Source organism: Oncorhynchus kisutch, linkage group LG16, assembly GCF_002021735.2.
Source record: "Oncorhynchus kisutch isolate 150728-3 linkage group LG16, Okis_V2, whole genome shotgun sequence".
NCBI lineage: Eukaryota > Metazoa > Chordata > Actinopteri > Salmoniformes > Salmonidae > Oncorhynchus > Oncorhynchus kisutch.
In genome coordinates, this window is record NC_034189.2 from 44798013 (window position 1) to 44921512 (window position 123500).

A 123500-nucleotide genomic window follows, 5' to 3' on the forward strand; every position below is an offset into this window, starting at 1 on the left:
AAATGTTTCGCCTGTATTTTTCATTTTGTCAGGAGTGGCTCTTGAGAACAAATTATCTGTTTTGAATTATAAGCACAGATTTTCACTTTCTTTTAAAGGGTAAAATAATGTATCCAAATTAGCAGTTCTTGTTCGTCCTGTTCTATTGTTCATAGACATGAATAAAATAACAATCGGCACACTGAGTTGGAACCTGTCTCTCCCTAACTAACTCAATCTTTTATAGGTCAATGCCAGAAAAGTGATTGTCGTCTTGAAGTCTGAACGTTTCAGTCACAGGCGGCCGGTTGCACCTTAATTGGGGAGGACGGGCTCATAGTAATGACTGGAACTGAATGAATGAAACAGTATCAAACCCATCAAACACGTTGTTTCCATGTATTCGGTACCATTCCATTCACTCCATTCCAGCCATTATTATGAGCCGTCCTCCCCTCACCAGCCTCCTGTGGTTTCAGTGTTCCCCATTCTCATTTGCCCATGGCTTATTTCACCTCAACTAGCTTACATCCAACATACCATACCAGATAATGAGAGTTCAAACTTCCAGAATATACAGTATAGCTAAGCTGAGAGAGAAGGTTTTGAAGGTCTCTGTCACCGACATGTTTAGCTGGAGGCTTTTACTCTATTGATAAAATAAAACATCCTGTACTTCCTTCTCGGTGTATCGACAGGTTTTAAAGATACCCTTCCATTTTCTGGGCCTGCTTTTCGCTCTATTTCATTAGTCTACCAAAGACAGACGAAAATCCTCTGTGTCCTTTTTGGACCCAGCATTTACGTCCCGTCGCGTCTCTGGAACGCTACAGCAAGTCTCGGATATTAGATGACAAGAATGTCACCCGGTCGGACGGTAAAATATATCACCGGCATGAATCAAGTTGTCATTTCCAATTTATGCCAGAGCACAGGTCCTGGTGCTGTGGACAGACTACTGATGCTGTCCGCTCTCTCGCTCTCTCTCTCTCTCTCTCTTTCTCTCTCTCTCTCTCTCTCTCTCTCTCTCTCTCTCTCTCTCTCTCTCTCTCTCTCTCTCTCTCTCTCCCTCCATCCTCAAACAGTAACAGTGTCTCTCTGATTCCAACTTACAAAACCCTCTTCAGAATTTCCAATTTATTTGTAATTTAGGGTATGCTTATCCAAAGCGACTCACAGTTAAAACATATAGTGTACTCGCAAGGTGGTACTGAATGATGAGTCTGTGCCAATAATGCCAGCATCTGTTTGTCTTTAACAGATTTGATAAGGAGACCAGAGATATTTGAGGTGGCCCCTACAGAAACAGTGCCTGCGCAGAAAATACAGACCAGGAAGTGGAGTGTGCGGCCTTAAGTTAATTATTTCTTACCAACAATCATTCAATTATATCTGTTATCAGGAGAATACACAAAGGCTAGAACCATACTGGGAATCTTTATCAATGCCATTTTAATTTAACACTAATCAAAGCTTATTAATTCAGCCTCCATCAGGACCTTCACGCACCATTTAACAGCAGGAAAGCAGAATGACATCTTCACAATATTCACAGCAACATCCAATTGGTGGAGGAGAGAAGCTTGGAAGAATGTCAAAAATAATGGGTTGTTTTCTGATTTACTCTACACCTACACACAGTACCATATGGGGGGAGCGATGAGGGCCCTGATTTGTAGTTCACTATGCAACCATTTGACCTACTCCTTAAATCACAGAGCACATACTTTGGGGCCCTGATTTGTTTGCATGTCCCAAATACTGTCATGCTATGCTTCTGTGGTGATGCACTATGCAGAAATCGCTCCGCCATTTCCTGGTTGCTAAAATTGTCATAATTTCAGTTTATGTGACAAAACAAGCAAGTATACTGTAGAGAATCATTGTACTATCTAAACCTGTGTGAAATATATTTTCCATAACCAAAAATATTGTGTTTTAAGTTGTTTGAAGCTGGTGAACAAAACTGAAAGTAAAAGATGCAAAAACGAATCTTAAGAACGGGAAGCATAGAAATAGTGCACATAGAACTGCTTCTTAGACTTGCTTTCAGTGAGAATGACAGATCTATAACTGAAACCTGCAGCACACTCATTTAATTTCAAGACACTGAGCACCCCAATTACCTTCCCCTTACTCCAGCTGCTCACTATGTGTAGATGCCCATCACAGGAGGTTGGTGGCACCTTAATTGGGGAGGACAATCTCGTGGTAATGGGTGAAGCGGAATCAGTGGAATGGTATTAAACACATGGTTTCTATGTGTCTGATGCCATTCCATTCGCTCCGTTCTAAACATTATTATGATCCGTCCTCCCCTCAGCAGCCTCCACTGCTGCCCATGTAATTACTATAGGGTCGGGTCCAGTCTTAGATATAAGGTGGCTGTTGATAGGCTGCCTTGCATTAATCCATGTCACTGTATCGCTGCCTATGGGGGCCTACAGTGCTGCATTCCCAAGAAGCCGCCATCTGACTGACTCCAAGGTTTGCATTTGAAAGAGAAAGAAAAGTGGGTCTCTTGAGATTTGCCATAGTTGGAGCAGTAGCTTTCCTGAGACATACCTCATTGACAGCAAGACTTCATGTCTGGCTAACAATATATCTGAAACGGCTATATTCTATTTGGAAGTAAGGGGATTTCCATTTAAGTCTTAAATCTGCCTTTCGTACTCCTTGATTTGATTGGTATTTGACTGATATTACAGTTCTATGTTACAGTTCTATGTTACAGTTCTTGACCTGGTTTCCGATACAGATAATCACAGGGAGACAGGAGCTTCTTTCATGAAGAGATATGTTGACAGCTCTGCTCATAAGAGTAGGCATCAGATCTGTAGGGGTAGTTATGTATTTTTCTCCCTTTCCTCCTTTTATCTGGAGATAGATCAGTAAATTGGACAGGGCCGTGTGAGACATCTACCTTTGGTTCGGCATTTGATGGATGTGCCCATAGATGTGATGTATGATTTATTATAAAGCGGCATGTTCCTCTCATTTTATGAGCTGAAGCCCATCTCTGAAATACTCCGTCTTCTCAGTCTACTCGACAATAGCCTCTACCTGAACTCTTGTTTTGAATTGTCCGTCCCTAATCGCACCCTTCTAACGAAGGTCACTATCCGCTTAAATAACAACTTCAGTTAATTAGGTGTGAGGACGAAAAGAGAGGCCCTCAGCAGTGAGTAACCACCAGGCTGGTCTAATGTTGTGGCGCATCAGAGTCAGTATATTACACTCTCTCTGGGAGGAGAAGACCTTTAACTGACTCCAGGCTTTTACATCACAGGGTGGTTGTCTATTATCACACACACACACACACACACACACACACACACACACACACACACACACACACACACACACACACACACACACACACACACACAAATGAACAACACAAAAACGTACACACTGAGGAGAGGAGTGTTAGGCGTCAGGCCAAAGCAGTAGATCAACGAGAGGGTGAGCCATGATATCTAAGGCTGCTAAATTGAGTTCCTCAAGGAAGGGGGATGTGTGTGGTGATTTAGAGCTGAATGGTTTAATCCAGCCAGATGCATTGCATTTTCTCCCCCATCTCTTCAGCCCCCACCCTGTCTAGTGTGAAGACGGGACTTCCTTTCAATTACCCAGAGTGCATTGTTGTCTGCCAGTTGTCAGTCAGGGGCGGTGACAGGGCTGCGGCGTGGTGGGACGACAGTGTCTCTCTTTCTTCTTTCTTTCTTCATTCCCTTCTCTTTCTCTCTCTCACTTTCTCTCTACACAAGCCTTTACTGTCTGCTTCCTGCTGTCATGACAACCAATGCAATATCTCACATCTGTCAAAGACGGCTGTTGCTTGATGTTAATAGGCTTCTATTGTAATTTACACCAAAGACTTAATTTGGGAAATAACAACGCTTCACTGAGTGAAGAGAAGAAGATAAACTAAGTTTTATTGAGTGTAAGGATTTTTTGTTTTTGTTGTTGACATTTTCTGTAAAAAATTTTCTTCTTGCCTCCCGGTGGCGCAGTGGTCTAAGGCACTGCATCGCAGTGCTAGCTGTGCCACCAGAGACTCTGGGTTCGAGCCCAGGCTCTGTCGCAGCCGGCCGCGACCGGGAGGTCCATGGAGCGACGAACAATTGGCCCAGCGTTGTCCGGGTTAGGGATGGTTTGGCCGGTAGGGATATCCTGATATCCTTGTCTCATCCCGCACTAGCGACTCCTCTGGCGGGCAGTGCGCAGTGTGCACTGACCAGGTCGCTAGGTGCGCGGTGTTTCCTCCGACACATTGGTGCTTCCGGGTTGGATGCGCGCTGTGTTAAGAAGCAGTGCGGCTTGGTTGGGTTGTGTTTTGGAGGACGCATAGCTTCCAACCTTCATCTCTCCTGAGCCCGTACGGGAGTTGTAGCGATGAGACAAGATAGTAACAACTAAACAATTGGATATCACGAAAAAGGGGGTGAAAGGGAAAAAAAAAAGTATTATTATTCTTCTTTAATTGAATGTTGGGGAAAAGTTCAACAAAGCTCAATTGAAAGCCTGTCTTTTCCGTTTCCGTAATGGCAATCCAAGAATCAGGGAGAAACATGAATATGATACTGCAATGATATCCTGTTCATATCCTGTTCATTCAAATAGCATCTGCAGGTCAAGGTGTTCTCTCTAAAAAAGAAGCTACTTCAACAGGAGGGGTGGAATGAATACATGTAACAAGTCCGTCTGTCGTGAGAAGAGCAGGTTTCTAGTACTACTTTCCCTGTACCATTTATCAGAATCGGCTGACACTGTGATCTCAAGCACAAAGAATCAATCCAAGAGAGAATAATTAAAGGAATTGTACAGTACAATCCCAAGGAAATGACTGAAGGAAAGCAAGCAAAACATCTCTCTCTCTCTCTCTCTCTCTCTCTCTCTCTCTCTCTCTCTCTCTGTCTCTCTCGCTCTCTCTCTCGCTCTCTCTCTCTCTCTCTCTCTCGCTCTCTCTCTCTCTCTCTCTCTCTCTCTCTCTCGCTCTCTCTCTATTGCTCTCTCGCTCAGAGACAAATAGAGTGAACGGGACGAAGCAGGTCAGGGAGGGCAGATGATTTAGTGGTGGAGTTAGACTAAAAGAGAGAGGGGAATAGAGAGATGGATGAGAGGAAGCAGCCCGAGGTGTCCATAGAGATTGAAGGGTTTATAGTGGGTGGCGAAAACAAAGCTGTGTGTTTGCAGTGGGTGAGGCCCAGAGGAGCATGGGGAGAGGGATCAACAGTGTCACTGGGAAAAAGGAGGGCGAGTGATAGAAAGAGAAGAATGACAGAGAACGAAGGGGGGAGAGGAAGGGACGGAGGAGAAATGATGGCGAACAATGGGGAGAGAGAGAGGGAGAGAGTGCTAAACAGAGATGGTGGAGGAATGATTGAGAAGAGGGGAGAGAGGTAGGGAAACATGATGAGATGGATTAAACTCCCAGTGAAAAGTGATGGGAGGACAGGAAATATGAGGACATAGAATAGATCATTCTGCCACTGAAAGAGATGGGATAAAGAACATGAATATATGTCATCGTCGCCACTCTCAAAATGTGACAGATAAGGCAGGACCCCAACTCAGAACTGCGAAGTCAGGCTAATCTAAAGAAATCATGAGACCATCTCACCATTTTGAGCATCTCACTCAAAATGACATTTGTGGGATATCCACAGGACTTTCCTTTAATCACGCAGCACAGCATTCGACTACGTCAAAAACTATGTTCATTTCCAAAAGACATGGACTTCAGCCCTCTGAACCTCTGAACATTTTATTTGTCAGAAAGATAATCCTTTGGATACAGGAATACAACTGTTCCCCTATGTTGATGCACAGATGCCATATTGCGTTATCCAAAGGATTATCTTTGTGACAAATAAAAGGGGCACATACTGTGGGATTCATCTTTGGTTTTGACATACAGGTAACTGCCAAAATAATGGAAACACTTGTGTAAATGAGGGATACAAAGTATAATGAAAGCAGGTGCTTCCACAGAGGTGTGGTTCCTGAGTTATTAAGGAATTAACATCCCATCATGCTCATGCATAAAAATGCTGGACAGGCCATTATTTTGGCCAATATTTTGGTTACCATGGCTATGCCCCCATCCACAGGGCACGAGTGGTCACTGAATGGTTTGATAAGCATGAAAACTATGTAAACCATGTGCCATGGCCATTTTAGTCTTCAAATCTCAACACAATTGAACACTTATGGAAGTTTCTGGAGTGGTACCTGAGACAGCGTTTTCAACAAAACCCCAAATGATGGAATTTCTTGTGGAAAAATGATATCGAGTTCAGTTCCAGCCAGTTCCAGACATTTGTAGAATCTATTCCAAGATGCATTGAAGCTGTTCTGTCTCGTGGTGGCCCAACGCCCTATAAAGACACTTTATGTTGGCGTTTCCTTTATTTTGGCAGTTACCTCTATTTCTCTGTATGGTGGAAAACTGTTATTTTCGTCTGTTATTTTTTACACTCTCTTTCATTCCTAATACGAGTTTTTCATCAACACACACATAAAGAGACACTTATTTTTTTTTATTCCACACCACAATCAGTAGTCTCACTGTCGGTAGCAACAGGTGCCTGTTCCCTGAGTAAAATCCAGTAGAGTGCCTCTCACTTCTTGTTACTGTAATGATGGAAAAATGCACTCTTCGCTTTGATCCAGAGTCAATGCTGTTGCTGTCTGTGATGGAAACACTCACTGAGCATGGTGGGCTTTTATCAGAGCTGACTTTCTTTAATCATGTCTTTCATCATCGAAGCGAAACAATGGTTATTTTGTGATTCATTTTTCCCCGTCACAAAGCCACTATTATGATAAACCATTCTAAAAAGCAGCGTGTGTGCATACTTATATGCCCATGAAAGTGCCATACAATTCCTAATAATGGCACCAGAGCATTGGTGCATTATTTCTCTGGATGCTACAGTACCTATTCCACCAAGCGAGGAAGAGCTCATTACTGAACAATATTTCCCGTCATGCCAAGATCACTGTGTCATTGAGAGAGAAAGAGGAGAGAGAGAGAGAGAGGCAGGGGAAGAGAGAGATATAAAGAGAGAAGGAAAGAGGGAAGAAGAGCGAGAGAGACAGAGACAGAGACAGAGAGAGCGAAAGAGAGGATGCTGAGCATTTCCCTCGGGAGTGTTTCTTCTTGAGGAGACTTTTCAGAGAGTAAGAGTGATATTGCTGATTTGACACGGCGTATGCAGCGAGGGAAGGACACGCGGAGATAAACAGTGTTTGTAAACACAAAGTAGCCAGAACTAAAGAAGAATAAAAAGCAGGCCATAAACATACCGCCAGAGGACGGCTTGGAGAAGTATACACGCACCTAAAGCTATAGAGATCGTCTCACATGTTGAGTTATCTGTTATCTGTGATTATAGGAAACAAACAAAGAGGATATTTCCGTATGTTTTTCTAAGCTCATACTAACCCTCCTCATAACTCCACGCATGTAAATACTCTAATTTTGCCAATGAGTTCTGAAGCATTCTTGTTAAGGCTTGACTAATTTGTTTTTTATCTGTTTCTGTCCAGAATCAAGTGCTGGCGAGAAGAATGCAAGGAAACGCCCCTAATGGAAAGGAATAGTACAATGGCTGCATTGAGGAAAAATGACAACCCTCCTTTTCAACCAGAATCCCACCACTAGGCTGTATTAAAGCAGTCAAGGGTACTGAATTAATGTCAAGCGTCTCGTGGAGGCAGCATCATGCTGCACCGCTGGAAGTAGCTGGAGGACCACCCATGGAGATTCCACCTTCTTGACATTCTCAATGCTCCTAACACGCGCCAAGTAAACAGAAATGCCTTCAAAGGTCAGCTGCTTATACTTGTTGACGGTCGTTTGCTGGGCTAGCGCTCTCTGGTACCTGAGTCTGTCCCGTCCCTCCACCTCCTACGTGGGCCAGCTGTCCATCCCCATCCGCCAGAAGACCAAGCTCACCAAGAACGTGACCTTCAGCAATATACGGACTCGGCCGCTCAACCCGCACTCCTTCGACTTTGTCATCAACGAGCCCAAGAAGTGTGAGACGGAGGCACCTTTCTTAGTCATCCTGATCAGCACCACCCACAAGGAGTTTGATGCACGTCAAGCGATTCGAGAGACGTGGGGCGACGAGAGCACGTTCGGCGATGGCGTTCGCGTCCTCACACTCTTCCTGCTTGGGAGGAACACGGATCCGGTGCTCAACCAGATGGTGGAACAGGAGAGCCAGATCTTCCACGATGTCGTGGTGGAGGACTTCATAGATTCCTACCACAACCTCACCCTCAAGACCCTGATGGGCATGCGCTGGGTGGCCACCTTCTGCCCCAAGGCACAGTACGTCCTCAAGACGGACTCGGACATCTACGTTAACATGGAGAACCTGGTCTACAACCTCCTCAAGCCCGCCAGCAAGCCGCGGAGACGCTACTTCACGGGCTACGTCATCAACGGAGGTCCGATCAGAGACATGCGCAGTAAGTGGTACATGCCCAGAGACCTTTACCCTGAGACTAAGTACCCGCCTTTCTGCTCGGGCACTGGGTACGTGTTCTCGGCGGATGTGGCCGAGCTCATCTACAAGACGTCCCTGCACACCAGACTGCTCCACCTGGAGGATGTGTACGTGGGGCTGTGCCTTCGTAAACTGGGCATCCACCCCTTCCAGAACAGTGGCTTCAACCACTGGAAGATGGCCTACAGTCTGTGCCGCTACCGACGGGTCGTAACGGTCCACCAGATCTCCCCGGAGGAGATGCACCGCATCTGGAATGACATGACCAGCAAGAAACACCTCAAGTGTTAATCAGCTACCTACATTTAGTGCCAATGTGAAGAGGTCCTGAATTCTTCATCTTCTTCTCCTTCTTCTTCTTCTTCTTTATTGCTTCTTCTCTTCCTCCTCCTCTGCCCCTTCCACCTCTTCCTATCTCTGCTTTTCTTTGTCACTGTACAGCACATGACCCTGAGGGAATAGTACTGTAACAATAACCGTCTGGCCGTTTGCATAGTCCAAGAGACGCTTCGCTAAAAGCCTCTTTATCAGACCAAGGTTTCTCTCTGCTGTTGTAACTCCTGCATTCTCCCCCTATTGATGAGTTTAAAGGCCACAGTTTAGAAAATCAAATAATTCTGTATATTTTCTGAAATATGTTTGATTTAAAAAATCCACTCTATGAAAATCAAATAATGTCCCACAATGCAACAGTATGCCATTTGCACCATATGTTGTTTATGAGATGAAATCACTAAAACACAGAGGTAGACGCTTAGCAGTGGGACAGAATGGCTCAGATGCTATTAGGCTAATCTATGTAGGCAATGCTGCTAATTTCCAGAACAACTGGCCCTATTACTGAAGTAGTAGGGATGATAAGAAATACCAAGATATACAACCTATGTAAACGTTCTGCTGTCAGTTAGGTTGATAATGAATGTCCACTCTTAATTTCCAGTCTTTGTATATTTAATAAAGATGTATTTGTGGGATGTACTGTTTTGGTACCGCAACAGATGTTGTCATAGTGAAAAGACCATGATAAGTTCACAATAGACATAGATTGAGTGTTCATTGGAATGATCTAAGATTGTTAGAACAGGAGACTAACAGTTCAATGGACCTACTGTGTGACACGACGGACATACATGCCTCTGCAATTGGGTTGTAATATGCTGTTTTAAAGATCAAACCTATTTTCTTACTATGGATCTGGAGTCCTTTGTATTGTACTAGGTAGAGAATGGCTTCATTTCTTGGACACCCGTAATTTTATGGGACGGTACAAATGGCGATGTAACGGCATTAACCACATGCATTCCCTGGTGAATGTTATTCCATCTGTATGTGAGGCGCAATTCTTTCCCCCCGCTCTTTAAGCCGCGCGGTGACGAGACAGACGGCAGAGTGTTATATTTTCTATTACTTGAAACCGGACGGACGACACAACCAACGGCTGCATTACATTAAAGACGTGTTTCATTTGAGAGTGTATTCCCTTTTTTCATACGTATTTTTTTAAAGTCTGTCATTTATTATGTCCTAATAAGAGGACAGTTTATAATATTGTTTAATTATTCAATGGGTTTTTATTTCAATACATGCAGTGGACTGACAAATACCTATTTATACCTGAATTAAGGACTTCAGCTTTACCCAAGTCCCTCTCTGTAGCTGCAGTGTGTCAGGTAATGAATTGGAAACATGTTCGGCGCTCATTAAGATTGCCTATCAACACAACTCTCTGTGTAAAGCTGTCAACACGCCATGAACAACTACTCAGAGAAACGCCTTCATGCTATGACTCTGAACTACTCAGCTGAATGCTCAAGATTTACATTTGCTCATCTGTAGAGCTGTGTGTGTGTGTGTTTTGATTTTTCAATTAGGTTCCCCATTAGCCAAAGCCAATGTCGACAGCTAGTTGTACATGGGTCCAACACATACATTACAGACATTTAAAAACATGAACATGTAGTGTGTGTGTGTGTGTGTGTGTGTGTGTGTGTGTGTGTGTGTGTGTGTGTGTGTGTGTGTGTGTGTGTGTGTGTGTGTGTGTGTGTGTGTGTGTGTGTGTGTGTGTGTGTGTGTGTGTGTGTGTGTGTGTGTGTGTGTGTGTGTGCGCGTGTGCGTGTGTGTGATGTATGAATAGAGCTCCAGTAATTGGTTCTTCCTATCAGTGAGAGCAGGTTTGTCAGATGCAGACAGGTGTGTGTGTGTGTGTGTGTGTGTGTGCGTGTGCGTGTGCGTGCGCATATATGTGATGTATGAATAGAGCTCCAGTAATTGGTTCTTCCTATCGGTGAGGGCAGGTTTGTCAGATGCAGACAGGTGTGTGTGTGTGTGTGTGTGTGTGTGTGTGTGTGTGTGTGTGTGTGTGTGTGTGTGTGTGTGTGTGTGTGTGTGTGTGTGTGTGTGTGTGTGTGTGTGTGTGTGTGTGTGTGTGTGTGCGTGTGTGTGCGTGTGCATGCGTGCGCGTGCGTGCGCGTGTGTGTGATGTATGAATAGAGCTCCAGTAATTGGTTCTTTCTATCAGTGAGAGCAGGTTTGTCAGATGCAGACAAGTGTGTGTGTGTGTGTGTGTGCGTGTGCGTGTGCGTGTGCGTGCGCGTGTGTGATGTATGAATAGAGCTCCAGTAATTGGTTCTTCCTATCAGTGAGAGCAGGTTTGTCAGATGCAGACAGGTGTGTGTGAGGTGAGAACACTTTGAAACACAAGTTTACCAACATGGCTCCTGGGAGCTGCTAGGAGCCTCTGGGAAGTTAGATAGATTCTATATAGAACAAAAGGGGATTCTCAACAGTATATATGTTGAACACACAATGACACTCTGTGGTAAAACATTTACAGTGTTCTCACAAACAATATGGACTTGAAATCTTTGGGGACAGACACATCTCTATGTCCTAACCGTTTTCCTCACAATAGGAGTATTTCCAGATGCTGTTCTGGTAGAAAATCTATTCGGTTAACTTGTGATCACTTGAAACCCCTTGAAATGTAATTGTACTTTTAGTACTGTCGATTCTAAATGGTGTTTTGATGGCTTTGCTCCATCCTAAATGCATCCACTTTACTACGTGTTACCTTCAATCCCAGAGCTTGTTCAGTCGTATGACCATTTAGCTGACGGTTTTCTATTAAATGACTCACAGGTGACGCATTCACTATATGACTCGTTTTGTGTTCCTTAGATTGCAGTTATATTTTCAGTGTTGTGCAACAAACGGAACAATTGGGAATAACATACTGTAGTAATGGAAGACATGGGAGACATGGAGGCATCAGCCAGACAGACGGAGAAGGCAAACTGCTGAGTTGACAGATAACGGTAGTTCTGGTGAGTCTATGAAGTGAATTAATTTGTGTGTTTATCGCAATGGGACCTAGGCCAAAAATATATATATTTCGGAAAATAAAGAGATACAAGTTTCTTAGTAAACTTTTATCACATTCAAAGTGCATTTAAGTAAAAAACTGAACCAGATAAAAATGAGCAGCCCAAGTTTAAAAAATCTGGTACCAATCTGAGGGCAGCATGAACCATCTGCCGTGGTAGCAAAGGGCTCTTTCAGATGAGGGCTCATTGAAAGCAGCTGGGCACACAATCGTTTTTATTTTCGGTGATGCTATTGTGTCACTGGATTCTCTCTGAATATACAATGGGATTATGGAGTGTTGCTTTTGGTTGGTGCTGTTCAGTGGGAGGAATATGCATAGGGATGTTCTGCATCTGTTTCACAGAGGGGGTGGATCTAATAGGGAGAAGTTATCTAGGTTACTCATTGTGAACTGTTTTGTGTTGAGACTGTGGTCTGTGTGTATGGGAGCATACACACGGGAGAGGGGGGGGGGGTCATTTTTATTCTAGTACCAATCTCCTAGGAGACAAGCTCCCTCACCCACACTGTGATGAAGCAGAAAAAATGAGCTGATTATGCGGAATTTAAAATCCAAAGTTTTTCCCACATCTGCCAATCAACATCTATCTCCTCTGGAACTGTCTTCCACAGTGCTGTATGTGAGCAGGCCTGTCGGTGCTTGCCGTGCTGTATGTGAGCAGGCCTGTCGGTGCGTGCCGTGCTGTATGTGAGCAGGCCTGTCGGTGCGTGCCGCGCTGTATGTGAGCAGGCCTGTCGGTGTGTGCCTGTAGGCCTACACATGCCAAAGCAATACTCCACCACATGGGTAAATACCACAACTCAATCCTCAGTGCTGAGTAGTTCCAAACATCTATTGACGCGGTCTTGTACTCTGTAGAGGGCACACTGTATTTGGCTGTTGGTGACATTTTCTTATTACTTAGAACTGACTTAACGGTCAGAATTTGATGCAGTGCCGCAATGATCCTCTCACATTATTAATCTTTGTCACAGTTGCTGGATTTTAAAAGTGTGATAAATATGCATGAAACAAAAGGCGATTTGTTTGGATCGGGAGGTTTTGGTATTTTATTTGCATTGCCCCCCTGCAAATCCGTTCAATCGGAATACTTACAAGAGAGGCGAGCAGAGAGACAAGCTGGGTTTGTGTTCTTGTGTCAGCTATCTTTTACTCCATTGAACCACAACGATAATATCATGCCTGTCACTGCAGTTTTTAGGGAAGGGATTTTGTCTGCCTCGTTTTTCAAACAAGGTTTTATATTTGCCCCAAGACAATTTGTGAAGGCAGTACTGGCTTGTGAAGGCAGGCTTTGAATATATGACATCAAATCGCATGCAGACATTTCCTCAGACATATCTTATATTTGTAAGACATCCTGTTGACATGTAATCCCTAAAGCTAATGCAATACGTCATTCATGGAGACCCTGACTGCTTTGAACATTCAGTATTGTCCAATAGTTAGAGGATAAAAACTGAATATTCCTGGCTCACTAAAGACGTGTCGTCAAAGCACACAATCAACTCTGACTCATACTGAGTCAACTCTGACTCATACTGAATCAACTCTGACTCATCCTGAATCAACTCTGACTCATACCGAATCAGCTCTGACTGATACCGAATCAACTCCAACTCATACTGCTCATACTGCTCAGTTGACATTCATTCCCTCTCTTTCTGTTCTCTACGCCACAAGTCTGTCTGCATCGCTATCTCTATCTGTATCTATCTCTGTCTCTATCTCTGTCTCTTTCGCTCTCTGTCCTTCTATCCATTTAGTTGAACAACCCCACATTCACTTTCCTAAAAGTGATTCGATTACAATCTTAAAGACGGCTCTGTATGCATCACATCCTTTTTTGCCACTTCAACAGCTTCAACTATTTGCGTAATAGTATTCACCCCATTTCATTTAGTCCAAGACCGAGACGCCATTTGCAAACCACCAACCAGCAAAATCAAAAAAACATGACATTAATATTGAATTCTTCCTTAAGAGACTTGCCGTGGTGGATAGACAGGATTCAGCCCTATGTGAATTATGCTCTGTCATACATAACAGATGGATGGGATTTAAATGGGCCGCATACATCAGCCAGAGACTAGGAGGAGCGCTGTGACACCCAAGGAAACAGAGGAATGCTCCTGTGATAAATGAACTCTTTAAAGTGCAGAATGAACCCATTCTGTTAGACGTGATGGAGATGGTCTGTGAGCTAGGCCTACTCCACCTTCCTCCTCTGACTCCGTTCGTTGCAATGCATTGGAAAGTAGCTGACTTGTATTTATGGTTAGCGCCTCCCACCGCCTCAGACGAGGCAGCCCTGCTTTATTTGATTTGATTTATTTGATTGTGCGAGGCGAGGCGGTCGTGGCCGTGGAGGTGGCGACCATAAATACCTGATGGGATTCATAAAGAGGGTGATTCAGACCACCGCTGATGCTAAATAGACCAGGTACCACACTGAAGCACACCGTGTCAAGGCAAGTCCATTACAGAAACCATCCTAAAGCCAGCAGCACTCCATTGCTTAACATTACAGTCGCATGCCGTTATACCCCAGAACATCGCCTGTGACAGAAACAGTAATAGGTTACTTATGTCACAAGGAAGGTATTATGTTTCGGATGCCTCCCATGTCTCTTCTGTCTCCTTCCCCCAAAACCACAAAGAAGACATTGAGAAATACCCGACCTGAAGTCCCCTTGTGATAATAGACATTCTATAAGGTAAGCCTGCTGCTTACAACATCCTGTTTTGAGGCCATGTCAAGTATTGTACCATGGTGAATCACAGTGTTTATGTGGTGTTGTCTCAGACGGACTGATAGGGGTCAAGGCTGTGTTCCTCTGTTCTCCCGACCATGACAGACTCAGCAGTGTTCACAGCAGCATACCTAACCCATCCGGACAGCTAGGAGGGTTCCTCTAGTCTACACTAGCCCAGCCAAGAGACTCAGGCCTGGGATAGCTCTGGGCAACCCTAGCTTTATGAATCATACAACATCTGGGTATTAAACTGCAGTCACGTGGCGGATCACAATCGTATCCCACCGGTTGTCTGGGCTAGTTGGGAGGTATTGCATTCCAAAGGATTCATCATTCGTCACAATTATTTGTAACGTCCATTGATGTTGTTATTGTTGTCAAAAGGAGATTGTAATTAATAAGCTTTTAACGAACTTTTGATACATTTCTCCTGACACTTTAATGATCTCAGTAGTAATTCACAATATTTGACCAGGAAGCGAATAAATGGATTAATCACTCAACGTGTTGACAGATTATTTGATTTAGGATGTTGATATACAGTGGCTTGCGAAAGTATTCGGCCCCCTTGAACTTTGCGACCTTTTGCCACATTTCAGGCTTCAAACATAAAGATATAAAACTGTATTTTTTGTGAAGAATCAACAACATGTGGGACACAATCATGAAGTGGAACGACATTTATTGGATATTTCAAACTTTTTAACTAATCAAAAACTGAAAGATTGGGCGTGCAAATGTGTGGGAATGTTTGAAGCCTGAAATGTGGCAAAAGGTCGCAAAGTTCAAGGGGGCCGAATACTTTCGCAAGGCACTGTAAGACTGACCGGATTGGTTCAGAATACAGTAGTGCTTTAGAGTAGGAGTTCAGCAGAACTTGTACGATGTTGACGTCACACTATCGCCTCAGGCTAGTCTCAATATGCAAGACACATGACAAGAAGAGCTTTAAGATACTATCATCGTGATCAATCGCTGCATTGAAATCAATCCTCTCAAACGGCTCTTTCCATAAGCCCCATTGATACAATATCCCCAAGCCTGATCTGTCAGATGTTCTTTAAGATTGGTGTCTTTCAAGTTTTTAACTTTTATCTACAGAGTTCTTAAATACCATTAATAATAATTAAAACCCAGTTAAGTGGTCGGGCGCTGCGGTAAAAGAAAGATAAAAGTGGAAATTGAATTTCTCAGACGATCATTAACAGAGGCCTGTGTTGAGCAGATGAGATGCAGGGAGCTGAGGAGGAGAATTAGGTGGCTCATTTGGGAGGCAATTAATCTCTATTGAAATCTCTTCCATCTCCGTCCTGCTCTTCACTTCGCTCTCTTATTCACCTGACCTACATCCCAGGATGCAATGCTGGCAATCCAGCAGCAAACCAGCCTTAGTACTGAGCAGGGCAATGGAGCTCTGTAGGAAAGAGGGAGAAGACGGAGGAAGGGATGGAGGGAGGATTATATCAAACCCTCCTTTCTATCTCACTTTTGTCATGTAAGGAGTGCATCTCAGAGAGTCAGCGTGTTTTAGCTTTAAGACTGAGGTGACAGGCCAGATGGATCTCTCTCTCTCTCCCTCTCTCTCTCTCCCTCTCCCTTTGTCTCTCTCACTCACGTTTTGGTGATGCTGTGGTTGTCACTTTCTCAGTTTCCCAGTCACAGTCACCCTCCAGTCACCCCCCAGTAATCTGATAACCCAGGGCTTGAGCTCAGTGTGACAATCTGTTTTCTCTCTCTCTCTTCGTTTTCCTCATCCCCATCTCTCTCCAGTTTCCATTTTTTCCCTATAAGGCTCCCTCAATCGTCCGCACACAGAGAGAAATCCCCAGCAGATGCCTGTGAAGCTGTTGACAGATTGCATCACAGAGGACGGGACAATACTTTGTGTGTGTCGGCTTCAGACAGCCAGAACAGCTTGGAAAACACAACAGGGCTATTTCTGGGAAAGCTATGCGCGGGAGATCAGGCATTTCTGTCAGCAGAGATTTCCATTGAGTTTCAATGAAGAATGAAGAATTCATTGTTTTTTATTCAACGGCCCTCCTAAATCAATCTCTGGAGAGTGCTTTAAGGAAGAGCCGGTCTGAAACGTCTTCACACCTTTGGCCCCTTATCAAATCATCACAGCAGTGCTGCTTATAGTTCTAATACTATTATAAGCCTCCGCACAGCATCCTTATAGTCAAAAGCATGTCAATTATGCTTCCTATTCCCTACACAAGAGTTCCTATTTCCTATTCCCTACCTCCTTGTCTTTGTTCCTATACTTCCTCTAAGCCACCATAATTGTTTTCTCATCCTACTGGGAAAGATGCCCTCAGAGACAACAGTTTCATCTCATCTGCAAATAGAAACTAATAAAGCGAATCCAATCAATATCTATTAGATGTGGCACTTACTTCGCCTGCGATACTTTGTAGCTTTGTGGGAATGAAAAGATAACGCCGATTCCAAGGTAATTTAATCAGCCCGAATAGTGCCGTCAATTTCAATTGGATTAAATGTGACCCCTTTGAGACGAATGCATTTGTTTCTTTCCTTCCCTATCAAATGATAATGACGGCACTTGATTAATTGAAAAGGGAACCAAATCTCCATGTGACGCAGTCTAAAAAGAGGATTTATTTACCTCACCTGTTTGATTTCATGTGTTTGGAAGGGCTGGTGATTCAGCTGTGTATTTATCTGTGTAGGAAAGGGAGGTACGCAGCAACAGCGAGTGGACGAGGGACTGACAAAGAAATATTCCCCTCTCACTTTCTAAACTTTATCATCCCTATTTATGTCTCTTTACTATATCTCCCTTATATAGATACGTGTAAGCCCTGATCTGTGAACACTATTTGTCTTTATCTGATCACTGTCATTATCAGTTCCAAGCTCAACTGACTGCAATCTAACATCTGAAGATCAGCTCTCAGATCAGCATGCTCATATTGTCACAGTGTAGTTCCACCTGTATGGGATGTTTCAGCTAGACGCATACAACTGTCCAAAAGATTAATAGCTGGCTGTGTCATTTTTCATTTCAAGGGGATTTGGCTCAAGGTTATGATGTTTCTTCAACTTAAGAGGAAATAAAATATGTGTGTGTGTGTGTGTGTGTGTGTGTGAGAGAGAGAGAGAGAGAGAGAGAGAGAGAGAGAGAGAGAGAGAGGGAGAGAGAGAGAGAGAGAGAGAGGGCAGGTGTTTTATATGCAGACAGGGTTGTGGCTGTGAGGACAGAAAGAAACATGAGAGAATGAAAAATAGCTGCCACCATCTGTTCATCAGTCTCCTGTCCAAAACCCAAAAGCAACAAGGGTATTTCAGAGAGAGAGCGAGAGGAGGGGGGGGGGGTACGATGAATGGAAGGTTTTGGAGTGTCACACTGACAGTGATGGATCTTTGGTCTAGAGCTTCATGTTTGTCGGTGTCCACATCCACAAGGACTTAACATGGTCCTCTCACACCCCTCCGCCTCGGGAGGATGAAAATATTTGGCATGGCCCCTCAGATCCTCATAAAGTTCTACAGCTTCAAATTCGAGAGCATATTGACTAGCTGCATCACCGCTCGGTATGGTAACTGCACCGCAGTCGATCGCAAGGCGCTACAGAGGGTGGTGTTGATGGCCCAGTACATCACTGGAGCTGAGCACCCTGCCATCCCAGACCTTTATACCAGGCAGTGTCAGAGGAAGGCCCAGGAAAATTGTGAAAGACCCCAGCCACCCAAGCCATAGACTGTTCTCTCTGCAACCACACAGCAAGCGGTACCAGAGCACCATGTCTTGGACCAAAAGGCTCCTGAACAGCTTCTACCCCCAAGCCATACATTTTTTTTTACCTTTACTTAAGTAGGCATGTCAGTTAAGAACAAATTGTTATTTACAATGATGGCCTACACCAGCCAAACCCGGATGACGCTGGGACAATTGTGCGCCGCCCTAAGGGACTCCCAATCATGGCCGGTTGTGATACAGCTTGGATTCGAACCAGGGTGTCTGTAGTGATGCCTCTAGCACTGAGATGCAGTGCCTTAGACCGCTGCACCCCTCGGGAGGCCATAAGACGACTGAACAGTTTATCAACTAGCTACCCGGACTATTGAATTTACCCTTTTTTGCACTGACACTCTTACATTGATTCTATGCACGCTCACTGGACTCTACCCACACACTCCCACATGCTTACACAGACACTCACTACATACGCTCACAAAAAAACACACTTTCCACATACACTGCTGCTACTCTGTTTATTATCTATCCTGATTGCCCCTACCTACAAGATACAGAACGGCAGGCAGGCTCAGGGTCAGGGCAGGCAGAGGTCAATAATCCAGGGCAGTGTCACAAGGTATAGAATGGCATGCAGGCTCAGGGCAGGCAGAATGGTCAAAACCGGGAAAAGTAAAAAAAAAAAAAAAAATAAATAAATAAGGACTAGGGGGGGGGCAGGAGACCAGTAAATCCACTGGTAGGCATGACATGACGAACTTGCAACAGACAAACAGAGAACACAGGTATAAATACCCTGCGGATAATGGGGAAGATGGGCGACACCTGGAGGGGGGTGGAGACAAGCACAAAGACAGGTAAAACAGATCAGGGTGTGACAACATGTACGTTTTACTTGGTACCCCTTGTAGATATCCACGTTATTGTTGTTTATTGTGTTAGTATTTCATATTAGCAGGTTTTGTTACTCTTTTTAACTCTGCATTGTTGGGAAAGGTCTCGTAAGTACGCTGTAAAGTCTAAACCTGTAGTATTCAGCTCTGGTGACAAATAAAATTAGATTGGTTTAGATTTGATTTAGGTTAGAAGAGCTAAAGTAAAAGTGCAATATCAAAAATACCAGTTTGGACAAACACAAGGTCAGTGATTACATAACTTTGGGTGTTAGTCATCTAACCTTTCCTTTCCAATCCATTTAATTTACCCGTCCCGGCTTCTCTGCTGGGGAAGATAATGGGAAAATGTAATTAAGGCGATTGGCAGTGGGCTCTTGTCACAGGGGGATTGTGGGGGATATGGCTTCTGTGGACTGATGGGGAGATAATCTGGGATAGGATAATGGCCACGGGAGAATAGCACTGAGGCTCTTTATGGCAGTAATAATCAGTACCTCGACTGGCACTGCAAGGTGAGACACACACACAAGCATGCACACGCACACAAACAAACACACGCAGGGGCGGACACACACACACACACACCTGCATGCTGACACACACACACAGGGCTGAATGATATCAGTGTCAGCTGAAAGGCTCCCTCCTGGAGTTGTATTGACTCAAAACACTTAGAGGGGCTCTACACTTACCCAATCATGACAAATCACTGTTCCCAATGTCTGGCTGTCACACCTGAGGGGACTGTAATGACAGCTCAGAGCAAGGAAGGGAACAGCCCTTCTGCAACTCATAATGGACCAATCATGTGTTCTGCTTTATCGTATTGCTCCTCCTTTGTGTTACTTTGTTGCTGTACTACATTATTTCAGTGCACTGTATGTCTCAAGTGCTGCGATTGGTGGATGCTTGTGTCGTGCGGTTGTTTCAGCCTGCTAATTTGAATGCTTGTATTGTTGCTCTGGCTGATGAGTGTCTGCTTAGTGACTAAGATGTCATGTGCATGTCGATGTAATGTACTTCAGTAGGCTTCGTCTTGTTGCTTCTATTGGAATGTATCAGAAAAAGGTAAGACCCAGACCGCGTCGAAGTAACAATGTGTATTACAGCAACAGGGACAAAGGTACAGGACGGCAGGCAGGTTCAGGCTCAGGTGAGGCAGAGGTCGATCCTCCAGAGATGGGGCAAAGGTACAGGACGGCAGGCAGGCAGAGTGGTCAGGCGGGCAGGCTCAGGGTCAGCACAGGCAAGGGTCTTTCTTTCCTGTGGCGGTCCTCATGAGAGCCAGTTTCATCATAGCCCTTGATGGTTTTTGCGACTGCACTTGAAGAAACTTTCAAAGTTCTTGAAATATTCCGAATTGACTGACCTTCATGTCTTAAAGTAATGATGGACTGTTTTTTATCTTTGCTTATTTGAGCTGTTCTTGCCATAATATTGACTTGGTATTTTGCCATAGGGCTATCTTCTGTATACCATCCCTACCTTGTCACAACACAACTGATTGGCTCAAATGCATTAGAAAGGAAAGAAATTACACAAATTAACTTTTAACAGGGCACACGTTGTTAATTTAAATTAATTCCAGGTAACTACCTCATGAAGCTGGTTGAGAGAATGTCAAGAGTGTGGAAAGCTGTCATCAAGGCAAAGGGTGGCTACTTTGAAGAATCTCAAATATAAAATACATATTGATTTGTTTAACACTTTTTTGGTTACTACATGATTCCATATGTGTTGTTTCATAGTTTTGATGTCTCCACTATTATTCTACAATGTAGAAAATAGTCAAAATAATGAACAACCCTGGAATGAGTTGAATCCTGGCCGTGGAGAGTGGACACCTTGGCCGTGTGGATCCTGGCCGTGGAGAGTGGACACCTTGGCCGTGTGGGTCCTGGCCTTGGAGAGTGGACACCTTGGACGTGTGGATCCTGGCCGTGGAGAGTGGACACCTTGGACGTGTGGATCCTGGCCGTGGAGAGTGGACACCTTGGCCCTATGGATCCTGGCTGTGGAGAGCTCCATAAGTACAATTTCCTTAAATGTGAGCAGCCATTGTTACAATGGTAACTGATGAGGTGGAATCCACCTTTGTACAATCATTTTCTTAGCAGCTGTTGTTCCTGCCAATGACACTCTCCGTAAGCGCTCTGACAAGTGCAAATCAGAGTCAACACAAAGCAACTTCACGATTGGATCTAATGGTAGTATTTTATCTATAAGTACAGAGATGGCATGGTTGACTTTCCCCCAGAATTCAACCCCCCCGGGCATTTCCACAGCACATGCTCAAAAGTACCAAGGTCCCCTGTGGTGCAGAACTCACATAATGGTGATGAACTAATACCCATGTGATGTCTTTTTTTAGGTGTTAGATTGGTTCTATGGCAAAAATATTAATGAATTGGTGATTGGGGTTCTAGATGACCAAATATATTTTTTCATACCGTCTCCCAATTTATTTGTCTGTCAGCAAGTCTAAAATCATTTTCCAATACAGTGGATAGACATAATGGTTTTTGTGCTGCAAGAATTAATTGACTATAGATATCAAGAAACAACTCCTTATGAGGGGCGCCTGTCCGTTGGAAGTTTGACCAATGGGTGTATTGCTAATTCTGCTCCCCAGGGGACCCCATAGGCTCGCGGGGACAGGCGTCGTTGAAGGTAAAGACAAAATTATGAACCTGGGACATTAAAACACTTGTGGATTTCCTGGAAACTGAGGAGTCCATTCACATTGAATATGTATTCGAAAGTATAAACACCTTTCTTAGACCAAGAATCTGATGTAAATGGTTTCTTACATGCTAAGAATTCTTTATTACGCCATATTGGAGAGTATGAATGCCATTTAAGATTAGATCTAATATGCTTCTCTGTAGCTTTCCACACATTTACTGAGTATGCTATAATGCCTTCCACCTGGCTACCCCTACATCTCAGCACCCACTACAGCAACTAAGTAAAACTAAGTGCATGCTCTTCAACCGATTTCTGCCCGCACCCGCCCGCCCGACTGGCATCACCACTCTGGACGGTTCTGACCTAGAATATGTGGACAACTACAAATACCTAGGTGTCTGGTTAAACTGTAAACTCTCCTTCCAGACTCACATTAAGCATCTCCAATCCAAAATTAAATCTAGAATCGGCTTCCTTTTTCACAACAAATCCTCCTTCACTCATGCTGCCATTACATACCCTCGTAAAACTGACTATCCCACCGATCCTTGACTTCGGCGATGTCATTTACATAATAGCCCCCAACACTCTACTCAGCAAACTGGATGTAGTTTATCACAGTGCCATCTGTTTAGTCCCCAAAGCCCCATATACTACCCACCACTGCGACCTGTATGCTCTCGTTGGCTGGCTCTCACTACATATCCGTCGCCAAACCCACTGGCTCCAGGTCATCTATAAGTCTTTGCTAGGTAAAGCCCCTCCCTTATCTCATCTCACTGGTCACCATAGCAGCACCCATGTGTAGCATGCGCTCCAGCAGGTCTATTGCATGGGTCATCCCCAAAGCCAACTTCCTTTGGCCGCCTTTCCTTCCAGTTCTCTGCTGCCAATGACTGGAACAAATTGCAAAAATCTCTGAAGCTGGAGTCTTATATCTCCCTCTCTAACTTTAAGCATCAGCTGTGAGAGCAGCTTACCGATCAGTGTACCTGTACATAGTCAATCTGTAAATAGCCCACCCAACTACCTCATCCCCATATCTCTACTTGCACATAATCTTCACATCTATCACTCCAGTATTAATGATAAATTGTAATTATTTCACCTCTATGGCCTATTTATTGCCTACCTCCCAACATTTCTACACAAGACAGATGTTATTTCCGTTGTGTTATTGACTGTACATTTGTTTATTTGTAACTGTTGTTTGTCGCACTGCTTTGCTTTATCTTGTCCAGGTCGCAGTTGTAAACGAGGACTTGTTCTCAACTGGCCTACCTGGTTAAATAAAGGTGAAATAACATTTTCAAACAATGCACATTTTTTAGGAGTCAGTCCAGAAAATCTTGTAATCTAATTGGTGAACATATGGAATCTTCTATAGCATGCCAGGGAACAGAAGCTGTTGGGTTCAACCAGGTCTTCAGGAAATTAATTTGGAATGATAGGTGATACATGTTTAGATTAGGAACTGCAAGTCCAACTGATGCTTCTGTTCTCTGTAGTGTTGTGTATAATCTGTGGTCTCTTTCTCCCCCAAATGAACTTTTTTTTATGACAGTCAGGTTTAGACCAATAGTCTATATAGGAAGTATCAGGTTTGAAGGTAAGACCCAGATGCAGACTGTCGGAGTAACAATGTTTATTATGGCAACAGAGCAGGCGAACATCAGGTCAAGGCAGGCAGGGGTTGATAATCAGAGTAGTGGGAGAAAGATACAGGATGGCAGGCAGGCTTAGGGTCAGGCAGGTGGGCGGGCTCAGAGACAGGACAGGCAAGGGTCAAAACCAGGAGGGCGAGAAAGAGAGAGACTGGGGAGAAGCAGGAGCTGAGACGAAAAACGCTGGTTGTCTTGACAAACAAGACGAACTGGCAACAGACAAACAGAACGAACACAGGTATGAATAACCCCGGGATAATGGTGAAGAGGGGTGACACCTGGAGGGGGGTGGAGACAATCACAAAGACAGGTGTAACAGATCAGGGTGTGACAGAGGCAGTGGTAAAGAGGCAGCGGTAACATGGAACCCAGAAAATTGATACGAGGGAGGTCATTCATTTTAATAATTGAGATTCTAGCATGCGAAGTGGCCATACCGGACCGTTTTCTTCACATTTTCAAACAGTACATTTGTATTTTACATTTGGGTGAGTTTTTTTTCTTACCTGAGTAGCCTCGGTTCCCTGCCAAAAATACAATTTAACCATCTAGTGTTCAGCTAAATAACAATGTCAAATACAGGTGGCCTAGTCAAATAATTAACCGTTACTCTCTCGCAGGAAACCTTCACTCTTGCGCAGACATTAAGAAACGAATCATGACCATTTGAAAAATAAGACAGAAGTTTGAGCGAGAATAAAGATGACTTTCGAGTAGTAAGACATGCATAAAAGGAAGATGCCATTAATAAAGGGCTAGATGCGTCTTATATGGTGAGTTACCGAGTGGCTAGGACAGGCAAGCCACACACTATTGTGGAGGACGTAATTCTTCCTGCTGCAGATATGGCTGGCACAATGCTGGGGGAAAAGACCCCCCCCCAAAAAGAGACAATGCCTTCAAACTTTCACAACGCATCAGTGGCACGGCATGAGATTCTGAAACAATTACTGCGTCGCATACAAGCCAGTGAATTATATACACCTGGATGAGTCACGACGTTGCGGGCCTGGCACAGCTCCTGGTATATGTCCATTACGTTTATGGGGGGGGGGTCAATTAAGGAAGACATCCTCTTCTGCAAACCACTGGAAACCAGGTCAACATGAGGATATTTTTATTGTGCTGGACAGCTTTGTGACAAATGGACTGGTGGTCCAGATGTGTTGGTATCTGTATTGATGGCGGAAACGCAATGACAGGGAGACAGAATGGTAACGCGCGTACAAGCAGTTGCTCCCAACGCCACTTGGGTACACTGCAGTATCCACCGAGAGGCTCTTGCTGCCAAGGGAATGCCTGAAAGACGTTTTGGACACAACAGTGAAAATGGTTAACTTTGATAAAGCAAAACCCCTGAACTCTTGTGTATTTTCTGCACTATGCAATGATACTGGCAGCGACCATGTAATGCTTTAACATACAGAAGTGCGCTGGTTATCAAGGGCAAAGTATTGACACTTTTTATTTTAAATTGCGAGACGAGCTTGAAGTTCTCTTTATTGACCATCATTTTCATTTGTCTGACCGCTTGCATGATGACGAGTTTCTCACACGACTGGCCTACCTGGGTGATGTTTCTCGCCTGAATGATCTGAATCTAGGATTACAGGGACTCTGCGCAACTATATTCAATGTGCACGACAAAAGTGAGACTAAGATTAAGAAGTTGGAGCTCTTTTCTATCTGCATTGACAAGGACAACACAGGTCTTTCCATCAGTGTATGATTTTTTTTGTGTGCAAATGAACTCAAGCTTACGGACAATGTCAAATAGCGAAGCACCGGAGTGAGTTTGGTGCGCAATTACATAGGTACTTTCCCGAAACGGATGACAACTCGATTTGTAATCCCTTTCATGCCCTGCCTCCAATCCACTTACAGCCAGGAATCGAACCAGGGTCTGTAGTGATGCCTCTAGCACTGAGATGCAGTGCCTTAGACCGCTGCACCACTTGGTGCAGTTTAAAATGTCTAAAAAGCTGTTTCCAATTTAGAATAAGGCTGTAACGTAACAAAATGTGGAAAAGGTCAAGGGGTCTGAATACTTTCCGAACACACTGTGTTTATATATTAGTTTTGAAAACTTGGGGAGCCAAATAAAACCACCCACGGGCCAAATTTGGCCCGCCATTTGGGGAACCCTGCCATATTGGCAGGTATGAAAAAAAAGGGACACAGGAATTGAAAGTGTAGTATTTATATTTATTGTAAATGACAAAATAGTTAATTCCGCATAGGGTCTAGTCTTCATTCTGATGGAGGAAACAGTCAGTCAATATCATGATTGTTTTGTGAATTAGGTGTGTAACATTAGTAAATGTTAAGGGTTCTTTAATACTATGGTCATTATAGTTAAGGTTTGTGAATAGTAGTGTTGTGAGTGCAATGTTAGTGACTAATGTGACTGGAAGCATACCCTGTGATGAAACAGAGCTTTAGAAACTTTACATCACTGTATGCTCAGTTTTTTAAATTTGATTTAACCTTTATTTAACCAGGTAGGCAAGTTGAGAACAAGTTCTCATTTACAATTGCGACCTGGCCAAGATGAAGCAAAGCAGTTCGACAGATACAACGACACGGAGTTACACATGGAGTAAAACAAACATATAGTCAATAATACAGTAGAAACAAGTCTATATACGATGTGAGCAAATGAGGTGAGATAAGGGAGGTAAATGCAAAAAAAAGGCCATGGTGGCAAAGTAAATACAATATAGCAAGTAAAACACTGGAATGGTAGATTTGCAGTGGAAGAATGTGCAAAGTAGAAATAAAAATAATAGGGTGCAAAGGAGCAAAATAAATCAAGCAATCAAATAAATACAGTAAGGAAAGAGGTAGTTGTTTGGGCTAAATTATAGTTGGGCTATGTACAGGTGCAGTAATCTGACATACAAGGGTATGCTTGGCAGCATGAGTGAAGGATGCTTTGTTGCGAAATAGGAAGCCAATTCTAGATTTAACTTTGGATTGGAGATGTTTGATATGGGTCTGGATGGAGAGTTTACAGTCTAACCAGACACCTAGGTATTTGTAGTTGTCCACGTATTCTAAGTCAGAGCCGTCCAGAGTAGTGATGTTGGACAGGCGGGCAGGTGCAGGCAGCGATCGGTTGAAGAGCATGCATTTAGTTTTACTTGTATTTAAGAGCAATTGGAGGCCAAGGAAGGAGAGTTGTATGGCATTGAAGCTTGCCTGGAGGGTTGTTAACACAGTGTCCAAAGAAGGGCCAGAAGTATACAGAATGGTGTCGTCTGCGTAGAGGTGGATCAGAGACTCACCAGCAGAAAGAGCAACATCATTGATGTATACAGTTAAATGACATTGTAGCATTAAACACGTTTTGATATTCTGGAACCTTACTGTGGGAAAAAGTCCTCTACGAACCTTCTCTGTAGTCTGGAAACAAAGAGGCAACAAACAACTTTAGACTTGTTTGAGAAATGTTCTATCAACATAGTAATATACTGTATAACAACCCGGATGTCTTTGACTAATCTGAATTAATAATACCATTCTATGTCAGCAAGGTGACTGGCTGCCGTGATGCAGCTCTCCAGGCCATTCTCTGCTCTCTTGTTGCGTTCCCTCACCATCTTCCTAGTAGCTAGTCAGATCTCCTTGCGCTTAGCTTCCTACGTGGACGGATAGGTCTTTCCTGCAAGCATGAAAAAACGTCAACTTGTTTTGCGGAATTTGACTTATTTAATACTGGGAATATCTATTTCAGTTAGTGTTGAACCAGTTTTACCATATTAACTTTCCATGTTTCAAACTCCTTGTGCACCTCTGCTTCAAATCAAAATCAAATTTGTCACATACACAGTGAGCAGATGTTAATGTGAGTGTAGCGAAATGCTTGTGCTTCTAGTTCCGACAATGCAGTAATAACCAACGAGTAATCTAACCTAACAATTCCAAAACGGCTACCTTATACACACATAAGTGTAAAGGGATAAAGAATATGTACATAAAGATATGAATGAGTGATGGTACAGAACGGCATAGGCAAGATGCAGTAGATGGTATTGAGTACAGTATATACAGTGCCTTGCGAAAGTATTCGGCCCCCTTGAACTTTGCGACCTTTTGCCACATTTCAGGCTTCAAACATAAAGATATAAAACTGTATTTTTTTAGAAGAATCAACAACAAGTGGGACACAATCATGAAGTGGAACGACATTTATTGGATATTTCAAACTTTTTTAACAAATCAAAAACTGAAAAATTGGGCGTGCAAAATTATTCAGCCCCCTTAAGTTAATACTTTGTAGCGCCACCTTTTGCTGCGATTACAGCTGTAAGTCGCTTGGGGTATGTCTCTATCAGTTTTGCACATCGAGAGACTGACATTTTTTCCCATTCCTCCTTGCAAAACAGCTCGAGCTCAGTGAGGTTGGATGGAGAGCATTTGTGAACAGCAGTTTTCAGTTCTTTCCACAGATTCTCGATTGGATTCAGGTCTGGACTTTGACTTGGCCATTCTAACACCTGGATATGTTTATTTTTGAACCATTCAATTGTAGATTTTGCTTTATGTTTTGGATCATTGTCTTGTTGGAAGACAAATCTCCATCCCAGTCTCAGGTCTTTTGCAGACTCCAGCAGGTTTTCTTCCAGAATGGTCCTGTATTTGGCTCCATCCATCTTCCCATCAATTTTAACCATCTTACCTGTCCCTGCTGAAGAAAAGCAGGCCCAAACCATGATGCTGCCACCATGTTTGACAGTGGGGATGCGGTGTTCAGGGTGATGAGCTGTGTTGCTTTTACGCCAAACATAACGTTTTGCATTGTTGCTAAAAAGTTAAATTTTGGTTTCATCTGACCAGAGCACCTTCTTCCACATGTTTGGTGTGTCTCCCAGGTGGCTTGTGGCAAACTTTAAACGGCACTTTTTATGGATATCTTTAAGAAATGGCTTTCTTCTTGCCACTCTTCCATAAAGGCCAGATTTGTGCAATATGCGACTGATTGTTGTCCTATGGACAGAGTCTCCCACCTCAGCTGTAGATCTCTGCAGTTCATCCAGAGTGATCATGGGCCTCTTGGCTGCATCTCTGATCAGTCTTCTCCTTGTATGAGCTGAAAGTTTAGAGGGACGGCCAGGTCTTGGTAGATTTGCAGTGGTCTGATACTCCTTCCATTTCAATATTATCGCTTGCACAGTGCTCCTTGGGATGTTTAAAGCTTGGGAAATCTTTTTGTATCCAAATCCGGCTTTAAACTTCTTCACAACAGTATCTCGGACCTGCCTGGTGTGTTCCTTGTTCTTCATGATGCTCTCTGCGCTTTTAACGGACCTCTGAGACTATCACAGTGCAGGTGCATTTATACGGAGACTTGATTACACACAGGTGGATTGTATTTATCATCATTAGTCATTTAGGTCAACATTGGATCATTCAGAGATCCTCACTGAACTTCTGGAGAGAGTTTGCTGCACTGAAAGTAAAGGGGCTGAATAATTTTGCACGCCCAATCTTTCAGTTTTTGATTTGTTAAAAAAGTTTGAAATATCCAATAAATGTCGTTCCACTTCAAGATTGTGTCCCACTTGTTGATTCTTCACAAAAAAATACAGTTTTATATCTTTATGTTTGAAGCCTGAAATGTGGCAAAAGGTCGCAAAGTTCAAGGGGGCCGAATACTTTCGCAAGGCACTGTACATATGAGATGAGTAATGTAGGGTATGTAAACAAAGTGGCATAGTTTAAAGTGGCTAGTGATACATGTATTACATAAAGATGCAGTAGATGATATAGAGTACAGTATATACATATGAGATGAATAATGTAGGGTATGTAAACATTATATTAAGTAGCATTGTTTAAAGCAGCTAGTGATATATTTTACATCAATTTCCATCAATTCCCATTATTAAAGTGGCTGGAGTTGAGTCAGTGTGTTGGCAGCAGCCACTCAATGTTAGTGGTGGTTGTTTAACAGTCTGATAGCCTTGAGATAGAAGCTGTTTTTCAGTCTCTCGGTCCCTCCTTTGATGCACCTGTACTGACCTCGCCTTCTGGATGATAGCGGGGTGAACAGGCAGTGGCACGGGTGGTTGTTGTCCTTGATGATCTTTATGGCCTTCCTGTGACATCGGGTGGTGTAGGTGTCCTGGAGGGCAGGTAGTTTGCCCCCGGTGATACGTTGTGCAGACCTCACTACCCTCTGGAGAGCCTTACGGTTGTGGGCAGAGCAGTTGCCGTACCAGGCGTTGATACAGCCCGACAGGATGCTCTCGATTGTGCATCTGTAGAAGTTTGTGAGTGCTTTTGGTGACAAGCCGAATTTCTTCAGCCTCCTGAGGTTGAAGGGGCGCTGCTGCACCTTCTTCACGATGCTGTCTGTGTGGGTGGACCAATTCAGTTTGTCTGTGATGTGTACGCCAAGGAACTTAAAACTTACTACACTCTCCACTACTGTCCCATCGATGTGGATAGGGGTGCTCCCTCTGCTGTTTCCTGAAGTCCACAATAATCTCCTTAGTTTTGTTGACGTTGAGTGCGAGGTTATTGTCCTGACACCACACTCCGAGGGCCCTCACCTCCTCCCTGTAGGCAGTCTCGTCGTTGTTGGTAATCAAGCCTACCACTGTAGTGTCGTCCGCAAACTTGATGATTGAGTTGGAGGCGTGCATGGCCACGCAGTCATGGGTGAACAGGGAGTACAGGAGAGGGCTCAGAACGCACCCTTGTGGGGCCCCAGTGTTGAGGATCAGCGGGGTGGAGATGTTGTTAGCTACCCTCACCACCTGGGGGCGGCCTGTCAGGAAGTCCAGTACCCAGTTGCACAGGGCGGAGTTGAGACCCAGGGTCTTGAGCTTGATGACGAGTTTGGAGGGTACTATGGTGTTAATTGCTGAGCTGTAGTCGATGAACAGCATTCTCACATAGGTATTCCTCTTGTCCAGATGGGTTAGGGCAGTGTGCAGTGTGGTTGAGATTGCATCGTCTGTGGACCTATTTGGGCGGTAAGCAAATCGGAGTGGGTCTAGGGTGTCAGGTAGGGTGGAGGTGATATGGTCCTTGACTAGTCTCTCAAAGCACTTCATGATGACGGAAGTGAGTGCTACAGGGCGGTAGTCGTTTAGCTCAGTTACCTTTGCTTTCTTGGGAACAGGAATAATGGTGGCCCTCTTGAAGCATGTGGGAACAGCAGACTGGGATAAGGATTGATTAAATATGTCCGTAAACACACCAGCTAGCTGGTCTGCGCATGCTCTGAGGGCGCGGCTGGGGATGCTGTCTGGGCCTGCAGCTTTGCGAGGGTTAAAGTTCGTTCAGAGCCATCGATGTGTCTGCTTGGGGGGGAATATATACGGCTGTGATTATAATCGAAGAGAATTCCCTTGGTAGATAATGCGGTCGACATTTGATTGTGAGGAATTCTAAATCAGGTGAACAGAAGGAGGCTGTCTTGAGGCTAAGGAATAAGAGAGGTCTCGACATACAATTACCATTACAAATGAATGATTCATATATTCATTAACCTTATAAGTGCAGTGAATTGCAATAATGCTTCACCTTACCCTTCATCTTGTAACCTTCCCAGTAGTCTGTGAAAGGAAGCAACATGCATAGTATCAAGTAAGCCTATAAGAAAAGTATCATTATTAACCAAATAAGCAACCTCCGAGTTAAACGTTTTTGTATAGTAGGCCTCTTCCTGACCGTGATCATACCCTGTCAGAAACATGATTCATCCCCACGGTGAAGCTCTCTGAGCCATTCTCTGCCCGCTTGTTGTGTTCCATCACTCTCGTCCTAGTAGCTAACCAGACCTCCTTATCTTTGGCTTCCTCAGTGGAACCATAGCTCTTCCCTGCAAATGGTCAGATAACATCTATCATTCAAACTGTTGTAGTCAACTATCACTGGTTACTATTTCTGTTGCAGTGAGTATTGAACCAGTTTTACAGTGTTGAACCTTCCACATTTCAAACTCTATCCACCTCCGCTTCCTCCACTCCACCTCCGCTTCCTCCACTCCACCTCAAGGCAGAAACAACCATAAGGCGTCCTTTAGCAACCTCCTCAAAAGTCTGGAGGTGTAAAAAAAGACACTCAAATCAGACAATAAAATGTTAGACAAGCTGTTGTAAGAATATTCAAAAGACTGATCAATTTGATAATTATTTGACAGTAAATAAATGGTACCACCTTATCATGTCAGAAGTAATTCCTCCCCATGGTGAAGCGGAGCCATTCTCTGCTCTCTTGGGTTCCAGCACTCTTGCCCTAGTAGCTAACCAGATATCCTTACGCTTAGCTTCCTCCTCGGTGGAGTTATAGGTCTTAACTAAAAAAAATCTATTTAGTAAATAAACTCAGCAAAAAATGAAACGTCCCTTTCACACCCAGTCTTTGAAAGATAATTCGTAAAAATCCAAATAACTTCACTGTAAAGGGTTAATTAACACTATTTCCCATGCTTGTTCAATGAGCCATAAACAATGAATGAACATGCACCTGTGGAACAGTCGTTAAGACACTAACAGCTTAGACAGATGGCAATTAAGGTCACCGTTAAGAAAACGTAGACACTCAAGAGGCCTTTCTACTGACTCTGAAAAACACCAAAAGAAAGATGCCCGGGATCCCTGTTCATCTGCGTGAACGTGCCATAGGCATGCTGCAAGGAGGCATGAGGACTGCAGATGTGGCAAGGGCAATAAATTGCCATGTCTGTACTGTGAGATGCCTAAGACAGCGCTACAGGGAGACAGGACAAACAGCTGATCGTCCTCGCAGTGGCAGACCCCGTGTAACAACTGCACAGGATCTGTACACCCAAACATCACACCTGAGGGACAGGTACAGGATGGCAACAACTGGCCGAGTTACACCAGGAACGCACAATCCCTCCATCAGTGCTCAGACTGTCCGTGATAGGCTGAGAGAGGCTGGACTGAGGGCTTGTAGGCCTGTTGTAAGGCAGTTCCTCACCAGACATCACTGGCAACAATGTCGCCTATGGGCAAAAAAAAACACAGTCGCTTGACCAGACAGGACTGGCAAAAAGTGCTCTTCACTGACGAGTCAGGGTTTTGTCTCACCAGGGATGATGGTCGGATTTGAATTTCTCGTTGAAGGAATGAGCGTTACACCGAGGCCTATACTCTGGAGCGGGATCGATTTGGAGGTGGAGGGTCCGTCATGGTCTGGGGTGGTGTGTCACAGCATCATCGGACTGAGCTTGTCATCATTGCAGGCAATCTTAATGCTGTGCGTTACAGGGAAGGAATTAATTGAATATGTCCGTAAACACACCATCCAACTGGTCTGCGCATGCTCTGAGGACGCGGCTAGGGATGCTGTCTGGGCCGGCAGCCTTGCGAGGGTTAACACGTTTAAATGTTTTACTCACGTTGGCTGCGGTGAAGGAGAGCCCACAGACACAGCAGTACTTGAGACTGTGTTTTAATAAAGTAAAAAGGAAAGTTCAGGCAAAAATATAAATCCACAACGTCAAAACTAATTCCAAGAGAAAAAGGTAATCCTCCAAGTCAAAAGGTAAATCCACAAGGTGGTAGGTACAGCAGGAAAAAGCCTCAGAAGATAATCAAAAATAAATAAACGAGAACAAAAACAGAGTACCACAAGAGAGTCCAACTGGAGCAACAAATGTTCACAGCATCGCTGGGGCTGGGTGCTAACATTCAAACACAGAGCAAAGAACTGAGGAAAACTAAGGGTTTAAATACATTCCAAGGAAATGAGGCACAGTTGCAAATAATAACTGGAAACAAGGGAAAACAAAAGGGTCAAAAAGCACAATGGGGGCATCTAGTGGCCAAAACCGGAACAATCCTGGCCAAATCCTGACAAAATGCATCTTATTCAATCCCAAAGCAACTTTGCATTCAATTCAATTCAATTCAATCCGAAAGCATCTAATTCAATCCCAAAGCAACAATCTCTGACAGGGCCATTTGGGAGCAGGCCTACCTATCATCTTTGAATTAGTTGCACCCTCATTCTCAGAGTCCCTCTGCTCTTTCCTGTGTGGCATTTCACATTGAGGCCCCTTGTGTCACCGGTGGATGATGGAGCATTAGAAATACAGAGGACAAAGACAGTATAGGACTAGTAGGACAGAGACAGTAAAGGACTAATAGGAGAGACACAGTACAGGACTAATAGGACAGAGACAGTATAGGACTAGAATGAGACGGACAGTAAAGGACTAATAGGACAGAGACAGTATAGGACTAGAATGAGACGGACAGTATAGGACTAGTAGGACAGAGACAGTAAAGGACTAATAGGAGAGACACAGTATCGGACTAGTAGGAGACAGTATAGAACCAGTAGGACAGTATAGGACTAGAATGAGACAGACAGTATTGGACTAGTAGGACAGAGACAGTAAATGACTAATTGGACAGAGACAGTAAAGGACTAGTAGGAAAGACAGTGTAGGACTAGTAGGAAAGACAGTATAGGACTAGAAGGAGAGCCAGTATAGGACTAGTAGAGGCAGTGTAGGACTAGAAGGAGAGCCAGTATATGACTAGTAGAGACAGTGTAGGACTAGAAGGAGAGCCAGTATAGGACTAGAAGGAGACAGTAAATGACTAGAATAAGAGAGGCAGCACAGGACTAGTAGGAAACAGTATTGGACTAGTAGGAGACAGTATAGGCTTAGTTTGACAGAGCCAGTATAGGACTAGAAGGAGACAGTAAATGACTAGTAGGAGACAGTATAGGCTTAGTTTGACAGAGACAATATAGGACTAGTAGGACAGAGACAGTATAGGACTAGTAGGAGAGACCGTATAGGACTAGTAGGACAGAGACAATATAGGACAGCGACAATATAGGAATAGTAGGACAGAGACAGTATAGGAGTAGTAGGAGAGACAGTATAGGAGTAGTAGGAGAGACAGTATAGGACTAGTAGGACAGACAGTATAGGACTAGTAGGACAGAGAAAGTATAGGACTAGTAGGACAGAGACAGTATAGGACTAGTAGGACAGAGACAGTATAGGACTAGTAGGACAGAGACAGTATAGGACTGGTAGGACAGAGACAGTATAGGACTGGTAGGACAGAGACAATATAGGACTAGTAGGACAGAGACAATATAGGACTAGTAGGACAGAGACAGTATAGGACTAGTAGGACAGAGACAGTATAGGACAAGTAGGACAGAGACAATATAGGACTAGTAGGACAGAGACAATATAGGACTAGTAGGACAGAGGCGATATAGGACTAGAATGAGAGAAACAGAATAGGACGAGTAGGACAGAGACAGTATAGGACGAGGACAGAGACAGTATAGGACTAGTAGCACAGAGACAGTATAGGACCAGTAGGACAGAGACAGTAAAGGACTAATAGGAGAGACACAGTACAGGACTAATAGGACAGAGACAGTATAGGACTAGAATGAGACGGACAGTAAAGGACTAATAGGACAGAGACAGTATAGGACTAGAATGAGACGGACAGTATAGGACTAGTAGGACAGAGACAGTAAAGGACTAATAGGAGAGACACAGTATCGGACTAGTAGGAGACAGTATAGAACCAGTAGGACAGTATAGGACTAGAATGAGACAGACAGTATTGGACTAGTAGGACAGAGACAGTAAATGACTAATTGGACAGAGACAGTAAAGGACTAGTAGGAAAGACAGTGTAGGACTAATAGGACAGAGACAGTATAGGACTAATAGGAGAGACACAGTACAGGACTAATAGGACAGAGACAGTATAGGACTAGAATGAGACGGACAGTAAAGGACTAATAGGACAGAGACAGTATAGGACTAGAATGAGACGGACAGTATAGGACTAGTAGGACAGAGACAGTAAAGGACTAATAGGAGAGACACAGTATCGGACTAGTAGGAGACAGTATAGAACCAGTAGGACAGTATAGGACTAGAATGAGACAGACAGTATTGGACTAGTAGGACAGAGACAGTAAATGACTAATTGGACAGAGACAGTAAAGGACTAGTAGGAAAGACAGTGTAGGACTAGTAGGAAAGACAGTATAGGACTAGAAGGAGAGCCAGTATAGGACTAGTAGAGGCAGTGTAGGACTAGAAGGAGAGCCAGTATAGGACTAGTAGAGACAGTGTAGGACTAGAAGGAGAGCCAGTATAGGACTAGAAGGAGACAGTAAATGACTAGAATAAGAGAGGCAGCACAGGACTAGTAGGAAACAGTATTGGACTAGTAGGAGACAGTATAGGCTTAGTTTGACAGAGCCAGTATAGGACTAGAAGGAGACAGTAAATGACTAGTAGGAGACAGTATAGGCTTAGTTTGACAGAGACAATATAGGACTAGTAGGACAGAGACAGTATAGGACTAGTAGGAGAGACCGTATAGGACTAGTAGGACAGAGACAATATAGGACAGCGACAATATAGGAATAGTAGGACAGAGACAGTATAGGAGTAGTAGGAGAGACAGTATAGGAGTAGTAGGAGAGACAGTATAGGACTAGTAGGACAGACAGTATAGGACTAGTAGGACAGAGAAAGTATAGGACTAGTAGGACAGAGACAGTATAGGACTAGTAGGACAGAGACAGTATAGGACTAGTAGGACAGAGACAGTATAGGACTGGTAGGACAGAGACAGTATAGGACTGGTAGGACAGAGACAATATAGGACTAGTAGGACAGAGACAATATAGGACTAGTAGGACAGAGACAGTATAGGACTAGTAGGACAGAGACAGTATAGGACAAGTAGGACAGAGACAATATAGGACTAGTAGGACAGAGACAATATAGGACTAGTAGGACAGAGGCGATATAGGACTAGAATGAGAGAAACAGAATAGGACGAGTAGGACAGAGACAGTATAGGACGAGGACAGAGACAGTATAGGACTAGTAGCACAGAGACAGTATAGGACCAGTAGGACAGAGACCGTATAGGACTAGAATGAGAGACAATATAGGACTAGTAGGACAGAGACAGTATAGGACGAGTAGGACAGAGACAGTATAGGACTAGTAGGACAGAGACAATATAGGACTAGTAGGACAGAGACAGTATAGGACTAGAATGAGAGAAACAGAATAGGACGAGTAGGACAGAGACCGTATATAGGAGTCCATTAGAGAAATATACATTTGGGTGAATTTGTCAGCTATGCTATTCTAACCCTAGCCTTGCCCCAAACTGCCGCTCTTATGGATCAGAATATAATGATGTAATTACATGGGGAAGGTCTCCGTGGATTCTCCGTGTGGACCGTTCAGGCTGCTCAATGACGCACTTCTCAGGCGTAACTCTCTGGTCGTCCTCACAATGCAAGTGTCCTTTTGGCTTCCGAGTCTGTTCCCTCGCCCTTGCTCTGGAAGGGCTCTTCTGAGGACAGACAGCTCTGTAGCTCAGCATAGGAATGAAACAGTGTATATACCACGATTCGATGGGGAGTAGAGACTAGCGCTACCGCCTTTAGGGCAATTCTCTAGGCGTACCAAGTTATGGGCAAGGTCTAGATTTGACTCCTATCAATTTTAGACAACTTCACATTTCATCTTTACCAAAACATTCTCTTTGATTTGAACATTTTCCATACAACGTACAAACGTACAAACATATAAAACGTATATAAAACGTACAAACGTACAAACATATAAAACGTATATAAAACGTACAAACGTACAAACATATAAAACGTACAAACATATAAAACGTACAAACGTACAAACATATAAAACGTATATAAAACGTACAAACGTACAAACATATAAAACGTATATAAAACGTACAAACGTACAAACATATAAAACGTATATAAAACGTACAAACGTACAAACATATAAAACGTACAAATGTACAAACATATAAAACGTATATAAAACGTACAAACATATAAAACGTATATAAAACGTACAAACATATAAAACGTATATAAAACGTACAAACATATAAAACGTATATAAAACGTAAACGTACAAACATATAAAACGTAAACGTACAAACATATAAAACGTAAACGTACAAACATATAAAACGTAAACGTACAAACATATAAAACGTACAAACATATAAAACGTAAACGTACAAACATATAAAACGTACAAACATATAAAACGTACAAACATATAAAACGTACATACATATAAAACGTATATACATATAAAACGTACAAACATATAAAACGTAAACGTACAAACATATAAAACGTACAAACATATAAAACGTACAAACATATAAAACGTACAAACATATAAAACGTACATACATATAAAACGTATATACATATAAAACGTACAAACATATAAAACGTACATACATATAAAACGTACAAACATATAAAACGTACATACATATAAAACGTACATACATATAAAACGTATATACATATAAAACGTACATACATATAAAACGTACAAATATATAAAACGTACAAACATATAAAACGTACAAACATATAAAACGTATATACATATAAAACGTACAAATATATAAAACGTACATACATATAAAACGTACAAATATATAAAACGTACATACATATAAAACGTACAAACATATAAAACGTACATACATATAAAACGTACATACATATAAAACGTACATACATATAAAACGTACATACATATAAACGTACATACATATAAAACGTACATACATATAAAACGTACATACATATAAAACGTACATACATATAAAACGTACATACATATAAAACGTATATACATATAAAACGTACATACATATAAAACGTACATACATATAAAACGTATATACATATAAAACGTACATACATATAAAACGTACAAACATATAAAACGTATATACATATAAAACGTACATACATATAAAACGTACATACATATAAAACGTACATACATATAAAACGTACATACATATAAAACGTATATACATATAAAACGTACAAACATATAAAACGTACAAACATATAAAACGTATATACATATAAAACGTACATACATATAAAACGTAAACGTACAAACATATAAAACGTACAAACATATAAAACGTACAAACATATAAAACGTACATACATATAAAACGTATATACATATAAAACGTACAAACATATAAAACGTACATACATATAAAACGTATATACATATAAAACGTACATACATATAAAACGTACAAACATATAAAACGTATATACATATAAAACGTACATACATATAAAACGTACATACATATAAAACGTACATACATATAAAACGTACATACATATAAAACGTATATACATATAAAACGTACAAACATATAAAACGTACAAACATATAAAACGTATATACATATAAAACGTACATACATATAAAACGTAAACGTACAAACATATAAAACGTACAAACATATAAAACGTACAAACATATAAAACGTACATACATATAAAACGTATATACATATAAAACGTACAAACATATAAAACGTACATACATATAAAACGTATATACATATAAAACGTACATACATATAAAACGTACAAATATATAAAACGTACAAACATATAAAACGTACAAATATATAAAACGTACAAACATATAAAACGTACATACATATAAAACGTACATACATATAAAACGTACAAACATATAAAACGTATATAAAACGTACAAACATATAAAACGTACATAAAACGTATATAAAACGTACAAACATATAAAACGTATATAAAACGTATATAAAACGTACAAACATATAAAACGTATATAAAACGTACAAACATATAAAATGTATATAAAACGTACAAACATATAAAACGTATATAAAACGTACAAACATATAAAACGTATATAAAACGTACAAACGTACAAACATATAAAACGTACAAACATATAAAACGTATATAAAACGTACAAACATATAAAACGTATATAAAACGTACAAACATATAAAACGTATATAAAACGTACAAACATATAAAACGTATATAAAACGTACAAACGTACAAACATATAAAACGTATATAAAACGTACAAACATATAAAACGTATATAAAACGTAAACGTACAAACATATAAAACGTACAAACATATAAAACGTACAAACATATAAAACGTATATAAAACGTAAACGTACAAACATATAAAACGTAAACGTACAAACATATAAAACGTAAACGTACAAACATATAAAACGTAAACGTACAAACATATAAAACGTACAAACATATAAAACGTACAAACATATAAAACGTAAACGTACAAACATATAAAACGTACAAACATATAAAACGTACAAACATATAAAACGTATATAAAACGTACAAACATATAAAACTTATATAAAACGTACAAACATATAAAACGTACAAACGTACAAACATATAAAACGTATATAAAACGTACAAACATATAAAACGTATATAAAACGTACAAACATATAAAACGTACAAACATATAAAACGTACAAACGTACAAACATATAAAACGTATATAAAACGTACAAACATATAAAACGGATATAAAACGTACAAACATATAAAACGGATATAAAACGTACAAACATATAAAACGGATATAAAACGTAAACGTACAAACATATAAAACGTATATAAAACGTACAAACATATAAAACGTATATAAAACGTACAAACATATAAAACGTATATAAAACGTACAAACATATAAAACGTATATAAAACGTAAACGTACAAACATATAAAACGTACAAACGTACAAACATATAAAACGTATATAAAAACGTACAAACATATAAAACGTATATAAAACGTACAAACGTATAAACATCAAACATATACTAGGTAAACTGTTGACGTTACAATGTTTTCGTAATAACGTCATCTATTAACCTTTAATAACAAAACAAAAATGACATACATGTTCATAGTCCCCCCATCATCATGACCACCATTGCGGCTGACGGAAACCATTGTTCCAAAGTCCCTTTATTTCATGTTTAATGTTCTGAGGCTGGTTCTCCATAGTAACAGGACAAAGGAATTTGTCTGTGGCCTGAGATTTACCAGGGGCGTGAGGGGTCATAAAACCCCCCACATCTTCAGACCCCTAGATCTCTCCTCCTCTGTTGGGGTTGATCAGGACAGTCATGACAAGGTTGAGTCATCTTTAGGAGTGGATGACATCGTGGAGGTTGATGACTCATCTTTAGGAGTGGATGACATCGTGGAGGTTGAGGACTCATCTTTAGGAGTGGATGACATCGTGGAGGTTAACGGCTTGAGATTGAAAACACACAAGTGGCTCAAATTCAGCACTTCCGCACTGGGCAATACTGGGCAAGACTTATTAGAGCACGTTAGCCCCACTTCTCACCCACTAAGTCAACAGAGACCCAGACACTCACCACAACACTTGGTTCCAGGATACCGGCTCTCCGTTATCAATCAATGTTGTATTGACGCTACATGGCACAAAGTCAAACAGTGTCCTCTAAGCGGTAAGATTGTGAGCAGAAAGCCAAGAGAGATTATATTGCTTCACCCGCATACTAATTCACCCCTTGTCTGGGTGCTGGGAATCTGGGATGCACTGATGAAGACTCCATTCCATAAGGTCAGAGCGGTGTGATCACACATTACCGCTGATGGATGGACGCAGCAAATCTCATCCTGGTGTCAGGTCAGGGTGTCACGGTGTCAGTCATGGAAGTATCAGAAAGACCTGGTGTAGGGAATACTGTAGTACTAGTCTGCAGTACTAGTCTGTCCCAGGCTCTTCAATGAGTCTGTTATCTTAACCTTTGACTTAGGAAAATCAACTTTTGTAGAATGTATTATGGTCTGTAGGCAATTTAAATGCACCATATTGGATTTAAGAATAAAAGGTTCCATTTAAAATCCCAAACATTTTAAATCGTAAATGTATAATGGTAAACAGTACAACCAGTCGACAACCGTAAACAGTTACTTTATACCCTTAATGTAGATATTTGGATTCATTTTATTCTTATGCAATACAGTTAATTACAAAAAAAGTTAAAACTCAAAGATTAAAAGGTAGCCACTCAGACCTACAATATTCTCAGACATACTGTTTACATGTAACGACAACAAATAAATACACATGACCAATTAACACTGAAGAATGTGTGACGGTTGATCCCTTCTGCAGAATAAATACTATTTGACCCGGCATGATGACCTGAACAGGCATTTCCTGGTTTGGCTCCTATAACCCTGAGGAGTTTGGTGCACCGGTGGTGACAAGTTTGTGGACCCATGTGGACCCTGTTCGATGACGAAGCCCCTGGACATAACAGCGATGATGTCAGAATTCTGGATGGTGGAGAGACGGTGGGCGAACACCATACAGGTTCGGCCCTCCCTCGCGTTATCCAGCGCCTCTTGCACCGTCTGTAGTGTGCACACACACACACACACACACACACACACACACACACACACACACACACACACACACACACACACACACACACACACTAACGGTTTTGACTTGAGGTTATTATTTATAGGGGTGCAAGGTAGGTTGTGCCTACCAGAGAAAACATTGGTTTCTCCTTTTGGTTTGGGAGGGAATGAGTCCCATCTGGTCCGTCAAGTCTACACCAATACAAAGGACTTATGTAAAAGTCAGGATGGAAATAAACTTTTCATAAACCCTTAAAACATTGGAAAGAACTTCAAAAACAACTATATTCTTTTGCGTGGGTTGTATTAGCAACATCAATGATTACACACACATATAATAATAACACAATGAGTTCTGGTTCCTCCAGAAATGTCCTGTACCTCGGGCCTAAAAAGAGTCCAGCCCGGTAAAGGAGTTCAGGGAACTCAAGTGACCTTTGTCACGCAATGTTTGTCCGTTCATTTAGTGTAGCGTAAACCCAGTATTAATTAATCATACAATCAATATAACAATTATTTTACCACAGAACTTTAAAGCGTATCAACTCTTACTAAGTCCTCAACTACAACTAACTACATAAATCATCACCGTATACATCACATCAAATCAAATGAAATACCGTATACAAAAAGGTTGTAGTCAGTAGGTCAGTCAAACAATCCAATCCGCCAATAGATCTCCAGCGGAGAAAGGCCACGAAGAACGGAGAGGTGTAGTCCACGGACGCAAAGAGTGGATCCGATCCTGGGTAAACTCTATTAGGCTACAAAACAAACGGAATAGAGACGGGTTGAACACATCCTCATTCACGTCTCCATCACAACCCCACTTTTGCGCAGCTAATGCTGGCTATTTAATTGGGAATTAAAGGGAAAGCGCCCTATTGGAAGGAGAAGCACTGAGACGGTTCAGGGCCGTCACAACACACACACACACACACACACACAAAGCTTTGAGCTGATTTCACAATCACCCATGACTCACCATGATTACTTGATTACTGCCTCTGCCTCATACAATGGACCTAAGGCACAGGCAAATTGCATGCTTGCCTTGCCTCGTACCAATTCTAAAGCCATTTGAAATAGCTATCTGTAATAAAGCTATCTGTATAAATTTCAGTCTATCCTCATCAGGTTCAGGACTTCTTCTACTGCTCGTGATGATGACAGGCGGTTGTCATGGAGACATTACCTTCTCGCTCTCCGTGTCCAGGGCTGAAGTGGCTTCGTCCGGTAGCAGGATCTTAGGGTCGCGGATAATCCCCCTGGCGATTGCTATGCGCTGCTTCTGTCTCCTAGAGAGCTGGGAGCCCTGGGAACCCACGTTGGTGTCATATTTCTAAAGGGGGAAATTAAAACTTTAAAAGACTACTGTGTCAAACAAAGGGCTATAGATGCCGGTTATACTCTGACAGAGTTCTTGTGACTAGAAGTTTGGCACAGAAACTGGACATTTGTATTTGGATCTTAGTGTGCGGGTATCTTTGATAGAAACAAAGATGTTAGAGTGACTTGATTTAAATGACACATCTAAATCGTTGGCGTTTCCTTCCTAATGGTGCTACAAACTTCATTTGCAATGACAGTATTGTTTTAAGTTACTACGCTGACAGTGTTGTTTTAAGTCTTGTTTTAAGTTTGTACAATGTCAGTGCTGTTTTAAGTCAGTACACTGACAGCAGCATTACCTCAGGTAACGTCATGACAAAGTCGTGGAGTTGGGCTTTCTTGGATGCGGAGATGATGTCATTCAGGCTGACTTCACGCAGGTTGTCTCCGATGCTGCAGTCAAACAGAATGGGCTCCTGGGATACGATGTCGATCTTGGAGCGCAGGTACGTGGCCATCAATAATCTGCAAATGCAACATGGAAAATCCAGTCAACTATCCTGTGAACTAATCCAGCTCCCAGGATACCCCCACCCTCTTACAGTCCTTATACCTCTAGAGACATATATGGGGATATTGCGTGCTGCTGAGAGAAACTGAGGACTCACCACTTTGCCCTGTTCGGGGTCATAGAATCTGTCCAGTAGCTGGACGCTGGTGCTCTTCCCACAGCCGCTGCTGCCCACGAAGGCCAGTGTTTGGCCCGGGCTTTACCGACACGTTGAGGCAGTTCAGCACCTGGATGTCTGGCCGGGTTGGGTACGTGAACTTACAGTCAATGAACTCTAAGTTCCCGCTGAAATCAGGCTGGACGAGAGAGAGAGAGAGGGGCGTGAGCAAGAGAGAGAGAGGGGGCGTGAGCAAGAGAGAGAGAATGAGTGTGTGTTTGTGTGCGCTTGAGCGACATGTACCCATTTGTCCCCCTCGTTGCTGTAGACGCTGATCTTTGGCACGCGGTCAAGGAGCTGGAAGAAGCGGGCAGCTGAGATCTTGGCCTCGGCGTAGTCTGGGGGTGTAGGTAGAGGCTCGGCCCAGCGCTGTGCCACTTGTCACTATGGCTGAGATCACTCTGAACCAATCACAGAGAGACAATGTGGTTTAGTCAAGTTAATATATAGGAATTAACAAAGGTGGTGTAGGTAGTGGAATACATATTGGACAATGTGATTTCATGGTCTGTTTATGAAGTAGACAGACAGGCAGACAGGCAGACAGTTTCTCTCACCTGAAGACCAGGCTGTAGTGGAGGCCCTCCTGGCGCACCAGGTACCCTCCAAACCTGTAGGAGGCGCTGTTGGACATGAAGACAACACAATGGGCGAAAACGTAGCAGGTGCCGTACACGTTGGCCTTCTGCTTGGCGGCCTGGTATGGAGCCTCCAGGTGAGCCTTGTACATCTCCACAAAGCTCTGTTCCTTCCCCAGTTAACAAAGGTGATGGTGCGGATGTTGTTCAGGGCCTCGCCAGAGATCTACAAAAGATACCACAGAGATGTCGCAACCACCCACCACTACCACCGTGTAAGTCTAGAATAGGAAGTAGGAACTGTATACAGTACAGGAACTCTACGCATGATATCTAACACACTGTAAGGTAAGACCTCCAGTGGGTTTCCTGTGACAAGGTTTCAGGAAGCGCGCACCTGATGTCTATAACAGACAAGTACAATAGCTACAGGCTGAAATATCTTACAATATGACACAACGGAAGTTCTGTGGTAGTGACTTTGCTTGAACGACCCTATCAGAAGCTTTCGAGAAACATGTTGATAACGTGTTGATAACTCATGTGAGAAGTTAGTGACAATTCACTTCCAGTCACAGTAGCACTATGTGACTCCAGCCTGTGTTACAAACAGCCCTGGTCAGTGAGTCGGTGGAGTACGGTGGAGTACGGTGGAGTACTGTAGGCTACCCGTCCTGCATCCTCCACGGCCTGTTTCTCCTGCTTGGCGAAGCCAGTGAGCATCTTAGCCTGGAAGCCTCCGGAAAGAGCCAGGGACTGACCCCTTGGACCTGTGTGGTCAGAGCCCCAGGGCTGTTCCTGTGGTCATCAAACCAGCCCACCTCCTGACCCAACATGGCGTGGAAACTCATCCTCCTCAAGTGCCTTGTCAGCAGCTCCCCAAACTTAGAGAAGGCATAGCCCTGGGGCAGACACCGACACCATCTGATCAGGTTAAGGGAAATGAATGACAAAAAGACAGATGAAATAGGCTTCTCTTTTCACAGAGTTTAGAGAAGCGGGAGAAAGGATCCGGTTGATGTGAAGATTAAATATGTATTTTAGAACAAGTAACATTAAAGAAAGGTGAGCATGGAGGGAGGGAGGGAGGGAGGGAGGGAGGGAGGGAGGGAGGGAGGGAGGGAGGGAGGGAGGGAGGGAGGGAGGGAGGGAGGGAGGGAGGGAGGGAGGGAGGGAGGGAGGGAGGGAGGGAGGGAGGGAGGGAGGGAGGGAGGGAGGGACATGTACTTGGAGCATATGGGTGATGAAGGAGGTCACTCCGACCAGCACAAAGAACATGCAGATACCATTGATCTCCCACCTCTGAGCCTCTGGGTCTGGTATGGAGAATGTCTACAGGAACCAACCATTCCACTTCCCGCGCCGACAGAGATGGTCGCCTCGCTTCGCGTTCCTAGGAAACTATGCAGTATTTTTCTTTTTTTACGTGTTATTTATTACATTGGTACCCCAAGTAATCTTAGGTTTTATTACATACAGTCGGGAGGAACTACTGGATATAAGAGCAACGTCAACTCACCATCATTACGACCAGGAATACGACTTTCCCGAAGCGGATCCTGTGTGTTTCCCACCACCCGGGAGAATGGATCGGATCCCAGCCGGCGAACCAATACAACGATGCCGTAAAAGGGGAAGACGAAGCGGTCTTCTGGTCAGGCTCCGGAGACGGGCACATTGCGCACCACTCCCTAGCATTCTCCTCGCCAATGTCCAGTCTCTTGACAACAAGGTTGATGAAATCATTGGAGTCGGTACTGCCAGCTGGTTTCTTCACGCATCCCGCTGACAGAAACAAGCATCTTTCTGGTAATAAGAGGGGCGGGGGGGTATGCCTTATGATTAACGAGACGTGATGTGATCATAACAACACACATGAACTCAAGTCCTTCTGTTCACCTGACTTAGTATTCCTCACAATCAAATGTAGACAACATTATCTACCAAGAGAATTCTCTTCGATCATAATCACAGCCGCATCTATTCCCCCCCAAGCAGACACATCGAAGACCCTGAACAAACTTTATTTCACTCTATGTAAACTGGAAACCACATATCCTGAGGCTGCATTCATTGTAGCTGGGGATTTTAACAAGGCTAATCTGAAAACAAGACTCCTTAAATTATATCAGCATATCGATTGAGCTACCAGGGCTGGTAAAACCCTGGATCATTGTTATTCTAACTTCCGCGACGCATATAAGGCCCTCTCCCACCCTCTTTCGGAAAAGCTGACCACGACTCCATTTTGTTGCTTCCAGCCTATAGACAGAAACTAAAACAGGAAGCTCCCGCTCTCAGGTCTGTTCAGCGCTGGTCCGACCAATCTGATTCCACGCTTCTAGATTGCTTCGATCACGTGGATTGGGTTATGTTCCGCATTGTGTCAAACAACAACATTGATGAATACGCTGATTCGGTGAGCGAGTTCATTAGCAACATTAGCAACACAGCAACTATTAAAACATTCCCCAACCAGAAACCGTGAATTGATGGCAGCATTCGCGTGAAACTGAAAGAGCGAACCACTGCTTTTAAACAGGGCAAGGTGACCGGAAACATGACCGAATACAAACAGTGTAGCTATTCCCTCCGCGAAGCAATCAAACAAGCTAAGCATCAGTATAGAGACAAAGTAGAGTCGCAATTCAATGGCTTAGACACAAGAGGTATGTGGCAGGGTCTACAGTCAATCACGGATTACAAAAAGAAACCAGCCCCTTCGCGGACCAGGATGTCTTGCTCCCAGACAGACTAAACAACTTCTTTGCTCGCTTTGAGGACAATACAGTGCCACTGACACGGCCCGCTACCAAACCTGCAGACTCTCCTTCACTGCAGCCGACGTGAGTAAAACATTTAAACGTGTTAACCCTCGCAAGGCTGCAGGCCCAGACGGCATCCCCAGCCGTGTCCTCAGAGCATGCACAGACAAGCTGGCTGGTGTGTTTACGGACATATTCAATCAGTCCTTATCCCAGTCTGCTGTTCCCACATGCTTCAAGATGGCCACCATTGTTCCTGTTCCCAAGAAAGCTAAGGTAACTGAGCTAAAAGACTACCGCCCCGTAGCACTCACTTCCGTCATCATGAAGTGCTTTGAGAGACTAGTCAAGGACCATATCACCTCCACCCTACCTGACACCCTAGACCCACTCCAATTTGCTTACCACCCCAATAGGTCCACAGATGACACAATCGCAACCACACTGCACACTGCCCTAACCCATCTGGACAAGAGGAATACCTATGTGAGAATGCTGTTCATCGACTACAGCTCAGGATTTAACACTATAGTACCCTCCAAACTCGTCATCAAGCTCGAGACCCTGGGTCTCGACCCCGCCCTGTGCAACTGGGTACTGGACTTTCTGACGGGCCGCCCCCAGGTGGTGAGGGTAGGTAACAACATCTCCACCCCGCTGATCCTCAACACTGGGGCACCACAAGGGTGCGTTCTGAGCACTCTCCTGTTCACCCACGACTGCGTGGCCATGCACGCCTCCAACTCAATCATCAAGTTTGAACTCAATCATCAAGTTTGCAGACGACACTACAGTGGTAGGCTTGATTACCAACAACGACGAGACGGCCTACAGGGAGGAGGTGAGGACCCCCGGAGTGTGGTGTCAGGACAATAGCCTCACACTCAACGTCAACAAAACAAAGGAGATGATCGTAGACTTCAGGAAACAACAGAGGGAGCACCCCCCTATCCACATCAACGGGACAGTGGTGGAGAGGGTAGTAAGTTTTAAGTTCCTTGGCGTACACATCACGGACAAACTGAAATGGTCCACCCACACAGACAGCGTGGTGAAGAATGCGCATCAGCGCCTCTTCAACCTCAGGAGGCTGAAGAAATTCGGCTTGTCACCAAAAGCACTCACAAACTTTTACAGATGCACAATTGAGAGCATCCTGTCGGGCTGTATCACTGCCTGGTACGGCAACTGCTCCGCCCACAACCGTAAGGCTCTCCAGAGGGTAATGAGGTCTGCACAACGCATCACCGGGGGCAAACTACCTGCCCTCCAGGACACCTACACCACCAGATGTCACAGGAAGGCCATAAAGATCATCAAGGACAACAACCACCCGTGCCACTGCCTGTTCACCCCGCTATCATCCAGAAGGCGAGGTCAGTACAGGTGATTCAAAGCAGGGACCGAGAGACTGAAAAACAGCTTCTATCTCAAGGCCATCAGACTGTTAAACAGCCACCACTAACATTGAGTGGCTGCTGCCATACATGTAAAAAAATGTTTGAATAGCCACTTTAAACAATGTCACTTAATGTAATGTTTACATACCCTAAATTACTCATCTCATATGTATATACTGTACTCGATACCATCTACTGCATCTTGCCTATGCCGTTCTGTACCATCACTCATTCATATATCTTTATGTACATATTCTTCATCCCTTTACACTTGTGTGTATAAGGTAGCTGTTGTGAAATTGTTAGGTTAGATTACTCGTTGGTTATTACTGCACTGTCGGAACTAGCACAAGCATTTCGCTACACTCACATCAACATCTGCTAACCATGTGTATGTGACAAATCAAATTTGATTGATTTGAGGAATACACACACACACACATACACTTACTAAGTTAATGAACCGATATTCAATGAAGACGGTCTTGGTTAATACTCCACCCCTCCACCTTACCGCCAGAATCTGACTGAAGAGCAGGGAGTACACTGGGTTGACTCCCCCGTTGACAGCAGCTCCGATGGTTCCAAACAGCATGTAGGGCCATTCAGGGGCATTGTACTTCAGGATCCTGGTCACTGGAGCAGGCTCAACATGCTCCTCCACCTCCTCTACAAAGGCACTCTGGACACATACACATGTGTATGGACTGTGGATACATATCTAACAAATGCACACGTGTAAACTGTAGATTACCTGGAAAGGGTAAGTAGTAAGTAACCCCCGTTTAACCCTGTTGATGACTTCCATACCAACCTCCTTCACACACACACACACACACACACACACACACACACACACACACACACACACACACACACACACACACACACACACACACACACACAGACCTTGCCCGCATCTGCCTGAGATACAAAGGATTCTGCTTCTGGAATGAGGTTAGACAGCTGTGAGCGGGTCCTCTTCCTGATAGAGGCTCTGCACATGTCAATGCACTACCAAGATACAAAATGGCATCATCAGTCAGTATTCTGGCACAAAATGTCTGCCATGCTTCACCCAGATGTGTGTCGGATTACAATGAAACCAGATGTGAGTGAGGCCTTGTGAAAAGGATGTGAAGTGCATCATGAGATATGTAGTTCTACAGTTCCTGAGACTGGCCCTGTATCTTCTATAAGGTACGCACCAACATCTCCATCTCCCTGGATAGATTCTTCTGCTCTGGCTCGTCGTTGCCCGCACTGACACAGGCAAAAGGAGGGAGGTTATTACACAAAATGTTAGAAGAAATGTTTTGTTAAAAATGTTCTTAATACTTTTTATGTTGACAAAAGTGCGTTCAAGTCAACTTTAGAATTTTGGCAGAGGATGGGGATGCATTGATCTCATAGGGACCTACTCTATCTGGCCTTCCAGTCTTGTCTCCTTGGCTTTGTAGGGTGACCAGAGTGAAGTAAACACCCTTCCTCTCCAGCAGCTCATCATGCTTGCCCCTCTCCACCGCCCGCCCATGCTCGTAGCCCACGATCACGTCCGCGTTCTTAATGGTGGACAGATGATGGGCTATGGAGATGGTGGTGTGGCCATTGCGTACCTTATAGAAGATAAACACGAGACCGTTATCCTACCTGGCTACTGTAAATATGGTTATTTTCATGGTTGTTTTTCTACCATTTGTCATGTACTTAGGTCTGATCCTGTTGTATGAAAGATGATACGAAAACACAATCTATCATCAAATCAAATCAAATCAAATTTATTTATATAGCCCTTCGTACATCAGCTGATATCTCAAAGTGCTGTACAGAAACCCAGCCTAAAACCCCAAACAGCAAGCAATGCAGGTGTAGAAGCACGGAGAGTTATCAGAGTTATCAGAGTTATCCTAACTATTATTACTCTAATTAATTGATCCTAGCAGAGACACTTCCTGGTCACTTCCTGCTTTATTTAGGGAAGAGGGTGCTATTTGGGACGCATCCACCCACTTTGTCCAGAGCCTCCTGTACCACAGCCTCACTCTCATTGTCCAGAGTGGAGGTGGCCATGTCCAGCAGTAGGATCCGGGGGTTCCTGACCAGGGCCCGGGCGATGGCGATACGCTGCTTCTGACCGCCGCTCATCTGACCTCTGCCCTCTCCCAACAGCGTGTCAAATTTACCTAGCCATTTCACACCAGTTACACTAGCCCTCAGTGTGTAGCACGCTAAATGATGTCAACCTCACCTGTGGTAGGCCCAATATAAAGTTGTAGGCATTAGCCTCTTTGGTGGCATGGATGATGTCCTCCAGCATGGATGATGACCGTAGCGGACATTCTCGCCGATGGTTGTGGCGAACAGCACGGGCTCCTGCTCCACGATGCCCATCAACGAACGTAGCCATTGGATGTTCAGGCCTCTGATGTCATGGCCATCCAAGGTCACCTGAGACAAGGCATAAACAAGGAGAAAGAGAGGATGGGAGGGAGGGAGAAAAATGGGATATTTCAAATGTCTCTACACTATTTCCTCTAAAGACTCTCTCAATGATACACTTTAGTGGAAGTGCACTTTTGTATTGATAGAGGTAGCATTATTTTACTAATGTGTTACATCACGTTAAATATAAACTCGGCATTGTCAACTGAGTTTATTTTCAGCAAACTTAACATGTGTAAATATTTGTATGAACATAACAAGATTCAACAACTGAGACATAAACAGAACAAGTTCCACACACATGTGACTAACATCAAAAGTAACAGTCAGTATCTGGTGTGGCCAACAGCTGGATTAAGTACTGCAGTGCATCTCCTCCACATGGACTGCACCAGATTTGCCAGTTCTTGCTGTGAGATGTTACCGGGCTCCGGGCTCTTCACTGGCCATGGCAGAACTGACATTCCTGTCATGCAGGAAATCACGCACAGAACGAGCAGTATGGCTGGTGGCATTGTCATGCTGGAGGGTCATGTCAAGATGAGCCTGCAGGAAGGGTACCACATGAGGAAGGAGGATGTCTTCCCTGTAACGCACAGCACTGAGATTGCCTGCAATGACAACAAGCTCAGTCCGATGATGCTGTGACACACCGTCCCAGACCATGACGGACCCTCCACCTCGATCCCGCTCCAGAGCACAGGCCTCGGTGTAACACTCATTCCTTCGACGATAAATGTGAATCCGACCATCACCCCTGGTGAGACAAAACCCTGACTCGTCAGTGAAGAGCACTTTGTGCCAGTCCTGTATGGTCCAGCGACGGTGGGTTTGTGCCTATAGGCGACATTGTTGCCGGTGATGTCTGGTGAGGACCTGCCTTACAACAGGCCTACAAGCCCTCAGGCCAGCCTCTCTCGGCCTATCACAGACAGTCTGAGCACTGATGGAGGGTTGTGCGTTCCTGGTGTAACACTGGCAATTGTTGTTGCCATCCTGTACCTGTCCCGCAGGTGTGATGTTTGGATGTACCAATCCTCTGCAGGTGTTGTTACACGTGGTATGCCACTGCGAGTCAGATCAGCTGTCCGTCCTGTCTCTCTGTAGTGCTGTCTTAGGCATCTCACAGTACGGACATTGCCATTTATTGCCCTGGCCACATCTGCAGTCCTCATGCCTCCTTGCTGAATGCCTAAGGCACGTTCAGGGACCCTGAGCAGGGACCCTGGGCATCTTTCTTCTGGTGTTTTTCAGAGTCCGTAGAAATGCCTTTTTAGTGTCCTATGTTTTCATAACTGTGACCTTAATTGCCTACAGTCTGTAAGCAGTTAGTGTCTTAACGACCATTCCACAGGTGCATGTTCATTCATTGTTTATGGTTCATTGAACAAACATGGGAAACAGTTTTTAAAACTTTACAATGAAGATCTGTGAAGTTATTTGGATTTTTACTAATTATCTTTGAAAGACAGGGTCCTGAAAAAGGGACATTTCTTTTTTTTCTGAGTTTATGTAATGGAAGATAACTTACCATGCCCTCCTTCGGGTCGTAGAATCGTTGGATGAGCTGCACGGCAGTACTCTTACTCGCTCCACTGGGCCTCACAAAGGCGGTCGTCTAGCCAGAATTCACTGCTACACTCAGCTGGTCCAGGATCTGACACGGCACAAAACAAATTACAGACTGCATCTTTACGGAAATATTCCACGATCGCCATGCGACACAATAATCAGATGCATGTCGTCGTTATATTACTTCGGGTCTGGATGGGTAGTGAAAAGGTGACGTTATGGAACTCAATGTCCCCTTTGACCTTGTCCAGTTTGTACCCTGCTTCTGAGAGGCAGTCGATGTCCGACCCCTAGGCGCAGTGACACAGCCAGACAAATGGCAGTATTAACCACCAGGGCTGTTTAAAGTGTGCGTGCACACAAAGTAAATTGAACGCTCAATGAAATTCTCCAACAATGTTGAGATTCCCACCTTGTCGATGGTCTCAAAGATGATGGTAGCAACTTCTCTTCCTGCAGCAAATGCCTCCAGACATGGAGATGCCTGCCCTAAGTTCAGGGCTGCTATCAGCACACCAAAGAAAACCTGCGATGACAGACAAGACACAGGACAGATGAGGTGATTATTATTAAATCAAAAACCAAAGAAATTTGATTCACAGTCTATAGCTGAACTACTTACGGACTCTTTATAAAGTATACTTCATGGTTGGCTGTATGGTTACAAAATAGTACCTGTAACAGTGTTCCGGGCTGTACTCCTGTGTGTCCACCACTAGGCTGGATCCGTACCAAAATCCCAGGGCTTAACACAGGAAGATGATAAAACACATGTAGCCTGTGAAGAAGCCCATGATCAGGCCCTTCCTGATGCCCCAACGCTGAGCTGAGATCAGGTTCTTGTCATACCTGGGAGAGAGAGAGAAAGGGATAGAGGGTTAAAGATGCAATCTGGGATCTTAAGCACGACAAAATCGTAACATATCGTACGAATTGGATTCGTAACATATCACACGAATTCCAACAAACAACTGTGATTTTTTTTGCAGGACGTAACATATACTAATTGGATGATGTAGTACACAAAAAGCAGGGACCCGTTTTGGCTTGTAAGCACTACTTTCAAAACTACTTGCTGAAATTACACAAAAGTTCTGGAGCGAACAGTCTTTAGACATAGTTTCAGGCTTTTATTTTGAAAAATGACAGAGAAAGTTCACATCGCTTCATTGTATGGCTGGGTGCCAGCAGCGTTTTACTATTACTATTATATATTGTAAAAACAACCTGAGGATTGATTATAAAAAAACATTTGAAATGTTTCCTCGATCATTACGGATACAATTTGGAATTTTCGTCTGCGATGGCGTGACCGCTCGAGCCTGTGGATTTCTGAACATAATGCGCCAAAGGAGGTATTGATAGAGAAATATTATACTTTTTGAAAGCACTGTTTATGTCAGGAAAATGACATCAAAACGATGCATTGAACATAATCATATTAATGCAGGTGTACCTTCATCAAAACCATTGTTTTCTTCTCCCAGCTTTTTGATGCTGTGTAATTTCACTGATCCAGCAGGCATCCTGGACTGTCTACAATACATTTATAAGAGGAAAGATATATAATAAAAATGAATTACAAAGCCAAAATACATCCCATTTGAAATGTATTGTATTATCACTGAGATACCTACCAACTTGTTGTTTCCCAAATCCAATAAAAAACGACTTATCTCCTCTTTGCACTAAAACCCTTGTTGGATTCTGCTTCTTTACATTATAGTCGATCCAATTGTACAGTACAGTAATGGTCTCCAGTCCGTACTAAGACATGTGCAGCCGAGTCCACCTGACAGCCTGGTGCCACCAATGTGTGTCTGTAGAGATGGCAGGTGGTCACTGATAGTGGGTAAAGAGTAGACTGATAGGGTGGCTGTGGGCTGGAAGACGCTGAGGCCCTCTGCACCACGTGCAAGCCAGGTCCAGGCTGGAACTTGGGGTCATACGATCGTGTTTAGAGGTAAGTGTCCTGTCGGTTCGTACTGCCCAAGGGGCCGATAATCCAGCTATGTAAAGAGTATGCGAGAGCATGGTACAAAAACCAATCCAGACCCTTTACTACAAAGCTCTCCTTGCAATGAAAAGGAATCAGGGTTTTACACTTGCAATTGCACTCATGGTATATGTGTTTTTCATAAATTAGGGCTAAATGGATGTTATGAGAACGTCAGCTAATCATTTTCAAGAATATATAACAAGTAATGATATTAAGTCACAATCACCATCACAATCTGAGGTACGCCTACTTTTGTTAAAGAACTGTTCTAGCATTTTTTTTTTAAGTGATCAAAGACTATGGCAAAATCTATAAGACAGCCATCGATGATTGGGCTCAGTGTTACACATTCATCATATCACATTGATGACCTCTATAGATATTTCTGTCAGGGATTTCCTCCTCTTCTTCCGAAGAGGAGAGGCGAAAAGGATCAGAGGACCAATATGCGGCGTGGTAAGTGTCCATGGTTCTTTTAATATGTAAATGTACACATGAACACTACAAAACGGTAAACATGGAAAACCTAAACAGTCCTATCTGGTGCAGAGACAGAGACAGGAACAATCACCCACAAACACACAGTGACACCCAGGCTACCTAAGTATGATTCTCAATCAGAGACAACTAATGACACCTGCCTCTGATTGAGAACCATACTAGGCCGAAACATAGAAATACCCAAATCATAGAAAAACAAACATAGACTGCCCACCCAACTCACGCCCTGACCATACTAAATAATGACAAAACAAAGGAAATAAAGGTCAGAACGTGACAATTACAGTTTATCGACCCTTCTACATGTGAACACAAACAGTGTGTGGAGACAGGATACTTTCCAAGAGTTGAAGCTAAGTCAAACACCTTCCACGTCATCTCCCTCCGGGCTGCTGTCCTCTTCAGTCCTAAACAAACCGATATGATCTGTCTGAAATGATTATATTTCTGTTGCATTTGCATTTTAGCAGTCTTGTCATAACAGGTTCTCTCCTAACTGGGATGTTTTGTTGCTTTTACTTGCTTTCATGGGGTTGGGAAGCCATTACTAACAAGCAACAGCACTTCCAATTTGAGCCCACAACCTTATTCCATGAGTAGTACTTTAACTCAAACCAATTTTCCTTTTTGTTTGTGAATTGTAACTGTAAATGGTATGTTTTCCCTCCCCATTGGGAAGCAGGTGAATAGGCCTGTGTGCCCCTGGGGCTGTGACACGCTTGTGAAGGCTACTGACACGTGAAGAAAAGGTTCTGGAAACATGCTCATTGGATCATGCCCAAATAAGCAAACAGTTTGTTACGTAATGATTAACTCCCAAAGTAGTAGTGTTGCCTATTATAGCAACATTATGACAATTCACTTTGCAGATCATTACAGGCCACTGCAAGCATTGTTCTTGCTCTACTGTAGCTAAACTATGACTATTAAAATTGATTGGCAGATAGTCGTGTTTACTGACTACTAATACAGCTTGCCTAGATCAGAACTATGTCTATAGTAGTTCATCAATTAATGTAGCATAATCTGTCAATTAAAAACCTATTTTATGAAATTAACAGAGTGGTAGATAAGGTGATAGATAATTATTTTGGTTGGGGTCAATGAATGTACCGATGTAGGATCTAAATTTGAGCACCCTGTTGCAGGAGAACTTTCCAGGAAATGTAAAACTTGTAGTGTATTTGAGGTATAAAAAGGCTTCTGAAGATTGTAAATTCCACTATGAAATGTGAGTCTTGATTTTCCCATACGAAAAATGTATCAACCCCCCCAAAAATGTCCATTAATTATAATCCACATAATAATGAACATTTCCTGTTGCTGCAGGATCCTTTTCCTGCTGTAACAAACTGGCTCAAATTAGGATGAGCAGGAAGTATTTACATTATTAATAACGCCCGTTTTCAATAGCCTACAAATATTTGCCGCCATCTAGTGATCATTGAGTTAGTATAAACAAATGAGTGCACAAAATTTGAGATAAATTAGCTTTTTGTAAATATGAAACATTTCTGTTATCTTTGATTTCAAGTCAGGAAACATGGGATGAACACTTTACATGTTTCGTTCATATATTTGTTCAGTATATTTGAAATGATAATCCATGACAACCATATTTTAAAATGTAAAACACATTTTCTGTAAAAAATCATATTTGTATTAATTATATTGGGATTTAATATGCAATGTAATAGGTAGGCCAAATTTTTTTTTTAAGTCATCTATTAGACATTGATGAAATATGGATAAAGGAATAATTTCATATTCCTTCCATATTGAAGTCAAGAGAATGTTAAATGGTTTCAAGTTCCTGTCAAAGGAGGTGGAATCAAATCATTTTTGACCTAATTAATTCTAATAACATAACTTGGCTCCGATTGGTCAGAACTAGACATGTGACGTCCTTGTGCAGAGTCCTTGTGCAGAGTTTGGTCTTGAGTAGTTTATGAAAACTGCTACTTTTGTTGCGCTGGCGTGGAACATTTTCGACTGGTAAGACTTCAATATTCCACCAGACTGTAGTCTTCTTGAACATGCAGAAGTTGAGGATAGGCAATCTATTATAATTTATCGAACAAATATTTATTATTATGTGATGGGCAGTGCGCATTCATGTTATTGAAATTGAGAGTTTGACAGCTCTCACGAATAATATATTTTTTTTAATCAATGAAAAGGCATTAATGACAATAGTTGGACATTCTTTAGGCCAACTCGTCACTATATAATCCTGCTTGCAGTGTTTTTTTCTTCAATAGTAAAAAAGTAATTTGCTATGGTTTCATTGGATTTTCACTTCTGTCAACGCCCTGACTGCACATGTTGTGTTAGTTGAAACACCGAGAACTTGCATATAACATGAGATTACACTCAAATAGAAATGCAGGAGTGTTGCACAGATTCCTTCCAGTTTATTTGAACCACATTTTCAATAGTATTTGTTAGTTGTGGTTTTAAGGACATTTTGGCAAGAGATTGGCTCATTTTGTAGTGGATAATTTACAAAGAGCAACTGCACAAGAGTACACGTTGAAACAGGCACATAATAACTGTTGATCCTTGTTCTGTTCCAGCTACGGACTGTATAGCTACAATAACGTTATTACTATAAGCTACTGTTACAAGACGCATATTACTGATGAACTGTAAAAGGCAGATCCTATCATTCCACTTGATGTATGTCTAACCGCATATTGTGTAATGTGCATATTTCTGTAACTTGCTGTGATGGCCCAAGCACTTTGTTTGGTACACTGAGGAATGGTGGGTGGGGCTTAATAGAAAATGACTCAAGAAAAAGTGAGTCACCCAGTACAATCCTACTTGAGTAAAGTAAAATAGTATTTGTGTTTTAAAAATACTTAAGTATGAAAAGTAAATGTATTTGCTAAAATATATTTAAGTATCAAAAGTAAAAGTATAAATAATTTCAAATTCCTTATATTAAGCAAACCAGATAGCACGATTATCTTGTTTTTTAAATGTACGGATAGCCAGGAGTACACTCCAACACTCAGACATAATATAGAAACAAAGCATTTGTGTTTAGTGAGTCTGTCAGATCAGAAGCAGTAGGGATGACCAGGGATTTTCTCTTAAGTGCGTGAATTATACAATTGTACTGTCCTGCTAAGCATTAAAAATGTAACGAGTACTTTTGGGTGTCAAGGAAAATGTATGGAGTAAAAAGTACATGATTTTATTCAGGAATGTAGTAAAGTAAAAGTCATCAAAAATAGGAAAGTATAGATACCCCAAAAAACTTAAGTAGTACTTTAACGTATTTTTACTTAAGTACTTTACACCACTGAATGTAGCCTTGACTTTCACAATAAATCCATTATTTACTTTAAACAGGTCTAAAAAAGCATGATATGAAGAAAATTATAGTATATTTCAGAAGAAAAGAATAGCATACTCTGAGTTGTCTTGATGTGGCTATGCCAAATGGCTGTGGGCTACACTAGTTTATTTAGCAGATAAGATTAGCTTATAATTCAATGGCATTATTTTATATTATGAAGAATACAATTGAACAAAGCTGAATAAAATATGAATATTTTTTCCAAACGATTTGAGGGAGTGCGCACATGCGGCGGCTATTCTGTGTTGAGCGGTTAACAAAGAAATAGGTAGTCCTATATGCTTAATTTAAAGTTATTAATGTAACTTTAGTAGTTCTATAAATGTTGGGGTATTTGTTTTGATTTTTAATTTATTGGAAGGCTGCATCACGAGACTCTAATGATGATTTGAAAAAAGTCGCTTGAAAGGCATGAGCTCTGCTTAGTTTTTTTGCATCTGTACACACTCCAATAGTGGCTCATTCACAATTTGACAAGCACTTGATAATGCCTCGATTTTAACGGCAGCATCCCCTTTGTGGCCGTAATGCACCCTAAAGAATCCATGCATTTTGCAGCCCAGAGTGCTGTGTTGTGCCCTTCTCCCCGAGTGCTGCGCAATCCACAGGCTACAAGTTAAAACAGACCCATTGGGGATGCAACTGTTTGGGGATGCAACTGTTTGGGGATGCAACTGTGTGCATCCTTATCCAATTCCGTGTTGCATATTGAAGATATTGGAAGAACTGATCACATTTACTTTTCATCAGCCAACAAGATGAGTAGGCCTAACGAACAGCAAAATCACTAGCCTATGTCAGTCTACTATCCCCCATAGAACAAAAGTTGACTATTCAATTCTGTGTGAGAAATAAATATTCCAAACATAGTCTGGGACAGTTGTGGGATGCGATAGATCCCAAATGAATACAACCAGTAGCATCTAAAAAACTGTTTTATACAATGTGGCTGACACAACAGATCAGAAACTTTAGCTTAAAATGTTAATAAACTAGAGACAACTTATTAAAAGGCTGTCTGTCTCATCCTGTCCCCAGACATGTTTCTGTACCTGCTTGGACTGGTGGTGTTTTACTACCTGTACCGCTGGTTCCGGGAGATCCCAAGAGTCCCAGGCAAAGGAGACAAATATGTCTACATCACGGGGTGTGACTCTGGTTTCGGCAACCTACTGGCCAGACATCTGGACGAGCTGGGTTTCTGTGTGATCGCATCCTGCTTCACAGAGAAGGGAGAGGAAGATCTGAGGAAGGCTTGTTCAGGCAGATTCACCACCCTCCACCTGGATGTCAAAAAGAACGAGAGCGTCGACAAAGCAGCTGCTTTAATTAAAGACAAAGTTGGGGCTAGGGGTGAGTGTCTGTGTTTATATTGAAAATGAAACAGTCCTATCATCATCATTTGTTTCCAGTCAAATTATGCAATATTACCAGTTCAGTTACATGTGTTGACATTCATGTTGAGTGCCAGAAGTTGCTAGTGCGCGATGAGACAAGGATATCCCTACCGGCCTAACCCGGACAACGCTAGGCCAATTGTGCGTCGTCCCATGGACCTCCCGGTCGCGGCTGGCTGCGACAGAGCCTGGGCTCGAACCCAGAGTCTCTGGTGGCACAGCTAGCACTGCCTTAGACCACTGCGCCACCCGGGAGGCCCGAGTGCCGGTATCTTTGTCCTTATGTGAAATAATGCATGTTCATAGAGCTACCTAATGACCTGTCACCTTCTAGGCCTGTGGGCTGTGGTGAACAACGCAGGTGTGGCCATGCCCTCGGCCCCATGTGATTGGCTGACCATTGATGACTACAAGTCCATGCTGGACGTGAACCTGAACGGGGTCATCGCAGTCACCCTGAGTGTGCTGCCCCTCATCAAGAAGGCCAGGGGTCGCGTGGTCAACGTAGCCAGTGTGTTCGGCAGGATCAGTCCAGGTGGAGGACCTTACACTGTGTCTAAGTTTGGAGTCGAGGCCTTCAATGACAGTCTCAGGTGAAACAAGAACATTATCCTATCCATGCCATATTTTTCATCCGTGTTTTAATTGTTTTTTAAATTTTTTACATACATTCAGTCATCTAGCAATGGTGAACCATAAGCAATACAACTTTGACTGTTTGACTTCAGCGAATGAAACTATAAAAATCTGTAACATATCAGAGGAAATTTTGTAAACTACCTTGTTTTTCAGGAGAAACATGGTACCTTTCGGAGTCAAAGTCCTCTGCATTGAGCCAGGCTTTTTCAAGACCACCATGACCGACTGGATAGTCCTGGGGAAAAGCTTCAAGCAGCTGTGGGAGAAGATGCCACAAGAAGTCAGAGATGATTATGGACATGATTATTTGGACAAGGGTAAATATAAAAGTTTTATTTTCCTACATTCTGGAATGTATTAATTTGCACAAATGTTTTCTATACATTTCTATGCAAAATGTGGCTGTTTTTTAATTCTGTCTGCCCTCTGTGACATCAGTCTTGCAAAGGATTTGATCTATTCAGAAAGCATTATTCACCCCAATGTTCTAGTGTAAGTGGCCATCTTGAATAGCTAAAGACAAACCTTCCCTGTCCCTTCTAGTGGAGTTGAGGATGAGGGAGAAGCTTGACAAGATGTCCGACGCCGACCTGATGAAGGTGGTGAGCTGTATGGAGCACGCTGTCGCTGCAGTCCGTCCTCGCACCCGTTACTCGCCAGGGTGGGACGCCAAGTTCTTCTGGATCCCTATGTCCTACATGCCAACCAGGTTCGCTGACTGGCTACTGCTCAAGAAAGCCATCATTCCAGCCAAGGCTGTCTACTAAGGCTGATGTAAGATTGCCAGTGTTTATATACTGTCAGAACAAATACTTTATTGTGCTGTGCTACTGCTTGTCTTCAATGTATAAAACACTTTTTGTATCCTACGGTGTGCAGGCCGAAATACAGTATGATGTAAGCTTTGCTACAGACATGGTTTAATCTCTGACAAAAAAATAAATTCCATAATTGCTATTTGGTACCACTTGTTTGCCCTCTTTTATTCAGTGCATTCTCTACGCCAGTATCAAAGATAGTGGTGAAACTGAAGACAGTTCACTCAGGCCGTTCATCATTGGAGAAAATAAATCAGTTACAGTTTACTTAAGGGAGTGGCTCTACCATGGACACCAATTCAATCGCAGCTGGGTCTGGTCTACTTAATTCATTGACTTCCATTGAAACAGAAAATTAGTGGGATGTCTCACTTCCTCTTCCATCTCTGGCCAGTATGACATGGGCAGTGTTGGGTTGGTCTTTGAGAACGTTACAAGATAAATGGGGATTAAGGTCAAGGTTTGACAGTCTTTGTCCTTGGTGTGCTGATATTGGTATGTTGAAGGTTAACCTGCAATAATTGACCAAAAAGGAAGTTTACAAGCTTTGAATCATTCAGAATCTTTCAACTTCACTGATATTATTAGCCGCTATGATTCAAATACCTCTACGTTCAGGAATGAAATATTAAATTCTGTAAAAAATGTAAATATTGGTAGAAGATAAGTACGTCTATGAAAGATTTACACACTTATTTCGATCTTGCAGCCCATGTCAGATTTCTACCTTAAATACATACAGTACCAGTCCAAAGTTTGGACACACCTACTCATTCAAGGGTTTTTCTTTATTTTGATGATTTTCTACATTCTAGAATAGAGAATACATCAAAACTATGAAATTGAATAATGTAGTAAGCAAAAAAGTGTTAAATCAAAATATATTTTAGAATCTTCAAAGTAGCCACCCTTTGACTCAATGACAGCTTTGCATACTCTTGGCATTCTCTCAACCAGAATCACCTGGAATGCTTTTCCAACAGTCGTTATAGAGTTCCCACATACGCTGAGCACTTGTCTGCTTTTCCTTCACTTTGCGGTTCAACTCATCCCAAACTATCTCAATTGGGTTGAGGTTGGGTTATTGTGAAGGCCAGGTCATCTGATCATCAGGTCATCTGCCCTCCAACACTCTCTTTGGTCAAATAGCCCTTACACAGCCTGGAAGTATGTTTTGGGTCATTGTCTTATTGAAAAACAAATGATAGTCCCACTAAGCGCAAACCAGATGCTGTGGTAGCCATGCTGGTTAAGTGTGCCTTGAATTTTAAATAAATCACCGACTATCACATGCAAAGCAGCCTCACACCACCTCCATGCTTCAGTGGAACCACACATGCGGAGATCATCCGTTCACCTACTTTGCATCTCACAAAGGCACTGCAGTTGGAACCAAAAATCTCAAATGTGGACTCATCTGCCCAAGGACAATTTCAATTTCAAAGATTTCAGATTTCCCTTGCTCGTGTTTCTTGGTCCAGACAAGTCATCTTATTGGTGTCCTTTTGCAGTGGTTTCTCTGCAGCAATTCAACCATGAAAGCCTGATTCACGCAGTCGCCTTTGAACAGTTGATGTTGAGACGTGTCTGTTAATCTGTGAAGCATTTACTTGGGCGGCAATTTTTGAGTCTGATAACTAATGAAATGATACTCTGTAGCAAAGGTAACTCTGGGTCTTCCTTTCCTGTGGCAGTCCTCACGAGATCCAGTTTCCTAGTGCTTGATGGTTTTTGCTACTGCATTTGAAACTTCAATGTACTTGAAATTTCCAGATTGACTGACCATGTCCTAAAGTAATGGACTGTCGTTTCTCTTTGCTTATTTGAGCGGTTCTTTAATACAGACTTAGTCCTATTTGGTAAAAGACCATCTATATACCACCCCAACCTTGTCAACGCAACAGATTGGCTCAAACGCATTAAAGACATTGCACAAATTAACAAGGCACACCTGTTAATTTAAATGCATTCCAGGTGACATCATGAAGTTGGTTGAGAGAATGCCAAGACTGTGTAAAGCAGTCAAAGCAAAGGCTGTCTACTTTGAAGAATCTCAAAGACAAGACATTTCACTTTGGTTACAGGGGTGGCAGCGTAGCCTAGTGGTTAGAGCATTGGGCTAGTAACCGGAAGGTTGCGAGTTAAAACCCCCGAGCTGACAAGGTACAAATCTGTCGTTCTGCCCCTGAACAGGCAGTTAACCCACTGTTCCCAGGCCTTCATTGAAAATAAGAATGTGTTCTTAACTTGCCTGGTTAAATAAAGGTTAAAAAAAACGAGTCCATAGTTATATCTTCATTATTCTACAATGTAGAAAATAGTCAAAATAACCATTCAGTAGGGGTCCAAACTTTTAACTGGTACTGTACATTAAACATGTCCACGACCATTTCTCTGCTCAGCAGGGCTAGCGAGTTCAAACTTGTCCTCCACTCACTTTTCAAAATGTAGCTGCAAAGAAAAGTTGCCTAGTATCAGAACGTATGCCAGATGGCCTTTACAATTGCAGCTGTGGTAGGAATCTGGATTGCATGTTAGTGCTGTCTAGTTTGTTTTTGAAAACATCACAGCTCTATTTAACTTGAGCAACCCAATCAATTTAGTTATATGGATCCATTACTCATTGAAAGCCTGTCTAAAAAGCAGAACATCTTTCCCATTTGAGTCATGGGAGACCAGCAGCAAACAACTTGGTTGAACGAGGTTTCACACCGGTTTGAGGGTACAATGATTCTCTACATGGCTTGTCACAAATTAAATTAGGCAAACTATTAGCAACCAGCTAATGGCAATGATTTCTGCATATAGCACCTTTGTCAACATGGCTTGTCTCAGCAGTAAGCCAACAGACAGCCAGCATTTTATAGTTACTGTAGGTCTTAAAATGCATCACATGCTGGTCTAAAAAGCATCTTACAAATAGATCACTGCACTTTGTGCAAGGAATGACAAACTCCCCTCAACTTTAACAGCCATTTTATTTATTCACTCAAGCATTGTACAAAGCCTTTGAACACCATCTAGTGGATCAGTGCTGTAGGATGACATTTTACAACCAGTCTGACAGCACCCAGACCAGAATAGCATTGCAACATTAAAAAATGCTACAAAATATAGTCGAGACCAAACCAAATTGTCAAGACAGATCTTTATTCCATCTTTCATTGGAAACATTAAATATAACTTTTTTGGGATGACAATACAGATATTTGTTGCATGTGACATTCTTACAAATCAAGTGCGCCTTCTACACAACCCTGTGTTGTTTTGCTTTTCTCCCTCCTCCCCTCAGATGAACTTATGCGAGATCCTTAGCCATCTGTGCAGCCTTCTCAACCACCTCCTCAATGGGTCCGACCATGTAGAAAGCTTGTTCGGGCAGGGCATCGTACTCACCTGGAGGGAAAGAATGACCACTTAGCTCAAGACAATCAGAATTTCACAGACAACACCAAGGAAATTCATAAGTTTAAAGGTAGACTGACTGAAATGTTGCCAATAGCAGCACTGCAGATATTGCGATAAGCAAGTTGCAAGACTGTGCATGATTTGACTCGGTTACATGGGAGCCACAGCACCAACACAGCAAAGTTGAACCTCATGCCTCCAACACTTAGTAGTTGCAAAAATTGACCTACCAAGCTTTAAACTTTGCGTATCTACGTCATATCGCAGAGTATCTTTAAACCTAATTACAAGTACTACGTACCATTTAGAATGCTCTGGAAGCCACTGATGGTCTCTTTGAGTGGCACCAGCTTGCCAGCGTGACCAGTGAAGACCTCCGCCACCTGGAAAGGCTGGGACAGGAAACGCTGGATCTTGCGGGCGCGAGACACAATCAGCTTGTCCTCCTCAGACAACTCATCCATACCCAGGATGGCAATGATATCCTGCAGGGACTTGTAGTCCTGAGAGGCGAGAGTTGTAGGCATAATGTCATTCATTATTAGAAGCTGTATACTGCCGCTTTCCATGTCTGTAGCTTGTGAGGTGTGTAACGCTGTTGCTTTTAAGCATTTTACGCCATTGTTATTGCTCTGTCTGCATGCTACGTGTTGCTTGTCCTACATCGCTCTGCATGTGCTCATTGTCATGGGAATGGTTTAATAACCTGCCAGTGTGTGCAGTTAAAATTTGCCAGGTGGCTAAATCCAGCACTTCTAATGAAACAAAGTAATGTGCACTGTCCGTTTAAAAAATAAATAAACTCAATGGTTGGGGTGACCGATACACTGGGGGGCTATAAGACACTAACCTGGAGGATCTTCTGCACGCCACGAGCAACGTCATAGTGCTCGGCGCCGACAATGTTGGGGTCCATGATACGGGAGGTGGAATCCAGGGGATCCACAGCGGGATAGATACCCAGCTCAGCGATAGCACGGGACAACACCGTGGTGGCGTCCAAGTGAGCGAAGGTGGTGGCAGGGGCAGGATCAGTCAAATCATCAGCTGGCACATAGATTGCCTTAGAGAAGACAGGTTGTTACAGTGACAAGTAGCATTTCAGTCTTGAAGCAATGTCAGACTATTGGGTACTACAGACTGCCATGTTAGCATGGCCCTCCAACAGGCCTATGCTGCTTGAAATCCAGCTTACCTGCACAGAGGTGATGGAACCCTTCTTGGTGGTGGTGATTCTCTCCTGCATGGTACCCATGTCAGTGGCAAGGGTGGGCTGGTAACCCACAGCGGAGGGGATTCGACCCAGCAGAGCAGACACCTCGGAGCCAGCCTGGGTGAAGCGGAAGATGTTGTCGATGAAGAGCAGCACATCCTGACCCTCCTGGTCACGGAAATACTCAGCCACGGTCAGACCAGTCAGAGCCACACGGGCACGGGCACCTGGGGGCTCGTTCATTTGTCCATACACCAGTGCTACCTAGGGGTTTGGAGGAGAGGGCAGTTAGAGAATACATCTAGGTCAACCCATAATAGAAACTGACACATCGCACATCAACAGTTATTGCACAAAATAGTACACAGCATCATCTGGATATGTATACAAAATTCACCTTTGCGCCCCTTTCTGTCAAGCAGTCTACGCACACATTCTATAAATCCAGCGTATGTACCACACCGAACACAACTACCTCTGCAAGGAAACATAGCATTTCAATGGAAATGAATGCAATTCTGGTGTACCAAAATGCAATGACGCTGTCGGTGTGTTCGAAGGGTAAAGCTGATGTGAACATAAAGTCAAGTGGGTAATGAGGGCAACTTTCCAGACTGGTGATATGCTACTTAAAAGGCAGAATATGTAACTTTTTGGGAAACCTGACTTTGGATTTATGCAACCAGGAAATGTCAGAGCAATTCCTGTATATTGCACCTTATATTTTGACATTCAACTGGGGGATATTTTTCCCCTGTGACAGCTTTAAATACCATCAATCTGTATAAGACTCCTTAGAGGCTCCTGCTTATGACTGTCAAATGTAACCAGTTGGTCACCTTGGAGGTGTCGTCCTTCAGGTTGATGACACCCGACTCAATCATCTCATGGTACAAGTCATTTCCCTCGCGGGTACGCTCTCCCACACCGGCAAACACAGAGTAACCACCATGGGCCTTGGCCACGTTGTTAATCAGCTCCATGATCAACACAGTCTTGCCCACACCAGCACCACCAAACAGACCTATAGAAAGGAAAGCAACTTACTGTCATTAAACTTTAATTAGCTAATTGCAAAAAAATGAATGAGGATGTTGGTTGTCCCACGTACCGATTTTGCCTCCCTTGGCATAGGGAGCCAGCAGATCTACCACCTTGATGCCAGTTACCAGGATCTCCTGCTCCACACTCATGTCAGTGAACTCCGGGGCCTCAGCATGGATGGCTGCTGTCCTAATCAACAACAAAAAAAGGTATAATCAGAGCCAACACTTCACTTTGAACAAGCAATTTCCAATTGTGTATCATTCAGAGTCGAGACAATTCTAGTAGTCATACATTAAAATAATTGAATATGGATGTAAATATTGTGATTGCCATATCTAAAACTATAAATTGGCTGATAGACAAAGTGCTTACTGCTTAGTGGAGATGGGTCCCCTCTCGTCAATGGGCTCCCCAATGACGTTCATGATTCTGCCCAGGGTCTCAGGACCAACTGGGATTCTGATGGGATCGCCAGTGTCCACAACCTTCTGTCCACGGACAAGACCTTCTGTACCATCCATGGCAATGGTACGCACAGTGTTCTCACCTGAAAGTCAACATAACAAATTATCCCAATAAGCTGTTATTGATTATGCAATGTTGGTACAATGCCTTTGCAAACAATGGCTGTGTTTACACAAATAGACAAATCCTGATCTCTGCCAAATTATTGGCTTAAAAGAAAGACAGTTCTACACAAATTAGGCTGCCTCTAAATGCAGGTCAAATGATTTACCAAGATGTTGTGCCACCTCCAGCACTAGCCTGGACTCACGACCAGCAACTTCCAGTGCATTGAGGATGGGTGGGAGGCCCTCATCAAACTGGACGTCGACGACGGCACCGATGACTGCTACGATCCTTCCATGGGCAAAGGCGGCAGCAGCAGCAGGTGCAACGTAGTCTCTACCTGTAAAAGTGCATTGACCAAAAACCGTATGACCTTGTTGTGAGTGAAATATCAATAATATGCCATGTCTGCTGACCCATGCCAACCTAGCCTACACAATGCAAGGAGTTGGAAATGTAACATCACCTGTGTAGTTAGCCATGTGCACAAGGGAAAACACCAGACCTGCCAACCCTGTCCAACTTTTTAGAGTACCAGACACAGGCAGCAAATTTGAGATTCAACTAACATGCATAACACACCCCGAATTGGAGTTCTTTCCTTTCCTGAGTACTACAATTATAGAATTGTACCAAATTATGCCTAAAAATGTTGGAATATTTTTGACAGCATTCCATTTACACATGGTAAAAGTCACTAACTAGAAACACAAAAGGCCTTGATTCTCAGAGTTTGTTAAATGAAACAAATTAGGTACAAAAGTCTTACCCACGATAAAAACCCATTAACTGATATGATAACAAATGTCTGAAGCTGAGCATCAAATATACATATTGTCCATAAGAATACAGACCGCAAACTGGCTACACAAAGCTTAAGTAGGCTAGCACAAAGGGAATCTGAACGCTGTTCGCTAGAAGAGGCCAGTGTTTCAGCCTATTTCTTTGCAGCACATACATCATTTCAGATTTTCGAAATTGAGAACCTCAAATCTAGTGCAAAGGCATTTTAGAAGCATTGCCTCTATAGCTGATAACGGACACTCATTCTTAATCCCGCAGTTTTCTAAACTCCCGACTCCATGTAATGCTTAGATGCTTATTTATTTTTGATTATATAAAAAAATAAAAATTTGTGGCGCGGATCATAATTACAGTTAGTCTATGAGGTTGCGTGATCCGCGTAATATTACGTGGAAATACAACTAATGGGACGCATAATTAAATGTATCACTCGCACAATTGAGACCAGTTATTTTTCGTATTTGCATTTAAATTTCTCACTAACAAATGCGAGTGAACTGCTGGCACTTCAGAGCCCACTGAATGTCCATCTTATGTTCGCTTAACGTTAGCTTGAAACAATGTGTTTACGTTTCCACAACACGGAGTCGAAAAGGGATTTGTCCATGTGTTTACGTACAGCTGACAGTTGGCAAACTCAGCATCACAACAAACAGGAGGGGCTACGTCGAATAATGATGTATTAATCGCCATGTCCGTAGACAAACTCCGTTACATGTCTGTGTTGCAACTCGAGAATCTGGACGTTAAATTTACTCAGTGGATTAATTTGATGAAAAGTTAAATAAAATAAAATTCAGGCCCTATTCATTTCTGGGTACTTTTAACTCGGATGTCGTACCTGACAGAGAATTGCGTAGTTGGTACGCAAAATTGGTGCATGTTGGGAGGTCTGAAACACCGAAGCAAACTCAATGTCAAGTATTTTCGGCCATGTTGTGCAGGAGAAATGCTACAGCTCAGCAGTTAAATTATTAGAAAACTAATACCTTCGAAGACCGACACATGTCAAGCCAACCGAATTACTAAGGTGACATTGCTATTTCTGTAACTTCGCATAATAAGTGAACCCTAGCTAGTTGTCAGATGGCTAGCAAACTACTGTAACGGTACATTAACCAGACAACGTGTGAAGAAGTCGAACTGCTAGTTAAGAAAAATATTTTGAAATCAAATTTATACTCGTTATAAACTATTTGACTACGAAATAACACCGACAGTGATTCATTTAGTAATTGAATGACACTTGACGTTGGCTGGCTAACTAGCCACAGTATGGACTCGCTAGCGCAAGCCTCCAAACCTCATGTCATACAAAGGTCATTTCAATTTACACAAAAATCATGTCACTCAGCTATATGTTCTTAAGTCACATTAATATAACTACTAAATCGAATGCATGGCGTAAGTTCCACGTTCAACATTAAACTAGTAGACGAGAAATTAAGCATGGTAAAAAATGTGAGGCCTGCTACACTGAAGAAAGCCAGCGTTTTGCTTTGGGCTAAAGTTGACTAGCAGTTAGCCTAATACCAGTTCTGTTCCAAACGGTTTTTACAATGGATTAGCTACCTCTGTAATATGCTTGCAAAACTTACGTCCAAGGACAGATGGAGAGCCAACGAGGGCCTTCAGGGGCTGGACCCCGGGCTTAAGTGCCTGGAGAGCCCCGGTGCAGCAGCGTCCCACAGCTCCTAACATTGTCAAAATGGCTGAAGGTGGAAAGAGACGAAACGACTTGTGCCTTTATAATGAATGACCGCGGAGCTGAACAGAGCGTGCGCGCAACTCCAGGGCCAAACTGAGCAGGCGCACTTCGTGATTTATTTAGCATTGATTGCTACTTCCACATATTACTGTCATACTACAACACTTGTAATTGTCTTCGCAACATTACAAATCACGTATCATGTCAATTCAGTAAGAATAATCATGTACAATGTTCTAACAACCTAGATAACAACATTCAAACTCAAGGTCACTATAGGTGTGTGTGCGTGTGTGTGTGTGTGTGTGTGTGTGTGTGTAATGCAGTAAGTGAATATCCATCTCCCCAAAACACAGCAACACACAAACATACATTACCTTTGGAAACTATTCAGACCCCTTGACTTTTCCCACATTTTGTTACATTATAGCCTTATTCTAAAATGGATTTTTTTTTAAATCTTCAGCAATCTACGCACAATACCCCATAAAGACAAAGCGAAAACAAGTTTTTAGACATTTTTGCAAATTTATTACAAATAAAAAACTGAAATATTTTATTCAAACCCTTTGCTATGAGACTCAAAAATTGAGCTCAGGTGTATCCTGTTTCCATAGATCATCCTTTAAATGTTTCTACAACTTGATTGGAGTAAATTCATTTGATTGGATATTAAAAGGCACACACCTGTCTATATTAGGTCCCACAGTTGACAGAGCATGTCAGAGCAAAAACCAAGCCATGAGGTTGAAGAAATTGTCCGTAGTGCGCCGAGACGTGATTGTGTCGCGGCACATTTCCGGGGAAGGGTACCAAAAGATTCTGCAGCATTGAAGGTCCTCAAGAACACAGTAGCCTCCATCATTCTTAAATGGAAGAAGTTTGGAACCACCAACACTTTTCCTAGAGCTGGCCGCCCGGCCAAACTGAGCAATCGGTGGGGAGAAGGGCCTTGGTCAGGGAGGTGATCAAAAACCTGATGGTCACTCTGACCGAGCTCCAGAGTTCCTCTGTGGAGATGGGAGAACCTTCCAGAAGGACAACCATCCCTACAGCACTCCAACAATAAGGGCTTTATGGTAGAGTGGCCGGTCAGAAGCCACTCCAAAGTAAAAGGCATATGACAGCCCACTTGGAGTTTGCCAAAAGGCATCTAAGGACTCTCAGACCATGAGAAACAAGATTCTCTGGTCTGAAACCAAGATTAAACTCTTTAGCCTGAATTCCAAGTGTCACATCTGGAGGAAACCTGGCACCATCTCTACAGTGAAGTGTGGTGGCAGCATCATAATGTGGGGGTGTTCTTCAGGGACTGTGAGACTAATCAGGATCGATGCAAAGATGACTGGAACAAAGTACAGAAATCCTTGTCCAGAGCGGTCAGGACCTCAGACTGGGGTGACGGTTCTCCTTCCAACAGGACAACACAGGAGTCCCTTTGGGACAAGTCTCTGCATGTCCTTGAGTGTCCCAGCCAGAGCCCGGACTTTAAACCAATCAAACTTCTCTGGCCCAGGAGCGTGAAGGTGAACGGAAAGGCTCTGGAGCAACGAACCGCCCTTGCTGTCTCTGCCTGGCCGGTTCCCCTCTTTCCACTGGGATTCTCTGCCTCGAACCCTATTACAGGGGCTGAGTCGCTGGCTCACTGGTGCTCTTTCCGTCCCTAGGAGGGGTGTGTCACTTGAGTGGGTTGAATCACTGATGTGATTTTCCTGTCTGGGTTGGCGCCCCCCCCCCCTTGGGTTGTGCCGTGGCGGAGATCTTTGTGGGCTATACTCAGCCTTGTCTCAGGATGGTAAGTTGGTGGTTGAAGATATCCCTCTAGTGGTGTGGGGGCTGTGCTTTGGCAAAGTGGGTGGGGTTATATCCTTCCTGTTTGGCCCTGTCCAGGGGGTATCATCGGATGGGGCCACTGTGTCTCGTGACCCCTCCTGTCTCAGCCTCCAGTATTTATGCTGCAGTAGTTTGTGTCGGGGGGCTAGGGTCAGTTTGTTATATCTGGAGTACTTCTCCTGTCTTATCCGGTGTCCTGTGTGTATTTTAAGTATGCTCTCTCTAATTCTCTAATTTCTCTCTCTCGGAGGACCTGAGCCCTAGGACCATGCCTCAGGACTACCTGGCATGATGACTCCTTGCTGTCCCCAGTCCACCTGGCTGTGCTGCTGCTCCAGTTTCAACTGTTCTGCCTGTGATTATTATTATTTGACCATGCTGGTCATTTATGAACATTTGAACATCTTGGCCATGTTCTGTTATAATCTCCACCCGGCACAGACAGAAGAGAACTGGCCACCCCTCATAGCCTGGTTCCTCTCTAGGTTTCAACCTATGTTTTGGCCTTTTCTAGTGAGTTTTTCCTAGCCACCATGCTTCTACACCTGCATTGCTTGCTGTTTGGGGTTTTAGACTGGGTTTCTGTACAGCACTTTGAGATATCAGCTGACGTACAAAGGGCTATATAAATTTGACTTGATTCTCTGGAGAGACCTGAAAATAGCTGTGTAGCAACACTCCCCAACCAACCTGACAGAGCTTGAGAGGATCTGCAGAGAAGAATGGGAGAAACTCCCTGAATACAGGTGTGCCAAGCTTGTAGCGTCATACCCAAGAAGAATCGAGGCTGTAATTGCTGCCAAAAGTGCTTCAACGTACTGAGTAAAGGGTCTGAATACTTATGTAAATGTGATATTTCAAAAAATATATAAATGAGCAAAAATGTCTAAATTAGTTTTTGCTTTGTCATTATAGGGTATTGAGGGGGGGAAACAATTTAATAAATTTTAGAATAAGGCTGTAACCTAAAATCTGGATAAAGTCCTGGTGTCTGACTACTTTCCAAAGGCATTGTACAGAGCTCCACACCCAGTGTTTAGAACACTGTGTACACAAGCACGATTTCAGCACATACACTATCTTTCCACTAGAGTGTGGGGCTGCACTATACATTTTGGTGCTTCATCTCTATCTTCATCCTCTCTTTTGTTGAAACGTGGAATTAAGTGTGGTAATGAATGCTACCAACCAGTGTTAGAATCCCAGTAATGTAATAGATGGAATATCCTGTAATGGGAAGTGAAGTAGGCTACATGCCAACTGTGAAGGAGAGCCTTCACTATGGACAATTTATTTTAATATAGGGATTAAAGGTATTTATTGCCGTTTTTAAACTGTAAATTATTGTGTTGCAGTGTTATTTTCTGTTTTGATTCATAATTAATTTCATCCATAACCTGCACTTTCTATAATCTCCAAACTTTTCCTGTTATATTGTATTGCCTCATTTGTGGGAGTGGCTAATCGGCACAAGATCCTGTAGTAATGTTTAATCGGGGCCTGTGTTTTCTTGAAAAGGTGTGTTTCCTGACTGTGTGGAAGAGCCATTGATTTTAGCCACCAGACTTACTTTAAGTCTGCAGTTAATAAGTACTTTTATAACTATTTATTTCTCAGTTCTTCTTTTAAGCCTTTTAGATAAGGTATCGGCCAGCTTGTCACACCAACTTCCAAATAAAGATTCACCTGTCCTTAACTATGAAAATGGATGAATGTTACTGAAGTACTGTGGTAATGATTTCCATGCCCCTGTCTCCTCAGGCTTTGTCGACACATGAGTCAGGCTTTTCAACATTCTTAAGATGGTTTTGTCTGGTTAAGAAAGACATACACACTCTATACCTCAGTTCATCGGGGCGTGGGCTCTATAAGAAATCAAAAGTATTCCACAGGGATGCTGGTTCATGTTGACACCAATGTTTCCCACAGTTGTGCCAAGTTTTCTGGGTGTCCTTTGGGTGGTGGACCATTCTTGATACACACGGGAAACTGTTGGGTGTGAAAAGCCCAGCAGAGTGGCAGTTCTTGACACAAACCAGTGCACCTGGCACCTACTACCATACCCCGTTCAAAGGCACTTAATTGTCTCAATGTCTCAATTGTCTCAAGGCTTAAAAATACTTCTTTAACCAGTCTCCTCCTCATTTACACTGATTGAAGTGGATTTAACAAGTGACATCAATAAGGGATCATAGCTTTCACCTGGATTCACCTGGTCAGTCTATTTAATTGAAAGAGCAGGTGTTCATTATTTTCAGAGGCCTTGTGTTTTCTATGGAACTTTCTATCTGGTATTTGGCATATTATCTGGTATCTATAAATGGATAACTAACCGTTTGTAACCCTTTATAAATCATATGTTTGCCACACCTCTCTGGAAATCCTTCACCGGCTGTTTCATGCTCTTCACACCCATGTTCGAGGCGATTTCAGCCGACACCTCGGGCCATTCATCATAATGAAAGCAGCTTGTACTGCGTTTCATGACAGTCCGTGACATGACCACTTTGATGGGAGACGATCTACAGGAGACCTTTGACCTTCCACAGACATGTTCTGGATTGGTTAGTGCTATCCGGGATCCATGGGACATCCCTACACTAAGTCCTAACCTGCTAGGAAATCCAAGAGAACACCAACTCTACAGATTGCAAGCACATTGTGAATTGCATTAAGTGTTGGTTGAGAATGTGCTGCAGAGATGCTATGGATTGATGATTTTTAACCACCTGGCTGCTCGACTTTATGTTAAAATGATGTCATCAGCTATCAGGAAAAGCTGAATTTATATCCTTGAAAAACTCCTTTTCAATTCACTGCACATGTGTACATTCACCACACGATATGTACATCACACTGGGAAAAGACGTCAGATCACCATCTTGTCATTAAGCATGAATGCAACTTGAAATGAACCAAACCGTGAAACATTATAGTTTCTAGATGGTTGAATTGAACTGTGCAGAGATTCCTTTGGGCTGATCAGCACCATATAGGAAGTGTTAGAGCGATCCTCACCATGTTTTACTTGTCTCCCCATGAAAGGGGACGGTATCTGAACCAGATTTGAGCAGGCCTATTTCTCATGACGGCATTCTTGCGTGGCAGCTCACCTCTGATTGCTTTCTGCCTCCAGGTTTGGAATACTGTGAGCTATAAAAAAAAAAACACGCTGTCACCACCAAGTGCACAGCTGGAGCAGAGCTGCATGATTCTCCTTCTGGCGGCCAGAAGTCTGGCGGCCAGAAGTCTGGCGGCCAGGGAAATGCGTATGGATTTTCACTACCTTTGCATGAGCTCTATATTCCAGATTTTTTTTTACTCAGAGTGGAGTGAATCAAAAGTTTAAAAAAATATTTTCCTCTTTAAAAAATGCCAATCCATAAAGACAAGGTGAACAGGGTATTGTGAACTGAAACTGATTGTTGGAGTGCTAAATTCTCTGGAGGAGCAGCTACAGCTAATCTTCTAAACAGTTTTATAGTCTTGCCTCACCCCCTGCAGCTGCAGCCAAAGACTAGTGCCTTCATATGAATGTGAATCATGGAAAATTGTGCTAGCAAAGTGCGCTGCCTAGAGCTCTAGAAGTAAATCACTACCAGTCTCCTTACAAAAAGCTTTGCTTTGTTCTGTGGGTGAGGCTTCCGGAAGCTATTATTTCCAGAATGAGACATCAGGGCAAAATGGGGCAGAAATGGGTATTTACCCTGGTCACCAGTGGATAATAGTAAAAGATACGAGGCAACAAACAAGAACGGACAAAGGCCCATAAACTGATTACAACTATAGTCTTAATAAATTGGATCTTTGCTATTACAGCCCGGAGGTGCCATCCCAAACTCCATTTATAAAAAATAAAAAAAACTATTATAAAAATAACATTTCACCCCTACACTTTACCCCAGCTTAGCCCTGCCCCGCGAGAGCTCCTTGCCCCGCCCTTCTCCAAACATGGAGTGGCTGTGAGTGAAAGGGGGCTGGTTCTGCCTCTACTGTACTCACTGTGTCTGTGTGAGGATGGCTGCAGCTAAAGAAACCTCAGGAAACCCAGTGTGAACCAGAGCACAGACCTCCACAGACCCTCTACTCACTGCTGCCGTACTGCAGACATCCTACTTGACCTGACCAGCTCCCATCCTGCAGACTGACACCATCACAGGAGCAGGACAAGAGCAGGAGTCTAAGTGGAACTTAACCTGAACAACACTTGAAACTGTCTTATTTTTTCCTCTGCTTCTCTTGCTCCCTCTGATTCTCTCTTTCTCTCATGTGCATCTTTCCCAATCCTGAACACTGAACTGAGTATATTGGAGACCTGAGCCTGCAGCACTGTATTGTGAGTATGTGCAGGATCAAGTTACAATGATACAGGTTATGGGTCTCAGAAATGGTGGACTTTTGCACCTCTGTGTTGGTGTGCAGATTTTCATGTGACACAAGTTTCTACCTGAACACAAGCTGAATTTGCTGTTCTGGCTGCCTTACCCCCCCCCCCTCTCTCTCTTTCTTGTTCTCTCTCTCTCTTTCTTGTTCTCTCTCTCTCTCTCCCTCTCTTTCTTGTTCTCTCACTCTCTCTCTTTCTTGTTCTCTCTCTCTCTCTTGTTTTCTCTCTCTCTTTCTTGTTCTCTCTCTCTCTCTCTTTCTCTCTCTCAGAGGAGGAGAACAGGTGGTGATGTCCCCTTCTCTGTACTGGTTCTTGCTGCTCTGTAGACTCCACAGTCTCTGGGCTCAGGATGACTATAGCACACATGATGATAGAACCATGGACAGGAGAGCCAAGAACCAACTACTGACAACCAACGTCATACCCAAGAATGGCCAATGTAAGAGCCCCAAAAGTATTTATTTGTTTTAAAGGAGAGACACAGAAAAATTTTCGTAGACATAGTGTTGGCTAGAATTGATAGGATATGTTCACTTCTGAAAATACTACATGGGTAAAGCATCCATCACTGAAAATCTCATTTTAAAGAGTCATTGGCAAATGATGGGATCCACTTAAAAAACGATTATATCTCACAGCCAGGCTTAGAAACCCATCCATCTCAGTGGCAACCATTCTGTTCCTTGAACGTTTTCTTCCCTCAAGAGCTGGGTATCCCCGGGCACATTCTTTCGGACACGCTTCTTTGAACATAAATGTGATTTATTCCCGGTTTATATTGGATATGTGCCCTCGCTCCTTGAAAAATATTGTAGGTTAGGATGCCTTGTGTGACTCGTTTCTCCGAGAGCCTTTTAGATATCAGACAGGAATCAGGAACATCAGTTCACAGTTCAAGTCATGGCGCCCCTCCAAGCTTCACTTCCACCTTGATAAATAAATCATATCAGATCTTTTCTGGGTTCAATCTTCTCTCTGAGTCATTAAGGTTCAGTATCTCAGAATTTAAGCTTCTGAGTGGCTTTGGTCTAGCTTAACCTTCAGAGTTGTGGTCAGTCGCTGGTCAATGTTGGTCTTGAGTTGGATGTGAGAAAGTACCTAGCTTGACCCAGACCACCCCCTGTATTTTGGTTAGGGCACCAGGTGGTGCTAAGTTAGATAGGTAGTGGGTAGGCAGGTTAGATAGGATAGGGGGCTTTGGTATTTACTTTCTTTGCTTTGGTTCCGTCCAGCCCCTTTTTCCCCATATTACCGTGTGACGGAATAAATTATTTGTAAACGGTACCACTCTCTCTGCCTTTGTCATCCTTACTCGCACCTACAGTCCCATACCTCTTTCACTTCACGGGGAGTTGAGTTGTAGCAGGGTGTTGCGTTCCCTCTTCACAGAGGCGTGTGTAACACTGATCTCCTGTTTTGAAATGGTAGTGACCCCCAGCTCTGTAAACCACTTACGTAATGTAGCTAGCTAATGTTGTACCCGGTACGTACATGATGATTGAACTGATGAATGATCCTTCTTTGGTGTTAGCGGTGGATATGAGAAAATATCCAGTTTTACCCATATCGGATCTCCTGCTTTGAAATGGGGTTGACCCCAGCTCTGCCCTCTGCCAACCAAAGATTGACAAATTAGCGGTAGCTAGCTACATCTTGTGTAATGTGCATGGTACATGATAAATTAACAATTGGTTAACAGTTTTTTTCATGTTCTTAGCACTTTTGAACGATGACTGTGGCCTGGAGCTGGCCTTCCTGGTGGACAGCTCGGAGAGCGCCAAGGACAACCACGCCCAGGAGAAGAGGTTCGCCACAGATGTGGTTGAACGCCTGCAGGGGGTCAATCTCCAGACGGGCCGGGCTCTCAGCTCGCGAGCCGCCCTCCTGCAGTTCAGCAGCCATGTGATCATCGAGCAGACCTTCAAGCAGTGGCGGGGATTGGCCAACTTCAAGGCTCACATCGCACCCATCGGATACATCGGCCACGGCACCTACACCACCTACGCCATCACCAACCTGACCAAGATCTACATGGAGGAGTCAGAGCCAGGGAGCATCAGGGTGGCCATACTGCTGACGGATGGCATCTCCCACCCCAGGAACCCAGACATCTTCTCCGCCGTGGTCGACGCCAAAAACCAGGGTGTGAAGTTCTTCATGGTGGGCATCACGCCCGCGGCCAATGACATCTCCAACGTGGCACAGCTCCGTCGGCTGGCTAGCTCCCCAGCCAATCGCTACCTCCATAACCTTCAGGACAGGGGCATCGTGGAAAAGGTCATCAAAGAGATTGTAAGTGCAACATCATCACGTTTTGTCATCTGGTTCAGGTTGTGGTTCGTTGAGATGTAAATTCAGTCCACATTTTTCAGGTGTCTAGAGAAAAAGGTCTCTGTAGTTTGCTGAATGTGTCTTATGGCTGTATAACTGCTTATGATAGGGAATTTTAAATCTGTGTGGACTCCTCCCTCTTGGGAATTGGCATTCACCATCGGAATGACAAATCAGGCTTTGTCAAAACAGGGCGCCCTCAGGGCCATATTTTGCTAATCACTCTTTGGATATTACCATGTATACAACAAGCTGGGCCTTGAAAATGGTTTGAGAAGAAATGGATGCAAATATATTTGGATTACACAATATTATGTAGGCTTACTCATGTCAAGACTTGCATGCTTTATCTTTGCCGGTTGAAGAGGACTCATGTATATTTCGTGTTTAAGCATCTCCTAACAGTCTAGGACAAAGAATATGTTATGCTTTTTGGGGGCATCCTGTGTGATTTCAACTCGCTGCACCTGCTAAGGTTGTCATAGTTGCTGGTGATTTGGTCCCCTCTGTCATCACAAACACAGTACCTTTATATTCATACTGTTATCGCTCTAGCACCTTGTTTAGTCTTCACTTGACATGGGGAAATACAGACATCAATATTTTTGACTGTGGCCCCTGGCTGGTGTTTCTGAGGCATTTTGTTGGAAACCATTCCGGTGTTTCAAACTATTTTAACAACGTTCTTTTTTAACTGAAACCTCAGGTAAAAGTAGTCATGGAAATGAACCGTTTGATGTCTGTCCAATTAGACGGATTCGGGCATGAAACAGTACAGTAGGTCTAGAGACACAATATGAGTTCAGGACCTGTTTAACTATACCATTGGTTCTACGTTAAAACTCTGTGGAAAACTGCTGTGTGCAGTAGAAACTAAGCTCAGCAAGATCACGCACGGCTGAACAGCTCAACGAGTCTCACGCACACCCCTCGACTTCTCAACCAATTGTTGACGCAGGTGTTAGACATAACACGATCAAGTAAATCGGGTCATGAAATCCATATTAATCAGCAGCACTTGCATTAGCTACGCGCTCTACTGCTAGATCCATATGGACTGGTTCGAGTTGCGTTCGGGTACCCAGTAGCACCCAGTCAACACAGCGGCTTCATCCTGTTTCAGGCAGCATCTGTATGTCATAAGGCTGTCTGTCCCATTAGCTTGTGGGATGCTTCTGCTACCCTTATCTCTTGTATGCTTCTGTCTCCGGCGGGATCAGCTCCAATCCTCTCCCGGTAAAAATAAACAGACCTTCTGTGGCGGCTTCAAGTGCTTCTCTGCGAGCAGAAATATACTTTGGATGCTCCGAGACCATTGCATGTGGTTTGTGTTTGTTTGTTGAATTTCGACCATTCCCCCTCCATATAGAATGTGGGTGGCTTTCATGTCCAGACCAAACAAAACCGTGTTTGGAGAAAAACAGATTTTGGGCAGCAGAATCATTCTTCTACCAGGATTAGGATTAGGCCTCCAGCTGACAGGATCAGGGGCTGGAGATTATAGTAGACTTGTACAGTGAGATGAAGGCAGAGATTGAGATAGACTAAGAATTAGTCACACAGCTGAGTTTAGAGAGCCCTGGGGAAACTTGTCACTCCTGTAATGAACACGATGGGAGCGCAGAGCGCAGCAGGTGTTTATTTGTAAAGGACCACAGGAGGCGGCAGGTAGCTGGGTCCAGGGGCAGGCAGAGGGTCATACACAGAGGGTCCAAAAGGGCAACAGTACAGGGAGGGAAAAGGATAGTAACGTCGTCAGGGAGATCAGGCAATAGGTTGATAACAGGAAAGCCGATAGGCTAAAGTACAGGCAGGGAATAGGCGTCGTTAGTGAGGCAGACAAACTATCATAGACAGGCAGATTCAATCACAGGAACCTCAGCACTCCAACTAGAAGTGTGTCACAAAACAAACAATACCTCACAATGATGGGGTGCAAAGAACTGAACTAAATAGTGTGTGATAATGACAAACAGGTGTGTGAATAGGTGATCAGAATTCCGGTGATTTGGATCTGGAGAGTGAGCTGCGTTCAGGGGAAATATGTGCTTGAGAGTGTGAGCTGGAAAGTGGGCTGGAAAGTGAGCTACGTTCAAGGGATCTACGTGTTTGAGAGTGTGAGTTGGAAGCAGACTGTAACGGTTTTCTTCTGGTGAAAGAGAGGCGGACCAAAATGCAGCTTGGTGGTTATTCATGTTTAATTTATAAAGACACTATACATGAATAAACTAACAAAAACAATAAACGTGCGAAAACCTAAACAGCCCTATCTGGTGCAAACACTGAGACAGGAACAAGGACATAAGGACAATCACCCACGAAACACTCAAAGAATATGGCTGCCTAAATATGGTTCCCAATCAGAGACAACGATAAACACCTGCCTCTGATTGAGAACCATTCCAGACAGCCATAGACTATGCTAGATACCCCTACTATAATACAAACCCAATACCTAACAAAAACCCCAAGACAAAACACACCACATACAAAACCCATGTCACACCCTGGCCTGACCAAATTAATAAAGAAAACACAAAATACTAAGACCAGGGCGTGACACAGACCTTACAACTCCAGCCTAAACTCTCCTGAAATGAGTAACTTGAACAGATTAGATGCCCAACCCCATATCACTGGGATAATCCAAAATGCACCTAAACAGGTATTTCATCAATCGACATTAAAATAACCAGTCCACAAAACATTCCCCGGTGGTGTAGCCTACACGTCGGTGATACATTGTAACTTTAAACAAAAATAAATGTTGTTAAACGTTAAAGCTAGGCTGCTCGTGTTTAATCTTCTGTACAACAATAGAAGTAGGAATCTGATTGAAATCGCAAGCAACATGACTAAACATAAGCAAACATTAGCAATCCGTGTTTGTCGCCAACAATTAGGGAAAGGAACCACTCGGCAAAAGTTGGTTGAATCAAAGTTGTTTCCACATAATTTAAACAATAATATTCAATTTGATGACGTTGAATTGACATGGAAAACTGATTGGATTTGCAAAAACGTCATCAAAGTGAGGGAATTGCATTTTCTACACCCAACTTTGAACCTAAATCCAATGACATGGTGATATTTTTTGTCGATTTCACGTTGAATTCAAGCTAGTTGACACCTCAACCAAATTCAAATCAAAACTAGACGTTGAATTAACGTCTGCGCCGAGTGGGAGAGGAATGTCCTGACTTTGTTCAACAGTCACTGTCTCGTCATGAGATATGTGTCGAATAAATATGAAGTGCACAAAATGTTGACCAATTATTTGTTTTTCTCATTTCACAGACAGAGTTGGCTGATGAGGGGGTAAGTCCTAGTTATCTAGGCCTACTAGTCTTGATATACTGCAGCCTTTTCACACAGTATTCAATGAATTCTCCTCTTCAGGAGTCTGAACTCCTGTCTGACCCCCTATGTTGTGTCCTTGTGGTTTTAGTGTCCTCTGGCCCTGAAGTGTGCGTGTGACAAGGGAGAGAGGGGACCCATTGGCCTCCAGGTAAGTGTCTGAACATGACCAGCATCACCCTCAAGCTCCCCTCGACATCAATACATTGAGATTACAGCCCTCTTTCGAATTGAACATCCTGTAGTGGACGATTACTTCAAAACTGAAGGACAGTACAGTACCAACACACAAAGCCTGCCTTGATGCTTACACGTGAGATAATTGAGGGGCTTTAGTAGGCTTTAGTGATTTGTGTGGTTAGAGGCGATTCATATCTGCTTCCCTGAAGCAGTGATAGTGTGGCAAATGCTTAACATTCCTGCTTCACTTTATGATCAGCAAGCTGGGACAGATATCGGCTTGGGAAAATCTGCAGAATTCTGCTGTTATAGGTTACATAAAAAAAAGTTTCCGGTTGATCTAATAAGGATGCATTTGTTTTGTTTTTTGTCATAGGCAGTCACAATATCCACATAAGTAAATACAGTTGAAGTCAGAAGTTTACATACACCTTAGCCAAACACATTTAAACTCAGTTTTTCACAATTCCTGACATTTAATCAGAGTAAAAATTCCCTGTCTTAGGTCAGTTAGGATCACCACTTTATTTTAAGAATGTGAAATGTCAGAATAATGCTAGAGTGAATGATTTATTTCAGCTTTTATTTATTTCATCACATTGCCAGTGGGTCAGAAGTTTACATACACTCAATTAGTATTTGGTAGCATTGCCTTTTAACTTGTGTCAAACTTTTCGGGTAGCCTTCCACAAGCCTTCCACAAGCTTCCACAAGCTTCCCTTAATTTTGGCCCATTTCTCCTGACAGAGCTGGTGTAACTGAGTCAGGTTTGTAGGCCTCCTTGCTCGCACATGCTTTTTCAGTTCTGCCCACAAATTTCCTATAGGATTGAGGTCAGGGCTTTGTGATGGCCACTCCAATACCTTGACTTTGTTGTCCTTAAACCATTTTGCCACAACTTTGGAAGTATGCTTGGGGTCATTGTCATTTGGGAGACCCATTTGCGACCAAGCTTTAACTTCCTGACTGATGCCTTGAGATGTTGCTTCAATATATCCACATAATTGTCCTTCCTCACGATGCCATCTATTTTGTGATGTGCACCAGTCCCTCCTGCAGAAAAGCACCCCCTCAACATGATGCTGCCACCCCCGTGCTTCACGGTTGGGATGCTGTTCTTCGGCTTGCAAACATCCCCCTTTTTCCTCCAAACATAGTGATGGTCATTATGGCCAAACAGTTCTATTTTTGTTTCATCAGACCAGAGGACATTTCTCTAAAAAGTACGATCTTTGTCCCCATGTGCAGTTGTAAACCGTAGTCTGGCTTTCTATTGGCAGATTTGTGGATATAGATACTTTTGTACCTGTTTTCTCCAGCATCTTCACAAGGTCCTTTGCTGTTGTTCTGGGATTGATTTGCACTTTTCGCACCAAAGTCCGTTCATCTGTAGGAGAAAGAATGTGTCTCCTTCCTGAGCGGTATGATGGCTGCGTGGTCCCATTGTGTTTATACTTGCGTACTATTGTTTGTACAGATGGACGTGGTACCTTCAGGCATTTGAAAATTGCTCCCATAGATGAACCAGACTTGTGGAGGTCTAAAAACAAATTCTGAGGTCTTGGCCTATTTTTTATTTATTTCCCCATGATGTCAAGCAAAGAGGCACTGAGTTGGAAGGTAGGCCTTGAAATACATCCATACTTACACCTCCAATTGATTCAAATTATGTCAATTAGCCTATCAGAAGCTTCTAAAGCTTGATCGGCTATGAAAAGCCAACTGACATTTACTCCTGAGGTGCTGACTTGCTGCACCCTCGACAACTACTGTGATTATTATTATTTGACCATGCTGGTCATTTATGAACATTTGAACATCTTGGCCATGTTCTGTCATAATCTCCACCCGGCACAGCCAAAAGAGGACTGGCCACCCCTCATAGCCTGGTTCCTCTCTAGGTTTCTTCCTAGGTTTTTGCCTTTCTAGGGAGTTTTTCCTATCAACCGTGCTTCTACACCTGCATTGCTTGCTGTTTGGGGTTTTAGGCTGGGTTTCTGTACAGCACTTTGAGATATCAGCTGATGTAAGAAGGGCTATATAAATAAATTTGATTTGATTTGATAAAGCCATGACATCATTTTCTGGAGTATTCCAAGCTGTTTAAAGGCACAGTCAACTTGGTGTGTGTAAACGTCTGACCCACTGGAATTGTGATACAGTGAATTATAAGTGAAATAATCTGTCTGTAATCAATTGTTGAAAATATTACTTGTGTCATGCACAAAGTAGATGTCCTAACCGAATTGCCAAAACTATAGTTTGTTAACAAGAGATTTGTGGAGTGGTTGAAAAATGAGTTTTAATGACTCCAACCTAAGTGTATGTAAACTTCCAACTTCAACTGTAGGTCATTGTAGTCTTTCACCTAACTGACAATTTCTACTGTAGACTGTTCACTTGGTGACCAGACATTGTAGAATATTATAGTCTATCCCCACTGGATGTCCATTGATGTGCCTGTACTTTAATATTAGGGCCTGTGCACAGTAATCACTGCCATTATCCTATAACAGACCAAAAATGCAGTTTGTCAAACCAGATGCAGCTGCCACACACTGATCAGATGCTATTACACCACAAATGAGGTTTTTCTCTCCATACCATGCTGATGTGATTTCACTTCCCTCCACAGGGCAAGAAGGGGAATTCTGGAGATGATGGGAACCCAGGTGTTAAAGGATCGAAGGTACTGGTGATTTGCTTTGCCTGTGTGTGTCTTCTTCCAATTAGTCTGTCATTGTGTTTTCAAAACCTTAATTCTCTCTTTCTTACAGGGTGAGAGCGGGCTCAGTGGACTTCCTGGTCGAGATGGGGAAGAGGTCAGTACAGAGGGCATAACCAAAACACCTGCTGTTATATTATTAGATGAATGTACACAGCCAATTGGCACAGACTTCAACAACTCAACATTGCTAACTGTAAAGAGAAGGATTGTGTCACCGACCACAAAACAATGTTTTGATCACTGTCTCCTTGCTAATCAAGAGTGTGTTGTTTCTACTCAGGGCAAGCCGGGCTACAAAGGAGAGCAGGTAGAGTATGAATCTCCAGATCAATATCCCTCTGGGTTTCCTAGTATTTAGTAAATATGACACAATGTACCTACCTCATTTTTCTTGTAGGGGGAGAGTGGAGAATGTGGCACACCTGGAATCAAAGGAGACAGGGTACAGTGTATTTTTCTTTTGTTTTGTCATCAAATGTTTTTTTAATCCCACCTTTACCAAGGACCTAAGGCAGGGGTGTAAAACATATGGCACGCGGGCTGGATACGGCCCACGAGGGGGTCCAATCCCGCCCTTGGGTGGTTAGAGTAATTTAAAAAAAAACTTGAGTGAGTGAGTTTGACACCCCTGACCTAAGGGACCATTGGGTCAAAGTGTCTTCTTTAGCTCCATAAATGCGAGCAGAAGTGTATTTTTGTTTAAAGGTATTTTATGTGTTTAGCTTTAGTGTCACTACATACCACTCTGTTTATACTTTAGCCAACCAATAGGGTTGTTGGCTAGTTTTTGTTTGTCTGGGCTATAATGTTGCACTGATGAATGCAGACAGTGTGAAACCCATACTACTATGTGTTGACTGTGCCTCCTATGTTTGTTTGTCATGTTTTGACATGAACTGATTGACCCCCTCCTTCTCCAGGGGCCTGAGGGGCCAGTTGGCACCAGGGGAAACAGAGGGCTACAGGTAAGTCTCTGTTCTAGAATCCTCTGTGTCGCCCATCTTTGTTAAGACTGTCACAAGCTAGGTAGTGTCAATGGTTCGTCACTGACAGACCCCAGTTTACTATCTAAGTAAAAAATGTCCTTCAAGCTGTCCTCTAAGTTTCAAATTCAATTGTGTTTGTATACTTGTCCATTTGTAGACTACTTTATTCTGTCTTCACACAGGGGTTACCTGGTCCAAATGGCGATGCCGGGCCTGAGGGTCTCATAGGGAAAAAAGTGAGTTTTATTTCATAAAACCTAATACATTATCATTGAGAGTGTCATTCACAGAAAGCCATTAGTTAGATGAACCACATCTGCCCTTAGGATGGAAGAGAAAGCAACTACTTTGTGACCGACTGACTGGTCTGTCTTACGTGTCTATTCACTAAGTCAGGGCCAGAATTTCCCCCACTTAGCTTCAACCCATTGATCAAAGGTAACCTTCTATCTCAAATCCATACAGATAACTAGATTATAGTTTATTGGCTGGACAACATCGATTATGTCTGGGTGTATGGAATCTGGTTTGGATCAGGTCTTTGGTTTCTTGGGTTCATGGTTGAAGAAAATTGGCAGTCAGACACCAAGTCCAGACCGTAACCAGAAAAATGCCAAGTCCCATTCAAGGCCACGATTATTATTATAATTATAATTATATTATGCTTTTCAATGATGTTCTGATTTAATCTCTCCAGTTTTTGTTGGAAAGGAAAGGGTTAACACTGAAGTGAAAAAAGATCCAATCAGGATTTTTCTTTTGCTGGTCTCTGGTGGGGGATCAATCTAGCTAGCTAAGTCAGCCATTGGCTAGGCCATCAGAAGCGAGATAGAAGGCTTTTGCCATTCAACTGTATTAGTGCAACATTTTGGAATGACAGTGGAATCAACCAATCGCATTTTGACATAATGGTGGGACCGTTTTTACAAAAGCCTATGGAAACTACTTGAAGGCTAACAGTTCACTATGCATTAGCGAGCTGTAGTTTTTCCATGGTCTAGTTAGCTTTTGTTGTAGGCTAGTTTGCAGCAGCTGCATGAGTTGTTGTCGCTCATTTGTTAGCTTCCCCCTTTTCAAAAATAACTTCAACAATAAGTTGATCCTCATCTGGTGAGTGGAATTGTTTTTTTTATTGCAGCACGCTTGCTGTTGTTAGCCATCTCTTTGTTGCATTTAAACTTTAGGTGATCAGTTACTTTGTGTGCTAAACTTGAAATGTGTTTTTCAATGGGAAGTAATACATGTACATTTCGATTGGGAAATGCTTAATGGTTGTGTTTTTGTATTCTTATGATTGGGACCTACTGGCTTATTATGTCTGAGTGAATGGACTACTTATCCTTTAACATCATGCTGTGTGTGACTGTTGTTTTTCCATCTGCCTTATGCAGTGGTGTAGTGGTAACTGAAGAAGCGGGTATACTCTAATTTTGCCAAAAAGTTCCCAAACAGTATGAAGGAGCCTAGTCACAAAAACACACACAGCCATTTTCCAGCCAAAGAGAGGAGTCACAAAAACCAGAAATGGAGATAAAATTAATCACTAACCTTTGATGATCTTCATCAGATGACACTCATAGGACTTCATGTTACACAATATGTTCATGTTACACAATATGTTTTCGATAAAGTTCATATTTGTATACAAAAATCTGAGTTTACATTGGAACGTTATGTTTAGTAGTTCGAAAACATCCGGTGATTTTGCAGAGAGCCACGTCAATTTATAGAAATACTCGAAATAAATATTGATAAAAGATACAACTATTATGCATGGAATTATAGATACACGTCTCTTTAATGCAACCGCTGTGTCAGATTTAAAAAAAGCTTTACACGAAAAAGCACAACATGCAATAATCTGAGTACAGCGCTCAGACAACAAATCAAACCATACAGATATCCGCCATGTTGTGGAGTCAACAGAAGTCAGAAATAACATTATATATATTCACTTACCTTTGATGATCTTCATCAGAATGCACTCCCAGGAATCCCAGTTCCACAATAAATGTTTGATTTATCCAATAAAGTCCATAATTTATGTCCAAATACCTCCTTTTTGTTTGCGCGTTTAGCCCAGTAATCCAAATTCATGACGCGCGAGCAGACAAAAAGTAAAAAAGTTCTGTTGCATTCCGTAGAAACATGTCAAACGAAGTATAGAATCAATCTTTAGGATGTTTTTATCATGAATCTTAGATAATATTCCAACCGGAGAATTCCTTTGTCTTCAGAAATGCAATGGAACTCAAGCTAACTCTCACGTGAACGAGCGTGGTCAGCTCATGCCACTCTGCCAGACCTCTGACACAATCCCTTCTCATTCCCCCCTCCTTCACAGTAGAAGCATCAAACAAGGTTCTAAAGACTGTTGACATCTATTGGAGCCTTAGGAAGTGCAATTTAACCCCATAGACACTGTATATTCGATAGGCAAAGAGTTGAAAAACTACAAACCTCAGATTTCCCACTTCCTGGTTGGATTTTTTTCTCAGGTTTTTGCCTGCCATATGAGTTCTGTTATACTCAGACATCATTCAAACAGTTTTAGCAACTTCAGAGTGTTTTCTATCCAAATATACTAATAATATGCATATATTAGCAACTGGGCCTGAGTAGCAGGCAGTTTACTCTGGGCACCTTATTCATCCAAGCTACTCAATACTGCCCCCAGCCATATGAAGTTAACATTTTTGTATTTTTTCTATACCAAAACACTGTTCAAGTCCTCAATAATGCTTGAACCAGATCAATCTGATTGGGTGGACCTGGGCAGTAGCGGTGCGTGGGCAAAATCACTGAGGAAGCCAAGCCAATAAAAAAGCCAAATTACAACCCATGTTGTGATAATTGCGTTGTTTGCTCCCTAACCCATTCATTCATACGCCATGAAATATATAATAAGGCCGTGACAACAAAAAGAAAAGTCGCACAGTGGCGGCATAAATTCAACTACACATAGACTTATTTAATCACAAAACCGAAGAGCAACATCTGTCTGGTGAAGTCCACAAAGCTAATATTGCATATCAACAGTTACAGTTGAAGTCGGAAGTTTACATACACTTAGGTTGGAGACATTAAAACTCGCTTTTCAACCACTCCACCAATTTCTTGTTAACATACTATAGTTTTGGCAAGTCAGATAGGACATCTACTTTCTGCATGACACAAATATTTTTTTCCAACAATTGTTTACAGACAGATTATTTCACTTATAATTCACTGTATCACAATTCCAGTGGGTCAGAAGTTGACATACATCAAGTTGACTTTGCCTTTAAACAGCTTGGAAAATTCCAGAAAATTATGTCATGGCTTTAGTAGCTTCTGATAGGCTAATTGACATCATTTGAGTCAATTGGAGGTGAACCTGTGGATATATTTCAAGGCCAAGCTTCAAACTCAGTGCCTCTGCTTTTTAAAAAAAAATTTTATTTTATCTTTATTTAACTAGGCAAGTCAGTTAAGAACAAATTCTTATTTTCAATGACAGCCTAGGAACAGTGGGTTAACTGCCTGTTCAGGGGCAGAACGGCAGATTTTGTACCTTGTCAACTCAGGGATTTGAACTTGCAACCTTTCGGTTACAAGTCCAATGCTCTAACCACTAGGCTACACTGCCGCTTGACATCATGGGGAAATCAAAAATCACCCAACTTATTATGGGAAGCTTGTGGAAGGCTACCCGAAACATTAGACCCAAGTTAAACAATTTAAAGGCATTGCTACCAAATACTAATAGAGTCTATGGTAACTTCTGACCCACTGGGAATGTGATGAAAGAAATAAAAGCTGAAATAAATCATTCACTCTACTATTATTCTAACATTTCACATTATTTAATATAAAGTGGTGATCCAAACTGACCTAAGACAGGGAATTTTTACAAGGAAGTTGAAATGTATTTGGCTAAGGTGTATGTAAACTTCCAACTTCAACTGTATATCACCTGCAGCATGGTCATGCAAGTTTATGTTTTCGACAGTTTACTAAAGAGCTACTGATTTAGAACCATGGAGATACAGCAAGTCAGCACAAGGACAACAGCAGCACTGCCTCCGCTATACCAGCACCATTTCAACTTAAACATTTAAACATCATCAAATCAACAAGAACATGCTTAGTTTAATATACTGAAAACACATGTAAAAATTCCCAAAACAATTTAGTCCAATCAATGCTGCTAAATATCATGTGGCTGTCCCTGGTTCTGATTTGTGTGTGTGTGTGTGTGTGTGTGTGTGTGTGTGTGTGTGTGTGTGTGTGTGTGTGTGTGTGCGTAAGTAAAAACTTTTTGCACTCACACTAGTTGAACGCCAATGCCTTCCTCCTCTCATGTTGGCAAAATGGTCTATTGTCTGTCATACAGTGCACTTTTAGCTTTTGTTGTCATATGCTACCTAGCTAAAATACTTGCTAGCCTGACCTCCTTGCATGGGCAACAATGAACCAGCTAAGTTATCTAGATAGCTAGTTACTGTGAGACTACTAGTCTACATATTGAACTGTAATCATCTCAGGCCAGTGGCACAACATATTCATTTATGGTTAGATCAGAATACATGTCATAATCATTGGCCTGTACAGACAATTCATTCAAAACCACAAGTCCAAATCCCAATCTCCATCCATGGTTTGCCAAAGGGCCGATTTAGTAATCTAGCTACTGCAGGACATCAACACAAGCAGACCAGAAACAGACATGTTTTTCTGAAAATTATGATTGCAAAGGAAGTGATTTAATTGGTCTGAAGCCAAATCCAAACTGGCCTCTTTATGGGTGCATTTTGCTGCACCGGGGCAACCCGCAGTTTGTTGGCTAATTATTTTATGTATTTGTTTTATCAAGGGAGTCCAAGCGCTTGCTGGCATCAATGAAATGGTACGGCGGCAACATGTTATACTCTTTTGGTCTTGACAGAATCATATACATGGGCTACACATACTGAGATGGAGGGGCGCTGTTTCCCTCACTCTGATGATTTCTCCGGTGAGATTCAGCCACTTGTGAATTGACGTAAAATTATGAAAACACAGAGAGAGGCAAAAGATACATGATTTTATCATTTAAATGTTTTTATTGGTTAAATATTTGGGGAAGCTTGACTTCCCTTGGCATACATGATTAAACACCACTGGGCCTGGCAGTTCCTGGCTCCCCAGCGGGTGGGACTGTGTCCATCCATGCTTACGCCCCCTGATGCAAACAGCACATGATGACAATTGCGCCTCACAAATAGCCTACTAACCAACACTTTGGACCAAACCTTTTCAATACCTGGCTTGCAAACCCAACGTTGCCTTAGTTAGCATTTACTGGTAGATATCATGAGTTGAAATGTCTTTCCTACCCTACCGGCTACCGATGTCATTCTTCTGTGAGCTGTTCCATGTGACAACCAGTTAAGAGCCTCTTGCTGCCTGCAGATGATATTCCACTGAAACTAGGCTGTGTGCAGCGCGCATGTGAATATATCTCACGTGCTTTGTGATTGTGTAGACTACTTTGTGTATGATTTCTCTATTGCACAACATAATTGAAAAGTCGTATACTACGCAATGCCAACTGAAGAAAATAATTATAATAAAGTGGCTTATACTGTACCTGCATATACCCTCCACTACACCACTGGCCCTTCCTGTTTTATAAAAAGTGCACTCTACATGAGTGCTCTGGTATTATGGTTGCTGTACATTCAGAATCACGAACCTGTCACACACTGGCCTGGGTCCAATAGGTTTGCGACTGCACAAAAATGTCTATAATAGATATAAAGACTATTAAGATATGAATGTTTCAAGAAAGGACTGTATATATTTTGCCCGTTGAAGTGGTTTTATGGCTGACTGAATGGAAGCTGATAATTCTACTTTTTTTTTTTAACTCTGAGTCAAGACCAAGTACACATGTATCCAACACCGAGACAAGACCGAGATACTCAATATGTGGTCTTACAACACTGGTATCGGTCCCACTGAGTAGACTGACTAGATCTGGTCCAGGATGTTCCGTGCGGCCCTGGACCAGAGCTTCTGACAGACAGATTCAAGTGGGGCCCAAAAGCAGACGGCAGATGATTGACCAAGTATGTGTGCATTAATGTTTTGAATGGATACATTACTTGCTAAGTATCATCAGTCATTGCACGAACGCCACAGCCCCGTTGAGTGATTATAATCATGTTATTATCTTGTCAGTTTGTTTTTCAAACTTCTCTCAGCAACATTACTGCCAAGTCTGACATATGCCCACACTCCCAGTCAAGCATTCAGAGGCTTAATTGTTTTGAAAGAATGTTTATGTTGCTTGTTTGACTGTCATCCAAGATCAAATTAATGGCAGACTAATGTCTTACAAAGAGAACAGTATGTAGACTAGCCTACGCACTGAAATATCTCTGCCTTTGTAACGATCGTTGTCCTCCTCGGATGAGGAATAGGAAGGATCAGAAGAAAACGCAGCGTGGTAAGTGTCCATGTCAATTTTCATAAATAAATTGAACACTGCAATAACCAAAAAACAACAAAGAGAGAGAGTGAACGAAACGAAACAGTTCTGTAAGGTGAAGACACACAAAACAGAAAACAACTACCCACAAACCATAGTGGGAAAACAGGCTGCCTCAGTATGGTTCTCAATCAGAGACAACGATTGACAGCTGCCTCTGATTGGGAACCATACCAGGCCATACACATAGAAATCTAACACACAGAACAAAACATAGAATGCCAACCCCAACTCACGCCCTGACCAAACTAAAATAGAGACATAAGAATGTAACTAAGGTCAGGACGTGACAGCTGTCTTCTCACACTGTTCTTGTTAGAACAGCATGTTGATTTACTTCTATTATAATGCCATACGTCATTATTGGAACTGTGAAGCATATTTTCTTATTTCGGCACTATACTCCAAAAGTTTGGATTTGAAATCAAACAATGACTAGGAGGTTAGAGTGCAGACTGTCAGCTTTAAATTTAGGGTATCTTCACCCATATCGGGTGAACCGTTTAGAAATTACAGCACTTTTTGTACATAGTCCCCCTATTTTAGAGGAGCAAAAGTATTGGGACAATACGGGCTGGACTACATCAATTATGTCTGGGTGTATGGAATCTGGTTTGGATCAGGTCTTTGGTTTCTTGGGTTCATGGTTGAAGAAAATTGGCAGTCCGACACCAAGTCCAGACCGTAACCAGAAAAATGCCAAGTCCCATTCAAGGCCATGATAGTAATTTTATCAAATCACCACCATAATAAGAGTGTTTCTGTGTTCATATTTCAGAACAACATATGGATTATTTAGACATGCAGAATAGTGAAAAAAAATGCATGCCGAGAGAAAATAGAGCCACTCTACAACTTATTACAGTGGGGAAAATGGGCCTTCTATGTCTTCAAAGAAGTGCTAAGGATTTCTAAAATTATTATTATAATAATTATAATTATATTATGCTTTTCAATGATGTTCTGATTTAATCTGATTTAATCTCTCCAGGAAAGGGTTAACACTGAAGTGAAAAAAAGATCCAATCAGGATTTTCCATTGTCTAGTTAGCTTTTGTTGTAGGCTAGTTTGCAGCAGCAGCAGGAGTTGTTGTCGCTAATTTGTTAGCTTCCCCCTTTTCAAAAATAACTTCAACAATAAATTTATCCTCATCTGGTGAGTGGAATTGTGTTTTTTTTATTGCAGCACGCTTGCTGTTGTTAGCCATCTCTTTGTTGCATTTAAACTTTAGGTGATCAGTTACTTTGTGTGCTAAACTTGAAATGTGTTTTTCAATGGGAAGTAATACATGTACATTTCGATTGGGAAATGCTTAATGGTTGTGTTTTTGTATTCTTGTGATTGGGACCTACTGGCTTATTATGTCCGAGTGAATGGACTACTTATCCTTTAACATCATGCTGTGTGTGACTGTTGTCTTTCCGTCGGCCTTATGCAGTGGTGTAGTGGTGACTGAAGAAGCGGGTATACTCTAATTTTGCCAAAAAGTTCCCAAACAGTATGAAGGAAAGGCACCCGGTGTGAGAAATACTATGTTTTTATATGTTTTTAACGAGTTTTCCTATAGATTTTTCAGTTTTTCACTCTCAAAATCACTCGCTAACGGGATTGATATGAGAACAGCCAGTGAAAGTGCAGGGCGACAAATTCTAGTCATGACACTATCCACATATACTAATAATATGCATATATTAGCAACTGGGCCTGAGTAGCAGGCAGTTTACTCTGGGCACCTTATTCATCCAAGCTACTCAATACTGCCCCCAGCCATAAGAAGTTAACATTTGTCTATACCAAAACACTATTCAAGTCCTCAATAATGCTTAAACCAGATCAATCTGATTGGGTGGACCTGGGCAGCAGCGGTGCTACTGGGCAAAAACGCTGAGGAAACCAAGCCAGTAAAAAAGCCAAATTACAGCCCATGTTGTGATAATTGCGTTGTTTGCTCCCTAACCATTCATTCATACGCCACGAGATATATAATAAGGCCGTGACAACAAAAAGACAAGTCACACAGTGGTGGCATAAATTCAACTACACATAGACTTGTTTCATCACAAAACCGGAGAGCAACATCTGTCTGTTGAAGTCCACAAAGCTAATAGTGCATATCAACAGTTACAGTTGAAGTCGGAAGTTTACATACACTTAGGTTGGAGACATTAAAACTCGTTTTTCAACCACTCCACCAATTTCTTGTTAACAAACTATAGTTTTGGCAAGTCAGTTAGGACATCTACTTTCTGCATGACACAAAGAATTTTCCCAACAATTGTTTACAGACAGATTATTTCACTTATAATTCAATGTATCACAATTCCAGTGGGTCAGAAGTTTACATACACTAAGTTGACTGTGCCTTTAAACAGCTTGGAAAATTCCAGAAAATGATGTCATGGCTTTAGAAGCTTCTGATAGGCTAATTGACATCATTTGAGTCAATTGGAGGTGTACCTGTGGATATATTTTAAGGCCAAGCTTCAAACTCAGTGCCTCTTTGCTTGACATCATGGGGAAATCAAAAATCACCCAACTTATTATGGGAAGCTTGTGGAAGGCTACCCGAAACATTTGACCCAAGTTAAACAATTTAAAGGCATTGCTACCAAATACTAATAGAGTCTATGGTAACTTCCGACCCACTGGGAATGTGATGAAAGAAATAAAAGCTGAAATAAATATTATTATTCTAACATTTCACATTCTTAAAATAAAGTGGTGATCCTAACTGACCTAAGACAGGGGATTTTTACAAGGATTAAATGTCAGGAATTGTGAAACTGAGTTGAAATGTATTTGGCTAAGGTGTATGTAAACTTCCGACTTCAACTGTATATCACCTGCAGCATGGTCAAGCAAGTTTATGTTTTCAACAGTTTACTAAAGAGCTACTGATTTAGAACCATGGAGATACAGCAAGTCAGCACAAGGACAACAGCAGCACTGCCTCCGCTATACCAGCACCATTTCAACTTAAACATTTAAACATCATCAAATCAACAAGAACATGCTTAGTTTAATATACTGAAAACAAATATAAAAATACCAAAAACAATGTAGTCCAATCAATGCTGCTAAATATCATGTGGCTGTCCCTGGTTCTGATTTCTGTGTGTGTGTGTGTGTGTGTGTGTGTGTGTGTGTATGTACGTACGTGTGTGTGCGCAAGTAAAAATATTTGTTTTTGCACTCACACTAATTGAACGCCAATGCCTTCCTCCTCTCTTTCATGTTGGCAAAATGGTCTATTGTCTGTCATACAGTGCACTTTTAGCTTTTGTTGTCATATGCTACCTAGCTAAAATGCTTGCTAGCCTGACCTCCTTGCATGGGCAACAATGAACCAGCTAAGTTATCTAGCTAGCTAGTTAATGTGAGACTACTAGTCTACACATATTGAACTGTAATCATCTCAGGCCAGTGGCACAACATCTTAATTTATAGTTAGATCAGAATCCATGTCATAATCATTGGCCTGTACAGACAATTCATTCAAAACCACAAGTCCAAAACCCAATCTCCATCAATGGTTTGCCAAAGGGCCGATTTAGCAATCTAGCTACTGCAGGACATCAACACAAGCAGACCAGAAACAGACATGTTTTTCTGAAAATTATGATTGCAAAGGAAGTGATTTAATTGGTCTGAAGCCAAATCCAAACTGGCCTCTTTATGGGTGCATTTTGCTGCACCGGGGCAACCCGCAGTTTGTTGGCTAATTATTTTATGTATTTGTTTTATCAAGGGAGTCCAAGCGCTTGCTGGCATCAATGAAATGGTACGGCGGCAACATGTTATACTCTTTTGGTCTTGACAGAATCATATACATGGGCTACACATACTGAGATGGAGGGGCGCTGTTTCCCTCACTCTGATGATTTCTCCGGTGAGATTCAGCCACTTGTGAATTGACGTAAGATTATGAAAATACAGAGAGAGGCAAAAGATACATGAGTTTATCATTTAAATGTTTTTATTGGTTAAATATTTGGGGAAGCCTGACTTCCCTTGGCATACATGATTAAACACCTTGCGGCCCTGGACCAGAGCTTCTGACAGACAGATTCAAGTGGGGCCCAAAAGCAGACGGCAGATGATTGACCAAGTATGTGTGCATTAATGTTTTGAATGGATACATTACTTGCTAAGTATCATCAGTCATTGCATGAACGCCACAGACCCGTTGAGGGATTATAATCATGTTATTATCTTGTCAGTTTGTTTTTCAAACTTCTCTCAGCAACATTACTGCCAAGTCTGACATATGCCCACACTCCCAGTCAAGCATTCAGAGGCTTAATTGTTTTGAAAGAATGTTTATGTTGCTTGTTTGACTGTCATCCAAGATAAAAAATGAATGGCAGACTAATGTCTTACAAAGAGAACAGTATGTAGACTAGCCTACGTAGTGAAATATCTCTGCCGTCTCCTCGCACTGTTCTTGTTATCGTAGAACTAATGTCTGACAAAGAGAGCAGTATGTAGACTAGCCTACGCAGTGAGATATCTCTGCCGTTGTAATGATCGAGGGTCAAGGATCAGACCAAAACTCAGCGTGGTAAGTGCCCATGTTAATTTTAATAAATAAACTGAACACTGCAATAACCAAAAAACAACAAAGAGAGAGAGTGAACCAAACAAAACAGTTCTGTGAGATGAAAACACCCAAAACAGAAAACAACTACCCACAACCCATAGTGGGAAAACAGGCTGCCTCAGTATGGTTCTCAATCAGAGACAACGATTGACAAAGGCCTCTGATTGGGAACCATACCAGGCCATACACATAGAAATCTAACACAACAAAACATAGAATGCCCACCCCAACTCACGCCCTGACCAAACTAAAATAGAGACATAAGAATGTAACTAAGGTCAGGACGTGACAGCCGTCTTCTCACACTGTTCTTGTTAGAACAGCATGTTGATTTACTTCTATTATAATGCCATACGTCATTATTGGAACTGTGAAGCATATTTTCTTCTTTTGGCTCTATACTCCAAAAGTTTGGATTTGAAATCAAACAATGACTAGGAGGTTAGAGGGCAGACTGTCAGCTTTAAATTTAGGGTATCTTCACCCATATCGGGTGAACCGTTTAGAAATTACAGCACTTTTTGTACATAGTCCCCCTATTTTAGAGGAGCAAAAGTATTGGGACAATTTCACTTATGTGTATTTAAGTAGTAAAATGTTAAGTATTTGGTCCCATATTAATAGCATACAATGACTACATCAAGCTGGTAGCTCTACAAATTTGTTGCATGCATTTGCTCTTTGTTTTGGTTGTGTTTCAGATTATTTTGTTCCCAATAGAAATAAATGTTAAATAATGTATTTTGTCATCTTGGAGTCACTTTTATTGTAATTAAGAATATAATATTTTTCTAAACACCTCTACATTAATGTGGATGCTACCATGATTACGGATAATCCTGAGTGAATCATCAATAATGATGAGTGCGAAAGACGCACAAGTATCATACATGCTAACCTCTCACCGTAACAATTACAGGGAAGGCTAGCGTTTTTGGGGGGGGTATGATATTTGTGTGTCTGTAACTTTCTCATGGGGAGGGGGGGGGGGGAGACTATATACAAAAAGTGCTGTAATTTATAAACAGTTCACCCGATATGGATGAAAATACCCTCATATTAAAGCTGACAGTGCACTTTTACCTCATAGTCATTGTTTGATTTAAAATCCAAACTTTTGGACAATAGCGCCATAAGAGGAAAACATGATTCACTGTCCTAATAATTACGGAGGGCACTGTGTTTGATTAATGGCTTTTAACAATAGTGATTTGAATTCTCGAGGAGTTTCAGAACACCTAGTGGTAGCCTGAACCCCTGGTAGAATTTGATTGATGGAAGATGTGTGAAGGGAAAAATGTTAATGTTTGAGGTCAGTGTTTGGTGGTGTGTGTGGTGTTGTGTGTACGTGTGTGTGTGTATTGGTTTATGTGGTGAGGTAATGGCTGGGTTAGTGATGGTGGTGTGAGGTTAAAGCTAAGAGGAATTCAATGGAAATTATGTCACCTCGTTCAAAGAGTTCTGCTCTTGTTGGCCTATAGTGGAGGAGAAGGAGGGAGAGAGACTTATGAATTGTTGTTGTGCCAAACACATTTAAATATGAATGACCTGTATACTGAATTGTGTGTGTGTGTGTGTGGTTACGTGTGTGTTTTGTAGGGTGAGCGGGGACTTTCTGGACCACCTGGAATACAAGGAGAAACTGGGATCGGGCTTCCTGGACACAAGGTATCACTCCATCACCCCATTGTTTTGAAAAATGAGAATGACATTTTCCCCCAACCACCTGTTGTATCTCACCTCGCGGGTGTTCAACTCTCTCTGCAGGGTGATGTGGGGTTCCAGGGGCGACTGGGGCCTCCGGGACCACCTGGCGTAGGGGAACCTGGACTACCTGTGAGTTAGCGCTACCACAATGTACGCATGCATTTATGAATACTCAGTGAAATGGGTGTTCATGTAGCTGTATGGAGTCTATGGTTATTCAAGTCTGTTCATCATTGGTTGATTTGTTTGTTTGTGTTTCACAGGGGCCTCAAGGGCCGCAGGGCGTCCAAGGAGAGAAGGGTCCTATAGGAGAAGGCTTTGCCGGGCCAAAGGTATGACTGAGCATCTGCAGAGATGTGTCCCGGTCTGGGCTCCAGATCTGTCGCTGTAAAATCAGGAACATCACACGGATGATGGTTATAGGAGAAGACGCAGCGCCATAAAAGTCCATCTGAATTACACCTCTATTTGGTATCACAGTGTCACATGCAATGGATCTATCGATCAGTGATTTCTTGTTCTACTACGGAGTAACTTCCAGCATGCAGGTACAGTGCCTTGCGAAAGTATTCGGCCCCCTTGAACTTTGCAACCTTTTGCCACATTTCAGGCTTCAAACATAAAGATATAAAACTGTATTTTTTTGTGAAGAATCAACAAGTGGGACACAATCATGAAGTGGAACGACATTTATTGGATATTTCAAACTTTTTTAACAAATCAAAAACTGAAAAATTGGGCGTGCAAAATTATTCAGCCCCCTTAAGTTAATACTTTGTAGCGCCACCTTTTGCTGCAATTACAGCTGTAAGTCGCTTGGGGTATGTCTCTATCAGTTTTGCACAGCGAGAGACTTTTTCCCCATTCCTCCTTGCAAAACAGCTCGAGCTCATACAGTTTTATATCTTTATGTTTGAAGCCTGAAATGTGGCAAAAGGTCGCAAAGTTCAAGGGGGCCGAATACTTTCGCAAGGCACTGTAGGCGAAGTTCATAGTTCAAAAGGACGTCAGGTGAACCCATACAGGCCCTGGGCTGGGAAACCCCCAGAAGCTATCCAGAACCCCTGTAGAACATGAAAGGAGTGAGTCACTCAACCGAGACCAGAAGGAAGGAATGAGTCCATCTGCTTTTCACTGGGTTGCTCAGGCACACATGGGCTACATCTGCCCAAACCAGACCTCTCTCTTTCTCCCTGCTCTTACATATCCTCTGAACTCAAGTGTTACCAGGATACAGCTATGCTATTTGCATTGCAGTGCATGTCTTGCCTTCCTAAAGATATTATGTTCTACTGTAGCCTACGCCCTTGTTGCGACTTGTAAGAGAATGGTCGTAAAAGCATCAATGCAAACATGCCATTCCTTTAGAAAGAGATCTGTGTTACGGTATTGACAGTATTACATACAGTGGGGAGAACAAGTATTTGATACACTGCTGATTTTGCAGGTTTTCCAACTTACAAAGCATGTAGAGGTCTGTAATTTTTATCATAGGTACACTTCAACTGTGAGAGATGGAATCTAAAACAAAAATCCGGAAAATCACATTGTATGATTTTTAAGTAATTCATTTGCATTTTATTGCATGATATAAGTATTTGATACATCAGAAAAGCAGAGCTTAATATTTGGTACAGAAAGCTTTGTTTGCAATTACAGAGATCATACGTTTCCTGTAGTTCTTGACCAGGTTTGCACACACTGCAGCAGGGATTTTGGCCCACTCCTCAATACAGACCTTCTCCAGATCCTTCAGGTTTCGGGGCTGTCGCTGGGCAATATGGACTTTCAGCTCTCTCCAAAGATTTTCTATTAGGTTCAGGTCTGGAGACTGGCTAGGCCACTCCAGGACCTTGAGATGCTTATTACGGAGCCACTCCTTAGTTGCCCTGGCTGTGTGTTTCAGGTCGTTGTCATGCTGGAAGACCCAGCCACGACCCATCTTCAATGCTCTTACTGAGGGAAGGAGGTTGTTGGCCAAGATCTCGCGATACATGGCCCCATCCATCCTCCCCTCAATACGGTGCAGTTGTCTTGTCCCCTTCGCAGAAAAGCATCCCCAAAGAATGATGTTTCCACCTCCATGCTTCACGGTTGGGATGGTGTTCTGGGGTTGTACTCATCCTTCTTATTCCTCCAAACATGGCGAGTGGAGTTTAGACAAATGCTCTATTTTTGTCTCATCAGACCACATGACCTTCTCCCATTCCTCCTCTGGATCATCCAGATGGTCATTGGCAAACTTCAGACAGGCCTGGACATGCGCTGGCTTGAGCAGGGGGACCTTGTGTGCGCTGCAGTATTTTAATCCATGACGGCGTAGTGTGTTACTAATTGTTTTCTTTGAGAATGTGGTCCCAGCTCTCTTCAGGTCATTGACCAGGTCCTGTCGTGTAGTTCTGGGCTAATCCCTCACCTTCCTCATGATCATTGATGCCCCACGAGGTGAGATCTTGCATGGAGCCCCAGACCGAGGGTGATTGACCGTCATCTTGAACTTCTTCCATTTTCTAATAATTGCGCCAACAGTTGTTGCCTTCTCACCAAGCTGCTTGCCTATCGTCCTGTAGCCCATCCCAGCCTTGTGCAGGTCTACAATTTTATCCCTGATGTCCTTACACAGCTCTCTGGTCTTGGCCATTGTGGAGAGGTTGGAGTCTGTTTGATTGAGTGTGTGGACAGGTGTATTTTATACAGGTAACGAGTTCAAACAGGTGCAGTTAATACAGGTAATGAGTGGAGAACAGGAGGGCTTCTTAAAGAAAAACTGTGAGAGCCGGAATTCTTACTAGTTGGTAGGTGATCAAATACTTATGTCATGCAATAAAATTCAAATGAATTACTTAAAAATCATACAATATGATTTTCTGGATTTTTGTTTTAGATTCCGTCTCTCACAGTTGAAGTGTACCTATGATAAACAATTACAGACCTCTACATGCTTTGTAAGTAGGAAAACCTGCAAAACCGGCAGTGTATCAAATACTTGTTATCCCCACTATAGGTTTATATTGCCTACTTAGCGACGAGGATAACATTACGCTTCCAGTGGCAGGTGAGGGAACACAGATCAACAATTGTTTTGATCATTCCTGAACGGTCTGGGAAAACAACGCTTGATTACGTTTTGGGAACGCTCTTAAGTAACATCACGCCAAATGTAATCTCTGTTTGGCAAAGTTGCAACTTCGATAATAGTCCAGTCAACTGACTGAGGAGACACATCGTTTATTGCATTATTTCATTGAAACTCCTATCATCAGAGATATTTATCTGGCAGTTTACTCTGGAGAGAGTGACGGTGTGAGTTTCCACCAGTCATCTAGAAGCTTCTACTATTAGAGATGGCCTCAAGGCTTTTACTTTCCTGCATTGAGACTGAGCCCAGAGACACAGCTCTGGTTATGAGCAGCAGTGCTCTGTTGCTAGTCACAAGTTCTGGCAAGTTCCAGATTCACGAGAGCTGAAGAGTTTTCTTTTTTTAACTGCTACCCTTGTCATCAGCACCTGCTGGGGTGAAGAAATGGAAGATTATGGGGGATTAATGTGTACATTTTATCTAAGCTCCGTTGCAGGTATATTCTGTTGCTGGTTTGTCCTCAGGTATTGCTAATGCTAATGATGTAGCTGCAGAGTGTATTCTCCCTAGTCCTGAGGTAACCTCTGAGGTAATGGGATATGTTTTGCACACATACAAGGCTCTCACTGTCTCTCTCTCTTGGCTTCAACTTTGATTATTGTGTAATTAACTTCATATTTTTTTTCTTTTATTCGGCGCGTGACTCTTGCAGTGATTAAGTACAAAGAACCTTCAACGACATTCAGCTGGTCGCTGTGGTTTCCATCTCCACCAGTGCTGATCGACTCTCGCTCGGTGCCAAACACTAAACATGTCCTCCGGCATCTCAACAACCCGCCTCGACCGGGGGGACCCAGAGTGGATGCATGCGAGGCTGGGAAGATATCTGAAGAAGTTTCCAGAATCCCTTTCACGTTCCTGTTTAGACTTCCTGTCTCTCACGCAGGAACAGACACAGTAAACGAACGTCCGTTGTCACCTTGCGAACCAGCCTCGGCGTGGCACATAGATAGACGTTAACACAAATTACAACAGAATGCTTGAACCTTTTGCCAAGGCGGAAGGAAAAACTCAGTTTAACGTTTCCAGAATGTTCCATTGTTCCCATCAGCCTTGTGGTTTTTCGTTCGCGGGATCATATTGTTTTCCGTCAATGAATAACTATCTGTGTTGCTGTTTTAGGGCAGAGAGACAGAGAGAGAGACTGAAGAGTTGAAGAGAATTGTAAAGAGCTGTGTTTGTCTCTCCGCAGGGGGACCGGGGCCTGGAGGGGCCGAGGGGACCCAGAGGACAGCCCGGCGCTGGACTGAAAGGAGACAAGGTACAGTATAGACTGTAAATAAACTAAATCTGGGTGAATGGCCTTCACACAAACACGCAGTGTTCCCCAGGAACACATTAAGAGCCTTGGGTAGGGAGTGGCCAGAAGCACTGGCATCTAGGTCTCATTCAGACTGAGGTTATATATGAGGCCCCTATGGAATCTGTGTGGTGATGAATCACACAGGGGTCAAGGCTAATGTAAAGGGTGCATCTCAATTGTCTAAAGTGGCCTCCTCTCCTCGTCTCTTTGCCTTCATTGAAACTGGTGTTAAAGATCTGGACATGTGGACGGAAAGTCCTGGTTCAGAAGGATTCTTGTCTTTTGCTTTCACCTAGTCTGTTTTCAGATAAAGGGGAGGAGACAAGGAGAGAAATCTACTTAACGCTATTTTGATGCAGCCTCATTCTACCTGAATAACGTTGTGTACTGTCAGAAATAGAATCACGGTCCCACACTGATTATGGGATATGAATTGATGACATTTATAAACTGAACGCTGATTGGCTGACAGCCGTAGTATGTCAGACCCTATACCACGGGTATGACAAAAGTTATTTTTACTGGTCTAATTACGTTGGTAAACAGTTTCTAATAGCAATAAGGCACCTTGGGGGTTTGTGGTATATAGCCAATATACGACGGCTAAGGGCAGTGTCCAGGCACTCCGTATTGTGTCGAGCTAAGAACAGCCCTTAGCCGTGGTAAATTGGCCATATACCACACCCCCTCGGACCTTATTGCTTAAATATACCATTATGAATGAAGCAAACACTGATAGAATTCCGGTAGCTGAGGATCATTTTCACAGATTTGAACGTTAATTGACCTTAAAATGGTGTTTGTTCTTGGCCCAATTAGTCTTGGCAAGGTTAGCCTTGTGGTGAAATTCATTCTTGGGATATTGGCAGTGCTTTCATCATATGAGGCCAATCCTTCAGCAAGAATGCTGCTAACGGTTTGGATGAATGTTGCAGTTGGCTAACATTCTGTGTTTACGCCATGTAACTTTATAACCGCCCTGTTAACACTATAAAGTGAATCATGCTGGCATTTTATAGCTGAGGCATGCATGTATTACTGGGTCGTTGGATCTGGAGTTTGTTTACTTTATTGCCTATCAAAATAGTCAATTGTGTGAACATTCTCAATATTTAATAGCAAGGGGACTAGCAGGAGGATTTTTAGCACAGTAATTGTGTTATGTTGACTACTTTCCCTTCATTTTATAACATATAATGAAAGGGTGATTATCCAGACCAATGTATATAAATGTATATGTACTTTTTGTATATTTATTTAATTAACTTTTCCTGTAAAACATCCGCGAGCTGGTGTTGGTGTAATTATAGCTATGATGCCAACAACGACTCTCTTTGTGACCCTCAGGGTGGCTTTGGCCCTCCAGGTTTTCCAGGGCCTGTCGGCCTGCCAGGCCTGGGCATTCAGGGGGAGAAGGTACGTAGGCCCACCTATTCATTATTACAGGTTTCACCAAGTATAACCCTTACATCAATCACGGTCTTCTTATCGGCAGACTCAACAGCCTTGGTTTCTCAAATGATCGCCTCGCCTGGTTCATCAATTACTTCTCAGATAGAGTTCAGTGTGTCAAATCGGAGGACCTGTTGTCTGGACCTCTGGCAGTCTCTATGGGGTACCACAGGGTTCAATTCTCGGGCCGACTCTTTTCTTTGTATATATCAACGATGTTGCTCTTGCTGCGGGTGATTCCCTGATCCACCTCTACGCAGACGACACCATTCTGTATACACCTGGCCCTTCTTTGGACACTGTGTTAACAAACCTTCAAGCGAGCATCAATGCCATACAACACTCCTTCCGTGGCCTCCAACTGCTCTTAAACGCTAGTAAAACAAAATGCATGCTTTTCAACCGATCACTGCCCGCACCTGCCCGCCCACCCGACTAGCATCACTTCTCTGGACGGTTCTGACATAGAATATGTGGACATATACAAATACCTAGGTGTCTGGCTAGACAGTAAACTCTCCTTCCAGACTCATAGTAAACATCTACAATCCAATCCATTAAATCTGGAATTGGCTTCCTATTTCACGACAAAGCCTCTTTCAGTCACTCCGCCCTCATAAAACTGACTATCCTACCGATCCTCGACTTCAGCGATGTCATTTACAAAATTGCCTCCAACACTCTACTCAGCAAACTGGATGCAGTATATCACAGTGCCGTACGTTTTGTCACCAAAGCCCCATATACCGCCCACCACTGCGACCTGCATGCGCTCGTCAGCTGGCCATTGCTACATATTTGTCGCCACACCTACTGGCTCCAGGTCATCTATAAATCTTTGCTAGTTAAAGCTGTGCCTTATCTCAGCTCACTGGTGACGATAACAACACCCACCCGTAGCATGCGCTCCAGCAGGCATATCTCACTGGTCATCCCCAAAGCCAATGCCTCCTTTGGCCGCCTTTCCTTCCAGTTCTCTGCTGCCAATGACTGGAACGAATTGCAAAAATCGCTGAAGTTGGAGGCTTATATCTCCTCACTAACTTTAAACATCTGCTATCTGAGCAGCTAACCGATCGCTTCAGCTGTACATAGCCCATCTGTAAATAGCCCATCCAATCTACCTACCTCATCCCCATATTGTTTTTATATACTTTTTTACTCTTCTTTTCACCAGTATTTCTACTTGCGCATCATCATCTGCACATCTATCACTCCAATGTTAATTTGCTAAATTGTAATTACTTCGCTACTATGGCCTATTTATTGCCTTACCACCTCACGCCATTTGCACACACTGTATATAGACTTTTTTCTATTGTGTTATTGACAGTACGTTTGTTTATTCCATGTGTAACTCTGTGTTGTTGTTTGTGTCACATTGCGTTGCTTTATCTTGACCAGGTCGCAGTTGTAAATGAGAACTTGTTCTCAACTGGCCTGCCTGGTTAAAAAAGGTGAAATTTAAAAAAAGAATAAAACATAGTTTATGGATTACTGTCCTAATGTGACTGCCCTGTTCTTCCTGTCCTACCAGGGTATAGAGGGGCCACGGGGGCCACCAGGGGGCAGGGGCCCACAAGGAGATGGATATCCAGGGCCCAAGGTCTGTGTTTGAATGCTTCTTCCTTGACTTTACATTTGTATCAATTGTGGTTATGGCATGTTTAGGCTATCGCTAATACTAGTGGCTGTGTATGGGTGCTCCTCTCATCCACAGGGTGACCAGGGCTTACCAGGGGAGCTTGGTTCAACAGGAGAGAGAGGGGCTGGCGAACCTGGGGCTAAGGTGAGTCCTCCAATGGAAATGCAATGTGTAGTTTGTCCTCGGTGTGGTGTCACATTTGGATATGTAGTCGATGCGATGTGAGACAGACGACCAACGATCTCTCTTCAGGGTGAGCCAGGAGCGTCAGGATTGGCTGGTTTTCCTGGCCTCCCAGGAGAGGATGGGGCCCCGGGACAGAAGGTATTTCACCTTCTGCCATCTCTCTGGGAACCATAGGTTCATACTGTACCTCTTTGAATGTGACCATTGGATTCATATGCTTTGCTTGTGTGTCTGTTTGTGTTTGTCTATATAGGGTGAACCAGGTGTTGGTGGTCTGAGGGGACCAGAGGGAGCTGCGGGGATTGGCACCCAGGGTGAGAAGGTAAGAAGATTCCCAGGTTTTTCTCCTCACATCGCTGCTTCAAGATTTTCATCTTCATTAATCTGGACAGCTGTGGTATTCCGAGGTTGCTTTTCTGTGCTGTTTTTTTGACGAATGATGTCTCTCGCCATAGGGAGACCAGGGCCAGAGGGGCATTCGGGGCTTGGGTGGGCCTCCTGGAATCGCCGGGCCCTCTGGAGCAAAGGTGAGGACATAATCCTCAATTATCATCAGTCTACACTCTGTACTGTAGTGTAATGTGGTCACACTGCGAGCTTTGACTTCTAACCTCTGACCTCTTCTAGGGGGAGCCTGGGACACCAGGTCGACTGGGTATGCCAGGACTTCCAGGGCGGGGAATCATAGGACCTAAGGTAACAGCCCTTTGTCCCAAAATGCCTGCAATTCACCATGTAGATGAGGTTTATGCCATATCATAACCATATTGTAACTGTCTGTCTCAGGGCAATCTTGGCCCACCTGGTCCATCTGGACCAATAGGAGAGACGGGCTACGGGCTGCCTGGTCCTAAGGTCACACTCTGCCACACTATTAGAATAATAGGGCTACTTTTTTATCGGAATAATCAGCGTAATTCATTGATTTACTGATATTTCTTTACTTGAATCTTGCTGTACTTTTATTTAATCACATAAACTTTTAGGGTGATCGTGGAGGTCCTGGTCCGTCTGGTCCATTTGGGCCCAAAGGCGATGGTTATCCTGGCACTACGGTGAGCAACACTGCTGCTTATTAATGTGTTGCTATTGCATGAGTTGTACCAGTGTTGACTCTAGTGTTTACCTGGGGTTTGTAGGGAACTCCTGGTCTACCGGGGCTTCCTGGTGAACCAGGCCTGGAGGGGCTGGGCATCCCTGGACCGAAGGTAAAGATATGGTTCTGTGTGAGGGTGTCGGATCTGGGTTATTTTGGAGAGTGAAAACAGCCCTGGGTGAACAGAAGACCTCAATTAGCAGAGGACATCATGATAGCTGTGTGTTTTCTCCCATTTAGGGCGATATTGGCTTCAGGGGCTTTCCAGGTTTAGCAGGCCCCCCAGGCGAGGGGCTACAAGGTCTACCGGTATGTATTGTAGTCTGACATGAAGAAGCTAACCTGCTAAACAGTTGGCAAAGAATCAATCCCATTTAGCCTTGTTCAGCGCCATCATAAAACCACTGAGTCATGGTGATTGATACTAGTATTACCTCATGCTGGCAGACTCCACATTTCAGATCCACCTTGTACGTGTGAACACATATCCCCAGGGACCTTGTATTCAAAGACTGCGATAATCAGCGTTTCATTCTCACGAAACATATATCATTTTCACACACTTCCAAGAACGTGTGAATATATCCCAACATAAGGGTCTAATGAGAACCATTGGGACCAGGGTGCCTATAACCAACGCAATACCCAGAGCCGGCAGTCTAGCTTATAATATTACGTCCAGGTTTCTCTTCAGGCTTTTCATCTTCTGTAGCCCCAGAAGCCCTAGGGAGCGGGCAGACCTGGGGGTTGAGGTACCCCTGTCCGTCACATCAGTAGGTCTGGTCTCATACAGTAAGCTTGCTTATATGTGTGAGACTATGAACAGTAAAGCCAGAGACACTCGAGTTGTGAAGTTACCTGCTCGTGACACGGATGCCCTGTGAAATTAGCTTATTTTGCATGGCTAGCTAGGGTTGACACAGGTAGTGCAGTGTGGTTGGGCTGTGTTGTGCTGACACTTTTTGATTGATGTTGTACACATATAACTTCTGCTCATTTCTAGGGTGGCATTGGACGACTGGGCCCCCCAGGGCCAACGGGGCCCCCTGGGCAGGGTATTCAGGGGCCAAAGGTAGGCCTCGCTCTTGTTTTCAAGTGGTACTTCTATAGTAATTCGAACTAAGCAAGCAAACAAAAATGTTCTTGTTTCTTTAAAATGTTGAGTTGAGCACGGCAAATCTTCTCTCTATTTTGTGGACCCTTTCAGGGCGAGGCAGGGTCTCAGGGCGTGACGGGCCCTCGGGGGCCACCAGGAGAAGGATTCACAGGGGCCAAGGTGACGACAGACACAGTGATTTGAAGCATACGGCAGTGTATTTGAACTTTCGTGACCTCTGACCTTGTGTTATCTGGCTCTATGACAGGGTGACCGCGGCTCTGGAGGGGAGAGGGGCCTGAAGGGGGTCAAAGGTGATTTGGGTGACCCTGGAGTTCCTGGCCAATCAGTGAGTCATGTCATGGGTCGCTTTTATAATCAGGGCTATTCATTTGATAACATGGATACATGCTGTAATAAACAATTAACTGCAATCAGAGGAGAAACTGATCAGACCAATGTTTTACTGCTTCCTTTTAGGGCAGACCAGGGTTCAAAGGCGACATGGGCCTCACAGTAAGTTCTCAGTCTTTAGCTGTCTTTTGAGTTCACATAGTCTTTTTTTCATTCCATTTAGTCACCATGTCAATCTGGATTTTGACCCACAGAGAGAAGACATCATTAAAATGATCAAGGAGATTTGTGGTGAATAAAACATTATTTGTTGTGCTTTGTGTAGTATCATTTAACATCGATTGCAACATACGGCAGGCCTTGTCGAGAGTGCACTGGAAAACATCCTTTCTACGTCCGAATCGTATACCTCTGCCTTGTTTCCAGGTTGCGGAATCAAATGCAAGGAGCGGCCCATGGAGCTGGTGTTCGTCATTGACAGCTCGGAGAGCGTTGGGCCGGAGAACTTTGAGATCATCAAGGACTTTGTGGCGGCCCTGGTGGACCGCGTGACGGTGGGCCGCAACGCCACCCGCATCGGCCTGGTCCTCTACAGCCTGGAGGTCAAGCTAGAGTTCAACCTGGCGCGCCACATGACCAAGCAGGACGTCAAACAGGCCATACGAAAAATGCCTTATATAGGTGAGGGCACCCACACGGGCACCGCCATCCGCAAGGCCACCCAGGAAGCCTTCTACAGCTCGCGCAAGGGGGTCAGTAAAGTGGCTATAGTTATTACGGACGGACAGACGGATAAGCGGGAGCCGGTGAAGCTGGATATTGCGGTTCGGGAGGCACATGCAGCCAACATCGAGATGTACGCATTGGGGATCGTGAACATGTCAGACCCCACGCAGCCCGAGTTCCTGAGGGAGCTCAACCTGATCGCGTCGGACCCTAATAGTGAACACATGTACCTCATTGATGACTTCAACACGCTGCCAGGTAAGGCTGGTTTATCGTGTTGGTGTAGTCATATCAGAGTGATTCCTCACAAAACCCAAACAAAAAAGATGATTTTTGGCATTATCACTCAATGTAATCCATAGAATAGTCCTTTTCAGGATTGTTGACAAATATTTGACATTTCTATCTAATAACATAATAACATAAATACATGAATATTTATGACATTTTGATCCTACCCAGGCCTCCTTTAAGACACCATAGTGTTTCATCTGTAGATGGTGTCATATGAAGCTTTAGGTCGTTACAATGTTATCTGAATGTTGAATGGCCCTGTTCAGCTGACATAGTGAAGAAAAACTTCTGCCCCTATGTTAGCAGTAGGTCTACTGTTATTATACGGTATGGTCTGTAAATGTACCTAATGTACCAAGTTAACTGCATCAAGTTGCCGCGAAGTCTCCAAGGCTAATACCAGTACAATGTGATTCATCACCTGTTCCAAGTCATCACAACTCCTGTTGCTCTGTGGCTCTCTCTCTCAGCTCTGGAGTCCAAGCTCGTCAGCAAGTTCTGTGAAGACGAGAACGGTGGTCTGATATACAACCGTGTCACCAACGGCTATGGCAACAATGGATACAGGAACGGGAACTATGGCAACGGGGGCAATGGCTATGTAACCACCAACCAGGAGGACTTCAACAACAGGAGGCGAACAGTCACCACTACCGGCACTCAAAGTCAGGGTGGCAGGGTAGACCTGACCCAGCCTATCAACCCTGGCACTGCCACAGTACAGGTCTTTACAGCACATTAACAGACATTTAGCAGAGGCACTGGCCAGAAAACAACCTACTCTCAATGTATAGTTGACATGACTTGCATGCTCCATTGAACTAATGACAACACTGTCTCCTCTTAGTCTACTGTACATTATCTCACTATAGTAACACTGTCTCCTCTTAGTCTACTGAACATTATCTCACTATAGTAACACTGGGCTTGTTACTCTGTTTCAGGCTTTAAAACTGTGTATTTGTGTTTTGCTACTAATTGATAATAGGTTAAGGACTTTGTTGGTCCTCATATTTTTCCTTGTGTGTTTGAATTCCTCCGGGTCCAGAAAGGGCAGCGTGAGGGAGGCCAGGATGGAGGTGTTTACACCCCAGATTGGGGGACTGGTCGCGGGGACGTTCCCACGTTGAACCGCAACACATCCTCCTCCTCCAGGGATTCCTCATCTTCCAATATAGGAGGGTCCTCTTCCTCATCATCATCAGGAACGTCATCTTCATCCTCAGGGTCCTCAGGCTCTGTCCAGTTAGTGCCTGCATCACGACCCGCACTTCCCAAAGGTATGTTGCAACAGCTGGGAGAAGTGCTATGTCTATGTAGTCCTAGAAGTCTACCCTGTGTCTGTTCATTAAGCTAAAAGATTGAATCATATGAGCTGTTCAGATTACTACAACGCCTGTCAAAATCAGTTACTGAATGATTCCAACTGAAATTGACCCACATTTTGGTTGATGCTTTAGCTATATCTGCCAATGAACAGAATCAGTATACTAGTGTGCCATGGCCCCTACATCCTGATATAACATCTATTTATTTAGTGGGCCTTCACTAACGGTCTTCTCTCTGTGTTCTGCCCATGTCAGAGTATGTACCTCTGGACCCTCGCTGTGCACTGATCCTAGACCAGGGCCCCTGTCGGGACTACAAAATGCGCTGGTACTACGACAAGCAGGCCAACGCATGCGCCCAGTTCTGGTACGGAGCCTGTGAGGGGAACCAGAACCGCTTCGACACAGAGGAGGAGTGTAAGAGGACATGCGTGCAAGGCAGAGCAGGTACTGTATAGCTCATCGTTCAATGATCTTTGGTTTCTGTTGAATATTCATCAAGTATGGGATTTTGTATGAATGTTTTTGTGTGTTTTCTTCACAACAGGCTGAGAAGACATCTCAGTCAATTCAGTCTTTAAACAGATGTTCCATGGCACCATGTACTTCACGATGGAAGGAGGTCAAGTCATGACAGTATGTTGTACTATTGGATAAATGCTTGTTTGACACTCCCTAGTCCCCCACCCACCCACCCTTGAACTAAAACTCTACGCACTTATTATAAATATTCTTATACTAATTCCAGTGTCTGATTTGAACTTTAATTTTACCGCCAATCTCTGTAAAATGTTTCATTAAAGGTCCAATGCAGCCGTTTTCAATATCAAATCATTTCTGGATGACAATTAAGTACCTTACTGTGGTTTGGAACTCTTTCTTATTGGTCTATTAACTAATTTACCACCTGGTGATTTCACCATGGAAGGCCAAAACTCCATCCCACCAAAACAGGCTGAAATTTCAGGTACTCTTTCAAACAACTCTTACACTAAAGGGGCATTATCAATATTTTCACAATTTCACAGAAATCTTTCAGCCTCATAATGTGGAAACATATATAAAACACAGGCAAATCTAGTTTTTGACTGCACTGGGCCTTTAATTTAACATTACCATTTTCATTCAAAATGAATGGATAGCTCATCATATAACTTCCTTTTATCACACAATTCAGTCAATCTCACTCAGGTATGTAGTCAAGAAATAGCAGAAAATACCACTTAGTATTAGACACTGATTAATTAATATATACAGTTGAAATTGGAAGTTAACATGCACCTTACCAAATACATTTGATCAAATTCAAATACTTTTCACAATTCCAGTTTCACATTTACTCCTAGAAAGTCTTAGGTCAGTTAGGATCACCACTTTTTATTTTAAGAATGTGAAATGTCAGAATAATAGTAGAGAGAATTATTTATTTCAGCTTTTATTTCTTTCATCACATTCCCAGTGGTTCAGAAGTTTACATACACTCAATTCGTATTTGGTAGAATTGCCTTTAAATAGTTTAACTTGGGCCAAATGCTTCGGGTAGCCTTCCACAAGCTTCCCACACTAAGTTGGTTTAATTTTGGCCCATTTCTCCTGACAGAGCTGGTGTAACTGAGTCAGGTTTGTAGGCCCCCTTGCTCGCACATGCTTTTTCAATTCTGCCCACAAATTTCCTATAGGATTGAGGTCAGGGCTTTGTGATGGCCACTCCGAATACCTTGACTTTGTTGTCCTTAAACCATTTTGCCACAACTTTGGAAGTATGCTTTGGGTCATTGTCCATTTGGAAGACCCATTTGCTACCAAGCTTTAACTTCCTGGCTGGTGTCGTGAGATGTTGCTTCAATATATCCACATCATTTTCCTACCTCATGATGCCATATATTTAGTGAAGTGCACCAGTCTCTCCTGCAGCAAAGCACCCCCACAACATGATGCTGCCACCCCATGCTTCAAGGTTTGGATGGTGTTCTTCGGCTTACAAGCCTCCCACTTTTTCCTCCAAACATAACGGTGGTCAATATGGCCAAACAGTTCTATTTTGGTTTCACCAGACCAGAGGGCATTTCTCCAAAAAGTGCGATCTTTGTCCCCATGTGCAGTTGCAAACCGTAGTCTGGCTTTTTTTATGGCGGTTTCGGAGCAGTGGCTTCTTTCTTGCTGAGCGGCCTTTCAGGTTATGCCAATATTGGACTCGTTTTACTGTGGATATCGATACTTTTGTACCTGTTTCCTCCAGCATCTTCACAAGGTCCTTTGCTGTTGTTCTGGAATTGATTTGCACCTTTTGCATCAAAGTACGTTCATCTCTAGGAGATGAGTGTGTTGATGGCTGTGTGGTCCCATGGTGTTTATACTTATGTACCATTGTTTGTACAGATGAATGTACCTTCAGGCATTTGGAAATTGCTCCCAACGATGATCCAGACCCTTGGAGGTTGATTTGGCTGACTTGGCTGATTTCTTTTCATTTTCCCATTCTGTCTAGCAAAGAGGCACTTAGTTTGAAGGTAGGCCTTGAAATACATCCACAGGTACACCTCCAATTGACTCAAATTATGTCAATTAGCCTATCAGAAGATTCTAAAGCCATGACACAATTTTCTGGAATTTTCCAAGCTGTTTAAAGGCACAGTCAACTTAGTGTATGTAAACTTCTGACCCACTGGAATTGTGATGCAGTGAATTATAAGTGAAATAATCTGTCTGTAAACAATTGTTGGAAAAATGACTTGTGTCATGCACAAAGTAGATGTCCTAACCAACTTGCCAAAACTATAGTTTGTGAACAAGAAATGTGTGGAGTGGTTGAAAAACAAGTTTGAATGACTTCAACCTAAACTTCCGACTTCAACTGTACATGCTTCAAGTGGCAAATCAGTATGGTCTATAGATTTTTTGACAGCATTTTTTGACAGCATCAGTATGTAATGTATATATCCCGCATCATATCATAACTCTTTTATGCTGATCACTGATTTGATATTGCTAACGTAATTGTAATATCTACATTGTTCAAACTGTGAAATAACAACATTGGTGCCATAACGTGTTCCTGCAATAATGCTATTCATCTAGCTTGTGACCCAGTATTTACACGTTTACAGAAACTATGAGCAACTCATTTCATTTCCAAAGAGAACCAACCCTGTATCAACTCACTGTGCTGTCAACAAACCATGCTAGGAAATGACAACGGTGCTCTACCGTTCATGTCTAGGTATAGTTTTGTGCATTTGAATGTGTTTTTTAACAAAGATTTTTAGGAATAAAAATTTGATTTTGTTTTATGTTTGTCTGAATTTGCAATGTTTATCATACAAGTACATTACCGTACAGTTTTCTACATGACAATTGTTGCCTTTTATTTCACACTGGTTCATGTGGATTATACTGTAGATGTATGGTGTCCTCTACTGGTGAAAAGTTGCCTTGCCTGATGCGCACTAGAAGCTAGCGTTCGTCAAGGGTTCTTTGGGAAAGGTGATGGTTCTCTGTGGAACCATGATGACTCAAAGAACCCTTTGAGCTCTTCAATTCTTCTCTGCAGTTCACAAAAGCGTTACTTGCTCTTTTAGTGATAATTAAAATGTAGGTTTGCCGGCTCATTCGAGTTTTTTGGCGTGTTTTGCTCTTAGCTCTTTTTGTGCAACCGTGAGTGAGAGTGTCATCATTCCAGTTTATGTAATCTGTTGTGTTATGCTGTTAAGTCATTTATATGTCTATGGCCAGTGTAGTGTCTTGTGAAAGACTTACATATGGCATTGTGTCCATTGAGAACGGTTGACTAAATCAGTCAGTGGTTCTCAATTCTCTCATCAGGAACCCCCAGCTGTTCCATTGTTAGCCCACTTGATTCAGATTGTAATTTAACACAAATATAACATCTATATAACTTTAATAATATAATATGTGCACATGTTGCTACTACAGTTGCTACTACTACATGTTGCAACTACAGTTGCTACTACTACATGTTGCTACTACAGTTGCTACTACTACATGTTGCTACTACAGTTGCTACTACTAAATGTTGCTACTACAGTTGCTACTACTACATGTTGCTACTACAGTTGCTACTACTACATGTTGCTACTACAGTTGCTACTACTACATGTTGCTACTACAGTTGCTACTACTACATGTTGCTACTACAGTTGCTACTACTACATGTTGCTACTACAGTTGCTACTACTACATGTTGCTACTACAGTTGCTACTATTACATGTTGCTACTACAGTTGCTACTACTACATGTTGCTACTACAGTTGCTACTACTACATGTTGCTACTACAGTTGCTACTACTACATGTTGCTACTACAGTTGCTACTACTACATGTTGCTACTACAGTTGCTACTACTACATGTTGCTACTACAGTTGCTACTACTACATGTTGCTACTACAGTTGCTACTACTACATGTTGCTACTACAGTTGCTACTACTACATGTTGCTACTTATTTTGTTTTAACTATGACCATTTGTTCTGACAATCTATTTGATAGAGGACCGTTTTGAGATGTATCATGCTCTGAGAAAATGACTTTGCTTAGAGAGTAAATAAACGTCTGTGAATTTAACTAAACTAAATTGAACTTAATATTTTCATCAGTACAAACAAGATTAATGTACTTTGAAATGTCTTCTCTAAATCTCACTTTCTATGAATTTAGGAACCTCTTCCTGTAGCCACCGCAATCGATAGGTATCCATTTCTGATATTGGCGAGGTGACATTGCTGTCTGTGCACTACACTATATTTATATTACGTGTGAGACACTCCACTCCTGTCCAAATGGTCTATCTTTAGTGTCCTCAACTACAGTGTCCACATTGCCACCTGGGGCGGCAGGGTAGCCTAGTGGTTAGGTTGTTGGACTAGTAACCGAAAGGTTGCAAGTTCAAATCCCCGAGCTGACAAGGGACAAATCTGTCATTCTGCCCCTGAACAGGCAGTTAACCCACTGTTCCATTGAAAATAAGAATTTGTTCTTAACTGACTTGCCTAGTTAAATAAAGGTATAAAAGAAAATCTCCAAACACTTTGAGTTATAATCAAGCTAAGTTTACCTGCTTTATATATTTTATCTGTAGACACCTAAGTTTAAACAGAGAAGAAAGCCTACTCTGAGGGTACAGTATAATTCAGGAAACAGTGTCTATTTTCAGGGCTTGAAGTTGAATGCCTCGCCCCTATGACCCGCCCCCCCCGAACAATGAAGAGAAAATGAGGAGGAATGTTGATAGGTGGAGAGGCCTGTCTATCAGCTGCTGCCACTGCTGCACAGTGGCATAGGGACATAATATCCTAGAATCCACTTTAAATAGTTTAATTGAGAGGTATTACCCTAGCTTGAATGGTTGTTTGGAAATGAATGAATGGGAATGAGATACAGGGTGGAGACACTAGTCTAAACAACCAATATTGGGTTAATAACCAGTAGCTTTGACAGCATTATCCCTCTTTAGCCACTACTAATCCAATAACAGTGTTGAGGCTGAATCATGGTAGTGGACTATAGCCCGGAACACCCCAGTTGCTTCTTTCAGTCTGTGACAGCTGTATGAGTCGGTCTCCGCATTCAGATTTGGCAGAGCTGAGATTCCTACCGACTGAGGCAGGCAGGCAGCTATATTTAGAGGGGAAAGGATTAAATTGCAGTAGGGAGTGGGGGCTTCAAGCTGGGAACCTTTTCTCTGCTCAGCCTTTTCTAGCCTGGACTGGGTGCCAAGAGGACCTGTGGCCACCATTTCTTCCCCTCTGCAAGCCACCGATTTCCCAACACCATGGACCCCAAAGCCATGAAGGAGGAGCTGCGCCTCTTCCAGAGCACCTTGCTCCAGGATGGCCTCAAGGAGCTGCTGAACGAGAACAAGTTTGTGGACTGCACTCTGAAAGTGGGCGATCGGAGCTTCCCCTGCCATAAACTCATCATGGCTGCCTGCAGCCCATACTTCAGAGAGATATTATTTTCCGAGGATGGCAAGGAGGTGAAGGCCAACAAGGAGGTGGTCCTGGACGATGTCAATCCCGCAATCTTGGACATGATAATCATGTATCTGTACTCGGCCGAGATCGACCTCACTGACGAAAATGTGCAGGACATATTTGCCGTAGCCAATCGTTTCCAGATACCTTCAGTCTTCACTGTGTGTGTTAATTATCTTCAGAAGAAGCTCTCCGTGACCAACTGTCTGGCAATCTTCAGGATGGGTCTGGTCCTCAACGTGCCCAGGTTGGCGGTGTCCGCCCGTGACTACATCGCAGACCGCTTCGATATACTCTCTAAAGACGAGGAGTTCCTCCAGCTGGCCGCTCATGAACTGTTCGCAGTCATCGGTGGCGACTCGCTCAATGTGGAGAGGGAGGAGATGGTGTTCGAAGCCCTCATGAAATGGGTCCACAACGACAAAGACAAACGTGTCCAGGTACTGGGTGACGCCTTTGAGTGCATCCGCTTCCGCCTCATGCCCGAGAAATACTTCCACGACAAAGTGGAGACAGACGAGATCATCAAGGCTGACCCAGAACTCCTGAAGAAGGTCCAGACGATCAAAGACGCGTTCCAGGGGAAACTCCCAGAGAAGAAGGAGAAGGTAGCTGGGGATAAGGGGGCGGATGGTGAGGGTGGCGAGACAGAGGAGGTTTTCCCAGGTTTCCTGAACGATAACCGTCGCCACGGCATGTACGTCCGCGACCTGATCCTGATGATCAACGACGCGGCAGCGGTGGCGTACGACGTTAACGAGAACGAATGTTTCCTGGCGGCCATGTCGGAACAGATCCCCCGGAACCACGTCAGCCTGGCGTCACAGAAGAACCAGCTCTACCTCATCGGAGGACTGTTTGTGGACGAGGAGGACAAGGACGCTCCCCTACAGTGCTACTTCTATCAGGTAACCAATCATTGTTCATTTAGAGTTTGGGTCACTTCTTTTGATGGTTTCAAATCTTCTATTGGTAATATTTGCCTTTCGGAATCTACGTTAGTTCACTAAGTTACATCGACAAAAGTCTTTGTTTGATGTTAGAATAAATGATGATGTCAATAGCACAAAACACTCTCTTTATTCATAATACTTATTTGTAATAAATGAATGCAGTCATTCCATCAATCAATCATTCATTCATTCAACCCTGTGTATTTCAGTTGGACACTCTTGCAGCTGACTGGGTAGCTCTGCCCCCCATGCCTTCCCCTAGAGCCCTTTTCAACATGGGAGAGTGTGAGAACCTGCTGTTCGCTATTGCTGGAAAAGACCTCCAGAGCAACGAGTGTTTGGACTCTGTGATGTGCTATGACGTCCAGTGAGTGGAATAGCATTCAACGTCTCATTCACACAGTACAGTAGAAACATATAGGACTACTGAGCTCTTTACCATTTGAAGTGTGTGTTTTGACCCTCCTGTTCTGTAATGGCTCTCCCCAGGAAGATGAAGTGGAGTGAGACCAAAAAGCTTCCCCTGAAGATCCACGGCCATTCTGTGGTCTCCCATAAGGGTCTGGTGTACTGCATTGGAGGAAAGACTGATGACAAGTATGTGTGTGTGTGTGTGTGTGTGGTCTTGTTCTTATATCCTTGTGGGGACCTGAATTCCCCCAAAGTCCCCACAAGGATAGTAAAACAAGGAAAATTCTCCACGAAGATAAAGGCTATTTTAAGCTTAGGGGTTATGTTTAGGGTTTGGGTTTACAATTAGGGTTAGGGTTAGGTTTAGGGGTTAGGGTTAGGTTAGGGAAGATATAATTTTGAATGAAAATCAATTTCAGGTCCCCACAACAATTGAAAATCAAGTGTGTGTGTGTGTGTGTGTGTGTGTGTGTGTGTGTGTGTGTGTGTGTGTGTGTGTGTGTGTGTGTGTGTGTGTGTGTGTGTGTGTGTGTGTGTGTGTGTGTGTGTGTGTGTGTGTGTGTGTGTGTGTGCATGCGTCGTGCTAAAGATATGGTGTACGCTGCAGCTGTTTGTAGTCTATCATTCTAAGAACTGTTCATGTTAGATCTTAGAGCTAGTGTAGAAGTCATTATTTTCATTATGGAACTACACATGGTAAAGTAAACAGTTATTCATGCGTGACCGTAGTGAAAATAATGTGTTCTTTGGGTTACATGTGAGCAGTGGAGGCTGGTGAGAGGAGGACGGCTCATAATGATGGCTGGAATGGAGTAAATGGAATGGCATCAAACACATGGAAACCACGTCTTTGATGTGTTTGATACAATTCCATTGACTCCATTCCAGCCGTTACTATGAGCCGTCCTCCTCTCACCAGCCTCCACTGCATGTGAGCATGTATTGTAATGATTTCTAGAATCCAAACCGTAACTGTAAATCCATCACAGTCTTTCTATACTGCTGCCAGAAGGGCATTTCCTGAGATCTAACAACCCTGTCTATCATTCTCCCGCGCAGCAAAGCCCTGAACAAGATGTTTGTATACAACCACAAGCAGTCAGAGTGGAGGGAGCTGGCTGCCATGAAGACAGCCAGAGCCATGTTCGGAGCCGTCGTTCACAATGGAAAGATCGTGGTGGCCGGTGGAGTCAACGAGGAAGGCCTCACTGCTGCATCTGAAGTCTACGACTTTGGAACAAACAAGTATATAGCAATTCCTTTGGTGATAAATCAGTTTAAGAACGTGTTACACCTTTTAATATCATTCACCATAACAATACCATTTGCTGTTTCTGGATGTTGAACGTTATTAGTCATCTTGAGTCAGGATGGCCTTAATTAGAAAGAGTCCCCCTGACGCTATCCCTAATCACCTTGTTTTGCAGATGGGAGGCGTTCACAGACTTTCCCCAGGAGAGGAGCTCAGTGAACCTGCTGAGCAATGAGGGGGCCCTGTACGCTGTGGGGGGCTTCACCTTCATCCAGAATGACAACAAGGAGGTGGTCCCCGCAGAGATTACTGATGTTTGGCAGTAAGTACCCTCTTTGAATGTTATGTTATCAACCGGGTTTCAAACCCAGGTCTTCTTGCCTAGGCATTAACTCAGTGAGCTAACAGAAGTTTGCATTGTTCCACCCTGTTAGTTTAGTTGTGGGTTCATTATTTTAGATGGCTTACATTTCCATAATAATTTGTTATATAAATGTATGATAAGAAATAAAGTTGAAGCTAAATGAAAAAATAAATGAGAGCGCCCTACTTGGTCAGTGGTACTGTACAAACAGTCAACAACGTCTTGTTCTGTTTCTCATCACTGTATCTTCCTTTTCCCTGTGTTAGGTACGAGGAGGACAAGAAGGAATGGAGCGGGATGCTGAGGGAGATGCGTTACGCCGCTGGCTCCTCCTGCGTATCCATGCGCCTCAATGCTGCCAAGATGCCCAAACTCTAGACCCTCGCTGCCCAGTCATGATTCCCCATGATGCCCTCTGTCTGCCCGGATTACCACCATCTCCTCTGGGTAGTCTTTCCATTTCAGGAATAGAGGGGGTGTCACATGACAATTCAAATGTGGACTCTTATTGGTTGATTGTGTTGTGAGTTTCTTTTTGCCTCTTTCTGATCTCAGGTGATTTTCTGTACAATAAAAACATCTACTTTGCTTCAGTGAAGACCGCATCAGTATATTAGTTTCCCTCATTATAGAGTAACCCACAACGTGTATTTAGCTAGCTTTTTTGTAAAATAAACATTTGTTCAAAAACTACTGTTATGGTTGTTTTGAATTTGGAGGAACAGTTGTCGCCATTTTTATGGCTGGTTTAGTTTAAACATTTGTCTGTGCATAGCACGCATGTTTTACTAGAACTAGATTCAGGTCGAAGATATGGTATATCAGGAATTTAAATCTAGGTGTGAGCCAGTTGGTATAGTAAAAACTAACATGGGAAACACCTACCCATTGGCAGGTTTAAACAACTGCCCTGCATTATGCATACACTATGTACACTAAAGTATGTGTCATACCAACGCTGTAGGTCCCAGTAGAATTCCACAGTAGGTTTGACATACCGTAGGTTAATCTCGTTAACCCACAGTGGTGGAAAAAGTACCCAATTGAAAATGACTAAAGTCAAAGTGAAAGTCACCCAGTAAAATAATACTTGAGAAAAAGTCTAAAAGTATTTGGATTTAAATATACTTAAGTATCAAAAAGTAAATGTAATTGCTAAAAATATACTTCTGTATCAAAAGTATAAATCCTTTCAAATTCCTTATATTAAGCAATCCAGACATCACAATTCTCTTTCTGTTTTATTTAGGGATAGCCAGTGGCACTCTCCAACACTCAGACATAATTTACAAACAAAGCATGTGTGTTTAGTGAGTCCGCCCAGATCAGAGACAGTAGGGATGACCGGGGATGTTCTCTTGATAAGTGTGTGATTTGGACCATTTTCCTGTCATGCTAAGCCTTCTAAATGTAATGAGTAATTTCGGGTGTCAGATAAAATGTATGGAGTAAAAAGTATATTATTTTCTTTAGGAATGCAGTGAAGTAAAAATATAAATAGTAAAGTACAGATACCCCCAAAAATGACTGAAATTGTACTTTTAAGTATTTTTACTGATGTACTTTACACCCCTTGTAACCCAGAACTGGAAATCTCTATGTTACGTAGTCTGTCCTAGAGATGAAATGTAGGTGAACCTTACACCAAAACTCTAGAAACAAATTCCACATTCACCACAAAGAATTTTAGGAGCATATGTTGTACTATTGTTAATGAGGGCACGTTCACTAGATCTTAACTACCTCTAGATACCCTTTACATTCATGAGTTGAACTTGCACTGTAACATTACTAAATTCTTACAACCGCCACAGCTTTTGACCGTTTTCACCGGCATCCATTTCTAGTTCACTAATGTCTGTCATCAACATGTATCAAGCATACAGTGATGGAAAAAAAAAAAAAAAAAAAACTGCTGATTTTGTACGTTTGCCCACTGACAAAGAAATTATCTGTTTCTAATTGTAGGTTTATTTGAACAGTGAGAGACAGAATAACAACAACAAAATCCAGAAAAACACATGTTAAAAAAGTTATAAATTGATTTGCATTTTAATGAGGGAAATAAGTATTTGACCCCTCTGCAAAACTTGACTTCGTGGCAAAACCCTTGCTGGCAATCAGAGGTCAGACGTTTCTTGTAGTTGGCCACCAGGTTTGCACACATCTCAGAAGAGATTTTGTCCCACTCCTCTTTGCAGATCTTCTCCAAGTCATTAAGGTTTCGAGGCTGACGCTTGGCAACTCGAACTTTCAGCTCCCTCCACAGATTTTCTATGGGATTAAGGTCTGGAGACTGGCTAGGCCACTCCAGGACCTTAATGTGCTTCTTCTTGAGCCACTCCTTTGTTACCTTGGCCGTGTGTTTTGGGTCATTGTCATGCTGGAATACCAATCCACGACCCATTTTCAATGCCCTGGCTGAGGGAAGGAGGTTCTCACCCAAGATGTGACGATATGGCGATGGCCCCGTCCATCGTCCCTTTGATGCGGTGAAGTTGTCCTGTCCCCTTCGCAAAAAAACACCCCCAAAACATAATGTTTCCAACTCCATGTTTGACGGTGGGGATGGTGTTCTTGGGGTCATGGGCAGCAGTCCTCCTCCTCCAAACACGGCGAGTTGAGTTGATGCCAAAGAGCTCCATTTTGGTCTCATCTGACCACAACACATCATTCAGATGTTCATTGGCAAACTTAAGACGGGCATGTATATGTGCTTTTTTGAGCAGGGGGACCTTGTGGGCGCTGCAGGATTTCAGGCCTTCACTGCGTAGTGTGTTACCAATTGTTTTCTTGGTGACTATGGTCCCAGCTGCCTTGAGATCATTGACACGCGTAGTTCTGGGCTGATTCCTCACCGTTCTCATGATCATTGCAACTCCACTAGGTGAGATCTTGCATGGACCCCAAGGCAGAGGGAGATTGACAGTTCATTTGTGTGTCTTCCATTTGCGAATAATCACACCAACTGTTGTCACCTTCTCACCAAGCTGCTTGGCGATGGTATTGTAGCCCATTCCATCCTTGTGTTGGTCTACAATCTTGTCCCT

The 123500-nt window shown here is 42.8% G+C and overlaps 5 protein-coding genes and 2 pseudogenes across 6 annotated transcripts in view; 4 read left to right on the plus strand and 3 right to left on the minus strand.

The window, feature by feature from the left end:
* The window catches only part of LOC109879435 (beta-1,3-galactosyltransferase 1), a 124099-nt gene extending 114126 nt beyond the window's left edge, over window positions 1–9973 (plus strand). For both annotated transcript variants that reach the window (XM_020471607.2, XM_031792516.1), the window contains one exon: window positions 7537–9973. In XM_020471607.2, coding sequence (XP_020327196.1) covers window positions 7806–8795 — 990 coding nt within the window. In that variant the 5' untranslated portion in view covers window positions 7537–7805 and the 3' untranslated portion in view covers window positions 8796–9973. The remainder of the gene's footprint in view (window positions 1–7536) is intronic.
* A 17150-nt stretch (window positions 9974–27123) lies between these two features.
* On the minus strand, window positions 27124–41890 carry LOC109879420 (uncharacterized; annotated as a pseudogene).
* A 593-nt stretch (window positions 41891–42483) lies between these two features.
* Window positions 42484–45439, minus strand: LOC109879419 (bile salt export pump-like; annotated as a pseudogene).
* Window positions 45440–57150: 11711 nt separating this feature from the next.
* LOC109879426 (retinol dehydrogenase 7-like) lies at window positions 57151–61634 on the plus strand. The gene is made up of 5 exons (XM_020471598.2): window positions 57151–57262; window positions 59673–59987; window positions 60366–60624; window positions 60824–60987; window positions 61214–61634. The coding sequence occupies exons 2-5, from the start codon at window positions 59675–59677 to the stop codon at window positions 61435–61437; spliced, it is 960 nt and encodes a 319-aa protein (XP_020327187.1). The 5' UTR covers window positions 57151–57262; window positions 59673–59674; the 3' UTR covers window positions 61438–61634.
* Window positions 61635–64447: 2813 nt separating this feature from the next.
* LOC109879410 (ATP synthase subunit beta, mitochondrial) lies at window positions 64448–70328 on the minus strand. The gene is made up of 9 exons (XM_020471589.2): window positions 70129–70328; window positions 67893–68066; window positions 67529–67703; window positions 67221–67342; window positions 66949–67133; window positions 66092–66373; window positions 65747–65959; window positions 65198–65399; window positions 64448–64884 (listed from the first exon to the last, which is right to left on the minus strand). Exons 1-9 carry the CDS (start codon window positions 70229–70231, stop codon window positions 64787–64789), a joined length of 1554 nt encoding a protein of 517 aa, XP_020327178.1. The 5' UTR covers window positions 70232–70328; the 3' UTR covers window positions 64448–64786.
* Window positions 70329–74366: 4038 nt separating this feature from the next.
* LOC109879434 (collagen alpha-1(XXVIII) chain-like) lies at window positions 74367–112922 on the plus strand. The gene is made up of 36 exons (XM_020471606.2): window positions 74367–76407; window positions 76725–76894; window positions 78173–78747; window positions 82084–82104; window positions 82235–82294; window positions 84959–85012; window positions 85101–85145; window positions 85332–85358; window positions 85449–85493; window positions 85972–86016; window positions 86220–86273; window positions 98752–98820; window positions 98920–98988; window positions 99123–99191; window positions 103191–103259; window positions 104649–104717; window positions 106291–106359; window positions 106474–106542; window positions 106651–106722; window positions 106838–106906; window positions 107040–107111; window positions 107212–107280; window positions 107371–107439; window positions 107571–107639; window positions 107724–107792; window positions 107921–107989; window positions 108684–108752; window positions 108888–108956; window positions 109045–109125; window positions 109257–109292; window positions 109385–109421; window positions 109557–110114; window positions 110621–110874; window positions 111199–111430; window positions 111734–111925; window positions 112026–112922. The coding sequence occupies exons 2-36, from the start codon at window positions 76744–76746 to the stop codon at window positions 112028–112030; spliced, it is 3651 nt and encodes a 1216-aa protein (XP_020327195.1). The 5' UTR covers window positions 74367–76407; window positions 76725–76743; the 3' UTR covers window positions 112031–112922.
* A 4227-nt stretch (window positions 112923–117149) lies between these two features.
* On the plus strand, window positions 117150–121048 carry LOC109879432 (kelch-like protein 41b). Its single transcript, XM_031792517.1, has 6 exons — window positions 117150–118378; window positions 118633–118790; window positions 118913–119020; window positions 119894–120079; window positions 120262–120408; window positions 120717–121048. The coding sequence occupies exons 1-6, from the start codon at window positions 117269–117271 to the stop codon at window positions 120826–120828; spliced, it is 1821 nt and encodes a 606-aa protein (XP_031648377.1). The 5' UTR covers window positions 117150–117268; the 3' UTR covers window positions 120829–121048.
* Window positions 121049–123500: the final 2452 nt, after the last annotated feature.

Excerpts from the sequence above, each read along its gene's own strand:
- LOC109879432 (XM_031792517.1), top strand. The coding sequence starts at position 117,269 with ATGGACCCCAAAGCCATGAAGGAGGAGCTGCGCCTCTTCCAGAGCACC. Across the intron at positions 118,379-118,632 it reads TACAGTGCTACTTCTATCAG|TTGGACACTCTTGCAGCTGA; the intron begins GTAACCAATCAT and ends TGTGTATTTCAG. Across the intron at positions 119,021-119,893 it reads GGAGGAAAGACTGATGACAA|CAAAGCCCTGAACAAGATGT; the intron begins GTATGTGTGTGT and ends TCTCCCGCGCAG.
- LOC109879410 (XM_020471589.2), bottom strand. The coding sequence starts at position 70,231 with ATGTTAGGAGCTGTGGGACGCTGCTGCACCGGGGCTCTCCAGGCACTT. Across the intron at positions 67,134-67,220 it reads TGCCAAGGGAGGCAAAATCG|GTCTGTTTGGTGGTGCTGGT; the intron begins GTACGTGGGACA and ends TCCTTTCTATAG. Across the intron at positions 64,885-65,197 it reads CTTCCAGAGCATTCTAAATG|GTGAGTACGATGCCCTGCCC; the intron begins GTACGTAGTACT and ends CTTTCCCTCCAG.
- LOC109879434 (XM_020471606.2), top strand. The coding sequence starts at position 76,744 with ATGTCCCCTTCTCTGTACTGGTTCTTGCTGCTCTGTAGACTCCACAGT. Across the intron at positions 85,146-85,331 it reads CTGGTCGAGATGGGGAAGAG|GGCAAGCCGGGCTACAAAGG; the intron begins GTCAGTACAGAG and ends GTTTCTACTCAG. Across the intron at positions 103,260-104,648 it reads CTGGACTGAAAGGAGACAAG|GGTGGCTTTGGCCCTCCAGG; the intron begins GTACAGTATAGA and ends TGTGACCCTCAG.
- LOC109879426 (XM_020471598.2), top strand. The coding sequence starts at position 59,675 with ATGTTTCTGTACCTGCTTGGACTGGTGGTGTTTTACTACCTGTACCGC. Across the intron at positions 59,988-60,365 it reads AGACAAAGTTGGGGCTAGGG|GCCTGTGGGCTGTGGTGAAC; the intron begins GTGAGTGTCTGT and ends GTCACCTTCTAG. Across the intron at positions 60,988-61,213 it reads ACATGATTATTTGGACAAGG|TGGAGTTGAGGATGAGGGAG; the intron begins GTAAATATAAAA and ends TGTCCCTTCTAG.